Source organism: Triturus cristatus, chromosome 1_2, assembly GCF_964204655.1.
Source record: "Triturus cristatus chromosome 1_2, aTriCri1.1, whole genome shotgun sequence".
Lineage (NCBI taxonomy): Eukaryota > Metazoa > Chordata > Amphibia > Caudata > Salamandridae > Triturus > Triturus cristatus.
The window spans coordinates 634382729-634526907 of NC_140580.1; the positions used below are offsets into that span (position 1 = coordinate 634382729).

Consider the following 144179-nt stretch of genomic DNA (forward strand, 5'->3'; position numbering starts at 1 on the left):
AATGAAGATCACACATGTTTACACAGATCCTATGTACAGGGACTCTGTGACAGTGTGCAAGTGGTGTGCCTCCCAAGGGGAGGTGAAAAGAGGATACATAATTACGTCTCGTTAGCATGTCCAGTTATGATATGTCCAGCATTCCATATTGCATATTGAAGGAGGGAATTACACATATTGAATGAACTTGGTGTTAGAACGTGTCCCTTAAAACATTGCGTCATGTCAGGACACTAAGCTGACCAACATGCACCATGATGCAAAGGAAGGTGGTGTTTCCATTAAACACCATTATGTGAGTTGCTGAATATAGAAAAACCGTCGATGTGCTGTATGTAAAATGAAATATTGATACACACTAGGAAGCAAAGGGAGAAGCCCTATGTGGGAGACTATACTATTCCATGTCTGAATGTAAACTCACTAGAAGTACATCTCAAAAGTCGCGAAAGAAAGGGGGGAGAAAAAAAGTAAAAGAAAACTCCACTGTTGTGATGTGATTAATGTATTGGACCCAGAATGTGCCCTATTCATGGGATGAGTCATGGGATGAGACCTCTGTTAGCACAAGAACCATCACTCACCCAAGGGTGACATGCTTCATCATAGGGTTCCCTCCTCTCACCAGGGCCGCAAGGGTCCGTTTTGTCCCCACTCATTTGGGTGATGATTTCATCACACGGATTGAACTAGCCCAGTTCTTCAGAAAAATTTGACTGTCCTTCTTCTTCGCAGACAACATAGAAGCTGGTGACCTTGTAACCAACACCGGCCTGAGGAACAAATCTTCCTTTTATCCACCTCTACATTTAGTCCCACCAGAAGTGGCAACTTTTGAGAAGGCAGTGATCAAAGAATTTGAAATGCTCAGACCGTCGGCTAAAATGCCTTACTTCAATCTGTCTAAAGTTGAATTGCACTGTCTTCAACAACTAGGATCGGATAGCGAGATAGTTATAAAACCTGCAGACATTATGAACCAACATCTATCAAGATGAGTGCCATCGCAACTCAGTGATAAGAGATACTACCAAAGTTTACGGATGGACCCCAACCCTAGACTACTGGCTACCATAAGAACAATGGTAGAGAAAAAGAAAGATGCGGGTTGGATCACCAAGGGTGAATCAGAGTTTCTGATACAAAAACAGCCTAAAACACCTTGCCTAAAATACATAAATCCAGCAGATCACCTCCAGGAAGACCCATTGTCTCCAGTATCGGATCACTTCTTGAACCACTTTGCCAATTAGTGGACTAGTTCACACATCCCATTGTGGCAGAAATGCCATCCTACCTACAAGATATCAAACACGTATTGAATTTACTCACTGAGATTACCTTTGACCCAGAGAAACACCTTTTGGCATTGTTTGATATGGAAACCCTTTACACCAAAATCACACAAGATGAGTCCTCACAAAGAGTCAAAGAGCTTTTGGACTAAAGAAGGTGGAACGATTTGACTCCAATGTCCTTTGTGATGGACTGTGCCAATGTCGCTATGAAAGAGAATTTCTTCCAGTTCCGGGAACAACTGTACTGGCAGGTCATAGGGACTTCGATGGGCAGGCTTTGCCCCCAGCTAACCTCTACATGCACAGTTTTGAGTCCCAACATATCTATCCGCCAGACAACCCTTATTCTGCCGACCTCATAATCTGGAAGAGATATATCGACGGCATACACGTGATATGGGAAGGGTCTGCCAACTCATTAGAAACCTTTGCCATCTGGCTAAATGCAAGGAATCCCCATTTGAGGTTCACAAGTGAATTCAGTAGGACCTCCCTTCCCTTTCCTGACCTACAGCTATATCCTAAGGACCGTGGCAAATGCTCAGAGATATATAGAAAACCCATGGCTCACAATTCCTTACTGAGCTACGCCATTATCCATCGCATGCTCTCAGAAACAACCTCCCGGTGGGACAATTCCTCAGGAGATGCAGAAACTGCACTGAGGTCACGAAATACAGAGAGCATGCTGACACACTCAGCGTCCATCTATCAGAATGATCTTATCCTATCAAACTTATACAGAAAGTATCAAAAAGGGCCAGGAACAACCAATGAGAAGCCATCCTTGAAACCTACACCAAAAGTCCCATGGACCCCATGGTCTGTGTCAGCACCTATAGTCACCTGACCAACATTATCAAGAGATCAATAAACAGGAACTGGTCCAGTCTCAATACTGGGGAAAACCAGCTACCCAGACCCCTTTTTGCTCTTAAACGCAGTAGGAATATTGGGGATATTCTGGTACAAACACGCCCTAAAGCAACTTTCCTTACACTGAGAGAATCTCTGCAGAGCACCCTATGGTCAACTGTGCCTGCGAAGGACACTATCCCTATGGATCATGCTCTGTCTGTCCATATACCACCCCTATGTCACAGATAGATCTAGGTTTATCCACTCCTGGGAGTTACGCACTCTCACTTATTGCAACACAGAGGGGGTCATCTATATACTACATTGCCCTTGTAATTTGATCTATGTGGGGATGACCACACGCAAGGTGAGACAGAGAATATTAGAACATCAGAGCTCAATAAGGTGTAAGAAAGACCAAAACCAAACTCACTCAACACTACTTCAACACAGGTCACACGGAGGAGGACATCCGATGTGCGATTATAGACAAACCCAACTACCTCCATACAATATGTACTCGCGAATCAGTCTTTTTCGCAGAGAGCAAACATGGCTTTTCAGGCTCTGCTGTGATAGACAAGGCTTAAACGACAATATCTCCTGGACGAGCCTGGGATGGTAAATATGTCCTTTCTGTAGACTACAAACTATCTAGGTGCTAACATTATCCACCTTGCTCACAACATGTAACACCTTGTATATAACCTTCCTTCAAGATCACATATTGCCTGGCCATCTTCAAGGCAACCTCTACTACTTGTGATAGCTAGACTTCCATTCCACATCACATGAATAGGACACCCTATCTATAAACCATACAGGTTCCCTTTTATATATATCTCTCTCCTGCCTCACACCCATGACAGATTGATTTATTTATACATATTTTTTCCTTTTTCCTTTTAGTTTTATTTATCTGTTTCTCCCAGGGCCTCCATAACGCCCTTTTTTGCCATTACCCAACATTACCCTTTCTCCTCGCTGCCACCTTCAAAACAGTTTACCTCCCGTTCACCTTTCAGAAGCAGGAGTTTCCTAATGCACATGCCACTGGACCAGTAAACTACATTTCACATGGTCCTTATAGACATGTCACGTTGGGCGCTTATTCCTTGATCAATGAAACAAAACCCTCTAATCATTCTTCCAACCCCATCCCGAGGAACATCGCCATTGACTTCTACACCCATACTCTTTCCTATTGGAACAATCTGATTAACATCTTCCTCATCCAAGGCTCCCTTCCAGTGGCCTTTAAAACAGGACAGGTTACCCCTCTTCTAAAAAAACCCTCCACTGATGGGAATGACCTCAACAACTTCCGCCCCATCACCAACCTCCCTTTTCTTACGAAAATCACAGAAAGATGTGTAGTGAAACAACTATCCTTACATATTAAGAACAACAACCTTCTAGACGAATTCCAATCTGGTTTCATGCAAGACTGCAGCACTGAAACAGCCCTGCTGCAAGTGATCGATGATGCCCTGCGTGTACTGGACTCGGGGGAGTCCCGTCTTCGATTCTTCTTGACCTTTCTGCAACCTTTTGACACTGTTAATCACAAAACTCTTCTAACACTTTAAAGCAGAGAATGAGCTTGGAAGGCACAGGGCTTAAATGGTTTGCTTCATTCATCTCGGACAGATCCCAAGTGATTAAAATAGCAAACAGCGTCTCATCTTCAGTGGCGGTAGGTCAAGGCGTCCCTCAAGGATCTATACTCGCACCCACTCCTTTCAATCTTTACTTGGAACCATTGGGCAATTTCTTTAAAAAATCTGGGATATTCTATCACCTCTATGCCGATGACACCCAAATCTACCTTAAGATGTCTTCCTTACACGACATCTCAATCCTCAACTCTACTCTCTACTCTATTCAAAACTGGATGTTAGCTCATCAACTCATTCTGAATCCATCCAAAACTGAATTCCTCCTCCTCTCTACCTCACCCTCCCCTCCTCCTGTTCAATCTTGGATGAATAACCTAAACTTACTGAATAACAAACCTGTCGCTGTTGACAGCGCTAAATCCCTTGGTGTCATTCTCGACAAAAAGCTCAATCTATATTCACACATCAACTCCATTGCAAAGAATGCACGCTACCAACTGCGCCTTCTCTGGGTGATTCGAAGTTTCCTTCCTGAACAAGACCTAAAAACCTTGGTCCAGTCTCTGGTCCTCTCTAGATTGGACTATTGCAACTCTCTGCTTACTGGCCTCCCCAAATCTCACCTTTCCTCTCTCAAATCCGTACTCGACTCAGCGGCTCGTTTTGTCTTTGGGGCCAAAAGAAGTGACCGCATCACACCCATCCTTTTTTCTCTTCGATGGCTTCCCATTGAAGCAAGATCAATCTACAAACTTGCCTGCATCACCCACAAAGCCCTGCACACTTTCTCCCCTTGATACCTGGCAAATAAACTTAAATTCTCTGGAGGCTCCAGACCTTCTCATAATGCTGAAAAATTCCTTCTTGAGCCCCCCCACCCTCAAAAAGGAAAGATCAATGGCTCGATCCTTCTCAGGCAGTGCGGTCAGAATCTGGAACTCGCTTCCTCCACTACTCCGTATCACCACCTCTATCTGGACTTTCAAAGCTGACCTCAAATCCCTTCTCTTCCAAACAAACTTCCAGAATTAATGCATCCCTTTTCATGCCCCTCAAGGAAGTTCTTACAATGTTGTAAATATGATATCTATGCCTGTACATTCCGAATCCTAGTGTGCCTTTTGACTTTTGTGTGACTGCCATCTACTGTTTTATTTTACTTGTTGTATTTTGTAACTTGTAAGTATGTAATTTTCCTCATGTAGTGATCTTGGTTCTGATTAAAGCACTCTGACACCTTTGGGTCAAGTCCACGCTATATAAAACCGCATTAAATAAATAAAATAAATAAATAAAATGTCATCCCAGCGTTGTCTCCTCCTCTCGCCAGGACTCCCACATTCTGTAGGACAAGGATCGCAGTGCAGGTAAGCTGGGCAGCGTGGCTTTTCCACACCTAGCACTCCCCCTTGGATGGCCACATGACTCGTACACCGCAAGTCCCCTGGTCTCCTGCGGACTTATTTCAAGACTAAACCGCTGTTTTGGCCATTACTACAAGTGCGGCATGCCCTTTTTCTCTCTCTGTCTTTGTTTCTTTTTAGCGTGTGCTCTGCCCTTCTTTAAAAACCATTCCTGAAGGGTCACACTTTTCCCTGACACTGCTGAACATTTCCAGGGGACACATGCCACTTTTAATGATTTATATGTTATTTATGACATACTTTGTTCTCTAGCTGATAGAGCACGAGTCCCCTGCCATAAGACTTGACCACTCTTGCAGTTACACTTACGATTATGTCCATAATTTCAACATTATTTGCTCTCTTTCTCCCCCTTGTTTCATTACACCAATCCTTAAGGGTTTCACAGTTCTTTGCCACCATTTTTAAATTTTTATTTCCTGGGGCGCCTTCATTGTGATTAACATGGCATGTTTTAACACGCATGTTCTCTCCAGCTTTATTATGCGTATGCATCACCCTCTTCATCACACAACTTCTGAAGAGTGACAGGTGTTCTGCCATTTTGTTTATTTGCTGTTTGTTTAATGCTGGGACATCTGTGCCTCATTATTGATAACATGCCATGTATGAATATACAGATGCCTTGCCTGTGGCACTGTCTAACAACACTAGGTCATCTCTGTCACTTCCCTTAACATATTACAACTGCCTATGCTTCTTTACCATGTTATATCACAATATAACATACCCATTGAGGTTACTAATGTGTGCTTTTCCTGCTTGCTTTAACTATTTCTTGGTTTTCCCCTAGCCGTGTACACAGTGGGGTTACCTACAAGGCTGGAGAGAGGCATTTATATTTCACCCAATAGGTAAGATTACCGAATAAATACTTTTTATCTCTTTGTTGTTGCCAATTTTGGAGACCTTACTCTGCAAAACCTAATAGGACATTTCAACATATGATTGATGGCTTCCTTGTCTGGTTTTGTTTATTTTGCTTCTGTCTTTCAGATGACATGGTGGACTCGTGCCTTTGCAATTCCTAGGCCATTGCTCACTCATAAAGGCTACTGAAACGTGGTGGCCAGTATTTTCGTTTATGTATTTTTTATTTTTAAGATTTTGATGCAGAGTAACTTGCCACTTGGTCCTGAAGAATGCCCCTGAACCCCTGCTATGGTCACTAGAAGACAGAAACATGTTGACCTACTTCAGGGGTATATGTGCTGATAACACCTAGTCCTCTCTTTTCTAATCCTTTCCTAGGAGACCGCAGAATAAAATACATTTGGCCTCCCAGATACAGTTTTAACCTTTTCTTTTTGCACTCTGCCCCTTACTATCCTTATCGTTAGTCCCTTCCTTAAAGCACCTCAGCTCCTCTTCTAGCCCAGAAGAGTTGTAGCCCACTGTTGTGACCTTGCGGGCCTGGCGTGAGGAGGGAACCCTATGATGAAGCATGTCACCCGTGGTTGAGTGAGGGTTCTTGTCCTAACGGGAGTCTCCTCCCATGAATAGGCCACATTCTGGGCCCAGTATTTTCATTACATCACAACCGGTCAGTTTTCTTTTCATTTTTCCCCCTGCTTTCTTTGCGACTTTTGGGACGTACTCCTAGTGTGTAAAATGAAATGTCCATTCCATCACTTCACTTTGGATGGAGGTTAGCTCAAATTCATTTATGTCCAGTGGTACAAAAACTACATGAGGACCTATGTGTGAATCTAATTTAGACGAAGACCCTAACATATGAAGAAATAAGTACAATGAAGCAGCAAAAAACATAGCTGAAGTAAGACTATCCCTGTGTAAAGTCTGTGTATCACAAGTCAATCCCTCTGGACTGAAATGTGGAAATACTATGGTGATATCTTCTACATGTTGGCATTAAAACATTTGACAAAGTGCATGATATGACACTTTTCGTTCTCTATTGATATGTAGGACAGCAGTTACACTAGGCTGTGGACGGCAGTATCTTCATTTCAAATGACAAGACCTCACCCATCTGAGTGGATGGGGCCTGTCCTAGTAGTCAGAATCCAATGACTGATGTTCATGCCATTTCATCATGACCAGAGTTGGATATCTGCAGGGTGTTAAACATCAGTTTGTGTCCATTGACCTCTCTGGCTGCTTCAGATAAGGTCCTGGCAGCCAACCTACTGCCACACAGTGATGAGACCCCCATCATACATAGATTCTCCAGTGCCTACACCATCTACATCATGTGTGGCCACCTCCAATAAGCCGACATAGTAAGCTGCCACAGGGTGACATGTGTCAGGCAGCACCCCAGATGGTAGTGCTGCTGGGAATGGTAACATGTACCTACTGAGGGTGCATTTTCACAATGTTATGGCACAACACGGTGCAGCAGGCCCTGAATCTAAGCAACCCTGCATCATTGCACATACACAGGACAGCACTATGTTCACAAGGATTGGGCTCACCCCATGTGTTTTCCCTTGCATTGGCAACAATGAAGACAGCCAAACACCAACACAGACAGCCTTGTGCCATGGTACAGTGGTGCCTGCTTTGGTGCACAACTGTTCTTTTTGCAGAAGTGCAGGAGTATGCACAGGGATGGAACATATTCCAGTATATTCGGCCCTTCCATGCGTTTGTGAAAGGATGCATGTTGGCACTGCCAGTATGTATGCGTCAACACCCTGCACCTTTTAACTTTAGCTATGTCTCATGTTCCACGGGTGTACATAGGTTGCATTCACCCCCACGCCCAGTCATTTATGTTTTGATGAGAGGAATTCAGGTGGTCCCTGCCATGGCAGCTGACAAATGTGTAGTCTGAGCCTACATGCTATGACAGCTGTGTGCCGAGCACTTTGTTCTAGATGAGTAGGTAAGTGATAAGATACATATCGCCATGTGTAGGTATTAGTCATGGCCCACAGATCCCCCATCCCTAAAGTGTGTTGTGAATCCTGTGAGATACCATTTGTATGCTAGGAATTATTAAGCTATGGTGAGGCCCAGGTGTGACAGAGGGGCCTCATTCATAGGCATGTGGTGCAGCGCATCGCAAGAAAGCAGCTTACTGCCCCAAATTGTGTGAATAAGAAAGTGCAGGGTTGTGCTGTGTTGAGGACACTAGAGCACACCCATGTGCTTTCCTTTCTGCTGGTGCACATTCAGCTTGGTAGGACCAACGCAGGTGCCCATTAAACTATTGTGCAGGGGTTCCTGCATTGGCAAATGTCTGCTATGTGTGCCCTAGTGCATGCAGTTACTACAGGAATGCATGTTTCTTGTAGTAGAAACAGCACATTGCTGCTCTTACAATATGAGATAGAATAGCCCAGCTATAATGCTTGCGATGCTGCCCTATGCCAACATGTGATCTAAACACCCATAAGCCTTCCATTAATGTAATATCTAAGCACAGAGTGGCCAGGTGGCTACCGTTTGACCATGGCTGAGTGGACTGCTTGACATTACGTATTTCCCGGCTTGCCCCTTGTTGGTACTTACCCTGTGGTTGATGTAGTTGGTTATAGTCAGCACTGTCCTGTCCTGCTACTCCAACTGCCGACTCCTCACAGATAACTGTGGGCACCTGCTCCTCTAAGGGATCGAGCTCCTCCTGGGGATTTGGACTGCCATCTTTGGTCTGCTATGCTGCCTGTAGTTTTGTTACCAGTTTCGCCTTAGTTTTAAGCTTGGCATCATGACAGCACTTTTTGCAGTCCATCACTGTCCTCTTGACTTCAGCTATGAAGTTCACCTTGTTCACTATGGACTGCCATGTGGACTTATTTGTCCCCAGTGACACTTTTGAGCTGACAAAGAGCTGATGTTGATGCTCCGTCACCTTTGCAAACAGGATCTCCTTCTCCTTCTGACTAAACCTGAATTTCCTCTTCCTCTTCCCCTTGGACTATGAGTGCCCATCCTTGTTGTTAGTGGGGTTGGGGGGATTGTTGTCATGTGTTGTGCTGGTTCCTGGCTGCTCAAGTCTGCATTTAGGTTTTTTTCATGCTAGGTGCAGAACAGAGGCACTAGGGCAGCTGGCATGATTTTTCTTGCCGCTAATTGGCCGAATGTCACTTTTTGCACCTTAGCGTGCATTTTTTTAACGACTTCACGCTCGTGTTAGTGTAATGTTTTTCAGTCACTAGCTTTTCCTAACGCTATGGTGTGCCATATTGTAAATACGTCACTAGCATGGCATTAGGAATTGATGGACGGCAGCTGTACATTTTATCCCGCTCCGCTGCATCAAAATAGAGGAGCGTTATTTCTTGTAAATATGCCCCCTAATGTGTCAGGAGCATGGTCCGAGATCAGTTTAGAGCCAATGTCTCCTTGTATGATGTGTTGTGCTAATGGTTTGGAGACAAACAAATAATGGATTCAGGATTGAGATAGATGTGTGGAAGAGAAAAATTAGCATTCTCGTAGTAATGGGTTTCATAATCTCCAGGAGTCAACAAGAGATCGTTGGTCAATAGCTGTAGTAAATTGTTGGTGCATGGTAGAAGGGACAACAGTTGTCTTAGGACTACAATCAATATACGGATCGAAGACTAAATTGCAATCACCACCAAACATCACATATTCTGCAGATATAGACATTAGTTTAGCAAAGATAGCAGGCCAAAATACATTATCAGTTTCAGTAGGTGCATACATTTTAAACAAAAAGGTAGAAACATTGTTAATCTGAAGATGAGTAATCACCCATCTTCCTTTATCATCTGAATCCTGGGAGAGCAGTGTAATGTGAAGATTTGTGTAGCAAAGAATAATAATACAATTTCTTTTCCCAGAGACAGGAGAAGAAAAAATATTTCCCACCCATTTACGTCTTAGTTTGGGAACTTCAGAAGCAATCACATGAGGGTCCTGCAATAAAACGATATCAGCTTTAAGTTTAGATAAATTGGTGAGTGTTCTTTGCCTCTTAATTGGTGAACCCAAACATTTAACATTCCAAAAGACAGCACATAACATCATTTAACAAAAAGTCATAGTTAATAAATGCAAATTTAAAATACTATGATAAATTAGAACTGTGATAAAATATGAAAGAACACTCTCTGAAAAGAAAGAAAGATGGTAAACAAGTAGTAGAAACAAGAGAAAAATGTTAAAGGATATAATAGAGAAAGGTGACAGGGAAAGAGGAAAAAGAAGAGAGAAAGAGAAATAGAAATAGAATTCATATAAAGAATAAACAAAATGACATACCAAAAACACAAACATAAATCGAGGGGGATGGAGACACATTGGGAAGAAGACACAACTGACTCGAGCTCCAGGGAAGATCAGGAAAGAGAGCAGACCATTTAAATGGACTAGGAACAAACAGTGACCAAATATGAAGACATCGCCTGACAAGGACAAAGAAAAAAAAAAAATTATTATTCTAAAATATCCAGTGGAGCACAAACAACAATCAATAAATATAATAACAGAGCTCTGGAAAACAGATCTAGAGGACAATCAAGTAGTAGATAGTCTTGCAACTTCCATCTCTTTAGCTCTACAATTGTCTAAAAATTGTAATAAAGTAGCATCCTCAAAGGTCATAGTATTATTTTTGTAAGTAACTTTAAAATAACACGGATGGAATAGTCCAAATCTAGCATTGAGATTCCATTGTGCTGGGGGCATGTCAAGAAATGTCTGCTTCTATCTGCCATAGCCTCTGCATAGTCTTGAGAGAAGAACAATGCAAATCTTTGCCATGATATTGGGCCTTTTAGTTTAGCTGCTAGTAATACTTTCAACAAATCACTACATATTCCAGAGAGTAGAGAATAACACCTCTGGGATTTTGGGAAGAGGAGGTAGTACTCGAACTGTGCCCTAGCCTATGGGCTCTTTGAATATTCAACCAGTGGTGGCTCCTCTGCTAAGGTGGAGGAGCGTCGCCCCACTGCTCATGGAGCAGAGTAAAAAAACTAAAAAGATAATAACAGAAGTTATTTCTGTTATTATCATTTTTTTTCCATCCAGGTTGGGCGGGGTTGGGATTCCCGTGACGTCCAGATGGAGGAGTAGTTGCCTCAATCCAAAGTGCGTAGGACTGCTTGGCAAAATTGAGGATTTACTTTGTAGACCTGAAGGAATAGACTTGTATCTGAGACATTTTGTTTTCCCCATAAAATATAAATGATAGAACAGCAATAGATTTTTAATTGTCTGGGGAATGAACGCACAAAGAATGTGACGGTTAGCAAGACGTTTTAGGTAACATTGTTATCTTTCAAGGAAAAAATTGCGGTGTGAAAATCAATGTATGTCGATAAACACAAAATTCCCCAAAGAAGTATCTGCTTATGGTAAGCAACCAAGTGATGACCGAGAAATTACAAGGTGTAGAGGATGGAACATTTTATAGCATATAAATTTCCACAAAATGAATAGGATGTAACAACAAAGCCGTATGGAGAACAAGAGCTCTTTATTCTGCATTTAATTAGTATTGCAATAGACAGCAGAGGAATTAAATGTGTCTGTTGCCTCAAGTAGGTTTTGAGTGTCGGCTTTGAAGGAGTTCAAATGGCAATGTGGGCACTAAAAGCATTGGTGCATAAATATTGTTGAAATTTAATTGAAGGAAGAAGTAACAGATTATCTGTGAAGCATCTCCTGACAGCTAGTAAATGTGCAATTCTCACTGTGACGGGAGACTCTGCAAATAAGGTAGAAACAAAATGGCAGCGGTTTATCCGATAGCGCCGAAGTCATCCCAAAAGTCAGGAAAAGTTCACATGCAAAACACCCATGTTCAGGAAAGTTGAAGCAAAAGCCGTCTGCAAGAAGGAAAGTGGTCCCTCCAAACCACTGCAGTGCTGCACTAACAGGCGACCATCTTCTTCGGCGCCAAACCACGCCCTCAACAAAAAGAAATCTGATATCAACAAGGGCCCCAGGCTTAGTATAGGTAATTGCACTCTCTGCCAGGTGTGCTTGAAGGAAGAGAGAGTCAGAGGGGCATGGGTGTAGTAAAAGAGGCGGTCTTGTGATTTAGCACCCTATGATGACCCTCAACTACCACCATTTTAACTGTCTTTAGTGTGTTATTTTACCCTAGCCTTAATGTAGGACGGTCCTGCATATGCCTGCTCCTCTTCTTTCTTGTAATCTTGCTGACTTTCAGTGGGAGCTGTCACGGAGTAGAATAGTCTTGCCAAGAATAGAAGGTGTGGGATGTGCATTTGAAAGCGTGAGAGGGAGAAAGAGGTGTGGAATGTACTCTTTCGTCTCAAAGTGCATTGTTGTGAGCGGTGGTGCACACATGTGCTCGGTGTTGCTTAATTACAAGTGCTTACTATTGGCTTTGACATGGCTTCATGTCATCTTGTTCTCTGACTTTAACTATTGGCTTTGACATGGTCTCATGTCATTCTTGTTTTCTGACTTTGCCTTGCTTCTGCGTGCACAGAATTATGAGTTCTGACTATTGGCTTTGACATGGCTTCATGTCATCTTGATTTCTGACTTTTACTATTGGCTTTGACAGGGCCTCATGTCTGACTTTGCCTTGTTTCTCTGCCTGCACATCAGTGCTTGCAAGTTGTTTGGGTTATTCACATTCAAGGTCTTGCTGTTTTCCTGAGCGATTGTTTTTGTTTAATGTACTCTGCAAGGCCTTGTGAGAGCTTTGTCAAGATAAAGGCTGGAAGATGTGAGAATGGAGGAAGGGACGTGAGAGCTCCTTACTGCCATGGGGGATGCTTGCTTGGAACGTGGCCAGTTCTGGTAAAATTCCTCTGGCACTGGGAGGAGGTCTTTCGCGAATCTTCTAGTGTGTTTAAAGCTGAGGGTTGCAGACTGAGAAACTGGGAGTTTGGAATCCGAGCGAGGGCAGACGTGTCTATCTCGGACCGGCCCTGGGTGTTGATCTCTGAACCCCGGCTGTGAATTTCCCCGGCCAGAAGTGGGCTAAGATGCAGTGTTTGCACCAGGTGATGTATTGAGTTTTGGCTATTGCCATTGTGATGTTTAGCCAGTGGCTTTGATCATTTGAGGTGTTTTCTTTGTGGTGTGGGAGGTGCATATCCAGAGTAATCCTCTGCCATATCTATATGTATATCTTTCTGATCTCTTGCAGGACGTCCAGTATATCTCATGTTATTTGCTGCTTGTTTATTAATCAGTATTATTCATGCATTTAGATTATACTTTGCTACATATATTTGAATCTTGTGCATTTGGTGTCTGAGACAGCCTTTGTTTAGAGAGCATTGTGTAATAAACCCAAAGCCTTATTCTAAAACAGAGAGAGTCCCTGCATTTTATTTTACTTGTTCATTTGCCTTTTGGGAGTGTTGGGGTTTGGGTGTGTCCTTTATGTGAAAAGCAGATTCATTACAATGGGGCATTGACGTAACAGCCACTACCCGATGTCATCGCGCATGCATCTGCAGTGGAATTCACTTTTCTACTGTACAGCATAGAATGAGGATGGTAGGCCACGATCCTCTGTCCGACATGGACATGGAGGCAGCCATAACACTGTTGCACGCAGTCAAACAACTGCTAGTGGAGCAGGGGAGTCCAATTAGGCCCAATGAATAGGGTGATACTGAGGGTGCCTCTGATATGTGTAGAAGTACCGCAAATAGCAGAAAGAAGAGATCTACTACGAGGGGACATGTGGCTGAGTGGTGAGGCAGCAAGACAACAAGGGGCCGCAGTCAGTGGCTAGCACTGCCATTGGGTGGGAAATTCACAGAGATAAAGTATGACAGAGAGGGGGACTTTACAGTCCACAATGAGCAAAGCAGCAGACACAGGGCCCACAGGTGTCGGCCTGATGATCTAGCATGCAGACTGCATGCTCATTAGAGGCACTGGATAGTGCCACATCAGGGGTATTTGCCCACAACAATACAGGTGGCAGAATTATCAGAGGAACCCTCTAGGGTGAGGTGTGCTTTTGATCTAGCCCCAGTGTGCCCCCTGTGCTTTGGACATAGATGGTTGGAAGAGGCTTTGGGATTCGCCAATGGCAGAAAATGCAGAGGTGGAGAGTGATGCTCACCTAAACAAGAGGTACATCTCACGAAAAATACTTGTGGGGAGTGAGAGATTCACAGTCTAACAGTGATGTTGCCAGTGGGATGGTAGATCACAGACTGCTCTCAAATCAACAGTGGTAGTAATAAACAGGATAAGCCATGAGCCTGGGCAAGGAGTAAGCTGCAAACAATGCTAGGCAGAGTGGATGAGTGCTAAGGTAGGAGTAAGAGCAAGGAGGTATAATTGAGGATGGTTCAAACAGCCAGAGGTCAGAGAAAGGTGAAGAAGATAGCCAGTGGATGTGGCATTCTGGTAACTTCTAGATCAAGAGTAGGTTTGGGTAATTTGTTATCTACACATTCCATTAAAACCACGGAATACGGCCAAAAACTCAGTTCCTCCATGTAGTCGAGTCAGCTACTAAACTACACCCACAAATGCTGTGATAAAGCAACTTTAAATGCTAAAAAGCATATAACCAATTAACAAAAGTGAACTTAGAAAATAAAAAATATCAGGCAATGAGAGAGGTGATGAAATTGGGGTCCCCTCTAACCTAGGGGGAGGACCAAGCAGATGCCTTGAACACAAAAAGCATATCATGCTGAACGATTCAGTGGTGGTCCCATCCTCTTAGGACCACCCCAAGCACAGTTAATGGCAAAAATACAATCTCAACCAAAGGCCCTGCAAAGCATTATGGTATGAGTTTAGCAGTGGGCAGTGAATATTATAGTATCCAATATCAAAATAATTCTACAAAGAGCTGCAGTTCAACTAGTCGTTACTAGGTGTCCCTCACGAGTCAAATGCAAAAGCATTGAAATTATTACATCAAGCTGCAGTTCAACTAGTCGTTGCTAGGTGTCCCTATAATATGTCCTTATAATAAATGCCAAATAAATATGTGTTAAAAAAAATGAATCCTGGAAGGAAACTATCAGTTGACTAATATGTAGACATATTTAAGTTGCTTCATAGATAGACAAGGTGGAAGGAAGAATTTAAGGTGGAAGAGATGGAGCTAGCCCAACAAATACTGATACTGGGACAGCTGGATTTACCATTTATTAGAACATTGGGATGTTGGGAGCTCCATTGAAGACAATGGAGTGCTCCCTGCTTCTACGGGCCGGTAAAGGCCCGTAGAGCAACATTCCAATGTTTTACAAAGGCCTCTCGGAGCTCGAGGGGATTTAAATCTTCGAGAAGCCTTTGTTTTATTTGTTAGAACATTCTGCCCACTAGTGGCAGATTGTTCTAATAGCTTTATAGCCACTTGCTGAATTGAATGAAACACGTTGGCTGCTTGTTTGTGAAAGAATTTGTATATAAACTTGAAAATAAAGGACTGAAAGAAATTTAAAAAGACTGAATAAGCTCTTTTTGTTCAAGTGCACCACTCTACATGTAAAATATTTTGGATTCTGTGATCAGGGGCGCCAAAAGGCAACAGGTGCTGAGAAGTGTGCACGAACCATGCATTTAATAAGACTGTAGCACAGTTGAGAGGTGCTTTTTGTTAAAAGCCCATTGCCTGAAGCTTCTATTCGATTTTTGTAACTTGCTGGACTTCTTAGCACTCACTACTGCTTATTATTTATTCCAAACATGCCATGCTTCAATGACGGATGAGAGGAGTTGGCCCAGGATTTGTTTGCCCGTAGTTCTGTCTCCACACTCTCAGTTTCGAATGTACAAGGTGCAATGGGACTCGGTGCTTTGTTTATCAAATTGGAACGTTTTAAAAAACAAGAACTGGGGAGATGGTGGGACGGAGTTACACTCCAACAATATATCGACAACAAGAAAGCCCCAAGAGGCTTAAGAATTTTGATATTTCCCACTTTTGAGGACTTAAGTCCTGATCTGCTTAACGAATGGGAGGCAAATCTAGAAGGAGCTTCACTGACAATGATGCAAATACTAATCAGGCATGCGATCGACAAGGGAGCAAAACTTGTCAGAAATAGAGGCCATGGAAAAAGAAATAGATGCAATTGATGCAAGCGATTTGGTTGAGAAAAATGATGAAATCTTAAAAAAGGTTAGAGAAAGTCATCAACAGTATCTAAAAGAAACGAAAATGCGAAAGATAATGAGGGACGACAGAGATTATAAAGAAGGCAGAATTGATACTTTTGCTAAGAAATATGACTCTGTGCAGACACAGGAAGATAGGAAAAGAGGGAGGGAGGAAGCTGAGGAGACTCAATCTTCAAGTAGTGCATCAGTCTCCTCAAAAAGTAGCATTGCATCTAGCAGTAACACCAGTGAGGTCCCTTTAGGGGAGGGAGCCTCTGCCTTCGAGAAAGAGCTAGCCAAACTGTGCATCAGCACAAGCAGCAGAGAAAATGAAAGGCAAAACAAGGAGAGGGGGGAGGAGATACCAAAAAAGCTACAAAGGGTGGAAATTCAGATCAGGAAAGGATGGCAACAAGGTCTAAAAAGACATACATTTAGTTAATACTAATTCAGATGGAGCTGATACACATTATGATGTGGGAATGTGTAAGGAAGTTGAAGTCATTAATCTGTCAGAAAGAAATAATGATGCAAATGAATTAAACTTGTTAAATAAAGGATTGGGTTTTTGTCCCTCGTAATTGTGCGATATAACTGATGTTCATGTGGATTTATTCAAGTTTGGTAGAACACTGAAACTAAAAGATTTTTTTAGTAATCAAGTTTGTAATATCCCAGAGCAAGCCAATTTGAACACTACCCCTTTACTAAGTGTGGCAGATGTGCGAAATGTCCAGTGCTTGTTATCAATTGAAGAAGGAAAAGAAATAGAAATAGGGACATAAGTAACAGATCTGGATATCGTTGAAGATCTCAGTGTAGACAGCGGTCTGCGCCCCAAATCAAAATTTATACCTAGTGGATCTTATTATCAAAACATTGACTTATTTTGTGAAAGGGTGTCAGATGAATTGTACAAATTAGAAGATCCTAATAGATTTCTTCAAAAAAATCGTAACAATTTTACTAAGGGAGAAAGGGAAGCCTTGAATAGATTAGAGCAAGATAACACTATAGTTATTCGAAAAGGGGACAAAGGTAACAATATAGTAGTGATGGACAAGATTGAATACATGAAGGAACTACAACGTCAGTTAGATGATACTGCATGTTATGAACAAGTGATTGGGAATCCTATGCCTGACCTTATATCTTTGATCAATGTTAAGCTTAATGGTTGGAAGGAGAGTTGTTTGTTATCTGATTCTGAATACAGGTATTTAAAAGTGTGCCAACCCAAATTTCCCTGTATCTATGCACATCCAAAGGTCCACAAAAGAGCACCTTTACCCCCTGGAAGACCAATCCTTTCGGGGGTGGGTTCCCCGACTGAGCGAATTTCTGAATTTGTAGACTTGAAATTGCAAAAACATGTGATGGATCTGCCATCATATATTAAAGACAGCACAGACGTGTTGCTTAAATTGAGGGACGTTGAATAGTGGGATTACCTACTCTTTGTGACAATGGATGTAGTTAGCCTCTACACATGTATTAAAAACACATTTGGAATAGTTTTTCTTGATAGGCAAAGGGCTGAAATGTTTGAACATAATCATATGGTACTTGAAATGTTTGATCTAATTCTGACAAAAACGTACTTTCTCCACGATGGGCAATGGTATCATCATGTCAGAGGAACAGCCATAGGAATCAGGTTTGCCCCCTCTTATGCCTGCCTCTTTATGGGGTGGTATGAGAGGGGGCATGTCTGGGGTAGTGGTGCCTCCTCTTGGACACAACATATTGTGTTCTGGGGGAGGTACGTTGATGATATTCTTTGCCTATGGTCTGGTTCAAAGGAAAGCATTGATGAATATCTGCTGTACCTGAATAATAATCCTTTCAATGTGCAGCTTACAATGTCATGTGATAGAGAGAAGGTTGACTTTTTGGACCTCCGCTTTTATGTAAAGGAGGGGGTTGTACAAAGTACAACGTATCGTAAGGAAACTGCGTGCAATGGAATATTACATGCAACAAGGTCACATGCATGTTCAGTAATTAAGAACATCCCTTTCGGAGAAATGGTGCGAGTATGTAGAAATTGTTCTGAACAGAAAACATTTAATGCCAACATTGCTGATACACGTAACCGTTTTCTTAAAAGAGGTTACAATACCCAGGACATGGGTAGGGCAGAAGAAAAAGTATAAATACTAGAGAGAGATGGTACGCTAGTCAGCAAGAAAAAGAAAGACACGGTATTTACCAACAAAATGCTCTTTGTAACCAAGTACACTTCTTATAGTGATAAAGTTTTCTGTATTTTCAGGAAAAATTGGCATTTACTTTTGGAAATACTAAGTTTAAGGAAAGATCTTACGGGCAATCTATTGATCATGTACAAAAGAGGCCAAACTCTAAGAGATATGTTATGCCCTACCTTTGTCACCACATCTACCCATTCTGGAACATGGTTACCAAAGAGACCACATGGTTTCCATGCATGTGCCTCATGCAATATCTGTAAATTCGTGAAGAATAAGACCAAGCACTTTTCGTATAATAGTGCGAAACAATATGAAATCAGAGAATTCATAAATTGTAACACCAGTTGTGTAATTTATGTTTTAGGTTGTAACTGTAATCAGATATATGTAGGAAGTACTGTCAGGAGACTTAAATTAAGAATTCAAGAGCACCGTTATGCCATTTTGAAAGGAAATATAAGGTACCCTATGGTCGATCATTATAAGCAACATCATATATCTTACTCCACCTTTTGGTTTCATGGCATTGAAGATATGCCAATTAATAATAGAGGTGGGAGTCGAGAGCTGGTATTAAGACAGAAAGAGGCAAAATGGATATGTAGACTGTGTGCTATTAAGCACAGTCATAATACAGATAATGAATTTCATTATTTTTTAAACTAAGATCATTAATATCTAAATTTATTTTTTGTGCAGGCTGGATAAACTTGCTTGTCTTATTATATCTAATGATATCAGAAGTTCATCATCCATTAAATTGGTCTTTTTGCTTGCTATCAAATAGAATTTCATCTCTTTGCTATTTATGATGCAATCAATGAATCCTTTGTACACGATATATCGCCTACCCCTCTTTACAAGGCACTGTGAGCCAAATGCTAAATAATGTATCACAGTGTATTTCCTTGAAATGGTGCTGTAAACGTCTATGATATGCTATTTTAAAGTAACTAATTCCTGAAAGGTTGCAAGAATTTCATGTTATCCATTGTATGTACCTCTACCTAGTTTTGCATTATCAACTTTTTAACTTGTTTTTATTATTCACTTATTGATCAGTGAAACCTAATATCTGTATATGAGATACTATGGAGCTAAGGAATGGTTGGTTATCATCTTGTTATTCAGGGAGCACTTGCTTTGTCTTCTATTCGTCTGGATAGCACAAATATCGATCGGTGTGAAGTAATAGTCATTTGTATGCAAGATATGATGAGTTAAGCATTGGCTGGTTATTACTTTGCTATTCGGGGTGCACTTGCATTGTTTTCTATTTGCAGAATCATTACACCGATTGGTCTGTGTAACACGATTGCCGATCTGTGTGAAATATTAGTAATTTTTATGTATTATCCCTTTTGAGATCAAGCAACTGCTGATATTTAGTGTTGTGCGATGTAGGGCCCTTGGTGTGGTTTGTTATAATTGCAACCCACTTTAAATATGGCGGTGCTGATTACGTGTCATGGGTTCCTTTTTCTTCAATAATGGCAAACAAGTTTTTTCGATATCTGGGTCCGATAAATCGAGCAGCTTCTTTGCTATTTATAAAACTTACAAAGATAAATGCGGAGGGTATAAATGTATCCTTTTCGGATGGAATCGGTTAATAATTATCCCGTTTCTGCTTTTCAGTGACCACTTTTTTATGGCGCTGCACACTATTAAGTCAGTCTTTGTCGTCTGAGACAATTAGCCTATCCAACATGGCGATTTCCGGTCTCCCGAATACTACGTGTGTAGCACTCTAGTTGCTTAATAGCACAGGTGTAGCTGCTTTTGGTTACTTTTTAAGGTATTTAAAGCCGGAGTTAACATGGAGTCATTTCTCTTCATTTTTACGTATGGACGGTGCTGGTTGGGAGGCTTTGACGACTGCGTATCAAGGTGAGGTTTTTTGTTGTGTTTAAGTGCCGAAATCTTTTTAGTGGGCGAGTGCTTTTCACTTTTGTTTTTCAATATAGCTAGTCTTCAAATGACATGGGACTGTGGGGTAAAGAATACTCTGAGCTATTTCCAGATAACCGAACGTTGGTATATTTATTTCAGATTCTAGATTAGTGTTGCTTATTATGTTTTTAATGTATCTGTATCATGACAATCGATTAGCGATCGCAGTGATAGGTTCTTTTTCCGCTATTATCTTTTGTTTAAATCTCTGTGCCAATTTCATACGTTGGTAGCATAGGGGATGGTAATGGAATATGAGATAATTATTGTGAATATCACTCTGTCGGTTTAAGGAGACTATGATGTGTTTCTCTATTTTTTTGGTAGGCGGAGTTTATCCTACTGGGGATTGAGGGGTTGGATCCCTTTGAATTGTTTTACTTCACAGTCATGTATTGAGATGACCTAGTAAGTTTGGATCTTTTGAGAAATAATTACGCTGGCATTGAAAAACAAACACGCTGGTTATGACTCTTAAATATTAGGTATACAATGACACTTTTAACGGTAGGGTACAACTATTTTATTATAGATGCCGTTTTGAAGATAGACTCTGTGGAAACTATTTTTCTTGGCCCAATCGGTGATCTGAACAATCTTGAAGACTATTGCGTCAGTCTATTTATGAAATAAAGAGGTGAGGTTAACTTCCGTTTCTAGGCCGTCATGCTCCCTTCTCATCGTAATTGACATCTGTTTTCTGTGTTTTGCTTTAATCCCTTTCTTTACTCATGTCGAGTTCTCCTAGTAAGCGCTTATTCCTTAGCCTTAGGGGAGATAATCCAAATGAAATATGAAATATTTGGGATATAAGTACTGAAAAGAACTGACCCAATTTATTGCTAATTTCTCTTGAACTGACTATTGTTGAGGACTTTTTTACCCATTTTCTGTCTGATGTAAACTAAAGAGTAGCGGCTAATTTCCAATTCTTGGTCGTTAGGTTTGCTTCTCCATCATAAATGAATATCTCCTTCTTGTTTTTTGGTTTCACTTGCTCCTTCCCCTTATGAATCGCATTCTCTCTGCAATCGTTTGTTTCTTGGTTTGGAGGGCACAATCCCAATGTTACAAGAAATATTCACGGCATATATATCAAAAGAATCGATATATACTATTGTAAATTTTAAATATATATGTGATATCTGTTTCAAATATGGAATGTCTTTTAATTTTTTTTAACGTTATATATATGTGTGTCATACGTAATGAGGTCATGGTTCTGTTAGTCGGAGTTATATAATGTTTTGTCTTTCTGCATATTTATGATAAAAAAAGTTTTTTTGTTTTGTCCATCAGTTATGTTATATGAAGCATTTGTCTTATATATGTTTTGTGTTATTCTGTCTGCAGCCCTGAAGAAGTTCACTTGGCCACGTGCCGAATTGAACGAAACGCGTTGGCTGCTTGTTTGTGAAAGAATTCGAATAAACTTGAAAATAAAGGACTGAAAGAAATTTTAAAAGACTGAATAAGCTCTTTTTATTCAAGTGCACCACTCTACATGTATAATAGTAGAGAAGAAGGTGGCGAGGACATTTTGTCTCAAACACCATCTATCATGGCCGAAAGGGGGCTCTTTAAATCACTTTACTGACCAAAGCAACTACTCCAAAACTTTCCTCAAATAGCACTGGTACAGAAGTGTAGCATGTGGATAGAGATAGGGAAAGCAGATATTAAATCTAAATCATGGTTGTTGTCGCTACACCCTGAAGACTTTCAGCTGCTGGGCAACAGTTCCATGACCAGTGATGTTGCGTGAAATTAGACTCGGGCATTGTTCTACAAGGTTTGCTTTCCCATCCAAAGGTTACCCAAGTGAACTTTGATCGATGCACCTGCGCTGAATGTGGAAGACAGGTTATTGAAGTCCCGCAGAACCCCACTCAATACATAGTTAAAGTGAAGTAATTTCTTGTGGGTTACTAGGAATCCCCAAAAAGGGATCAGGGGCACTCCCGGGCTCCACGGGCCCTTTTCTCTTCACTCTTCCCTGTTGTGCAGCATGGCAGGCAGCAGTGATACGACAGGGAGGATTCAGGAAAAGACTGTGTGAAGGAAGCCAAAGCACTGCTGGCAATGTTAGTGACTCAGGGCTGGGACGTTTTGCTCACAAGCTAACCCCAAAACAGAGAGGAAACTGCTATTAGCAGGTGACAGCATTGCAGAGCCAGAGTGAGCTAACTGGGGCTTCCCCTTTTTCTTTGTTTTGGAGATGATGGACTGTCAGTACAGATGGAAGGGGAGAGATTGGTGTTGGTAGTGGTTGTGTTCCTCCCCCTGCCACAATCTCTGAGCCCACTTTCTATTCTGGCTCCATCCCAAAGAAGTCTGGAATTGGCTATGCCACCAAAAGGGCCTAAATCTAGAATTATGAAGTATGGAAAGCAGCAGCAGCCATCGACTTGTTCCAAATCAGCCTAAAGATTTTATTTAATACAACGCCACTCAGGAGGGAGCTCAGAGTTAGCAGCTGCCTTGTTAGCCTTCATTCTGCCGAACGTGCTTCAGTTCCGGTTTTGAAGCTGACACAGGCGTCGGAGTATGATAGCTTTTCCACTGGCTGTAATACAGTAGAAGACAGCAGGTCATGCCCAGTATGATCATGCGGATATTGCGGATATTGCTTTCATTGGTGAAGGGATGAGGGGGTGGTAACATCTTCTTCATCCAGGAGATGGATTTTGTGATAGAGTGGCCTTTACAACATAGAATCAATCAAAGTATTGATTTGGTCACCAATAACAGATGTTTCCTCATCAAGTCCTGGGAGCCAAAAGAGCCAAATGAACCAACAGGACCAATTGCTAAAGTCATTTAGGAAAAGTTCAAATATTCTGATTGTAAGTCACAGCACCAAACTGGAAATGCTGCCTATTGTCCTTTTATAAACAATTCTCCCGCCTTCACAAGGAACAACACTCCAACTAACAAGCGAAGGAGTACGGGTGTTATCTAGCGGTAAAATGGCAGATGTCAAATCTATGTGAATTTAGAAGTTGCACAAAGATGCTTCTTTTGAGACTGCGGTTTGATGGTTGCGCCCTCTAATATATAAAGGAGGTAGAAGCACATTCATGCATCTGATCCTCATCTGGGTGGAAGCGACAAAGGATTTCTTTTGAGTTTGCATTTCTTTGTCAAAGAGTAGGGGCTTATTTTGCTTGCAAGATTGTTTACCGGTGCAGGGCTGCCTTGAAAATGATTAGTACGAAGGTGCATAGTTGTTTTCCTGATGTGAATTGTGGAGAGGCTTCAGAGCTCACAAAGTATCTGAAAACTGATAAGGGGATCACACACTTTTGATCACTTTAGAGGGAGCGCTATTAGTGACCTGTGGCATGGCTCTCAATGACATGAGGTACTGCACCCATTCTGCTCCCTTCAGTGAGCCATATAGGAACAACCTGTGGTGCTGTACCCTTCTGCTGTGGGCAGCATAAGAAGGAAGGAAAAGATAAGGAAATCACTATTGGTGAAGGTTAGGGAGAGGTATTGTGTTGTCACCATGAACACTATGGCCGCATGATTGTTTACTATTCACAAAGGTATTTTAGTAGTAAGATATTTAAGACTGCAGAGTCTCCGCACATAAAAAACTAGGACACTCCTAACTTTATATGTGCGGAGACTTGCAGTCATAAAGAAACTTCTACTGAAATATTGTTGTGAATAGCAAACAATGGTAAACCTGCCACAAAAGTGTAAGTTTACCTTTGTAACTCAGGCCCATAGTTATATATGTATTATAAATGGATTAAGTGATACAAAAAATATGTTGATGGAGTGATGGAGCAATTCTGGGTAAGTTCTGGCAATTGTGTGATATTGAAAATATCAACATGCACTAATAATTACTGTGTGATGGTGTAAGTCTGAACAAGTGCTTAGATTAATCAGTGGTGGTGCAAATGTGCAAGTGCAGCCAAGTCTTCTAAGTAATGGTAAAAATTTGGCTGGACACTAAATATTTCTTAGGGCAAACCTCAAGATGAATGTATAATGATGCAAATATGAACATGCACTCAGGACTATTGAATGATGAAGAAAATGTAAGCATTAACCACGGATTACTGAGAGGAGAAATCTAAACATGCAGTTAGGATCAATGGCTGATGGTGCAGATCTGAACATGCATTAAGGATTACTGAGCATCATAATGGTAGTAATTATTGTGACATGGTGAGCATTTTGATACAATAGTGCCCTTCACTGTGTAATGTTATTCCACCATTGCAAATGCGGTCTGAGGCCTCATCCTGATTGGTGAAACTGTTCTAGGGCTTACATTTAGCCTCCATTTTAGCTTTTCGTTTTAATGTAGCAACTTTTTCTTATTTCGGTTTGCACATATTTCCCCCTGGCACAAAAATGTGCCACGCACGCATTTATTCCTGGTAGGCATTGTTGTCCTGTAGTATGCAAAATTAATTCCATGGTCACACATTTGGAACGTGATGCTCTTGTTAAAAGTTTTGTGCTCATAGGAGATGACTCTTGCTCCCTAGACTAACTAACAACGCTATTCTGCACCCCTGGCACAGTAAGTTAACAATGGTTTTATTATTTAAACAGTATCCATGCTGAATTCAGTGAGAGACACTTTATGCCGAAGCTATTATGGAAACTGCTATGTGCTGTGACTGAGATGCAGCCCTGCTGTCCCCAATCTTCATCTTTAGAAGGAAGATAGCAGTCCAAGAGAAGTGTGCAGGCCTGCACACTTAGACGGGTGCATTCTTTAATGCACTAAGGCCAGCTTCCTGACATACAATACCAAGGTCTGGAGTTAGATCATTCCCCCAGGTCTGTCAGAAGCGCACTACCGCTATGCTCTCTCTAGTATAGATATATCAGTGACAGATAGGAGTAAAATTAGGAACAATTAACTTGGTTGAATTGTTTGTGTTTTTCACCATTTTAATAATACTCATAGCAATTATGTTTCTTCTCTATCTAATAACCGTAACTCATATTGTATTTACAAGGATTTGAGCTTTTCAATCAACATTTGAAAATGCATTTTTTTTTCTTTGTAGCACCTTGGGCATGCAAAAGCAGCAAACGAAAGGGTTATATCTGTTTCCACAAATTCCTTGGGAATCAGAGAGGTCATGTTCGAGGTTACCAGTAACTGAAAGGTTAGCGGTTTGGATGTGGTACTATGAGCTAGCCAAAACCAACGTTTACTGATGATATAAATAGATTAATTCTCTATATTGTAAAGTTTTGGCGACCTAATACACTGTCCTACTAAATCTGTAGGGACCATATACCAAAACCTGACGGCATTCATGCATGCACACATTAATTTCAGGTGGCCATCCATCAATATTTTTACTTTTTCAATCTTTTATGCATTTATGAACAAACACTGTAGTTATCCATGCATTCAGTAACTTACTCAATCTTCCATTAATGCACTCAGTCATCCATCCAACCATGACATGTTATCACATTGATATGTGTTACCACGTACAATTCATCTTCTAATGATCTGAAAAAGATAATAAACAAAAAATGGCCCATATTAACATCCAACACACTATCCTTTGAGAAACCAATGTTCTCATTCAGAAAGAATACAAGTTTGAGAGACGTACTAGTGCATACTGACACATTTACACCTAAAACCACCAATCAAATGACCCTTTGGAGTACTCCCCAGGTTGCTGGACATTATCCTTGTGGATCCTGTGTAGCATGTCCCTTCACAGAACACACTAAGACAATAGAATTGGGCCTATACTCGCCTTGGGAACAAAGATCACATACTAATTGTAATTCTGAATCAGTGATCTACATGATCAAATGCCCATGTAACTTCATGTATATTGGAATGACGAGCCGCAAAGTGAAAATTCGCATTAGCGAACATAGAAGCACAATACGACATGCAATAACAGCAACCAGACTCACTGCACACTACAATGAGAAAAAACACAAGGACACAGAAATTAAATGGACTGTTATAGAAAGGGTTAAAAACACAAATAACCTACAACGTAAACTCCTGGAACGTGAACAACGGTGGGTTCACCAGTTGAAGACCCATGAAAGGGGCCTCAACGATTGTATACCTTGGAATCAACTGACCAGATAAAATACTGATCCACCCATAGTCATGAGCTTTTTTGTTCATTATGATTGGTCCCACTACGGTGATTATCACGACAATCATATGGCCATGTAATTACAATGTCCCAGAAAGTATCATCTAATATACATAGATTTTTATTATGTTATAGATAATTTCTCATATGCATGTACTAAGACCACCTTACATCTACGTGCATTTTGACATTAGAGTGTCAGGCGTTACCCCCTTATTTCTAAACTCCAATAGGCCATCTATAAGGTGTTTTTACTTTTACACAATTTTTATAAAAAGTTGTGAGCTCCATAACCTACATAATTTTTTGTGGATACATATATCAACGGAGGCCTTGATACATTAATCTACGTATCAGCATATATTGCCATGAAATTTTCACGCTCGCAGTAATGCATACTACATATCCCATGATTCCTTCTTCTACACAGTGACTGTTATGTCATCACGCATCACACGCCAACTAGCGCCAAGTAATGAATAGATGAACAATGCGTAGGAAAAAATTCCCGTCTTACAGCCCCATATTCCATCTGGGTAAACATAATCATGAAGACCATGATAAAGTCTTCCTATCAGCATTGATTTCAACTAGGCAATCATACCAGTAATAATTTATACTACATTTCCCATGATTCCCCCATCTACGTAGTGACCGTCATTACGTCACACAGTATGCGCCAACGAGCGCCAATTAACGAGTAAATTAACAATACGGAAGTACAAAATCCCCCGGCTACCGTCCTACCGACGCGATAGCCGGGAACCGAAGCCAAATAGGTTTGCAGGCGGGGCAGGACTCTTGATGAAGTAAGTCACGGGCGAACACAATGACATCCGAGTATGATCGTGTTTCCCCACACGGGAGCGCCTGCGAACATAAGCGCCATTCTGAATACTACCCCTTACACTTCCTCCTTGCATTTCCTTTTCCTACTCGGGCCATTATGACAGGGTTTGACTATAGAGCTACCCTTAGAAGCCTTACGGTTCCCCGAGATACAGAAACCCTCCAGAACTTGGGTAAGGACGTTTCTTGATGTATCCTGCACAACCCTTTAGAAGGAAAGATAACGATAATTGTACATGATCATTGTCATTGTTTTTGTTCACAAGCACGGTGTGAGTGATGAGTGAGAGCGAGACATAGAGTTTTTACTGAGATAATATAGACCAACTAGCATGAACTAACTGTCAGGATATGAGCAAATTCTCCACCACACTATTTATCTGTCACATAGTAATATTATGTACAGATACGGATACGAGTGGCACATGTTTGGAAAGAGTTGAACACCACTATGTCATAGACACATTTTGGCACCTGTGGTTTTGGTCTTTTTCCAAAGCACGTTTTATGGGACACAGCATTGTGGAAATACTACTATGAAATCATACAAAAGTATGTTGTTTGTTTCTTTGTCGTTTGTTCTTCTCTTTTCAGATGGAGGATGGCGTGTGATTGATAAATAACCAATCACTTACACAAGGAGCAGCTACTCTGCCCTTGAACCGCGTACAGGATAGGGAATCCCCTCTCCTGTTCCCTAGGGAGGCCTCCTTTGCCCTGAAGAAAGTCCAGGACCTTTACTGCCACATATGGACTGAAACATGTTGGCACTAGGGTCTTAGGACCATAAGACTTCCAATAAGACCCAAACTTTTTTGTTTTATTAACCCAGGCAGACCCAAAAATAAAGGGATAATGGGGATCTGTCTGAGGTGTTTTAATCTTTCAGCCCCCCAGGTCTTACATTCTTCAAAGAGCTCCCAACACTGTGGTTGAGCCCACCCCGACTTATAGGCGTCGGGGTGACCCGATGATGAAGCATGACACCACTAGGGTGTGTGAGGGTAACTAAACAAAAGAAGCGTTTCCTTGCTCAACTTTTGGTAAAGAAAGATATATTCCCTCACGTAGCTCGTCACATTTCCCCATAACAGTGCACCCTTATTGACCACTGATGGTCTGTTAGAGTAATTTAATTGTGGTTAAATGTTATCACATTCACCAACTCCATTACCCTATTACAACAAATACAAACTCACCAATCAGCGAAAAATCACTCTCACTTTTAAGGTATCTAGACCTATTTGATTTGCCAATTTATTTATGGTATTTGTAGAGCGCGACACTCATCCCAAGGGATATCACGGCGCTGAGACCAGGTGAAAACAGCTGACGGTTAGAAGGGTTTTTAATGAGAGGAAGGAAACAGGTAAGTCTTAAGCTTTTTCCGAAACAACAGATAGTTGGTTGTATGTCTGAGATCGTTGGGCAACTCGTTCCATCTCTTGGCCGCTAGGTAGGAGAAAGAACGGCCGCCCGTTCTTACTTTATATATGCGCTTAGTCCTAGCCAGAGCCAAATTAGTGGAACGTAGGTTCCTGGTAGGAACATAGAATTCCATTTTGTCCTGGAGTATGGTAGGACCCGTCCTATACAGGGCTCTATGGGCGTGGCAGAGCAGCTTGAAGGCAGCCCTCTGGCGCACAGGGAGCCAGTGAAGGCTTCTCAGGCATTCCGATGCCGAGTCTAATTTGCCCTTATCACAGATCAGTTTGGCGGCTGCATTTTGCAGTACTTGTAGGCGAGAGAAGAGGTGTTCGTTCATCCCCACAAATAATGCATTCCCGTAGTCGAGACGGCTGACCAATAGGGCCTGGGTAACTGAGCGTCTACAGTTCAGTGGTATCCATGGGAATAGTCTTGCTAAGAGCTTCAAGATGGCGAAGCCTTTGCCAAAAAGAGATTGTACATGGTCTTTCATGGATAACTCGTCATCCATAGTAATTCCCAGATTTCTGGCATGTTGTTTAGGGGTGGGAGCCTGACCCAGAGCTGAAGGCCACCATGAGGCATCCCAGATTCGTTTGGCTCCCCCAAATAGCAGGATCTCTGATTTTCCGGCATTCAGCTTCAGGCAGTGGGCATGCATCCATTGGGCCATTTCAGCCAAGCAGCCTTGTAGTTTGGTTTTGGTGATTGCTGGTTTTTCATTTAAGGCCACTACTAGCTGCGTGTCATCCGCATATGAGCACATGCCGATGCCCCATTTCCTTCCAATGTCAGCCAGAGAGGACATGTAAACATTGAAAAGTGTGGGGCTCAGCGATGCGCCCTGGGGGACCCCGCAGTCAATGGAGGTGGTGTTAGACTGAAATTGACCCATGTGAACGTTCTGGGAGCGGGCACTCAGGAAGGAGTGTAACCAGTTTAAGGCATTGGACTGTATTCCTTTATGTTGAAGTATATTCAACAGGCATTGATGGGAGACCGTATCAAATGCCGCTGACAGGTCGAGCAGTATTAGTGCCACCGATCCTCCTTGGTCGGTGTGAGACCTAATACTGTCCGAGACTGCCAGCAACGTGGCCTCAGTGCTATTATTGGCTCTAAAGCCAGTCTGGGTGGGGTCCAAAAGGGAGTTGGTTTCCAGATATTTGGTCAGTTGGACATTGACCAGTTTTTCCAGGACTTTAGAAAGGTATGGAAGTTGAGAAATGGGTCTGTAATTCTCAGGATTAGCGATGTCGGAGCCTGCCTTCTTCAAAAGGGGAATAACAGCTGCGTGTTTCCAGGCGTTAGGGAATGTGGCAGTTTTAAGTGATTTATTGAAGATTCGAGTGACTGGACCGCAGAGTATAGGTGCAATCTTGGAAAACACGAAATGGGGGCAAGGGTCCAAGGGGGAGCCTGACTTAACTGCCTGCATTGCTGTTAGGACATCGGCTACTAATAAGGGTTCAAAATCCAATAGACGAGGGATGTCTGAAGAGAGTGAGTCGGATCCAATGGGTTTTTTTTTATTTATATCATCAGTTTGAGGAGAAAAATCAACATAGATTTTCTTTATTTTTTCTGAAAAGAAAGTGCTGATGAGGTTACAGGCCTCAGTCGAGGGTTTAAGTGTTTGGGAAATAGTGGCAGGTTTGCTCAGTTCTTTCACTATTTTGTATAGCTCTTTCGTGGAGTTACTATTCTCCTCTATACGCTGAGTGAGGTAATCTTTCTTAGCCTGCCTAATAGCTAGGATATACTTTTTGCGATTGTTGGTGTAATTGAGTTTAAGTATGGGTTTAGCTATTTTGTCCTTGGATTGCCTCCATAGATGTTCGAGCTTTTGGCATTCTCTTTTTAGACTTTTGAGATGGAGTGTGTACCATTTTTCCGTAGGAGCCTTTTCCTTAATTGTCCGTCTGGGGGCTATTTTGTCTAGGGTTTGCAGTATGGCAGCATCGAGGGATGCAACGTCTTTGCATACGGAGGCGTTGGTAGGTAGTTCAAGGTCAGCCACCTGGAAATATGTGTTGAAGTTTGACTCCTCGACTAGTCTCCAAGCTCGTTTGGCAATAGTTTGATCGTTTTTGGGTTTTGGAGGTTTACAGGGGACATTAAGTGAGAAGGATATAAGAAAGTGGTCAGACCAGGGTAATGGCTGAATTTCCTTTACACAAGTGGATGTAATATTAGTAAATAGTAGGTCCAGTGTATGACCAGCAATATGAGTGGGGCCTGTGATCCATTGCTTCAGATTGAGTATCTCCATGTCCTGTTTTAGTTGTGAGGTGCCCGGGGCCTCTGCTATTTCATAGTGGGTGTTGAAGTCTCCCACAATGATGTAGTTCTGAAATTTCAAACAAAGGGGTAAGAGTTGATTAAGTAGTTTGGCTCCAAGGTTAACTTGTTGACCTGGGGGATTGTATATTACAGCTCCAGCCAGTATGTTAATGCCCTCATGGAGGATTCTGAAGGATAAGGTCTGGTGTTCACAATAAGGGATAATTGGTTCCACTAAACACGTTAGCTGCTCTTTGAATATGACAGCCACTCCTCCTCCTTTTTTCCCAGATCTATCTTTTGTTATAATTTTGTAATTGACGGGAAGAACATTAGCTAGGTCCGGGGCATTATGGTCGGACAGCCATGTTTCCGTAATAAAGAGTAGATCTGGGGTTTTTGAAGTAAGCAGGTCCCAAATGTCTAAAGCATGTTTGGGTAAAGATCTGGCATTGAGATATAGACAGTTTAGCGTCATGTTGCTCTTAGCGTGGGTTGAGTGGTTACAGTCGAGAGATATCCATGCTCGACCAATGACAGGCAAGGCAGGAGAAGGGCCCATATGTTAGGCCTGGTTCCACTCGGCAGCAGGTTTCACTAGAATTGCCCCCTTTACCTGCAAGTGCCAGTAAATCCTGGCTTGAATACTGGATAGGTTGGGAGGGAGTTTGCTTGATTCCTGCAAGAGGCATAGCCCCTGGCCCCGACCGGTCGCGGACGGGCGCAGACGGGCTTGCCTTTGGCGCGCCTTCGGCGCGCCGCCGGCGCGCCCGCTGCGCGCGTCCGCTGCGCGCTCGCCAAAACATTGCTCTTAACCCCAAGGCCCCGGAAGTGGTGGGGGGAGGGGGAGGAGTCGAGCCCAAGGTCCACCCTCCGTGTGATCGGCACTTGCCGCAACGGACCGGGGTGCAGGGCAGCTCCTACGAGTAGCAAGTAAGGTTACAGGAGTTTTTACAGTAATCACAGCGTTTAAAACCAGCATAAAACTAGTTAAAAGTGATTAAAAAGATTCATGTGCAAGGTGCAAGTAATACAGTACTTTGAGGCGCGATTCACACCGCTAGCAGCATCACCTGCGTCCGCTGCGCGCTCGCCAAAACATTGCTCTTAACCCCAAGGCCCCGGAAGTGGTGGGGGGAGGGGGAGGAGTCGAGCCCAAGGTCCACCCTCCGTGTGATCGGCACTTGCCGCAACGGACCGGGGTGCAGGGCAGCTCCTACGAGTAGCAAGTAAGGTTACAGGAGTTTTTACAGTAATCACAGCGTTTAAAACCAGCATAAAACTAGTTAAAAGTGATTAAAAAGATTCATGTGCAAGGTGCAAGTAATACAGTACTTTGAGGCGCGATTCACACCGCTAGCAGCATCACCTGCGTCCCGTCCCAATGCTTGTTTCTTAAGTTTCCCAGTGCACTGCTGCAGTTTTTCTCTTCAGTCACTCTGTGTCATACAAAAAGGCTGAGGAGGTATGCAGCTCGGCAGGCTAAGCTGCAGTTTCACCCATTACCACATTCTGTAGGTAACAGGGCGGCCACCAACAAATTAAATTAAATGAACATTTGCTAAAAGCAAGGAAATCTGCAGAAAATACATGGTTTCTTTTGTAAAGCCTGAAGAGAAATGGGGCCAAGATTAGTTATGTCATTTGAGAACAAGTACGAGCAGATTTAATATTGAAACTGCTGAACCTTTCATGACAGTGTGGCATAACCATACCTTAGGAGCACTCCTGCAAGGGGTGGTATAAAGGGCCCCTCACACCCACATACAATCCTTGTACCACTACTCCTTATTTCACATGAACTCATGCTGCCCCACTTACAGAAACGTGTAATTCAGGACCCTGACCTTAAAGCAGAGCTATTCTTAGGTTACACAGATCTCCAGGTTCTGGATACAGAGAGAACTGTAATAGGAAAGCACAACACTGCTCTTCTGAAATGATTGATTAGAGTAGAGCTTGTCTTCTCTTACTCTGCTGCAGTTTCTGCCAAAGAACACTGGCCTCAACCTCTGCTGCAGATGCACCTGCACCCGCAGCATGTGGGGGCCCCACAGCGGGGTCTCAGAATTCTCACGCCCCAACGTCAAGCCATTAGAGACCGCGACAGTGCAAGGAGACTCGACTGATAGAGGGCAGGTGGGTGGCCGCCTGAGAGGGTGTGACAGCTGTTCAAGAAGAGACTCTGCTACTCAGTAGGCCATTTGTACTCAAGGGTAACTCATGGACCTCACATTGGCGGTCAGAGTGAGCAGCAGTGTGGGAGCAGGAATGGCGGCTCTCGGGAAGATATAGGTAAGCATAGTTCCGCAGTCCTACCCCATGGGGCGGAGGTGGGCGACTTTAGGCCATTGCGGCTTGCTCATAGGAGGGGTCGACTGCCTTGCTGCCAAGAACCGGTCCTACCACCCGAGCCACAAAGTCCCCAGCTGAACCCTCCCGACAAGCCCTCAGCGACAGCGACACCCTGTAAAACAATTAACCTTGTGGAAAACCCATCCAGCAGGGGTGTGAAAGAGCTGGCCACTAGCTAGGGCTCGGTTTGGGGAAAGGCCCGCACTCCCCCAGGTCCGCAAGTCTTGGCCACAAGCTCTGGCATACCTGACAGGGCAGAGTTTAATATATAAGCACTGTATACATGCCCAAGGTTCCTCCCAAATAGCCCCCCAGCCCTCAACCCCCTATTCGGGAACAGCATCCTTCAAGGCCTCCTCAGAGCACAGCTGACTCAGACAGCACAGGGAGAACACTGGGAGTCCAGCACCAAGTTTGTAGCACCACAAGCCTGTAACTAGATCAACACAGTTGAACAGCCATGCTCCCATGCAAGAAAACCGAGACCTCGGATCGGAAAAAACATTGCAAACCTAAAACAAGTGATCAGTGCTCCCTACCATGGCCCCATAAAAGAAGTCTGCCAGTAGCTCCAACTCTAAGCCTCTGTCCACCGGTATATTTACGCTGCCCACTACAGATTATGCCGGGTCTGGTGGCTCAGTGGACTAATGCGTCTATGCAGGGGCCTGCATTCGACCTCATGGTCACAGGTTCAAAACCAGGTGGATCCACTCAGCCTTTCATCCATCTGAGGTCGATAAAAGGAGTACCATTGAGTTGGGTAACAGCAAACATCTGTTATTCAGCGCCAAGACACATCTGGGTGAACGTGCACTTTACAAATGTTATGTTATGTGAAGCACCGTCCAGGAGCCACCCGTACAGAAAACCACACTCAAGGAGCCCCAAAAGAGCCTAATCACGCACCATTCCAGGGGCCTCGGGGTCCCCAATAGAGACAATCAATGAGAACAGTCCGAGCAAGTACGGGATCAGCACAATACCTTCTTCTGCTAACATGAAGCCAGCTCAAGCTCCTGCCTGGGCACTAGGGGCACACATGAACTGAACAAAGCAGGAAAAGCGCAGACAACAAAAGCACAAATTTATCATCATATCCCATCCGGCCTTGGGAAACTGAAGTCGGATCTTCCAGTAACAGCTCTCAGATCACGACCAAGTTCGCTGGCGAACTGCCCAACTGCCAAAAACATCAATAAGGAGACACTAACAGTTTCCTTTCTACAAAGCTTTGAGATGAAAATCAAAAGAATATTGGAGCTTACCCCAAAGCTGTTAAGAGTGCAACTTCCCCAGAAATGCAGGACAAGAATAGCATCGAGGACCTATGCACCTCAACCTTCAACGAAACACAAAACTCTATAGAAAGGGCACTACTCTGGCAAGCCTCAAAAATGGAACTTCAAATAGATCTTCTGGAATCCATTGCACAGCGACTAGTCAACCTGAGCATCAGGGTGGATACTATCGAAGAAAACATCCTAACCACCCAGAACTTCAAGAGACACCATCATTGACAAGTGGGCGCTCCTACCTGATGTCCTCGGTGAGCTAGTAACCATAGTCAAGGGAAAAAACAGTAACCCTGATTCCTCCAATCTGGAATCCCACAGTACCCAAGCACCGATAACTGCAGAAGAGGCATTCCTTGCCCAGACACCGATATTTGCAGAAGAGACACCCCTTACCTCATGCACTAATTTACTGTTCAGCTTATTTACCATACACAATCCCACATCTCCCAACAGGATTTGGCTAACTCACAATCCACGCCACTGGAAACAAGCCCCCACCCCGCAACCTCACCCGAAGTAGTGCTCACCAGTGAGGTGCCCGTGGTGATCGGAAATTCTCAGCCTCCCTCTTTAGGAGGGCCAAGATAAAGCTGAGGAAGATACACAAAAAACAAAGCCAAAAGAGTGGGGCAGCAGATACCTCCACCGAGCAGACCCCGGCCCATCAGTCCCACAAAGACAGCCATTCCCCAAGTAACACTACTTTCAACTTTCAATCTTCATTTCCAAAATGGCCCAGAACACACACTCTCAACAGGGGGGCAATGCCCAAAGAACAAAGGCTTTCCCACTCATCATAAAAGCACCCATTAATCAGGCCCTGGCAGAGGCATGCCTCGATCCTGGTCACATGAGGCACAAACAGCCATCCAGGCTGAAGGCGGATGGTGGCACTCAGTCTTCTCCTCTAAAACATCAGAGGAATGCAGCCCCAGTCCAGCATGTATAGACTCCTACCTACTCTAGTCCATTGCCAGCCCGGCCTTACCAGCATTCAAACATCGATGAAAAGTCAGCCAATAGCCCAAAAGGCCTCTCGCCAACAGGCAATCCTGGGCCTAGGTCTCCCCACCAACAGCAAGCAACTAGTCTGGAGCCAGTAATTGAAACCCCACATAATAGCAGCCAATAGCATGTATGAAGTAGTGCTATCCCCGAGGTATTTTGCCAAACGTCCCTTGACATACTGAACCAGAGCAACAATTTGAGCCTATTCAAACATATTCCATCTTTGGCCCACAGTCAATCAAAGAGCCTCAAGTGGGTAAGATTTCAGCATGGCGAATCAACTCTGGTGAGGTTCCGCCAACAGCACCTTCAAACAGCAGTTCTCAAGGAAGAGCCACGGTTCGGACAATGAGGTATAGACATCCGACCCACATGCTTGGAGAAATACTCACACTTTCTCCATTCCCCGTCACAGGGGAAGGAGGCCCAATCCGTCCTGTGTGGTACTCTCAGGACCAAAATCGGGGGGACTAGTCACTAAGCTCTGCCAAAGATCACAAAGGACCTCTGAATAACATGCAGCCACAACCTACGAGTTGCATACTTTAGTCCACCCACGGGGGAACAACGGAGGTTCGGAATCCCCCTGGGTCCCATCCCTAACATCGGCCCCATACAGGCTTAACCCAGTAATCATATTAAGAGATCGCTCCCAACAACTAACAATTATTTCACGTAACATTGCAGGCTTCAAGCAACTTTTTGGGGAGAAAGCTGCACTGCATTACCTTCAGAAAAGGGACATACTATGCCTCCAGGAGATATGGGCAATGGCAACAGGAAGCTGGCTGGATACTGCGAGTTCCACAATGCTGCCATGAAAAATAACATGTTTGGCCGGCCATCTGGTGGCCTTTCCATTTCCATTAAACATGAACCGAAAATAGTGGCCACGGCAATTCCCATTAAGTCCAATTCACTTCAAGCCCTCCTCATCAAAGGCATAAAGCTAAACTCACTACCTCTTCTCCTGTTGCTGATCAACTGCTACATCAATCCAGCATCGCTCCAGATGAAAATGGCCCTTGACCTTTTAGCAAACACCATAGAAGATCTGTTGATCAATGATAAGTCTCACTAGGCATTCATCATAGGGGACTTCCTCATCAAAAACAATAACAGCCCAGAGATGCCAGCAATGGCTACACCTATACAAGTCGTCCTGGCTAATCACCATATCTCCTCGCTCCAAAGCATCAAGGAAGCCTGCTCTCCCTGTTGGTGCCCCAGACCTACTTTCAGGAACATCTCCACAATTGATTATATGTTCGTCAGCCTAGGGCTGACCCTCAACCCTTTTACTTTCGAAATAGATGAAAGGGATGAAAGCAATCACAGACCCCTACAGACAACACTACAGCTAGCCTCTATAAATTCATCACCCATACCTTCGCTGGGGGACCCCACAGGGGAAGAGTGACACAGAGTTCTTCACAGAATTAAATGGTTGATTAAGCTAGGCGATAAACTCGCCAAGTGGATAGAAGTAAGGAAGTCTGCCAGGAATCCAACCAGTCCCATGACTGCAGGTGACCACTGGAAGGACCTTGTGGGTGATCACCAGAAGGCGCTGGGCAATGGTGAACGTAACACCCCACAACGGCTACCAACCACTCGGAACCCCCATAACTGAAAATAAATCATTGCCAGCAAATGGGCCCTCAACAGGGCTCTTACTGCCAGGAGAAGAGGCTCTACTTTAGGAAACAACCAATAAGCCTGCTCAGGGCAGCTCACAAGAAGCAAGTACGGGTGCACCAAAAGAACCTCAAGGAAGAAGCGTGGCTCAAACTTTTTACCCTATTAAAAGATAAAAACCAAGCCCGCCTTTGGAGATACATAAATTGCCTAGACAATCCGGGGCCCACCAGAGAGAACAGAGTGGCAGAAAGAGACTGTCTAAGTCACATGAACCAGCTATATACAACCAGACAGGTGAATGGAACAGTACCTGCGATATGTTGCCCTACCCCAGATTCTGGTAGATCATAACGACGCATTAACCACAGAAAGTTCAATTCTCACTGCAATCAAGGAAATGAGGAACGAAGGCGCTCCAGGGCCCAACAGGATTCCAGCAACCATGTTCAAAAAGTGCAAACATTCTGGCAGACTCAGATCACCTCTATGTACAACTTTGCGTTTGCAACGGAAACAATACCTGCGTCCTGGAATGACTCAATTCTTTTCCCATCCATACAAAGGGATATCGCTTCAATTCAGCAAATTATAGGCTCATCTCTCTCTTAAAGCTGGATGCAAAGGCCTACACCTGCATCTTGTTCAAAGAGCTGGAATCTTGAGCCATGGAGAAGGGCATTCTCCCATTATATCAATCAGGCTTTCGGTCAAATTGCTCCACTATGGATAACGTCCTGGTCCTAGCGCACTTTTCCACACAGCCTGTTAGGAGGAAGCAACCCCCCTTATTCTGCTGCTTTGTAGATTATAGCACAGCCTTTGACAAAGAGGATCGGGGCAGGATTTGGGTGAAGCTAACCGTCTGGAGGATTCCATTGAAGCTTCTCAGGGCGATTTCAACATTGCATCACGGAAAATGGGTCAGGGTAAAAACAAGTGCCGCCACAGCAAGAGTGCCCACCTACAATGGCCTCAATCAGGGCTGCGTGCTGGCCCCCCTCCGTTTCAATCTTTATACCGCAGATATGGGAGCAGCTCTGGAAGGAGCCAATGTGGTGACACCAAGACTGGGCAGACTACACATCTCAATCTTACAGTATGTGGATGCCACCACGATTTTAGACGACCCCAGGGTAGGTCTACAGAGGGCCCTCAACGCACTGCACCACTACAATAAAGCACACAATGTGCTGGTGAACTAGAATTAAACCAAAATCGTAGTATTTGGCAACTACCCACACAAAAAACACTCTACCTGGCAGCTAGGGGATCTTCAAATAACAACAGCCCCGGCATACAACTACCTTGGTGTGTGGTTATCGGAAAGGGCCAACTCAGCAGTTCATTTAAGGCATCTTAAAGCAAGGGCTCCACAGTCATCCATCGACTAAAGCGCCTCAGCAGCCATTTTAAAGTCCAACAGCTGAGCCCATACTGACAGTATTAAGAGCTAAATTGATCCCAACCCTCAACTATGGCCACATGGCCTTCCCGACACCCTTAACAACTTCTTAACAAACGTCAAGGGTAAGGCCTACAAGGCCACACTACTCGCTCTCCGACAGACCAGATATTCCAGACTGCAGCTGGAACTAGACTTTGGGAGGCCTGAACACGCACGACAGGGGGACTTATTAAAATTCTATCTTAGGGCCCTGCATGCCCCAGAGCCTTCACTCAAGTACCACCTGAGGGCAATTTTTGAAGAAGCAGATTCCCTGTGGCAAACACAGCTGGCAATGGCAATAAGCACCCTGAAGATCAGGCATGAAAGCCTGTACATGCAAGACATCCCACCACTATCAGTATGTAAAAAGGTGTGAATAGCAAAACGCTTCTAACTTCTTTTGAACAAGATATGGGGAGTCTCCGGCCTAATTTATTGACAGAGGTACTGGACAATCATACAACCCATGGAAGGCACAGCCATATTTTCAACTTTCACTCTCTGCTCAGGCCCGCAAGAAATACTCTATATGAGGCTAATTGACCTGCCCATTGCCGACTTCCAATCAGCTTGGGCTAATCAAGAGAAAGCAATCCCCTGCAGGCTATGTAAATATCGCAAAGGATCCTAGCTCCACCTTTTGTGCTGCTGCCCCAAACTGGCTGAGGAACGACATCGACTGCTCCTTGCCCTGTTCCGGCTGAAAGGTTTCAAGCACTGTAGAGAGGCATCAGACCATTGCCTCAGTGAAAACAACCCTTAAACCCTGGCTAGATTAGGGAAATTCACCAGCATCATTCAATACTCACTCACTGTAGCAGCAACTACGAATGCCCACACTGCACAGGCCTGGCATCTTGCAATCAGGCCATAGGTGCAGCCCTTACCTAGTAGCGACAAGCTCATGGATCATGTGAAGAGCACCAAATGGTCATGAACTTGGTACCATCACTCACCCAGGGGGAACATTTAAACCTTTGAGTAGGAAGCTCCTACCAGCCTGAACCCAGTTATTTGCAGTTGGGGCCAAAGCAGCAGGAGGCTCCAGGAGTTTTTCATTAAACTCTCAGTATTTTAGACTCCCATTTCCGAAATCTTCTGAACAGTGTCATTTTAAAGCTTATTATAATCTCAACCGACTGGTGTTTTAACCATTATTTAACACCAGCGGAATGAATTAATCAGCACTCTTTTTCAAAAACGATTTCATATCTATTTTATGCAATGGTTCATATATGTGATGATTTTAATTAATCAAACCTAAATAAATATTCAAATACAGACAAAACAAAACTTACAATCATAGACCTCACAAAGCAGAACTAACTCACAGGTTAAATAGAACCACAGGCTCTGGATTCAGATTACTGACCTGTCACATAGGTGAACAAGAAAGAACAGGCTCAGACCTCACACAGCAAGGCTATGGCCTTATAGGCAGCAGGGATCTATTAGGTTACATTACTTCTATTGCACAATTATATAAACATCACATATGTCCGTCGGCGACGGGTCCAGGATCCTTCCAAAATCAGCAAAGTGCTGGAAACACCTTATTTGAAGCCCAGCCCCTAACAAATTCTCCATTAATTTACAGCTATGGAATCAGGAATTTTCAATACTCCGATTTTAGTTGGATTATTTCGATGACTAGTATTGTCTTCCATGGTGCAGCAAAACTGGTTTATGCATCATGGCTGAACGCATACCTTGCTCCCTTCTACTTGTATCGATTTTTTTCCTAATGCCTCTTTCCCCACCTTGCCTTTCCTAAAACAGTGTGACCCACTTCTGGCGCCGTTTATAATGCTTGTTTCTTATTGCATGTATACTGGCCTAGTGGAAGCAACACATTCTGATGGATGCTTCTATATCCACTAGTAAGGGTAGTACATTAGGCCCTCAATTAGAGCATGTTGTGCTAGTCATATGGACATCTTTACCAGCAATCTACTAGCAGTAAATCACTCTCGGTTCCTGGTTTCTTTGTCACCTCTGCCAAGTCTATGACTCGTCATCTCTACTGTTGATTACCATTTTACTCACCACCCCTCAGGAGTGGCACATCCGAAGACGCAATCTCAAAAGGCAAAAATTAGATTGCCATCATTTTGCAGCTTTCTGCTGCTTTTAGGTGTGACTAAAGAGGTACACAAGGTCTTAGAGTGAGGGTTGTTGTCCTCAAGAGTAGTGAAGGCAAACAACTGCATGTGTGGATGAGAATAAGTAAATGAGCTCTCAGTGGTGGAAAGAAAGAAATATCATAAAGTGGTGTGGCTAGACCATCCTCACTTCTTTTCCTGGCCAGAGTCCCATAATGCAGCATCATGAACCAGCTCTACACTGAAGATCCTGAGAGTCTACATTGACCATCAACTTGCTCTGCCTCCCCAGTTTAGGGTAGTTGTGAATGTTTCAGTTCAAACTACTCAGAAATGTTCTTCCATTTTTGGACCTGATAAAACTGGCCAGATTTATGAAGGTTATCTTTTTATTTTTCCTGGACTTTGCCAATGACCTTCATATGAAGATAGTGGTGGGACAGATTTACATGTTCCAGGTGGTGATATACAGATTGAAAGAAATTACCTCAAGTAGCGCCCCTTAGAATAAAAGACACGGAGCCTGATTCACAAAGTTAACTTACACTTTCAGGAAGTTTACACTTTGGAGTAAATTTACTACTCTTGGTATTCACAAACTCTGAGTGTAAACTTGATTCAAAAGTGTAAGTTACATGCCTCCACCCCCATTGTTTTGCAATTAACTTAATCTTCTGTGGGTGGGGGATTTCTTTCCCTAAACACCTCCCTAATCCTCACTAAACCCCTCTTCATCCCATCCCCTTTAGGTGGGTGTCTTCCACTTCTACTGCCCATTGCCCTGTGCCCCTCCCATCTTTACTACTGATGCCTATACTTATGTCTGAGGAGACTCCACAGTCGGGACAGAGAACTCCGTACACATAAGTTTAGGTAAAACATACATTTTGTAGTATGCTTTTTAGTACTACAAAACGTACTACAAAGTGTAGTTTTTGAATCAGGCCACAATGTCTAGCTCATAGAGCTGCTCATTATCAAGGCCATTTGTGCCGCGAAAAGCCTTTGAAAGATACTGCCCCAGAAGACATTTGAGATGTAGGCTCCAGTGAGACTTGTCTCTTCAAGATACTGGAAAAGTCACTCCAGTGGAGTCTTCTTGGCCATCTATGTGGGATCCCTATGGTACATAGTGCCTTTAGCTATCCATGTGCCTGGAAAGCGGCTAAAGAGCGGGCTCTTTAAGAAAACATATAGGTAAGAATAAAGGCACTGATCTGAATTGTAATGCTGTGCTCAGCATTGTGACCCACATTGTGATCCACATCCAAATAAGTAGAGTAAATACATCCTCCATACAATAACAGCAGATTATTATACTCCATACATAAGAAAACATGCTTACTTCTCTCATTCGTGTCTCACTTCTCTGTCCTTTTTCCTTTCCTGTAGCTCTTCAATACATCTGTTTCTTGCCTTGCCAAACATTCTGTCTCAAGTAGCATTCTCCTTTTGTTCTTTCACATCTTCTCTGTCCCATTGTTCTCTTCTACCTTTCTCTGAATCTTATCTTATGCCTCTTCTCGGCCCTCTCCTATTCTCCCCTGCACTTTTTTTTCTCATCACTTCTGTAATGGGTCATCTATCTTTTTCCCACTTTCCATATTCTCTCTCTCTTCTCTTTTTTTCACCGGCCTCTTTATCACACTTCTCTCTTCCTATTTCAGGTGTCTCTTTACTACTTGTTTTTTATCACCTCTTTCACCCTTCTCCCTACTCTTGCACAGATTACTCTTAATCACCTTATGGTCTCTTTATCATCTCTCTCACCTGTTTCCATTTAGCTGTCTCTTTATATCATGTCTGCCTTTTTATCAACTTGCTATCACCCCCCTACCCTCTCTGCTCTCTTTCTAATTTGTCTGTCTCTTTATCACCTTGCTCTCTCTCCTATTGCCACTTTCTTTGTGCTCCTTTCTCAGCTCTCATCTGTCTCTTTGTTTAATCCTCTCTCCCCCTATCTGTCTCATTTGCACCTGTCTCTGACTCACATCTAAAATATAAGCCCTCTTTCTCTCTGAGCTGACCCATTTTCTGCCTGTCGTCTTTTAATCACCCCTTTTAGCCTGTCCCTTTCTCACCTCTCACACTCAACTCTCTTTCTAAGCTCTCCTGTCTCCTTCTCACTCTTCTCACCCTTCTTTTTTGTGTCTCTTTATGCTGTCTCTCACAGCTGTTTCTTACGAGGCTGTGTCTGTCTCTGCCTCTATCGCCACTTTTATCTGTCTCCTTTTTTTTTACCTGTTCTCTTTCACCACTCTTCATCTCTCTCAAAAACTTGTGCCCCTCCCTATCGCTCGCTGTTTTATCCTCTCGCCTCTATACATTTTTAACATATGTTTCTTCATCACCCACCTTATCTCACCTGTCTTCACCTCTCGGCTCTTCTCATTCTCCCATGTCGCCCACTCTGTGTCTCTCTCTTAACTGTTACTTTCTCCCCAGTCTCAGTATTTATCAGCTCTCTTTCATGATTCTCACATTCTATATTTCTCAGCTGTGGTTAACCGATCTCCATCACCGGCCTCACTCAGTCGCAAGAGTTTCTTTCTTACTCATGTGGCTCTATCACTTCTCTCCCCTGTTATCCCCCTCAGCAGTCTATCAACTATCTCTGTCTCTCTCTTTCTCACCTGTCTCCTCCATGCAGTCAGTCTCAGTTGTCACTTTGTAATATGGATGTCTCTCACCCCTCTAATTCACTTGCTCCACCTCTGTCTCACTCACATAATCCCACCTCTCTGTCTCTTTCGCTCTCTCAGCTATGTTTTTCTCTCCCCTCTGCCTCTTTCTTATCTGTCTCACTAGCCTCCTCTTCTGTGGCTCTCAGACATATTTCACCTGTCTATCGCTCTATCACACACCGGTCTCTTCTCTGTCTCTCTGAACAGTTCCTTTTTCCCAGGTCTGTCTCTTCATCTCTCTACCCTTCAGTTTCTTGCAGGTATTTTTCACCTACTTCTGTCTCTCTCACAATTATCTCCACTCTTACTCCCATCTGCCTTTTTACCGCGTCTTCCACATGCCTCAGCCTCTCTATAAGCTACTTCTTTATCACTCATTCTTGCACCTCTCACTCTCTCTCTCTCTCTCTCTCTCTCTCTCTCTCCTGTGCCGAAGTACTGCCCGCTTTCTCTCGTCTGCCTTTCTTCTTCCCTGGTTGAGTTTTCCCTCTCCCACTCTGTAATCTGCTGGAGCACCCTTTCCACTGGGACCCTTCTCTGCAAGCAGCAATGAAATATTTTGCAGGTGTGTAACTTAAAAGTATTCTTTTTTCTTCAGGGAGACAGGAAGCTGGGGTATCCCGTCTCGTACAGTAGGCAGCAGCAAGGGAGCATTTGTTGTGTTTTGTGCTGCAGGCTTTGAAAGTAGGCTTCAGAACCGATTGCTGAACGCCCCTGAGTGGGGGTCCCTGACCCCACCCCCCTAGTCTGCGGGGCTTTCTAATACAACCCTGGCTACTGTAAACAGCAAGGGAATGTGGGTAAAACTTTGATAAATCTGGTCCTATATGTGTACCCTTGCAAGGGGTTTTCTCTTCAGGGTCCCAAAATAATTACAAACAGTGGGCCTCCTTTATGGGTTTTTTGCCGCAGCGCAGCAGGCCTTGCCCCTGCGCTGCCCTACGGCAAAAGAAAAGGGCCTTTTCGCCGGTGCACAATGGGCCGCCGTGCCCCAACGCAGGCATCTTTGCACCATGGTGAAAGGGTGCCTGCGATGATTATTTTTGTGCAGGAAGGGAAACCTTCCTGCACAAAAGTACTCACAAGAGGATTTTTTCTCTTTCTATGTGTGCTGCAGCACACAGAAAGAGGAAAAGCAAAAGGAAATAAAGATTGTTTTCCTCTTTGTGCCTCCCTTACGCCTCCCCTAGGGAAGCGTTCGTTTTTGGCAGTGCCTCAGACTTACGATTACTCGTAAATCTGGGGCAGTGTCAAAAAGCCATGGATGGTGCTGGGAACGCCCCCAGCAACAGCCATGGAACGCCCCTTTCCCCAGTTTTCTGCATGAAAGGGGCACATACGTGGCTTTACGTGGCGTTTTATAAATATGTCATTGGCACATTGCGTCACCGAAACGTCAAAATAGTGTCGGTAGGGTCTCATAAATGAGGCCCAGTTTTGCGGACTAAAAAAATAATGTGCAATCGCTCTTGTGCCTTGACAGGCTCCAAGCTCCAGGATTCTCCTTCTTTGACAGACGATGTTGTGGGAGGAGCATAATTAACATGCCATATTACCCTCATAAGCGTCTGCAGTTTTCCCATTTGTTCCCTCAGATTGCCCATTCCTCAAACTATGGAGCCCCAGTGAGACCAAAAATCTAGTGAAGAAGTCCTGCTCGGCACCTAAGCATTGTGTTCGTCCCATACTCGGAAAATGAATGCACCCGAAGCCCAGCTTCAACAGATGAGTGGCAAAGCAGCCAGAGCTCAGAACTTATCCATGTATTAAATAGATTTTGACAGGATTTAGAATCTGATTAAAGTCACACTTGGCAACGAGGCAAAGGCTAAAGTGTGACATCCGCACTAGATCTCTGATTATCCGGCAAGCCGCCTGGACTTATCCACCGCATTTCTTACAAATCATCCCTCCCTTTTATCTTTTTTATGTTTTATTATTTCATTTAAAACGTCTCTGGAAGTAAAGCAATACTGCCTCATTAATACTTAGATTTGTGCTATCTCAAAATATCCACTAACATCAAATGTAAGCAGAAACATATTCCAAAATATTGAAAAGCAATTTAAAAAGGATACTGAGAAACGAATAGTAAATAAATAACTTTCACTTTTAAAGTTAATGCTCAAAGCAGGCCTTTACTGGAGATTAAAAGTTATTTTGGTTGGGTGGATCTGAAGGGTCAATAAAGTAGAGAGTGACTTGCAGTTCAGTTTCCCTGCAGTGGGTAATTACAGGGAAGACTGAGCTCTCAATAAGAGAGAACACCTGGTGTCCCTGTCTGCCACTACTCATACATGCCAACAATAGCTACTCATACTGCCAACAATAGCTACTCATACATGCCAACAATAGGGAACAGGTAAAAGGAAGATTTAGAAAAAGAAATAGCGAAAATGTGATTTCTCAATTTATTTTTAATTGAAGTTGGAAATAGCTAAAATACAGCTATTTTTGTTTTTCAAAAGCAGAAGACTCCCACCTAGATTGGGATCAATATCATACGTGACCTCAAGGTACAGATTCCAAACAGAAAGTGAAGGGGTCACTTGGGCATCCTTGACTCCCTCTGTAGGCGAGTACAAGCCGTTTTCAAAGGGATGTTGTTTGAGAAACCATTTATAAAAGGATACTATCAGACAAAATGAAGGATCCTAAAATCTTTCAAATACAACAGAACACTGTGTTCCCTTAACAAACGCTAGTGCTTATGAACATTCAAGACAGCTAAAAGCAAATTAAACAGGAACAACATCCTCCTGGATCTCTCCGCCGCCTTCGACACCGTCTGCCACCACACACTTCGCACGTGACTCCAAGACGCAGGGATCCGGGAGAAAGGCTTGGACTGGACCACCTCCTTTCTCTCCGGCAGAACTCAGAGTCCATCTTCCCCCGTTCCGGTCCGATGCCTCCAAGATCATCTGCGGCGTCCCTCAAGGATCCTCCCTCAGCCCGACGCTGTTCAACGTCTACATGGCACCACTAGTACGCATCGCCCGACAGCACGACCTCAACATAATCTCCTACGCCGATGACACTCAGCTGATCCTCTACCTCACCAAGGACCCTTCCACCGCCAAATCCAACCTCCACCAGGGAATGAAGGCCATCACCGACTGGATGGAGGATAGCCGCCTTAAACTGAACACAGACAAGACGGAGATCCTCATCCTCGGGCCCAACCCCTCTGCTTGGGACGACTCCTGGTGGCCCACATCACTGGGGGCCCCCACCGACCACGCACGCAACCTGGGAGTCATCCTCGACTCGAAACTCACCATGACCAAACAAGTCAACGCAGTCTCCTCCACCTGCTTCAACACCCTCCGCATGCTCCGCAAGATCTACAGATGGATCCCGACAAACACAAGGAAAACAGTCACTCAGGCCCTAGTCAGCAGCAGACTCGACTACGGAAACTCCCTCTACGCCGGAGCACCGTCCAAACTCATCAACAGACTGCAGAGAATCCAGAACGCCTCTGCACGCCTGATCCTTGACGTCCCGCGCCGCGACCACATCACCCCCCACCTGAGGAACCTGCACTGGCTCCCCGTCGACAAGAGAATCTCCTTCAAGCTCCTGATCCACGCACACAAGGCACTCCAGAAGACCGGACCAGCCTATCTCAATAATCGACTCTCCTTCTACGCACCCAACAGGAAACTCCGCTCTGCTGACCACGCACTCGCCACGGTCCCGCGCATCCGTAGAACAACTTCCGGAGGCAGATCCTTCTCCCACCGCGCCGCCAGGACTTGGAACACCCTCCCCCTCTACCTACGATAAACCGAAGACCTGCTGACCTTCAGGAGACAACTCAAGGCCTGGCTCTTCGACCAATAGCAGCAGCACCCCCCCTCCCCCCCCAGAGCGTTGAAACCCTCACGGGTATGCAGTGGGCTTTACAAATTACTTGATTGATTGAACAATGCCTGAGCAAAATTTGTGAATTTCCCAAATGGTTTATGTTACCCAAAATTTCTCAAAAAAGTTTACATTATACAACTTCATGTAACGTTTTTCCCTCATGTAAAAAGGTCTCTGCCAAGAAACATTTTTTGTGGAACCAGTCTCCTGCCGGTACCATGTAAGATTTTTCTATGTAAGGTATGTGCTAGGGTAAAATAGAGTAACATGAGATACAGGCAAACCACATTTCACTACAAAAGCATAATTTTGCAAAATTTAATTGGATTTCACAAACTTTCAAGGCAAAAAAAGAACACAAATTCGCACACCTTATAACAGCATCATGGGTACCTGCAAGGTAAGGTGGACCATGTGTAGAGTTTATACTCATTCATATGCTAACTTCTGGGCAAATATCTGGAACAGAAGGCACTCTCCTGGAGAACATGGGGAGTGGAACCAACCACAAAGATTCCTGGATCCGTTAGCCGGATAGCCAGCTGAATGCTGGACAATCAAAACAGTTTGGCGAGTCTTGTATAGGAGGCCATGATCATTAATACGGTCAGCGGTTCCTGCTGTGTCTGCGGCCGAGAGGATTTCCATGTCCCAAAGGTGCATAACCAAACCACTGCCAATATTGTGGTAGTGCTTTGCATCCAGTGGAGGGTCATAACCAGAATGCTAGATACAACATGATGGATAGCCAGTGCAGTAGACCAACTAAAGTCCAACAACGACAACGACATCACACCATCACAAGACCTCTGCAACTCCCTCGCCACATACTTCCACCGCAAGATCGCAGACATTCACGACAGCTTCGGACCGCAGACTCCGCCTCCAGTCACCAAACCAACGACCCCCACCACCACCCTCAGTGCCTGGACCCCCATCAGCACTGAAGACACCCCCCACGTTATGAACACCATCCACTCGGGCTCCCCCTCTGACCCATGCCCCCACCATATCTTCAACAGAGCCGACTTCATCACCGCACCTCACCTCCGGAATGCCATAAACAAGTCCTTCACGTCAGCCACCTTCCCTGAGAGCTGGAAGCACGCAGAAATCAACGCCCTTCTGAAGAAACCCACAGCGGACCCCAAAGACGTCAAGAACTTCCGCCCCATCTCTCTTCTTCCCTTCCCGGCTAAAGTCATCGAGAAGACCGTCAATAAACAGCTGACTGCTTTCCTCGAGGCAAACAACTCTCTCGACCCGTCCCAGTCCAGATTTCGAGCCAACCACAGCACCAAGACCACCCTCATTGCATCCACCGACGACATCAGGACCCTGATTGGCAACGGAGAAACAGCCACTCTCATCCTCCTAGACCTCTCGGCAGCTTTTAACACCGTATGCCATCGCACCCTAATAACCCGCCTCGTCAACACTGGGATCCAAGGAAAGGCCCTGGACTGGATCACCTCGTTCCTCTCCGACAGAACCCAGAGAGTCCGCCTCCCTCCCTTCCGCTCAGCGACCACCGAGATAATCTGCGGCGTACCCCAAGGCTCCTCGCTCAGCCCAACCCTCTTCAATATCTACATGAGCCCCCTTGCCGCCATCGCACAAAAACACAACATCAACATCTCCTACACCGACGACACCCAGCTGATACTATCCCTCCCCAAAGACCCAGCCGCCGCAAAACCAACCTCCAGCAAGGAATGAAAGACGTCGCAGAATGGATGAAGCTCAGTCCCCTGAAACTTAACTCAGACAACACGGAGGTCCTCATCCTTGGACACTCCCCATCCGCCTGGTGGCCCACAGCGCTGGGCTCCACACCGACACCCTCGGACCACGCACGCAACCTGGGATTCATCCTGGACTCATCCCTCACGATGACCAAGCAAGTCAACGCCGTCTCGTCCTCCTGCTTCAACACCCTGCGCATGCTCTGTAAAATCTTCAGGTGGATCTCCACCGAAACCAGAAAGACCGTCACCCAGGCCCTTGTCACCAGCCGACTGGACTACGGAAACGCCCTATACGCAGGAACCACTGCCAAACTTCAGAAACGACTCCAACGCATACAGAACGCCTCCGCATGACTCATCCTCGACATCCCTCGCCACAACCACATATCCGCTCACCTGAGAAACCTGCACTGGCTCCCCGTCAGCAAGAGGATCACGTTCAGGCTCCTCACCCACGCACACAAGGCGCTCCACGACATGGGTCCCGATTACCTCAACAGCCGCCTCTCGTTCTACACCCCCACCTGCCAGCTCCGCTCCGCCAGCCTCGCCCTCGCCTCCGTCCCACGGATCCGCACAACCACCACCGGAGGAAGATCGTTCTCTTACCTGGCAGCCAAAACATGGAACTCCCTCCCCGCACACCTACGACTGACCCAGGACCATCTCACCTTCAGGAAACACCTCAAGACCTGGCTATTCGAGCAGTAGTAGCATCCCCCCTCCCTTCAGCGCCTTGAGACCCTCACGGGTGAGTAGCGCGCTCTATAAATGTTTTGATTGATTGATTGATCCACAAGAGGTTTGTATGGTAGCCCATGGCCATTACCACTAATGTGACATGCTAGAGCAGGATCACAGGGTATCAATAATGTCATAGCCCAGTTTGTTGAACCAACAGCATGGGAAAGTATAGTTGGAATCAACCACATACTGGCAGTAAATGACTAGTGCCAGCCATGCTGAACATTAAAATAGCTAAACTTCAGACATGCCTCCATCATCCTTTTATTGTGATAAAGCAATAATGAGGAACAGTTCTTCTGCCAGTATGTCAAACATAGATCACTGTGTACGTGATGGTTGCTGTTGTAATCTCACTTGGTACCACCCCTCTGCCCTCCCACCCCATGGTTCAGCCCAGTGTAGAATGTATGATCATTCCACAGCTGACTCCAGCTGACTGGAACCTGTGATGGTGTTGAGACTGAATAAAGAAGACTCCTCATAATTTACCTGTAAGTCTCTTCCTTGTAACACTGGCGACGAACGACCGTGTGGGTACACCATCACCCCCAATACGTACTCCAGTGACAGCAAGTAATATTATAAGATTTCTTCCTTACCTGATGCTGATGATCGGATTCTGAATCAAGATACCTGTATCCTTGGGCATCTCAACGCTGAACCTCCTGGTGCCTGCGAAGTTATTTCATCCTAGACCCTCCAGCCGTCCAGAGCATCAGATCGCCCTGCTTTCCAGTCAACAAAGAAGTGGCGAAGCAACACCTACGGTGTATTGAGCGGTCCTGTCAATTTCACACTCTGAGGGGAAGCAAATTCAATCATCTGACAGTTGAGTACTCCAACGTGAAGGGATCGGCGAAAAAGAAGGAGCAGCCTCGAGAAGACTGCAAGTAGTGGCAGCCCAAACGTTGTGCCCCTGCTCCTTATACCAGTGTGGAATAACTTTGCGGTAAGGTGAGCGGCAGCCGCGACCCCTGCTTCTGCTAGATAACGTTGCTGGGAGGCGAGCGGCAGCCCCAGCCAGTGCCTGTGTAGTTAAGGGTTCGCCGGGGGCTCAATTAACTTTTCACCGCAGCTTTGTGAGCGGCGAGGTGAGCGGTAGCCCCAGCCCTTGCCGCGTAAGTGTAGGGGTCGCTCGGGCTCAGTTAACTGATTGTTGCAGCCCTTGTGAGCGGTGAGGTGAGCGGCAGCCCCAGCCTGTACCCGCGCAGTTGAAGAGTCGCAGGGGACACATTAAACTTCTTCAAAGCCTTTGTGAGGGCAGCCCCGGGGGCGAGGGGTGCTCTTGATAGGGCCCTTGGGAGAACGACGTCCCTCACGACGGAGCTCGAGCGCCTTTACCTTCCGAGTGAGTGCGTCCTCGCCTGAGGTGGCGCTGCCAGCAGAAAAGACCTCCCTCAGAGTGCAGCTCTAAAACTTAACTCCTTCCTTACCGCATTTCCCACAACTTGATGAGGCGGTGCAACGTTTCATGAGGCGGCCATCCACAAGTCTTACTAACTATCACAGCCTGTCCCATCCCTCGCTGACAGGCACAGCTTATTGGTGACATACCGGGTTGTTTTTCCTACGAACACTGAGTTCGCCTGTCTTCTCTTTTCACACTGACAGGCGCTGCTTACTTGTAACATCATGGTCTGTGTTTCAATTGCTTCAGATTGCTTATGCCCTTGTTTTGGCAGGTTAGCATCAGAGGAGCCTAACCCTATAGTTGGTTTAAAGAGTTCCTAGTGTGTATCGGTGTAAAGTACCTAATGGCCATCACAAATATGTCACAACCACCTCCATTCCTAAATGAGGCGGGGGAGCCACTCTTACCATGGAAGCAGTGGTTTGGACTGCTGGAGTCCTACCTTAAAAGTTTTCCTCACTGCGGAAACTGCACACTCTGCTCCACAACCTAGGGACTGAAGGGCGCAAGACTTATGACAACATCACAGCATCAGCAGAAGCGGAGGAGGATAGCGATGATGAGGACAATGTATACTTACTTCCAGTCAGCAGACTTGAAAAGCATTTTGGGAAAACCATCAACATGGTACTAGAAAGACACAAGTTTTTTTCAAGGGTTCAAGGGAAAAACAAAAAAGTTAAGACATATATTGCGGCTTTGAAGGGTTTGGCAAACACTTGTGAATTTGATGCTTTGCAGGACTCTTTAATTAGATATCAGTTGGTAAGGTGCACCAACAACACCAAAATACAAGAAAGGCTCCTAGTTGCAAATCCTGATCTTAAGCAAGCTATAGACATTGCAGTGGGTATAGAACACACGGCAGATTGCATGGTAGCCATGAAGGGGGACGGGGAGAAAAGTACTGAGGTAAATGACATTAACAAACAAGAAGTCATCAAGGAGAACAAGAATAAGGGACCCAGTGTCTTTTCCACAGGGGCTAAACTTAAGTGTTATAGATGTGGCAGCCCCAGCCATTTAGCTAACTATACAGGATGTCAAGCTAGACCAGTCACCTGTCACAAATGTGGGAAGAGGGGTCACCTGGCCAGACTCTGTAGAGATCACCAATCCAAAGCGGTTCTCACTATTGAGCAAGAACCTCCCCAGGAAGCCAAGCTGGTGTTCCAGTTACAAAATAACAGCAAGACAGATGATTTCTCGTCTTGTACCATCACCTTGGACAAAAGAGAGGTGACAGTGTTTGCCGATTCTTGCTCACCCTACACTCTGATGGAAGCTAAAATGTTTACAAAAATGTTTCCCTCGTGGCAACAGAGCATGCAGCTTCCAGACATACATCTCAGGGGTTATAATTGGGACCCCATACCTTTGTTAGGCATGACAACCATGAATATAGAGTTCAAAGGTAGGAGTACTGTAGGCAAGATTTACATAACAGAGAAAGGATCCAAATTGCTAGGGTGGAAGCACCAAAGGGAACTGGGTATCAAGCTAGACCCCAATAGCCCTGACCAGGTGCTCCTGGTGGACCAATCTGTGGGGGGAACTGAGGTTTGTGATGATTTTCCCAAAGTCTTTACTAAGGAGCTGGGCCTACTAAAGAACTACCAACACTCCATCAAATTAAAAAGTAACGCCAAACCAGTAGCCCACAGAGTTAGGCCAATACCACACTTGATGCAAGCACCCCTGCAAGCCGAGTTAATCAAACTCTTGTCACAAGGGGTCATAGACCCCATAGAAAGCTCACAGTGGTTGGCCCGATTGTTTTTACAACCAAACAATCTAGCAAGGAAATCAGATTATGTATGGACCTTAGAGACTTAAACAGCTATATATGGGTGGACAGGCACCCATTGCCACGCATACATGAAGTTCTTACCCTAATCAAGGGCGTTAGCTGTTTCAGCGTATTGGACCTCTCGTCTGCCTACCACCAGGTGGAACTGCATCCAGACTCACGCCATTTAACCTCATTCATTACCCCTCTAGGGGCCTTCAAGTACATTCGCATGCCCTTTGGGTTGGCATCAGCAGCCGCTGCCTTCCAGAGGATCATGCAACATGTACTGGAGGGCCTCCCTAGTACCATATGCTTCCAGGACGACATCCTCATTTACGGGAAAGACTTGGAAGAACAGAATACCATCTTGAGGAGGGCGTTGACCAAATTGGAAGCAGCTGGGTTGACATTAAGGAAGGAGAAGTGTCGCATAGGGGTAGGATCTGTAGAGTACCTGGGTCATACAATTTCTGAGGATGGTATAAAACTTAAAGTAGACCTGGTAGAGGCCATTTAAAGGACAGCCCCCCCCAGCGAATGTAGATGATTTGAAATCATTCTTAGGGCTATCCGAGTATTATGCAAAGTTTAAAAAAATTATGCGAGTATTGTGGAGCCTCTGAGATCATTACTCAAAACTAGAACTCCTTTTGTGTGGAATGAGAACTGTCAAGCGGCGTTCATCACAGTGAAGGAAAGCATTGCCTCCGCCCCATCGTTGGGCAGATTCGATCCCACTAAACCCACTGTCCTGTACACTGAAGCAAGTAATAAGGGGTTGGGGGCCAGCCTCACCCAGATGGTCAATGGCAAGGAACAAATTGTGGCCTTTGCTTCTCGCGCCCTTAAAGGAGCAGAAGTAAACTACTCCGTGGTGGAAAAGGAAGCGCTGGCATGCGCATGGGCCATCAAACACTTTCGTTTTTTCCTGTGGGGCATTCCATTCTCTGTGAGGACCGATCACAAACCCCTCATGTATGCTTTCACAACTAAAGGGTCTGAAAAGACCACACCACAAATTGCAAGATGGATTTTGGGGCTGGAGGGGTTCAACTTCACCGTAAAATGTATGCCAGGTTCAAAAAATGTGGTAGCAGATTTTCTTTCTTGCTCACCCACTGATGCAAATGATTGTGCCACTCCTGCTGAAGAAGAGGAAAGGATCCTGAAACTGTCTTGCCTATGCAAAGAGGAATGGGATGAGTGCTTACGCAATGACAAAGAAATGCAAACCCTAAAAAATCTCATTGTCAAGGGTTGGCCTAACGAAAAGGGTAAGGTCGCCACCCCGTTGAGTAGGTTCTGGGAGGTGAAACTGGAACTGAACATCCAAGAGGGTATGGTTTATAGAGGAGAGAAAATTGTCCCACCTGTATCTCTCAGACAGAAAATTGTAGACCTGGCCCACATTGGTCACTCGGGGCGTAGCCTGCGTAAGAACAAGATAAGACTGGATTACTGGTGGCCGGGGATGGATACCATGGCGGAACACACAGTGAGGGACTGCCTTGAATGCAGTACATCTGACAAAACACAGCAGGCAAGAAAACCCCCCCTATCCCCTGTCTTGGTGCCTGATAGTCCCTGGTCTAAGTTAGCTCTTGATATAATTTGTCCCCGCAAGAGCTTGAAGGAACTGTCATGGTGGATTACCATACAAGGTGGGTGGTATATAAATGTGTCCACCAAATAGACACAAAAGTACTTATTAGCTTCCTGAAGGATGTGTTCTTTGAGGAAGGCATCCCAGATATCCTGGTCACCGATAACGGGGTGCAGTTCACCTCAGATAACATGAGTGAATTCCTAAGTGACATGGGCATCGCCCACCACAAAACTGCCCTCTATTGTCCTCGTGCCAACGGGTTGGTGGAACGTATGAATCGTCTGGTAAAAGAGTGCTTACAGCGCGCAGAGATATTGGGTATCTCGGTAGAAAACACATTGCAAGAGACACTCTGGGCTTATCGTACTACACCCAACCTAGTCACAGGGGTATCTCCTTTTAGCTCATTAAAGGGGAGGGTTCCCAAAACCAGACTCTCACCTCCTCTAAAACTGCAGAATACGTGTCATGTACATTGTGAAGAGATTGGTAAGCGAGTAACCGATCACCAAGCCAAGTAAAAAGCTAGATATGATGTTAATAAACATGTAAAATCTCGCATGGTCAGAGAAGGCGATTGGGTCCGGGTGGACCTTCCCACACCACGCAGAAGGGAGGCCACAAGTTTCTCTGAACCCATGAAGGTAACTAAGGTGGGAAGAAATGTTGTCCAGCTGGCCAACGGACAGACATGGAGCATGGACAGGATTGCCCCCCACAGGGCAGTGGTTGTCCCCCAAGTGGAGGCGCAAGGTTGCACTACGACTAATGTGGCCCTGAGGAGGTCCCTAAGGCCTACACCTGCACCCAGGTGGACAAAAGATTACTGTGTCACATGAGATCGCTGTGTTATCTTATGCTATATTAAAGTTAAGACCATGTTATATTGTGGTCCCTTCCACTTTGGTTTTGTGTACATTGTTATACCGGTAGGCAATATTGCTTCTGCCCTGCACCCCTGTTCTTCCTCCCTTCCCCTTTCCCCATTTCCCTTGGTAAGGAGATGTGTTGTAATCCCACTTGGTATACCCCGCCACCCCTCTGCCCTTCCACCCCATGGTTCAGCCCAGTGTAGAATGTGTGAACATTACACAGCTGACTCCAGCTGACTGGAACCTGTGATGGTGTTGAGATTGAATAAAGAAGACTCCTGATAATTTACCTGTATGTCTCTTCCTTGTAACAGTTACCTTGCTGGAAAAGATACTCAATATAGTAAGTTTGATTTATGATGAACCAATGATAAAGCGTATAGCCCTAAATGGTATATCAGGAAAAATGTCAACAAAGGGAAAAGGCCTGACGTCTTAATTGTGAAAAAAAAATATATTAATTCCAATAGGCATTTAAAAGTGGGTTGATACTACATTGCAGTAATACCTGTAGATAAGCATTCTGTTACATGGATTTTGTTGTTGTTTTCTTCCTTTGACAATTCCGGGGGTAGGAGATGTGCGTTGTGATACTTGTTGCTAGAACTTCATAGGAGGGCTTTGCAGGTTTAGTTGTCTGCCAGGCCCTTATAGCAATAAAAAACCCTCTACATACGTAGATGGCCTTTGAGTCAATCATTCAATCAATCAGGGGTTTATAAAGTGCCCTATTCACCCGTGAGGGTCTCAAGGCGCTGGGAAGGGGGGGGGGGAGGGGTTCCAGATTAGTCGAAGAGCCAGGTCTTGAGGCTCTTCTTCTTGAAGGTGTACAGAGTGGGGGAGTATCTGATGTCAGCCCTCTTTTGGTTGTTCGAGTATTATTCATATTCTGCTTTGCCCCATAACAACATACTACATGGGACAATAATTAAGACCGTTTCCTCCATTGGATCAACTGCCCTATGAGTAATGGCATGTTGTCTGATCACACATGCATTTCTTCCTGAAAATGAGTGCGCTTCAGTGTCCGGGCTGCTGGCCAGTCCTTTCCTTTTCCATTTTCCTTTTCACAGGTTCTCTTTCAATTTTAACCTTATTTTTTAATTTTAAGCACATCCTGCATTTCTACGGACAGTCCTACTGGGCCACTCACTAATTTCCTCTGCAGAGTGCTGCATCCATCCTGTGCAGCCACTATTTTTTAACTTGGAAGCTATCTTGAAATGGTATTGTCCATAGAGTATTATTGTTTTACTGTTCTCAGAGATTCACCATGTAGAGAAGCACAGCTCGTAAGTTACATCACGCACCGCCCTGCACCACACCACAGTCTGGGCCGACCGATGCCAGGTCCCATCAACAGGCACTGTCGCTTGCACCGCCACAAGCACCGCCTCACTCTGCACCTCAGCCCTGGTTTCACCAACGCCGCTGGACAACCGTCACCGAGCTGTTGCCTGCACCGCGACTTGAGGGGACTGCACGCTGCACCACTATGCTTCACACCACAACCTCAATGGATGCCACGACCGGCCCACACCGACGCGGATGGCCGGAAACAAAGGCACTGTTTACGAGTTTGCTGACACTAACACCAGTCCACACCGTGCGATCGTCCGGAACTGTTGAATTCTGTTGTTTTCAGCACCGGACGGAGCTACAGACTTCAAGGAACTGCATTTTTAAATCATACTTGCAAAGTGCCTATTTTGGATTACTGAATGTTGGTCTTTTATCGTTTTGGGTCTTGTTTGCACAGATAAATATTGGTTATTTTTCTAAAAACATGTGTGGTGTCCTTTTGTAGTATTTTCACTGTATTACTGTTGGTTATTTGCAAATGCTTCACACACTGCCTCTGAGAAAAGCCTGACTGCTCGTGCCAAGCTATCATGGGGCAAGCAGGAGTTATTTTAGGAGTGTATCCCCCTTATCCTGACTAAAAGGAAGGTCACCCACAAACTTTTTGACTTCACCCCTCCTGTTTTCTGAAATTCATTTTTTGTTGGTTTTAGGACTCTGTGCACTTTACCACTGCTAACCAGTGCTAAAGTGCTTGTGATCTCTCCCTTAGACATGGTAAATTTGGCCTCCACCAGATTGGCATATTTCATTTACTTGTAGGTCCCTAATATATGGTTCTAGATGTGCCAAGAGCCTAGACATTAAATGCAGCTAGTGGGCCTGCATCACTCATTCTGCCCCCCACTAAGGTAGCACTTTAAAACATGCTGCAGGTCTGCCATTGCAGTCTGTAATGCAGTTTTAAAACTGCCAATTCAACCTGGGAAAATAAACTTTACTCTTTTCTCCAGGAAAATGTTGTTCTATAAGTCGCTCATTGTTGCAAGCACGTTCAATCTGAATAGCAGTTACCCGTCAATTTCTGCAGCATGCCATAAAAGGCAGCTGCATGTTTTTCAATGCTGGTTTGAATGTGGTCGGAGTACTGGTGTGTGCATTGTGTCTGATGTCCCCCATACATTGTTCAACCTTCGCTGGTGTTATTTCTGCTCCAGATTGCCTTCCAAATATATTTTATAAACAACCTTTAAATGTACTCCAGCGCTTCTTCAGGGGTAGCAAGCACTAAATAAAGGCAATTACACACAGTAAAACACAGTTGTGTAGGCCACTCCATTTGTAAGGTCCTTCTATTAGCCTTCCTACTATCAGCATTTCTTTTCTCTGAAAATAGACAAATTTTTGTTTTTGGGAACTGCGTTTTGAGCAGCATTTGCTAATTCATTTGGACATACCTTGGTGAATGTTACAGTGGGGCGGGTCCTCATTTCTATCAAAGGGAGACGTTCCCTGAAGGCACCCTGGAAAAAAAGTAATACTGAACGATAAAAAGAATGTTGTATATATGCTAATACAAACTCGTAAAATCTTAGCTCAATGTTCATTTAACTACGCTCTTGTTATAGTAGATATTTTAGAATTGTGTTAATTTTTTGTTGTTCTAAAAGTTTTTTGTTAAAGAGGGAATAATTATAAATCTTCCATTACAAAAAAAAATGATAACCAACCAAAGGCATGTTTCCAAGGGATTTTTTGGGACACTTGGCCTTAACCACATCACCACCAGCTGATACATAAATTGCTCTTCTCATATAACCAAAACTCATATTTTGTGGTAAAATATTGCACATTTTCCCTGCCTCTACTCCGGGGAAATTACAGCATCCCTAGCTTCAATGAAGATTGCTGTTTAGAATTTCTGCCTGAGGTTTCTGCATGACTTACTTTGTTAGAGACTCAGGGCCATATTCTCAAGGCGCTATCGCCGAGTTATCAGCACCTTAACGCAGCCAAATTTGTGATAAACTTACCAACCCATTCACAAGCTGGTGCAAACAGCTCTTATCACCAGTTTTCCGGCGATAGCAGCCGCAAAAAACATCGCCAAGGATGACCCCGGCAACTATCGCTAATGAGATGCAGAGTAGGCGTTCCCGAGCAAAAATCAGTGACAACACCACTCCACAACATTCTCAACGACCAGCCACATCAACAATAAGATCACAAAACATGCGATAAGGCGCGTTAGCACCAGGAAACTAACACCCGCTCCGACCTGATGCAAAGTCGGACTACAACCTGCACCACAAAAGGGAGCCCAGCCCAGAGCTAAACCTGAAGAACAACAGATGCCATGGAGCCACAGAACATGCATTCCGGAGCCCCAAGAGGGCAACAACACCCACCGCCATCACCTCCAGGACCGCACCTCCCCCCCCCTGGAGCCCCACTCCAGGCACCCACCCCCGGACAAAGATATGTCACATCAACCACACGGAATCATATACCAAATAACCTGCATGATGTCACACAATCAAAACTGGTGACATGCATGTGTCGTCACAAAAATGAGCATCACACATTCACCTTCGAAGCAACAAATGAAAATGTATTAAAATAAACACAGAACAGAAATGAAGACACATGTCGGCTCCCCTCTGGACAATCCGTAGGTCACAGCCTGCAAGACAAAAATCATGATGAGAAGGTGTGTCCTGCACACATCAAGGGACAGAGAGAGAGTGAAGGAGAGAGAAAGAGAGAAAGAGAGAGATAGACAGACAGAAAGGGGGAGCGAGAGAAAGATGGACAGAGAGGGGGAGAGAGATAGACGGACAGAGGGGGAGCGAATGAAAGACGGACAGAGAGGGGGAGAAAGAGCGAGATGGACAGAGAGGGATATACAAACAGATGGGGGAGAGAGAGATAGAGAGAAGAAGAGAGGGACAGGTAGAGAGAGAGTGCCAACACTGCACACCCAGGCCACAGTGCCCACCTGCTGCCACCGGTGTGTCTCCAAATACGTGCTGGTATGTAGTGCAGTTCACCAGGTCCCACATCTGAGTCAGACCCTTCATCTGAAACAGAGTCCAGATACCTGAATGCCAAAGTACATACAATTGCACAAGACATCATCCCCTGACCACCCCTGTGCACCCAGGCAGATGCACCCCAGCCCCTCCCACCGCCCAGCGGTGCATGCCCGCCCCTGTGCACTCAGGCCTCGCTGATCACCTTCTGCCACCGGCGTGTAGAAAAGAGGGCCCACCACATGCCACTTCAAGCCACAAGACCGGGGCACGCAGACATGGCACCCTCCACATCATGCAGGCCCACTCCGCAGGCCACCAGGTCTCACATTTGGTGCTGGGTCATGATCACTCCATGGCAGAGGACATACCAGTGCACCCGGCCTCATCGCAGGCTTCACACCCGCTCAGCCTCATAGGTGCCACTAACTCTGTGATCCAGGAGGTGACGCCACGTGGTGGTAGGCCCGCGCTGCCCGCTGGCTCAGGCCTCCACTGTGGTCCAGCAGGGCACACAAAACCTGACCCGTCTGGACCGCCGGGATGGGGCATCATCGCAGGCTGCACACCCACTCAGCACTTAAAGTGCCCCTACCTCAGTGCACCGAAAGTCACCGTCCCGTGGCGGTGTGCCTGTGCTGGCCGCAGTGTATCCGGTGCCACTAAGTCTGTGCCCCCACAGTCATGGACCCTCTATGATTGGGTATCGTGGTGCGGACGCCATCATGTCCCCTCTGGGCCTGCGGAATGTGATGTCGCAGGCCCCTGGGCCCCCATGCCTACATGCACACCACACAGATACACCCCAAGAGAGGTTGGAAATAGCGTTGTGCAAGTGCGCCCGGCCCTTTCTATTGGCAGGGTCACATGTGCTGTGACGCGTGTTCTGGATGGGTGTGGTGTGGCTGTAAACCAGCCGTGAGGAAGTAGCCGTGGCATGCTGACAACTAGACCTGTGAGCAGCAGATCACTACAGGGGAGTCCTGGCACATGTTGCATTGTTGTCCCCCTGGAGTGTAAGCGTAGTGGGCTGGCCTGGTGTACGCCACTCCAGCGTAAGTGTGTGAACAATGACCCCGGGGCTCTGTGCGTGGTTCCGTACTGGGCTGGACAAGGAAGTAACAAATGCGTGTGCCGCTGTTGTTACGTTGGCGCCACCCGGACGGCAATCGGCAATGTGTAACCCTGTGACCCAAGTCCAATGACATGAGCCACATGGACGTAAGAGGAATTCATTGAACCCACATTCATCCATGCTACCACACTTGAAAGACCATAGGGACGACACAGTTGTGTGATTCGGAATGTTTAATGCACATTCTGTGGAGTGTTGCATCTGGAGCAGTACAGGGCCATGCAAACCTCACTTTCACATGTTGGCCCGTAGAGGGCCAGCCAGAGTCATTCAAGGAATGACCAGTCCAAAGGAAGTGGAAGAGTTCAGTCCGCAGTCTGAAGGCTGTGTCATTGGCGATCAAACAGGTTATGGCAGTCCATGTGGAGGTCCAAGGTGAGTGACGCAGAGTGTATCGGGGGACAGTGGAAGGTGATGATGCAGAGGGCAGAACCAGGCTGAAACCGTCCATGATTCAGAGATGGATTCTACTGCTTCCTCCTGACCACAAGGGCAGATTCATCCGCATCTTCGTCCTCTGCTGTTTCATGTGCCTCACATGTGGGTGGTGCTGGCCTTTCTCCAGCACTGTGTGGCAGTGACACCTCAGGGGCTGGAGGTGGAATGTCTGTCACACTGTGTGGCACTGACACTTCAGGGGGCGGAGATGTGGATGTAGTGGTAGCAGCAGCATGCATCTGCACCAGGCCTTGTGGCAGCAATGCCATGACGATGGTTTTGAGGTCATTGTGGAACGCAGCTACCTCTTGCTGGTGTGCAGCCCTGAAGCCACTTCTTCTGAATTGGCCCACTCCATGTTCTCCATGAGCTTCCGCATGAGTCCCAACTCCTAGGCGAGCTCGCTGGAGCCACTCTGACTAGACAGTCATTCTTGTCTCACAGTCAGGACTCTAGCGATGTCAGCCATGGTTCGCTGGAGTGCATGGAGCAGACTGTGGGTGTCCGTTAGGGACTGTGAGTGGTCCCTGATGGGACTTAGACACCAAGGTATGGCATCTAGTTTGTCTGCCATGGGGTCGAAGGCCACCCGCACCTGTTCAGCCAGCTGCTCCTGGCATCCCAACACACGGCATTGGAAGGCCATGTGTTCTTTGTGGGGGTCCTGGAAGGCAGCCGTGGTGGTGGGTGCTGCCTGTAGTGTGGTCTGTGCAGGGGGTGTGTTCTCCTTGTTGCTGCTGGGCTGCCCTGCTCCTGGAGGTTTGCTGCAGAGACTGTCAATGAACTCTCGGAGGGTGTCTGAGTCAAAGGTGTCGTGGTCCTCTTTGTCATCAGAGAAGAGAAGTTGGGACTGCTCTGCAGGGGGTGGTGATTGTCCCTCTGCAATGTGGAGAGGAGATGCAGTTTAACAATGTGTTCACATGTGTCGAATTGTACATGTTTACGTACAGACTGCATGACTGTGTACATTGTGGCTGTTTCGGAGGGGCTGTCCCTTTGCTGCGGGACAGTGGACATTTCGACAACATCACAGCTGTGTGTTTGTACTTGTACATTATCAACTCACATTTCCCTGCAATGCCACTTGTGATTGGCTAGTGTCTATGGTGCAGATTGGGGTGTACAAATTCTCCCTACTTCCACGGATAGAGTAAATTCACAGATACACGCACATACACTCATCATACGCTTGGGCCCATTTCACTAACATACACTCAGATTACTCTATCAGCACTGAACCTGTGGAAAGAAAACCTTCTAAACACCCTGCATCTACACTACGGTCGATAAGACCTAATTGACACTGTCTTGAGTCATGATTTAGCCAATAATAATCAACAATAATCAAAATAGAGTACTCAATAATTGACAAGAAATAACCACCAACACAGTATTTCAAATAATGGTAATTTATCTAAAATTAGTTCAAAGAAAATCAATTCAAAAGCAAAATCATTATTCTCATAATTACCTATTCTAGCTAAATGTCATAAACGAATCAGGACAGGTCTCTCGATAGAAGTCTCTCAAGTCACCGTCCTCACAGCATCGATCCTCACCAACGCAAGTTCGGAAAGAAGTGGCCTCAGAATCCAAAATGCAATGACCACAGGCCCTCTCTAGTCTAGTATATTTATAATAAATTTAACAAACGAAGGCAACATAAAATGTTTTAGATATCCGCTGAACCGCTGAGCAGAGCGAGCAGGAAAGGATGTAGCATCGCTACATTTGGAAAAATCTCCGCTCAGAAAATCACAAAAATAAAAAGACGGAAGACGGAACTAAATCTTGAAAATGTTTCTTTTTCATGTTCATATTTCCTCGGAACCAGCATGGTGATCACAATGTTCATTGTGGCTCCTTTGTCTTCCAAGGACATTTGGATGTCCGCCCAAAGCTGCTGTCCTCACGGAAAACTTTTAACCAGGCGAAGACTGTGGTCAGATGACTCTCGACCATGTTCAGCAAGGCCTTCTCATCAAAATCTCAGCACTCGAATGTAGGCTTTAAACGGTAGCCATTTTTCACTAGGCCAAAACGTACCATCTTAATTAAAAGAGACAAAAACAACGTTACCACAGCATAGTGATTAAACAGTGTTACCCCACTAATACCCTTATGTGTATGTAATTATCTAGCCTTTACAACACAAGAAAAGCATTAGTACACAACATTTTAAAAGCGTTTTTGTGCTTTAAAATAAACAGCACTCAGCAACATTTATTAATAAAACATGCACATTATTAGTATACAACACAAATGCATCCCCACGTATAGTTTTCTCTTGTTAATTCGTATTGATTAATCAGAACATTTACACAAAACAAAATAATTAGTAATTATGAATTAATAATTGTAATTTCTTTCGACAATAGACAAACCAGAGCTTAAAAAAACCCAATAGATTTTCAACAGAAAACTCTGCTCCAGCAATCCCCCCTTTGGTGATATTATCACCAAATAAACAACCCAAAAAAAAAATTAGTAAAATTTTAGTCCCATTTTAGGAGAAATTGGAAATGTCTTTTTCTCCTTACACAACACAACACTACACACCAGACTCCCTTTCATCATCCCTCTTTGTTTCCAAATAAACACTCTCCCTCAATTCTTCTAATTCTATTTCTTGTGGATCTCTTTTTCTTTTATTTCTCTTTTCAATATTTCTTTTAATTAATTTATTTTTCCCTCCCCTGTTTTTACAACACAAACACACCAATCTTAGTATCAATAAAGCAACAATTATACAAGTCAAAGGAAACAATATCTTACCTATAATAGTACTACCTATTTTTGCAATAAAACTCTTAACAGCAACTATTTTATTAGCTATTTTAGTCCAAATACTCTCAACTTCCAGTGGTACTAATTCTTCATGCAAATCAGTAATATTTTTGATATAGACCTTCAAATCTTTGCTTTCGTCTGGAATGTAAGTGCAACAATGTTGAACTTTCAATATTCCACAGACCCCACCCTCCTTGGCTAATAGAATATCAAGGGCAAGTCGATTTTGCATAGACATGGCACGTACGGAAACCAATTCCGTATTTACCAAAACAAACCCTCCAGCGGTATTTGTCGATAAGCGATCCACCACTGTTGACAGTTTCCGAATTCCATATGCATTCAAAGAAATTCCCACTGCTGGAATTAAAGCTCCAAAAATGTCACCCACTATTTCTGACCAAGTTTCTCTCTTAAAACGTGTTAGTAAATTAACATGTTCTACATCTTCTATTCTATCTATATGAAAAATCTTTGGAAAGACCAGGCCCACATAACACGTGCCATACCAATGGTCAGGCAACTTGTAATAAGCCTTGTTCCCACAAACATAATACACTCCTGGGAAAACTGGATCCTCTCCTCCTCTAAAACCCCATCCTGTCGCAATGAAGTATGTATCATGACACTCACTAGTCCCAACAAAGTATGTATCATATTGGGATTTCCTTCTTGTAATGCACAGCTTACCCTTCTGTGGTGCATCTAGAGCTAAAGTTGGACTAGCTCCATTTCTCAATTCTTTTCCCATCTCAATGTCCCAAATTGTCTCACTCACTTTATATTTCCCTGCCTTTTCATGCATGCTCAATCTCCTTTCCTCCACCATGTTTAGGAAAGCTTTCTCCTCTTCTTTCAAACTGCAAGTTATTATTCTTAAAAATGTAATCTAATGTTAATTCTTCTTTCTCAATAAAAATCTCACTAAAAATGTTAGCTTCTTTAGCTGGATTCAGCTTTTCATTCATAGGCAATTGCCCAAAAATACTATCTTTGTTAGACATCTCATAATCTATTTTCCCTAGCAAATAAAAAACACTACTCAACACACTACAAGAAATTCCATACGTAGCTGGTAAATGGTGATAAGTAACACCCTCTGAAACGGATGCAGGTAATTGCATACAAACTTAGCAATCCCTCACTTCCATTGTCTTCACATATTCATACAACAATTTCGAAAAAACATTGCTAGAAAAATCATTAATTGACCTATCTTTATGCATGTAAGTATTACTAATTCTAGTTGGAACTACTTTTTGTGAACTTTTCTCTACATTAGTCTCATTCTCAGTATGTATTTCAAATGTACCTATTGTAACTCTAAATGTAACTAATAAAGCTAAAACACCCCATAGTAGCATTAACAATCCAGTACAGCAACAGCACATTCTACACCATTTTTTCAAGAAGGCACATTTACTTTGATTATTCTCTGTTAGCCATTTTACTACTTTGACCGTGTCTTTTGACTTAGCCTCTACTACTCCACTACTGCTATTCTTTATTTCTGGATTACTTCAGACAGCTAAATTTCAGACTTTTTCCTTTTCACTTTTCTCCAAGTGATTTCTTCAGTTCACTCAGTTTGGATATTCATCACTTTTCACTTCTTCTTCTTCAGCAACATCAAATTGTATCAGATCATCAACAACATCCTGTGCATCCGACTCTTCTCCAATGTCAGTCAGGATAACTTTTAAGATTCCAACAGACTTTTCCTTTTCCTCAACCACTTTTCTCAAGATCCCCTCCGGATTGTCTCGATTCACTGTTTCTTCTTCTTCTCTTCCTTCAGACAGTGCCACATAAGACCATTCCGGTGATCTGTACTTTTGGTTGGGTTTTCTAATTCTCTTTATCTCCTCGGGTTCTCTTGACTCCTTTTGCTCCTTTCTTTTTACTTCATTTTGACTCGACACCTCATTCACTTGTTCAGCTTTCGATGTATTTGCTCTTATCAGTCTGTATCTCAGCCTCTTTACTCTGTTGTTAGGCCAAAAATCTCCTCTTACAACCTTTTTCGGTCTTGTTTCTGTATTATTTCTTTCTCCAATCCAAGTTCTCTTTCTCAGAACTCGACCTTCTGATTTTTCATTCTCACTTTCATCCGATTCTGTTTCAAATGCCTCTTGTTCTTCAGCAGTTTTCTTTCGCTCCACAGTCTTTTTCACCACTGTTTGAGACTTCCCTACTTCTTTCCCTCCTCGAGTCTCCGACACGCAATCTTCTTGCTGTCTACTTGTCCCTTCACCTAGCTTATCAGGAATGTTCCCTACACCTCCTCGGGGGTCTTCCGCAATCTGTCCCTCTCTATCTTCTTCTGACCCTACTTCTTCAGGTATAATCTCAAGTGGTTCTTCAATCTCCTCTTCTGATTCAGGAGTAGTCTCTGTGGAATTACTCTTTTCTCTTCTTTTTCCTCCACTGCTTTTTGAAACTTCAGGCTCTCTTACAGAATCTGATCTCCCTTCTGAGACTCTCAATGGTTCTCTTGAAGTCTTTTCTGCTTCTTTTCCTGAACTTTGATTTTTTCTCACTGGTTCTGGGTCTTCATCATCACTGGAATCTGATTCTTCAAAATACTCCTTGCCAGTCCCATCCTTTGGGTTTGGAACTCTCAGAGTATGACTCGCATGTACCCAGTTTTTCACACCAGCACACTTCACTGCAGTTGTCGTAGTCAAAATAACTTGTCTTGGCCTTCCCCACCTTGGAACCAAGCAATTTCTTCTTCTGTGTACTTTAATCCTCACCCAGTCCCCTGGACTCAGATCATGAGCTTGCTTCTTCTCAAGTGTGGTAGCTTCTTCTCCAACCTGGTGAAACACAGAATGAACTGCGTCAGCCAGGCCTTTACAGTAATCCAAAATCATGTCATCAGTTATTGTCATCAACTTATTGACAGGTACAAATGCATGACGCATTGCACATCCCATCAAAATCTCGTGCGGACTCAACCCAGTAGTTCTATCTGGAGTAGATCTAATAGTCATTAGCACTAGAGGCAAGACATCAGGCCATTTCATTCCAGTGGCTAAACACATCTTACCAATCCTGTTCTTGATTGTGCCATTTATCTGTTCAACCACGCCAGAAGCCTCTGGCCTGTATGCACAATGTAGCTTCTGCTGTATGCTCAATGCTTCACAAATCAAACTCATGAGCTCATTATAGAAGTGTCCACCTCTATCAGACTCAATCGTTACTGGAAACCCGTACCTAGGAATCAACTCTCTTAACAGTAACTTTGCCACTGTTATTCCATCATTTCTCCTAGTCGGATAGGCCTGCACCCATCTTGAGAACAAACAGACTACCACTAGAACATACCTCAGTCTGTTCACTTGGGGCATTTCAATGAAATCTACCTGCATTCTGGTGAAAGGACCACCTTCTCTGCCTATCGTTCCCAGACTCACCACTGTCTTTTTCCCAGTGTTAAATTGCTGGCAAATCAAACATCTTTGACAGATGCTCTCTGCAATTGTCCTGAACTTTGCATTGTACCAAGTCTGTTTAAAAGACCTGATCATCGCATCCCTTCCCAAATGTCCCTGGCCATGATACATCCTTGCCATTGTCGAGAGCATAGAGTTTGGCATGACTGGTCTGCCATCTCTATAGACCCAAACATGGTCTGTTTCTCTTGGGGCACAACCTGCCTTGATCCAGTCTTTCTTTTCTTCCTTTCCTGCCTCATCCTGCAACTGTTTCACTTCATCCCACATTTCTAGGACATTAGTAAGCATCACAGAACAAAAAGACATTTCCCCTTCTCGTTCCCTATTAATCGAGTGATTGTTCTTAGCACAATATTGTGCAATGTCGTTGGCAAATCTGTTTCCAACTGTCACAAAATCATCTCCTTGTCCATGAGCAGCACATTTCACAACTGCTAATTCTTTAGGCAGCTGTATCGCCTCAAGCAATTTCCCAATCACTTCAGCATTCTTTATTGGAGTCCCACTCGACGTCAAGAAACCTCTCTGTAGCCAAAGTTGGCCAAAATCATGCACAACTCCAAATCCATACTGACTATCAGTCATCACAGTCACTCTCAGATCTTTCCCAATCTCACAAGCTTTCGTCAATGCCACCAATTCTGCAACTTGTGCAGATTTCACTCCTTTCAATGGTGATGCTTCCATCACTTCTGAAACCTTGCACACTGCATATGCTGCACTCAGCACACCCTCATCATTCCTCAGGCATGATCCATCTACAAACAGCACATGATCACTCTCAAGTAAGGGAAGATCCCTTATGTCTGGTCTCGGTTTTGTACAGTAATCCAGCACATTCAAACAATTGTGATCATCTTCTGTCTTCACACCCACATTTTCAATATCCGGCAATAATGTCGCTGGATTCACATTCACACATCTCTCCAGAGTCACATTTGATGCTCCCAGAATGACTTTCTCATATTTAGTCAGCCGACTATGTGACATGTACTGAGTTCTGCTTCTTGTCAAAAGAATTGCCACATTATGAGGTACGAATACCCTTACAGGATATCCCATTATGATTCCCTCACTCTGTTCCAGACTTCTGCATGTTGCAGCCACAGATTTCAGACAACCTGGTAAACCCACAGCTACAGGGTCAAGTGTCGATGAGAAGTACGCAATAGGCCTTCTCAGTAATCCATGGTTCTGGATTAACACTGAAAGTGCACATCCATTTCTCTCACTACAGTACAATTCAAACTCTTTCTCATAGTCTGGCATACCCAAAGCAGGGGCTTCACACATTCTGCTCTTCAGCTCCTCAAATGCTGCCATTTGTTCTCCATCTAGTTCCAATGGATCTGTCATCTCACTTTTTGTCAGCTTAATCAGTGGCTTTGCTATCAGGGAGAAATTAATTATCCACTGAAGACAATAACCCACCATTCCCAGGAACATTCTCACTTCCCTCTGGGTCTTTGGGGCTTTCATTTCTCTGATAATTCTGATCCTGTCATCAGTCACTTTTCTTAGACCTTTTTCAATATTGTGTCCAAGATAATGCACCTCTTTCTTGCAAAATTGCAATTTAGGTGGAGATACCTTTTAACCCTCCATCTGCCAGATGATTCAGTAAAGCTATGGTATCTACTTCACAAGCTTCACGTGTCTTTGATGCCACAAGCAAATCATCAATATACTGCACTAGTACTGAATTTTCAGGCATAATCAAACTCTCCAATGATTTTTTCAATAACTGATTGAATATCGAAGGACTCTCCGTATACCCCTGTGGGATACGACACCATGCTAAAATACGCTGGCCAAACCTAAATGCAAAAATCGGCTGGCTGTCATGATGCAATGGAATTGAAAAGAAAGCATGACACAAATCAATCACTGTGTACCACTCAGCATCATGTGGAATCTGATACAAAATCACTGACGGATTTGGCACAATGGGACAACATGCCACCACAATTTGATTAACTTTTTTCAAATCCTGTACAATCCTGAACTTCCCATTAGGTTTCTTTAGCCCCATTATCGGTGAGTTACACGGGCTACTCAACAGTTCTCTTAAAACTCCTTGTTGAATCATTTTCTCAATAATAGGAGTTATTCCCTCAATTATTTCTGGTGTCATTTTGTACTGAGGAATGTTAGGATAAGTAATTCCTTCTTTCACTGCAATTTTCACAGGATCTACATTATTCATCAATCCCACATCCTCTCCAGTAAAATCCCATACTGTCCTTTTCACTGTGTCTCTCAGCTCTTGAGGCAAATCCTCCGGATCAAACACAGCATATGCACCAATTAACTCATTCTCTCTATTTTCTAGAGTCATTCGGTACAAAACATCCTCATCTGGTGTTTCAAAAGCTATTCCATCCGGTGTACAAAAAATTGTACAGTTCATTTTACAAAGCAGATCCCTACCTAACAAGTTCACTGGACTAGTGTCACAGACAATACATCTGTGCATGTCTGAAAATGTCCCTATTTGTACTCTTACTGGTTCAGTAAGACGTGTCTTGATTTGTGTATTGGCTACACCAACTACTTGGATTGCTTCATCCTAGAGAGGAAGATTTCTAATATCTGTTGACCTGACAGTTGATCTTGTCGCACCTGTGTCTACTAAAAAAGTAACACCTTCTTCATTTATTTTTCCATCCACAAATGGTCCTGCCTGGTCTATTTCTAGAGTTGCACCAAGTATGCACTCTTCCTCCTCTCTTCGGCACCGTCAATAATCACCTTCAGACTCACTCCCTTCATTCTTTAACAAGTACTGCTGTACCTGGTTAGAACGCCTTGGTTTGTTTACCTGCTCATCATTGTAGAATCCCGAATCCTGATTGTACTTTTGTGATCCTCTATTCTGCGGCAAGGGCGGTTTTGGCTCTTGACTCTGCTGTTTCACAACAGAAGGTTGTTGCTGCTGTCGATTAATCCCTTCGTTCTGCACCTGTTGATTTAAGGGTTTACTCTCATTATTCGCTAATGGTGGATTGGTACATTCAGATCTCCAATGTCCCAGTTGGCCACAGTTGTGACACGGGAACTTCTTTTTGGCTTCCTCAAGATTCCCCTTTCCTTTCCCCGCATATCTGGGCCTATTCCCTGGATTATTTCCTGCATTATTCGCCTGTTCCACCAACTGTGCTTCCTGTCTTTCCGCAACTTTCACTTGTGCCCACATTGCTTTCTCTTTCAGCTTTCTCTGTTTTGCTTCAATTTCATCACTGAAGTATTTTGCAGGTCTCAGAATCTCATCTATTTTCTTACTCTGCCAGTCCACTGTATGCTCACAAATTCTCTCACTAATCTCAGGTCTCAGGCCATATACAAATCTGTATTTTCCGTCAAAAGAAGGTGGTTCTTATTTTTACCCTTAATTCTGGATAACCTGCTGGGATTTCTGGTGTTTCACAACCAATTCATCTCCAAAGTAGAAGTGGTTTTGGTTTCTGTGTTTGGCTCTCAGACTAATGAGACAAAGGTCTGTTTGCCGCACGGGGGACTACAGAGACTAGCAGCACCAGCGCCAGTACAGCGCGCCAAGAGGCGCATAAAAGTGCGGTCGGCGCCCCGCAGCGCGGGAAGAGTCATCGCATCTGCCAGTCTATTTGCCGCACGGGGGACTACAGAGACCAGCAGCACCAGCGCCAGTACAGCGCGCCAGGAGGCGCATAAAAGTGCGGTTGGTGCCCCGCAGCACGGGACGCGCACGGTTTCCAAGGCCGTCAGAGGCCAGAGGAGGCTGGGCTGGGCCTGCTCCCTAACTCTTAATCCTTGGGACCCGTATCTAAGATTCACATTGGTGCCCCAGCCCTCCCGCCCTTTCCGAGGTGGTTTCCGGAAGTGAGAAGGAGGAGCGAGTAAGTGAGCGAGCGAGCGGACGGTAGACACAGCCGCTGCCCAAAGACGCCGTGGACGCCGTGAATCTCCGAATCCGCGAAATCCGTGGGTCGAGGCCGTGAACCGAGGCCTGAGATACGGAGTGCACCCGTACCTACCGGACACAAGACAGCAGACGCCGGACCCAGCAACCTGTGGTAAGGGGGGAGCACGCCCATCAGGAGACGGGCAGGGGCCCAGAGCAGGGGCAGGAGCGTGGCCTCCGATATTGGAGGCTGCAGAGTGTTGTGCCTGGGTGCGCCGCGGAAGCGGCCCAACTAGGTTGGGTGCGGCTGTGGTGCCCCAGTGTGCCCTGCTCCTGATCCCTTCTTTGTTATCTCCTCATCTACTCGCCCCCCCTCCCGTAATCGGAGGGGAAAAACCCACCCGCTCCTCCATTCCTACCTACTTCACCACTAGTCAACGGGCCGGATACTGGCCACAGACAGAGGCCATTGACAGCCATTAGAGTGGATTAGACGCTCCACTTAGCACCATCTCCAGGCGCCACCAGTCGCCCTTTCACCAATAGCCTTCAACATCACTGGAGTCACCAAGTACTTTTAAACGTATTAAACCCGGTCAAAGAGGACTAAAGAGCCCATTTTCTTGCAATGGTGGAATTGAGTTAAAGGTTGAAGCAAGAGTGCCTCCGCTGACCGAGTTTACAGTTTACAGTTTACAGCGTTGAAGGTTGCACCTAGCAGACGCCCGAACAGCGAGTTGGATAGGTATTTACGCTGACCGCTGAGATCCGCTGAGATCCTGGAGCTGGCCGGCAACGCTGCCCGTGACAACAAGAAGACCCGCATCATCCCCAGACACCTCCAGCTGGCCATCCAGGGTCCCTTACTGTTTGGAGCGCTGCTCCTGATTCGTTGCTCTTCGGCCACTCCGGCCACTTCGCCACTTCGCCACTTCGCCACGCCTCGCGGCCCCCGCTTCGCGGGAGCCGCTCGTAGGCAAAGATTTTGGTTACTGTGGACTTAGCCTCCTGTCCCTCGACGTGCATGAACACCAACGCGCTTCCTGGAAACCAACAGCTGGTCACCAAGGTCAGAGGCGGGACTGCGAGGACCAGCGTGCCTAGCGGCGCGGATCAGTCACAGCTGGTCCTCTTCCCGCCCCCTCCACTTGACCTCTCCTTAGATAAGCTGTGGCAGCAACGCGCACGCGGGACGCGCGCGGGGCAAAGGCCGGGGCGTTTAAGGCCGTTCAAGGAAGGCAGAGGACGGCCCTGGCCCTGAACCCCTGTATCCTCGCCCTTCATCCGTTGGCAAGGTAGGCGGAACTGTGATTTCCATCTCTTTTATAAACACATAGTGCCCGCCTCCTAGCCCTATCATCTACCGCTTTTGAGAGGCCCCTTCTTGCATCTGACCCAGCACCACAGATGTCAACTATGCGCAATAGAACTAGAAGCTGTACTAAAAAAGCCATGGCGGTAGCACAAGTGACTGGACCTCTAGATCTTTTTATTTCACGGGTGAATGAGACCATCGATAAAAGTATTATATTGCTGGAAAAAAGAGTTTCCTTGGACCTCATGAACGCTAAGCGCTCTTCCTTGGGCTCTCTTGCAAACGCAAATTCACCCTCCCAGCAAGCTTTGATTAATTGTTCCTTACCCCTACCTTTGACCACCGCTGGCGAATTCACAGTTCCGAACGTTGTCGATTTGTCAGTCACCCAATCTGACTCGGATCCGTCTTATGTTGATCTTGAGGCTACCCCAGATCTAGAAGTCTGCCAGACATCTGAAAAGTCGAAGCCAAGCCTAGATGGGCAAATGGACAAAGGAACACTTTCTGTACCTATCGACCCTGGGGGCAGGGTTACTATTCCTACAAAGGTGGCGTCCAAGACCAAGTCTAAGGAAAAACCTAAAGCTAAAGCAAGGAATCACAACTTGATATCGCCTACCCCGCACCTGGCGTCAGGCATACCCTGCTGGGTTGAAAACATGGTAACAGATCTTAAACTGGACCTTGAGGCCACAATAGCAGCGCAAATAAAGCCTTTAATCTCCAAACTTGACAGACTCACGTCGCTAATAACTTCGAAATGGCCTAATAAGATGAATGGGCCTGGGTCTATTCAGTCACAAGGGATTAAAGAAACGCTTCCCAAACCTTCACCTTGCGTCAAGCCCCCTAAAGATGCATCTAACAAGGCATCTAACAAGGCAAAAATACCATCAGCTACCAAGGATTCAGCTGTATTACACCTGTCCCAAACAGGGAATACTTCTGCTCAATCCCCACCCCTATCTACTCCGAAGGCGGTGGGTCCTACTTCGGCTTTGCAACAATCTGCTGGTGGAAATAAAACTACCAACTTACAAGCAAAAGATCTCACAGGAAAGTCTACTAACCCTGCAGCTCCTCATTCTACAAACAAGCCCGAAGGCTCTAAGCCAAAGCAGGCGCGCTTTAAGTCAATTAGCCTGCCACCGGAAGTCTCTCCTTTTGTGGTTGTGCTGACAGCCGTTCCCCCACTGAAGGAGGGAGTAAAAGAAACCTTTGTAGAGCTAAAAAACAAATGTGCTCAGTGGCTTCAACTACACAAACCTTTACCTAGCAATATGAGTGGTGAAATTCTTACAGTGCGTAGAGGGGATTGGGTGGGCAGGAGTAAGAAAACAATAGCAGGGGATGTAATTACAGTTAACTTTAGGGATATAGGGGCAGCCAGCTACATATGCAATACACCCAATAGTGGTCCTGCTACCCAAATCAATCCACTCCCTTTGTCTTATTTCCTTCCCATGCCGCCAAGACTAAATCCCCATCGGCCTACTTTTCCAACTAACAGAGGGTCTGTGTATCCCCCGCAACATACCACTAAACACTGGCAACAACCACCACAATTCTCATCTTTATTCCCACATCATGCTAGTCTTCAGTGGCAACAACCTTTTCAACATCTACCACCCCTATATCAGGCTGCTCAGCAGTGGCAGCAACCCCTTCAGCCTCCACAATTCGCTAACCATCATTGGCAACAGCCATGGCAGGACTTGCCCCCTTCTTTCGACCCCTCGTACTCACAATTCGCTCATCCAAATAGATACTGTGTGCTAGATGAGGTAGACTGACTCAACTTCATGGAAGGTCCAGATATAAATCTCACTATCACCGATAACGATATGGAGGATGTTCCGCCAGCCACATCTCTCCCTATATGTTCCGAATTCCCAACAGAGGCACCCCTAATACCACTTGCCCACATATTTACTAGGGACAGTGTAGACCCACCAAATTCTAAAATTATTACCATCCCCGACGGTGATCCAACACATGGCGAGATAAAAATTCTTAGTTGGAACCTTGCGGGGATCTCTAGGAAATTAGGCCTCCCGGAGTGGAACGTCCTGATTGACGCCCACAAGATTTGTGTATTCCAAGAGACCTGGATCACTGAGCCACTGCACCGTGTCGGGTTTGTCACATTTTATACACCAGCTGTAAAACCTAAGGCAGGGAAGGGGCGGCCATCAGGGGGGCTTATCATCTGGGTAAGCATTTCGCTCAACTGTCGGATAACCATAAAAAAGGCAGGAAACCCAGACATCCTTGGTATCTCTCTATCGGGCCAACGTGGGGGACTACTTGTAGATCTCTACGATGTCTACGTTAGAGGCTCCAAAAATGGGTGCATCTCACCAACAGTAGCGGAACTTGAGGCCCAATTAGGGGACCATAACGAACCTGGCCACATCATAATAGCAGGAGATTTCAACTGCACATATGAGCCACTCCCCCTAGAAGGAATACCCGATTTAGGAGAAGAGGATAGTAGGTGGGGTATTCCCATCCTCTCTATCCCACCCATTAAGCGCTGGACTCGCAGTGCAATACAGCTTAACGCACTTACATTAGTTTGGATTAAGAGCAGCCAATGGCCGTACACGTTCTGATCAGATGGGTGCCCCAACGTTCAACAGAGTTGGTCACTCCACAAGGATAGACTATATTCTGCTGGACCGGGGGCTCTGGAGTTCGGTCATCGATATGGTTGTTATTCCTACCATAGAGAGTGATCATAACTCACTTTCCCTAACCCTAATGAATTCTTGGTCTACCAGAGCGCCGCTAGCACCACCGAGCTGTCCACAGGAGATTACTGTCTCCTCTTGTGGAAGACGCCTTAAGTGGAATAAGATCTTGTGTAATACTAATAAATTGTCCACTATTGAAGAGGTGATTAATGGCACACAAGATGTAATCAGCTCCATAGATTTATTTATGGCAGCAGATAAGGTAACAACTATCTACGAAGTAGCCATAAAAACTATAGGGGACCTTTTCTGGGTAAAAGGGATTATAGGGAAAACCAAACCTCTAACCAAACCCAAAGGCAGACACGACTGGTATTCTGCATCATGCAGAAAGGCCAAGACATGTCTAATTGAGGCAGTTAAAGGGAAGTCCCCCTTATCAATTCAAATAGCTAGAAGGGAATATAAAAAGGTCTTGTGGTTGGCCAAAAGGGAGTGGGAAGATGCCTACTGGTTAACCCTTAAAGAAGCCAGCCTGAAAAAAGACTCTAAATATTTTTGGGACACTATAAGGGCACGTAACAGATCAGACAGTGATCTGCTAACCTGCAACATCTCAAGCCAGGTGTGGGAGGACCACTTCTCCAAACTCTACTCCTGCCATGACGGCTCCAACGGGAGAGGGTCTGCTATATCCCTGCCTACCACAAACTATGCACTCTGCCCCACTGACTTTGATTTTACGCTAAAGGAAGTGGAATACGCAATAAGCTCTATCATTCCACAAAAAGCGGCCGGACCTGATGGGATTCCCGGGGACCTGCTAAAATCCGATAGCACCAAATGGGGCAAATTGATCCACTCCCTTCTTGTTGCCATCTGTAGGGGTGCCCCTATTCCCTCATCGTGGAAAGGGGCGGAGGTGGTCCCCATCCATAAGAAAGGTTCGAGGGATGACCCATCTAACTATAGGCCAATCAGCTTGTTAGATACCAGCCAAAAAGTTGTCGGCAAAGTCCTGTTACTTAGAATCCTAAATTGGGTAGAAGAAAATAAAATCCTTTCCGACTTCCAGGCAGGTTTTAGAGTGGGTACTGGAACGATTGAGCAGGCATTCAGGCTCATGATGGTATATTGGAAGGTTGTGGTTATAGGCAAGGGCAGTCTTTATCTCGCGTTTATCGATTTAAAGACTGCCTTTGACCTCGTACCTAGGGACCTATTATGGAAAGTACTTGCTGACATGGGGCTGCCACATTATCTACTATCCCTATTAGTCAGACTACACCAGGACAGCTTTGCCCAGGTCAGGTGGGGCCCTGGAGGGGAGAAAACGGGCAGTATTCCGGTCTAGAGAGGAGTCCGCCAGGGATGTGTTCTGGCTCCCACCCTTTTCTCTCTCTACATCAATGGGGTGGTTGAGCATCTCCTCAAACATCCATCTGACGAGCCATCCCTGGCTGGCGAACGCATACCGACCCTCCTCTTCGCGGATGAGACGCTTTTAATCTCCAAAACCCCAATGGGACTCCAGAGACTTTTGGACAATTTCCAATCATTTTGTACCAAACGAGGTCTGGTAATAAATACTAACAAAACGAAGTACCTTGTCCTCAATCCACCGAAACAACATGTGCGTTCCCCCACCCTAAACGCTGAGCTTCTGGAAAGGGTAAAGGTCTTTGATTACCTTGGGATACGCCTTTCGGATAAAATGGACTGGACGCCACACCTAGATAAAATGCTGTTGAGCCACAAAAGGATTACAGGTGCCCTATTAAGAGAGCAACGTTCCAGTACAACAAGGCCTATGGGAACAGTCCTTGAGATTTACACAGCTAAAGGAGTTAGCTCTGCCCTTTATGGGGCGGAACTCTGGGGCTTTTCGTCCACTGACGCTCTGCAGAGATCTGAGAACAAATTCTGCAGAGAAATAATGTCCCTTCCACAAGGCACCCCGACACTTCCTTTATTCATGGACCTTGGCTGTACCCAGATTGGCGAAATCGCGAAATTTCGCCCTTTATTATTATGGGCCCGTATTTGTCGGGTAGAAGAACTAAGCGGATATGCCAGAGGCCTCAAGGAAATCATGTCATCACCAAGCTGGTATAAAATCAAATGGCTAAAAGACATGAAAAACGTATTAATTAAGTTGGGTCAACTTGAATCATGGCTAAGTAGAACCTCACCCCCAAAGCAAACACTTAAAAAGCTTTATTGGGACTGGATTTGTTCTCAAAGAAACTCTAGCACCTCCCTGGGCAGGCTAACAGAGGACTTTCTGAGGTTCAAAGACTGCCCCAGGCGGGAACTGTACCTCGATGCAATTGGAAAACCCTTTGATAGGGCCTTGTATTTTAGATTTAGAATGGGAACCTTACCACTTAATACCTTTACTAAAAGATGGAAATCCTGTATGGAAATGTCTGAGCTATGCCCATCGTGTCTTGTTAAACCGGAAACATTAGCACATTTTATGTTTGTGTGCGGCGAATATGCTACTCCAAGGAGGGTCTGGCTCAAAAACCTATGCCGTCAGCTGGGGACTAGGAGTCATGATGTGGCAATCAGGATACTTATTTCGGACAGTAGCGTACCCTATGCTTGCGCCCTAGCCAAGTTTCTATCCTGGGCTTGGGCTATCCGAGCCAAAAAGCTAAAACAATCTGTTTAATTCTTTGTTAGAAAAATTTCTTAAACTGAAAATGCTGCCATAATTGTTTAACCTCTAAAATTTAACCAACTAGTTGGCTAGTTTAACTGAACAAACATTTTTGGAAACTATTGCCCTTCCTAAATGTTGGAACAGAGATCTAAAATCTTTTTAAATTTATTACTGTTGTTCTTAACTAACTTTTTATACACTGAGCTGCTTTTATGATAATGACTTTTTATCGAAATAAAGCTTTGACTTTGAAATCTGTATACAAAATGACTCAAATCCTTGTCACCCAGGTGTTCATCCCCACTGAATTGTTTAAAAGCCAGTATCAGCCTCTCATAAAAAGCATGAACTGATTCTTTTGCTTCCTGGTGTGTTCGATCTATTTTAACCCAGTCTGTCTCTTTTGGAGGTACTTTATTTTTCAGGTATACGATCACCTGCTCATACTTTCTCATTACCTCTGGATCTGGTGCTCCTGTTCTCTGATCTCTTGGATATTCCTCAGTAGGTCAACTTACAACTATTTTACACTCAGCCCACAAGTCTGCTGGAACAATTATATCAAACAGACTATTCAGGTCAATCCACAGCACTTTTGACAATTTCACAAACCTGTCTACCTGCCTATACCACTCGACGGGCTTTTCTCTCAGTCGAGGGAAATCATTCGTAAATGATAAAATATCCTGTCTGGTCCATGGAACATGTACATATCCTCCTCCAGGTATTTCTCTCATAGGATAAGCATCCACTGTTTTCTCTTTTTCTCTCACAGGAAATGCTAAATAAGTCCTATCCCCTGATTCTTCTCTTTTCTTGTACCACCTATCCTTCCACTTCTCAACATCACCCCATTTTCGCAATAAAGCGATCATCTCTTTAATCTGTCCTGTTCTACCAGCACCATTCAGATTTTCAATATCTTTGTCTGTGAAATCCATCCTGTAAGACTTCTGCAAAGCTTTCACTTTATCAATGTCAACTCCGTGCTCATTCGCTATTGCTCTTAATCTGTCATGTGTATTTTTAGCTCTCCAGGTGATATTTTTACACATAAATAACAGTTCACCATCATGATGATTTTTCAGAATTTCTGTAGGAACTGTCCCTGCAACAAGCTCTTCTAATTCTACACGTAACCTAGCCACATCAATTGCCTGTGAATCTTTATCCCTCTTTTGAAGAACTTTCATCCATTCATTCAAATCTTCAGCTGTTATTTCAGTAGATTTTCTCACTGGAACCACTTTCTTCTGCGGTTCTAAAATCGGCATCCCTGAACAACTAGCTTCACTAGCATCCAATCTTGAATTAGACTGTATCTCTAATCCTTCACTACATGTCTCATGTCTGGATTGTCTCAAATCATCATTTTCTGTCCTTTTTCCTGAATCTCCTGAAGGACCAGCCAAACTTGTCAATCTATTCCCAACATATGGAATCACCAAACTATTTTCACCCGTCCTCTGCTTATCAAAAACAGGCATAACTGGACCTATGGTTACAGGCACCGTAACAGCTTCTAGATTCTTTGTCAGCTCTCTAATCTTTTCAGTCAACTCCGATGTAGTTCTGGCTAATTCTCTCGTATTCTCGCCACCACTTCTATTCTCTCTCTCTTTTTCCCTAAAAGGATTACCACTTCTTAACTCAGGTGTCACATTTTCTGTCTCAATGATACGCAATGTATCTCTTATCGGAGAAACAACTGGTGTGCTCTCTTCTGGTTCTAGTCTATATGGAGGTGGTCTTTTGTAAATCATGTCATTCAAGACTTCATCCTCATACTCATTAACTCCATATCTTCTCATTTCTGCCTCAGGAACCCTTTCTGTACCCTTCTCTTCAACTGTTCTCATAGGGTATAATCCCTCTGTCATACTAGCATCTCGCCATCTCTTCATTCGATCATGATGAGTTTCACGATCATGTCTCCTTCCAAACATGTATCTGTAATTTCCCCCAGACCTCTGTTTTTCTCGCTCATGTACTTCCTCTTCCCATTCCACTAAAGCCTCAAACTGTGTCGGCCTTGGTCTTGGGTCAAGACACAACATCTTTTCCCGCAAATTTTTCAACACGGCCAGATTAAATGAACCATGTTCTGGGAATGCTAGGACACCATCTTCTTTAGTATACCTAACCCAATTCTCCAACCATATACAGGTATGATACCCATATCTCGCAGCCATAAAGGATGCAGGCGTTTTCGATGGAGGTAACAATTCACCTTCTCTTGTTTTAACATCTTTATCCTTGTCGAACCAATTTTTAATCTTTCTGAACAAAGATTTTTTCTTTTTCTCTTCTTGGTAATACATTTTAGCTTTTACCAAACTTTCTAATCCCTTCCGTAATACAACTAAATAGTACGATGTTTTATCCAATAACAGCGCGACTCACACTAACGCACCAATCCTGGAGCGTCTACGTCACAAGAGTATAAGGTGACTCTTTCCAATCCTTGCGCGGCTCACACCAACGCACCAATCTCAGCGCGAGCACTGTTCTGATCTAATATCCAATCAGAGCGCGGTCTGTTTGACGTCAGCAGTCGCTGCAGTTTCTCCTGCTCTGTCTCCTGTCACTCGTCTACCCCTCCTTTACAAAACTTCTCAGTAGACTTCGTGTCAGATTCTACAAAATCTATTAGTTACAACATATAAACATCTCCATTGTCTGCTTCGCTAACCAAAGAATAGTAAAGAAAATCTATTTCACAAGAATCCCGTTGACACAGTAGCACATCCCTCTACTCTGCCCTTCTAACATGTATTCATTAACTGTTTCCTCTAGGACTGCTCCAAAGAGTCTTACAATCAACTAAATGTATGAGCATTCACGCACATTTATACAAGAAAATGAAGTACATACACACAGAATCCTGCTTTTCCCGAGAACAGCGAACAATCTGCCCCACTACAGAATTATAACATACGTTAACCAAGCAGTGTTTACCTCTGCCCAGTCCTTCAAAAAAGCTCAGAGAATACCTATTACTCCTCCCGCAATAAGCTTTAACGGTGAACCTTACGGATCCCTGGGACTTAAGACCAGAGTTTCACAGATAACCTTCGCTACCATACACACTCCTTTTTATACCAGAAATATTTCTAATAGTAACACACAACGATGTCACTAATTCCGAACACAGACAATGTGACGCGCAACTTCAATTGTCACACGTTTTTCCTGCATACGTACAGGACCAACAATCCCGTCTTTCACGAGAGCAGTATATACTTCCCTCTGCCCTACTACGGAACTGCTACCAGCTCCCAAATTCCAGAAGCACTACATAAAACTCAACACGACGACTCCAACATATAGTATTAGTACATATACCATCATCAATCAATAATCAATAAATCAAAAGCCAATGTACAAGCAATCTAATCAGATCAAGACAATCATCAAAACCATCAAATTCTGCTACCAGGAAATTGGTGCAGATTGGGGTGTACAAATTCTCCCTACTTCCACGGATAGAGTAAATTCACAGATACACGCACATACACTCATCATACGCTTGGGCCCATTTCACTAACATACACTCAGATTACTCTATCAGCACTGAACCTGTGGAAAGAAAACCTTCTAAACACCCTGCATCTACACTACGGTCGATAAGACCTAATTGACACTGTCTTGAGTCATGATTTAACCAATAATAATCAACAATAATCAAAATAGAGTACTCAATAATTGACAAGAAATAACCACCAACACAGTATTTCAAATAATGGTAATTTATCTAAAATTAGTTCAAAGAAAATCAATTCAAAAGCAAAATCATTATTCTCATAATTACCTATTCTAGCTAAATGTCATAAACGAATCAGGACAGGTCTCTCGATAGAAGTCTCTCAAGTCACCGTCCTCACAGCATCGATCCTCACCAACGCAAGTTCGGAAAGAAGTGGCCTCAGAATCCAAAATGCAATGACCACAGACCCTCTCTAGTCTAGTATATTTATAATAAATTTAATAAAAGAAGGCAACATAAAATGTTTTAGATATCCGCTGAACCGCTGAGCAGAGCGAGCAGGAAAGGATGTAGCATCGCTACATTTGGAAAAATCTCCGCTCAGAAAATCACAAAAATAAAAAGACGGAAGACGGAACTAAATCTTGAAAATGTTTCTTTTTCATGTTCATATTTCCTCGGAACCAGCATGGTGATCACAATGTTCATTGTGGTTCCTTTGTCTTCCAAGGGCATTTGGATGTCCGCCCAAAGCTGCTGTCCTCACGGAAAACTTTTAACCAGGCGAAGACTGTGGTCAGATGACTCTCGACCATGTTCAGCAAGGCCTTCTCATCAAAATCTCAGCACTCGAATGTAGGCTTTAAACGGTAGCCATTTTTCACTAGGCCAAAACGTACCATCTTAATTAAAAGAGACAAAAACAACGTTACCACAGCATAGTGATTAAACAGTGTTAACCCCACTAATACCCTTATGTGTATGTTATTATCTAGCCTTTACAACACAAGAAAAGCATTAGTACACGACATTTTAAAAGCGTTTTTGTGCTTTAAAATAAACAGCACTCAGCAACATTTATTAATAAAACATGCACATTATTAGTAAACAACACAAATGCATCCCCACGTATAGTTTTCTCTTGTTAATTCGTATTGATTAATCAGAACATTTACACAAAACAAAATAATTAGTAATTATAAATTAATAATTTTAATTTCTTTCGACAATAGACAAACCAGAGCTTAAAAAAACCCAATAGATTTTCAACAGAAAACTCTGCTCCAGCATCTACACCCAGTCAGCACCAGCTGTGTCCTCTGTTCTGTGGTGAACGTGTTGCGGTTTGTGCCACTTCATTGTCAATGTTGATGTGCTGTGCACATGATGAGTGTGTGCCTCATTTTGGGGGAATCGCCCCTGCAGCTCTGATTTGGCTGCCCCTTATCCCTTACATGCGGTGTGCCTCTGACTTCTGTGCTCATACAGTGCTGAAATGTTGCATACTTGGGTACATAGTTCTCTTGGTGGGAGTTGGGGTCTGGGGCATGATTTGTCCGCAGCTGTGCTCCACTTAATTGTGCATGTGTGCCATTGTGCCGATCTCCCCCGTCCCCTCAGTCCCTGGTCGTTACTCACCATGTTGCTGTTGTGTCAGGTCCTGTTGAGCAGTGTCCGGTCCCCCAACTCCTGCCACCGTCTCCCCACTGATGATTGTGGACACCATTTCCTCCATGTCGTCCAGCTCCTCCTGTGGCTCAGGACTGCCACCTCCAGTCTGCATTGCTGCCTTCCGGTTGTTGGCGAGTTTCAGCTTGGTTTTGCGCTTGACGTCATTCCAGCGCCTCTTGAACTCATCCATTGTCCTCTTGAGCACTCCAACTGCATTCACCTCGTCCACGATAGCCTGCCATAGTCCATTTTTTGCTGTCAATGACACAGTGGCGGTGACAAACAGTTGTTGATGGTGTTCGACTACCTCCGTTATCAGGATCCTGTTCTCCTGCAGACTAAACCTTTTCTTCCTACTCTTCTTCTTGGCCTTCACTGACCCCGAGGTCCCAGGCAGGTCCACCGTGGGGCTTGTGGGGTTCTGGTTCTCCTCCGTACTTGCTCCGGCAACATCCATGGTTCTTCGCTGTTGTTTGGCATTTTTTTACTTTTATGGTGATTGTTCCCGCCTGACGCGTGTGAATTGCAGGCCTGAAGCTGGTTTTCGATGATTGGCCTCATCGCAGCTTTTTTTGCATTCGTGTTTCGCATTTTTGCGGCGTCGCGTTGATTTTACAGCGGCCATTTGACGCGTTGTCTGGTGACTATCGCATGGTACCGCCGTATTGTGAATTCCTGGTTAACACGGCGTAAATTTCCCACGATGGACTGCGATGTTGAGGGTTGCGTTAATTAACTTTTGCGATGGTTATCACACGTTCTTGAGAATATGCCCCTCAATTCGTTGCGGCTGTACTCTAGACCTATATCAGTAATACAGAAGTCTCGGTGGTCCTGGAACAATTTTCAGAGTGGGGGTATTGCCATTAATGCTGCATCACTGAAGTCATAGGAATTGCGATAAACCCAAGCGCCTTACAAAGAGAAAGTATAGCAAATGAGTGGCCCCATGCAGCAGGGGAGTGGTAAAGGTATGATATTTAGCCGGTGGTGAGTTTTGGAGCCCACTGTTGCAATTATATTTCAAAAGCATGGTGAGATAGACCACTGTCATTTACAAACAAAATTTGCGCTGACATGCAGTTTTACTGATATACTACGTAGCACACAAAGGATAATATGGTGGAAATGTTCCAGCGCAAAAACCCTAGCAACGGGGAAACAACCCATACCGGTATCCTCCCTGCGTCACACTAACTCATTCACACATGCAGTCATTGGTGGGGCCCATAACACCAACACTCACACGTTACTTCCACAACGGTCTGCACACACAGGGGGGATGAATGATTCAAGCGCCGGACATGAGAGGGGAACACCTTATAACCTATAGGGAAGGAAAAGTCATTTACAAATATACATTAATGCCCTTTCGCCTACAGATCCTTAATCCCAAAACATCAAGGCACTCCTCCCACTTCGGTCGATTGGACCAAATTAGTTGGATTGGTTGATGGTGATTTAGAACCAGCTAAAACACATTTTAAGACTTCAGAATCTATCTCTTAAATGAAACTCATAACTCATGAATTCTCGTTAATCAAATTGTTTATCTAATATTTCATAATGATTTTAATTCGCATTTGTCTCGTCAAAGTTCTAGAAAGTTTTATATCAAATTTTTAGTAAATCGCAGAACATCACATTTACCTAATCTGGCTATTTGGAGTCCTCTAATTCATTGGCTCTGCATAATTTTGTAGCAATACATTGTCCGAAAGCAGGCCAAAGCTCAGTTCTTTGCTCAGCACGCTACAGTCCCAAAGATCGGCAAAGGACCAGAGACGTGCAAGCATCGATCATTGCCCATAGATTTAGGAAAAGTTTGCAGACATCAAATGATCGGGCAGCATCCGGACCTTCAAGAATTCAGGAGAATGCGCAAAACGAAGCAAGGCAACGTAAAGCCACGTGACCCAAAAGTAAGAGCGAAGCAAACGCACCCTCTCTATTCTATTACTTCTTTTATAATTCAATGAAGTCAAGAAGAAACAATATAATATTTTAGGGCAGTCTTGATTGGCTGGTTGAGATCGTTTGATGTCAGTTTTAAGTTTTCAGTTCAGTTCAGGGGGTGAGGTCATGAGTATGTCAAAGTCGGTTTGTTCCGGTTTATTGTAAGGTTTATTGTTCTCTGGTTTTGGCAGACATCCCCCTCTGTCCTTGTTCGGGTACATGGTGAATAAAGGTCATGACGAGGTTTAGGAGAATTCTTGCGCCTGCTCAACTCACTCTGCGCCTCGTGGGACTGTGGCCACATCGTTGTGTGGTGTTAGCGGCCATCTTTGTTTCGCTTAAAGTTAGAATTTGGGCCTAAATCAAACACAAAAGAGTAATTAATACATAGAAATAATGAATCTAATGTTAACCCCTTACTAATCCCTCTATGTGCTTGTATTTACCTAGCGTATCGCAACATTTAAAGCCATTATATTCACCTTTTCGGTCCTCCTCTTGGGCAACATTACAAAAGCAACACATACATGCAGTATTCTAATTACCACATATACTACTGTTAATATGCGTACAGATTTTAGTTATACAGGTTATTTTAGCCATGCAAATGCAAATCCCATGTGTAATTTGAATGTTAATAATGTTGGTTAATAAACATGTAAACTCGTTTGATAATATTATAGTTAATAGATTATTTAATTAGTATTTTCATGCAGAATAGAGGAGGTATACAAAATTTTGCACTACCCGCTCCATCAATCCCCCCTTTGGTGTTTTTATCACCACACCATTAAAATTTTGCATCAATTTCTCATAAAAAAACGAAATGAATTCTTTAGGTTAATTCACATTTCTGTTTCCCAAATTTCTTCTCTTCTTGCTGTTTTATACATACTATCTTTCATTTCTTTTAATTCTATTTCTTCAAATTCCCTCTCTTGTCTCTTAGTCTGTCTTCCTTTCAAATGTTCTCTTTTTAACTTTTTCTGTATTTTCTTTCTTTTATAACATAAACATCCTAGTCTTAAAATTAATACTAGAAAAATAACACGTTAATGGAAAAAGGATCCTACCTATAAATGTACCACCTAAGTTTAATAAGAAATCTTTAATGGAAGAAAGTTTCTTTCCAATCTTATCCCAAACACTTTCAACCTCCAGTGGTGCAATTTCCTCATGCAATTCAGTTATATTTTTAATGCAGATCTTCAGATCTTTACTTTCATCCGGAATGTAAATACAACAATGTTGAACTTTCAGCATTCCACAGACTCCACCCTCTTTTGCCAATATTATATCAAGGGCAAGTCGATTTTGCATTACCATGGCACGCATGGCAACCATTTCAGTATTTACCAATAAGAATCCTCCAGTGGTGCTTGTTGACAAGCGATCCACTACTGTTGATAGCTTTCTAATTTTGTGTGCATTCAGAGATATTCCCACTGCTGGTATCAATGCTCCAAAAATGTCTCCTACAATTTCTGACCAAGATTCTCTTTTTCTACATGTTAGTAGACTACCTAACTTATGTACACCATCTTCTCCTCTTCCCATGTGGAATATCTTTGGGAAAACCAGACCTACATAACATGTGCCATACCAATGATCTGGCAACCGATAATATGCGTTTTTCCCGCAGATAAAATATAACCCAGGAAAAACTGGATCATTTCCTCCTTTAAATCCCCATCCACCCATGATTCGGTATGTATCATGGCATTCACTATTACCTACAAAGTAATTATCATATGCAGTTTGATTCCTTCTAATACAAAACTTTCCTTTCTGAGGCCAATCTAAAGACATAGTTGGACTAGCTTCTCCCTTTAAGTGTTTTTCCATTTCAACATCCCAGACTGTCTTTTCCTCTCTTCCCTCAGATGCTTTGTTTTGCATTTTCAATATCCTTTCTTCAACCATATCTAAAAAAGCCTTTTCGTCTTTCTTTAAACTGCAAGTCAAATTATTTCTAAATATGTATTCTAATGTTAGTTCTTTAGTTTCTAAGAAAAATTCACCTAACACCTTTGCAGGCTTTACTTTATTCAATTTGTTAACTGCAGGTACTTGTGAAAATATGTTATCTACATCTGAAAAATAATATTCTAATTTCCCTATTTTATAAAACAGACTAGCTATGACACTACATGTTATTCCATAGGTTACTGGAAGGTGATGGTAGCTCACTCCCTCCGATACAGATGCAGGTAACTGCATACAGACGTAACAATCCCTTACATCCATTGTCTTTACATATTCATACAGTAGTTTCGAAAATACATTGTTAGAGAAATCATTTATAGACCGGTCTTTATGCAGGTAATTTCTATCTATTTTAGTTGGATATACTTTCTGAATCTTCTCCATATTAGCTTTATTTTCACTATGTGCTTCTATTGTTTCTAGCGTAACTTTAAATGATATCATCAAAGCTAATAAACTCCATAGAAGCATTAGTAATCCTGTACAACAACAACACATTTTAAACCACCTTCTAAGAAACGTACATTTAGCTTTTCTACTTTCTGTGTTTGCCAATTTTCGTAAAATGATCCATGTCTTTTGACTTAGCCTCTTCTACTTCACAACTAGTTTTGTCTAACCCAAGGCTCTAAGCACCTACTTGGTTCTATCAGTTATGTCTTTTTCCGTATTTTATTGTCTTTCCATTAGCAGCACTTTTGTCTTATTCAGTTTGGCATTTGATCGTCTTTCACTTTTCTCTCGTAATCTTGATCCAGAACTTCCTGAACATCCGTTTCTTCTCCTATATCGGACAAGATAACTCTCAGGATTTCCGATTCTTCGTCTTCCTCAACCACTTCTGGTACAGTCACCTCTGGGCTTTCTTGGCTATCCGCCTCTTTTATTTCAGGCAGGGCCACATGCGTCCATTCCGGCGACTTATACTTCTGGTTAGGCTTTCTAGTTCTTTTGTTTTCCTCTGCTGTAGTTATTTTCTCATTTTTTGATTTTTCTTGACTAGATATTTCATTCACTTGTTCTGCTTTTGGTGAATTTACTCGTGTCAGTCTGTATCTCAATCTCTTTATTTTGTTTGGCCAGATTTCATCTCTTGCTGGTCTTTTCAATTTATTTCCTTTATCATTCTTTTCAGCTCTCCATGCTCTCTTTCTCAGGACTCGACCTTCTGGTATTTCTTCATCACTATCCTCTGATTCTGTTTCAACTTGCTTTTTGCTTTCAGCTGTTCTTCTTTCCACCACTTCTTTTATTTTCCTTACTTCTGTCCCTCCTCGTGGTTCTTGCACACAATCTTCCTGCTGACTAACTGACCCTTCTTCTAACTGAATGCTCGAATTTCCTACAACTCCTCGGGGGTCTTCCGCAAGAATCTTTTCCTCACTTTCTGTATCTGGCACCTGTTCATCTATTTTTATTATTTCAGGTGGAATTTCTCTCAGCTTTCCATCTGGAACTTCCTTATCAACAATTTCTTTGATTGTCTCTTCACTGCTTTTCTCTTTTCTCCAATGTACCTGTTCTTGTTCAGTCTCTGAGTCTGAGCTGGTATCAGAAATCTGTAATTTTCTTCTCAAGGGAATATTCTCTGGGGCAATGGTCAAATGTGGTTCTGATTCCCCCCTTTCAGGATTTTCTCTTGTTCTTGTTTCTTCAACATCGGATTCAGAACTAGTCTCTGATTCCTCAAAATATTCTCCTTCCTTGTTATCCACTGGATTTGGAATTCTCAATGTGTGACTAGCATGAATCAAGTTCTTTATTCCAGCATACTTCACAGCTGTTATTGTGGTCAAAATCACTTGTCGTGGTTTTCCCCAACGTGGGACCAGACAGTTCCTTCTTCTGTGTACTTTAATTCTCACCCAGTCTCCTGGGCTCAGATCATGAGCTTGCTTCTTTTCAAGGGTGGTGGCATCCGATCCAACCTGATAAAACACAGAATGAACTGCGCCAGCCAGCCCCTTACAGTAATCCAACACCAAGTCATCAGTTATAGGTAACAGCTTGTTGACTGGTATGAAAACATGTCGCATTGCTCTTCCCATGACAATTTTATGGAGACTCAGACCTGTGTTCCTATCTGGAATGGATCTAATAGTCATGAGTACTAGAGGCAAGACATCAGACCATTTCAAACCTGTGGCTAAACACATTTTTCCCAATCGGTTTTTAATGGTGCCATTCATTTGTTCCACCACACCAGAAGCCTCTGGGCGATAGGCACAATGTAGTTTCTGTTGTACATTCAATGCTTCACAAATCAATTTCATGATCTCATTATGGAAATGCGTTCCTCTATCTGACTCAATTGTGACTGGGAACCCGAATCTAGGGATGAATTCCCTCAAAAGCAATGTTGCTACTGTGATTGCATCACTTCTTGTGGGATATGCTTCTACCCATCTAGAAAACAAACAGACCATCACTAGAACATACCTCAACCTGTTACAGGGAGGCATTTCAATGAAATCAATCTGCATTCTGGTGAAAGGCCCTCCTTCTCGTCCTATCGTTCCTATACTTACCACTATTTTCTTTCCAAGATTGAACTGCTGACATATAAGGCATCTTTGACAAAGGCTCTCAGCTACAAGTCTGAATTTTGCATTGTACCATGTTTGCTTAAACAACCTAATCATGGCATCTCTCCCTATGTGTGCTTGTCCATGATACATCCGTGCCATGGCAGACACCATGCTATCAGGCATGACTGGTCTTCCATCTCGATAGACCCACACATTATCTGTTTCTCTTGGTGCACATCCTGCTTTTACCCATTGTCTCATTTCCTCATCTCCTGCTTCTTCCTGCAATTGCCTCACTTCTTCCCAGGTACTCACAATGTTAGTAAACAATAGGGGGCAAGAATTAATTTCCCTTTCTTTCGCCCTGTTGATCGAATTTTGATTACGAGCACAATATTGAGCCATATCGTTGGCGTACTTATTACCATCTGCGACATAGTCTCCCGTCTGAACGTGAGCAGCACACTTCACAACGGCCTATTGCTTAGGCAGCTGTATTGCCTCAAGCAACTTCCCAACCACTTCAGCATTCTTTATAGGAGTTCCACTTGAAGTCAGAAATCCTCTCTGCAGCCATATCTGGCCGAAATCATGCACAACACCCAAACCATACTGACTATCAGTTATCACAGTCACTCTTACATTCTTTCCCAACTTGCATGCTCTAGCTAAGGCTATATGTTCAGCAACCTGAGCTGACTTTACTTTCTCAGGTAAGATTGTTCCATTACCGCTGCAACTGTGCATACTGCATATGCTGTACTTAGAATTCCTTCGTCTGTTCTCAAGCATGACCCGTCTACAAACATCACAAAGTCACTTTCTGACAATGGTACATCTTTTATATCAGGACGTGTTTTGGTACAGAAATCGAGTACATCCAAACAATCATGATCCACTTCATCTTTGACTTCTACATTCTCAACATCAGGCAGTACCGTTGAAGAATTCACATTCAAGCATCTCACAAGGCTCACATTCGTTGCACCTAATATGCCCTTCTCATATTTAGTCAGCCGACAATGTGAGCGCGACTCCTTGTTAAAAGGATTGCCACATCATGAGGTACAAACACTCGCACAGGATATCCCATCGCAATTCCTTCACTCTGTTCCAGACTCTTACAAGTAGTAGCTACTGCTTTCAAACAACCTAGCAACGCTACAGCTACAGGGTCTAATATAGCTGAAAAATATGCAATTGGTCTTCTCAATTTTCCATGTTTCTGTATTAATACAAAAAGTGCACATCCATTCCTCTCACTGCAGTACAATTCGAATTCCTTATCATAATCAGGCATTCCTAATGCTGCCGCTTCACACAAACTGTCTCTCAATTGTTTAAAAGCTGCTAGTTCTTCCCTATTTAAGTCAATGGGGTCTTTTACATCACTTCTTGTCAGGCGTACCAAAAGATTTGCAATCAGGGAAAAGTTACTTATCCACTGACAACAATATCCAACCATTCCAAGAAACATTCTCACTTCTCTTTGCGTCATTGGAGCTCTCATTCCTTTTATTATCTTGATTTTCCTCAGTCCTTTTTCAATTTTGTGGCCTAAATATTGTACTTCCTTCTGACAATTGCAATTTCGATGGGGATACTTTAAGTCCTCCATCTGCCAAATGATTTAGCAATGCTATGGTGTCCATTACACAAGATTCTCGAGTCTTTGACGCCACAAGTAGGTCATCAATATATTGAACTAGCACTGAATTCTCGCGCATTTCTAGGTCTTCTAAGGACTTTTTCAATATCTGATTAAATATCGAGGGGCTTTCTGTATACCCCTGTGAGATTCGGCACCATGCCAAAATACGTTCACCAAAATGGAACGCAAAAATTTGCTGGCTATCATGATGCAACGGGATGGAAAAGAAAGCATGACACAGATCAATCACTGTGTACCATTCTGCATCATGTGGAATCTGATACAAAATCACAGATGGATTTTGTACAATAGGACAACATGACACAACAATTTTGTTTATTTTTCTCAAATCTTTCACTATCCTGAACTTTCCATTAGATTTTTTCAGTCCCATAATTGTTGAATTACACGGACTACTCATTATTTCTCTCAAAATACCTTGTTTAACCATTTTCTTGATTATAGGAGTAACTCCTTCAATAATCTTAGGTGTCAATTTATATTGAGGAACATTTGGATAGCGTATTCCTTCCTTCACTGTTATTTTGACGGGATCCACATTTTTCATTAATCCTACATCTTCTCCTGTGAAATCCCAGACTTCTGCTTTTACTGTCTGTTTCAATTCTTTTGGTAGTTCATCAGGGTTGAATACAGCAAAGGCTTCAGTAATCTCAGTTTCCATATTAGCCATAGTCATTTTATACAGTACGTCTTCATCAGGGGTCTCAAATGCTATACCATCAGGGGTACAAAATATGGTGCAATTCATCTTGCACCGTAAGTCTCTTCCTAACAAATGTAGAGGACTTGAATCGCACACAACAAAGCGGTGCATTTTAGAAAATCTCCCTATATTGACTTTTACTGGTTCTGTGAGATACGTTTTAATCTGTCTGTTGGATACTCCAACCACTTGGATTGTTTCGTCCGAGAGAGGAAGATTCTTAACATCAGCTGACCTAACAGTTGATCGAGTAGCACAGGTATCTACTAGGAAAGTAATATTTTCATCATTTACCTTTCCATCCACAAAAGGGCTTGTCTGGTCTACTTCTAGAGTTGCACCAAGTAAGCACTCTTCTTCCTCCTTTCGGCACCGTCAATAACCTTCTTCTGACTCACTCTCATCGCGTTGTAGTCAATACTGCGAAACAGCGCTAGCACGCGGCAGCTTAGTTACCTGTTCTTCGTTGTAGAATCCTGTCTCATTACTGTATTTCTGTGAATTTACGCTCTGTGGAAAAGGCGGTTTTGGTGCCTGATTCTGTTGGGTAACAACCTCACCTCTTTCTGCACCTGCGGATTCAATGATGCATTATCATTTTTAGTATTTGGGGGAAATTTACACTCGGATTTCCAGTGCCCTATTCTTCCGCAATTGTGACATGGCCATTTCTTTTTGGCTTCTTCTATATTGAATTGTCCCTTTCCTTTTCCAGCATTAAATTTAGGTTTTGGTCCTGCACTATTTGCTTGTTCAATCAACTGAGCTTCCTGTCTTTCTGCCACTTTTACCTGTGTCCACATAGCCTTCTCTTTCAACTTTCGCTGCTTGGCTTTAATTTCATCACTAAAATATTTTGCATGTCTTAGTACTTCATATATTTTCTTATTTTGCCAATCCACTGTATGCTGTTTAATCATTTCACTGATTTCTGGACGTAGACCATATACAAATCTGTATACAAAATGACTTAAATCTTTCTCACTTAAATTTTCATCACCACTAAACTGCTTAAAGGCAAGGATTAACCTCTCATAGTATGCGTGTACTGACTCCTTAGTCTCCTGATGAGTTTGTTATATTTTTACCCAATCAGTCTCTTTAGGGGGTACCTTGTTTTTTAGGAAAACAATTACTTGTTCATATTTTTTCATGACTTCAGGGTCAGGGGATCTTGTTTTTGGATCCCTAGGGTATTCTTGTGTAGGCCAATTTATCATCAATTTACACTCTGTCCATAGATCTGCTGGTACTTTTATGTCAAATAGACTATTTAGATCAATCCACAAAACTTTCGATAATTTTACAAACCTATCCACTTGCCTATACCACTCGACTGGCTTTTCGCATAGTCGAAGGAAATCATTTGTAAATGACAAAATATCTTGCCTAGTCCAAGGTACATGTACATATCCTCCTCCTGGAATTTCTCTCATAGGACATTCTGTCACCACTTTTTCTTTTTCTCTTACGGGGAAAGCTGTGAATGTTTTATCTGAAGCATCATCTCGTTTTCTAAACCATTTACTTTTCCATTTATCTACATCTCCCCATTTTCTCAACAAAATGATTGTCTTTAATCTGAGTTATTCTTCCTGTGGTGTTTACATTTTCAATATTTTTTTCAGAAAAATCTACTCTGTAGGGTTTTTGTAAAGCTTTTACCCTTTCCATGTCTATAGCCATTTCATTCGCAACTTCTTCTAGTCTTTCATGTAGACTCTTTGCTTTCCATGTTATGCTTTTGCATAGAAATAATAATTCTTCAACCTGATAATTTTTCAGCTTTTCTGTGGGGATAGTCCCTACTATTAATTCTTCCAAAACCATCCTTAGCTTGTCCACATCTATAGATTGGGGTTCTCTGTCTTTTCTCTGTAAACTTCTTAACCATTCACTTAATTCTTCTGAAGTAGGACCTGCTGGTTTTTCCTCATTACCTCGTTCTGGGTCTCTTGGCGTTTCGGACACAGATTCTGTAGTCATTATCAGTCTTTCCACTAAACCTGGATTTGCTGTCAAATTTTTAGGCGTACTCTGTTTTGACGTACTTACTGTTTGTCTCTATGGGTTTTCATCTGAATTTTTCCTTGGCCTCTCAATCGGTTTATTACTGTTATAAGGGACCGTTAGACAATGCCCATTATTTTTTTGTTTATCAAAAATAGGCATTACAGGACCTATAGTTACGGGAACAGTCACGGCTCCTAATGTTTTTAGTCAATTCCCTAATCTTTTCAGTTAACTCTAAAGTGGTTTTCGCTAGTTCCGACGAATTTTCATTACTCATTTTACCATCCTGTTTTCCCCCTATTTCTCTGAAAGAATTATTTCTCCCTATCTCTTGGGGTGCTGATTCAATTTTTATGTTTCGCAAAGTCTCTCTCATTGGGGCACTTGGTGTCAACATGTCAGAATCTGGTTGATACGGGGGTGGATTTTTATAAAACATGTCGTCAAGAACATCATCCTCCGATTCATGCACTCCATACCCTCCCGATTCTATATTATGTCTCTTTTCTGTACATTTCCTTCCACTAACTTCTTCAGCATGTCTCACAGGAAACAAACCATCAGTCATATTTGCACTTCACCATCTCCTCATTCTGTCATCATGAATTTCCTGTCCATGTGATCTACCAAACATGTACCTATACCTTCCGCCACTCCTCTGTCTTTCTCTCTCATGCATCTCGTTTTCCCATTCAGTCAATGCTTCGAACTGTGTTGGTCTAGGTCTCGGTTCTAGATTCATCATTCTTTCTCTCAAATTTCTCAAAACCGCTAAATTAAATCAACCATGTTCTGGAAATGCCAAAACTCCATCATCTTTTGTATACTTTGCCCAATTGTCCAACCAAATACAAGTATGATATCCGTATTTCGCAACCATAAAGGATGCGGGCGATTTCGGTGGAGGAAGCAACTGTCCCTCTCTAGTCTTAATCGGTTTGTCCTTTTTAAATAAACTCTTGATTTTTCCAAACCAGGACTTTTTCTCTTTTTCTGGTGGATCGTACTACATCATTTTGTCTTCCGTGTATCACTAGATTTTCCCTACGACTATTCTGTTGTTCTTAACCAATCGTAGCGCGACTCACACTAATGCACCAATCCGGAGCGTCTATGTCACTTCTGTAATTCTCCAATCTCAGCGCGACTCACACTAACGCACCAATCAGGAGCATCTACGTCACCCTGTAATTCTCCACTCCTAGCGCGGCATACACTAACGCACAATCAAGAGCGTCTATGTTTCTTACTGACTAACCAATACCAGCGCGGTCTTTCTGACGTCAGCTTTTCTCGCTACTCCTGCTTCTGCTGACCCCTCCTTTAGAAAATGTTCTCGGTAAGCTCCTTACACTCTTTTAACTTACAAATCTGTTAGTAACGACATAAAAACGCCACCATTATCTGTTTCGCTAACAAAAGAATTCCGTCTTTCCCGAGAGCAGCGCTTACCTCTGCCCTACTACGGAATCGTTACTTCCGTTGATAAAGTAGCACATCCCTCTACTTCACCCTTCTAGCAAGCATCAGCTAACCGTTTCTCCAGAATTAAGACACCTAGTTGGAGACCCAATACTCCTGAGAAATAAAACCAGAGCTTCACAATTAACCTAAATGCTATTTCATTCGCGCACTTTCATACGGAAAATGTAGTTTAATCACCCAGAATTCTGTCTTTCATGAGAACAGCGAACAGTCTGTTCTACTACAGAATTATGACACACGTTAATAAAGTAGCACTTCCCTCTACTTTATCCTTCTAGCAAGCTTAGGGAACACCTATTGCAGTGATAAGTGTAATCAGAGTGCCTTTTGGTCTCCTGGTACCTAAGACCAAAATTTCACAGGTGACCTTCGCTACCATACATTTCTCTCATACAGAAAATGTCCCTAATGGCAACACACGACGATGTTACCAAATCGAACCCAGACAATGCGTCATGCAACTCCAATCGTCACACGTTTTCCCCATGTACCTACAGGGCAACGACAATTCCGTCTTTCCCGAGAGCAGCGCTTACCTCTGCTCTACTACGGAAACATTACAAACTTCCGACTTCCTACATCCCAGAAGCCGTCAAACAACATAGAACTCGACGTGACTCAACATAGTGTTAATACATGAACCAATACTTTCCCACAATCAATAATCAATAAGCAATTTACAAGCAATAATAACCAAAACAATAAAAACCGTAACTCTGCTACCAGAAAAACTGTTCCAGTGCAAAAACCCTAGCAACGGGGAGACAACCCGTACCGGTATCCTCCCTGCGTCACAGACCCAACGTCACACTAACTCATTCACACATGCAGTCATTGGTGGGGCCCATAACACCAACACTCACACGTTACTTCCACACCGGTCTGCACACACAGGAGGGATGAATGATTCAAGCGCTGGACATGTGAGGGGAACACCTTATAACCTATAGGGAAGGAAAAGTCATTTACAAATATACATTAACGCCCTTTCGCCTACCTGATCCTTAATCCCAAAACATCAAGGCACTCCTCCCACTTCGGTCGATCGGACCAAATTAATTGGATTGGTTGATGGTAATTTAGAAGCAGCTAAAACACATTTTAAGACTTCAGAATCTATCTCTTAAATGAAACTCATAACTCATGAATTCTCGTTAATCAATAATTGTTTATCTAAAATTTCATAATGATTTTAATTCGCATTTGTCTCGTCAAAGTTCTAGAAAGTTTTATATCCAATTTTTAGTAAATCGCAGAACATCATATTGACCTAATCTGGCTATTTGGAGTCCTCTAATTCATTGGCTCTGCATAATGTTGTAGTAAATTGTCCGAAAGCAGGCCAAAGCTCAAAGTTCTTTGCTCAGCACGCTACAGTCCCAAAGATCGGCAAAGGACCAGAGACGTGCAAGCATCTATCATTGCCCATAGATTTAGGAAAAGTTCGCAGTCATCAAATGATCGGGCAGCATCCAGACCTTCAAGAATTCAGGAGAACGCGCAAAACGAAGCAAGGCAACGTAAAGCGACGTGACCCAAAAGTAAGAGCGAAGCGAACGCACCCTCTCTATTCTATTACTTCTTTTATAATTCAATGAAGTCAAGAAGAAACAATATAATATTTTAGGACAGTCATGATTGGCTGGTTGAGATCGTCCGATGTCAGTTTTAAGTTTTCAGTTCAGTTCAGGGGGTGAGGTCATGAGTATGTCCAAAAGTCCGCTTGTTCCGTTTTATTGTTAGGTTGATTGTTCTCTGGTTTTGGAAGACATCCCACTCAGTCCTTGTTCGGGTACATGGTGAACAAAGGTCGTGACGAGGTTTAGGAGAATTCTTGCACCTGCGCAGCTCACTCCGCGTCTCGTGGGACTGTGGCCACATCGTCGTGTGGTGTTAGCGGCCATCTTGGATTTAGGCCCAAATGATAACTTTAAGCGAAGCAAACACAAAAGAGTAATTAATACATAGAAATAATGAATCTAATGTGAACCCCTTACTAATCCCTCTATGTGCTTGTATTTATCTAGCAAATAGCAACATTTAAAGCCATTATATTCACCTTTTCGGTCCTCCTCTTGGGCAACATTACAAAAGCAACATATATCATGCAGTATTTTAATTACCACATATACAACTGTTAATACGCTTACAGATTTTAGTTATACAGGTTATTTTAGCCATGCAAATGCAAATCCCACGTGTAATTTGAATGTTAATAATGTTGGTTAATAAACATGTAAACTCGTTTAATAATATTATAGTTAATAGATTATTTAATTAGTATTTTCATGCAGAATAGAGGAGGTATACAAAATGTTGCACTACCCGCTCCATCACTGACATGCAGTTTTACTGATATACTACGTAGCACACAAAGGATAATATGGGGGAAATCGTGTTTCAGCGAATATTTACCATTTGAAAATCTCCAAGTATATTATCTTGATTTGTTTTGATCCTAATAAAATCTTTGTTTTACTTACACTTCAAATTACCAACAAAATGTGCTTTCCTAACCACTGATGTATTTTGAAATATTTATACAGTTCATTTCCATGTATATAAATGTGTGTTAGAAAACAAAGTGGCCTCCTACAGCCTTTCCTTTTTACACTCCCTGTAACCCAGCAAGATTGTCAGATAGTTCACATAATAAAAATTCTCTAACTCTAAAGTTAAAAAAAGTAAATTAAATACCATTCTCCATGAGAAAAGAATAAATCACAGATTGTCAGAAGACATAGCCTGATGTTTTACCTCTGTATTTGAACACACAGCAAATATGACAAGATAAAAACAAAATTTAAAGGCATCTTTACTTCTCATTCACCTTCTGAACTCAAGCAGGGTTATTTTGGCGGTGCTCCAGCACCAGAGGCACAGTTACAAATGAATTGTGCTGCCTAGAATGTCATGTTCTCCACACCATTCCGCCAGACGAAGTTGAGGATGGGAAAATGTTCAAGGCATGCAATTTATGAAAACTCGCAAGACAGATGATGAGCTTAGCCTGTGGTCGGAGACCTCCGGTTTGTAGGTTTTAATCCAGGGGCACTAAATCAGCCTTTTATCTTCCCAAAGTCAATTAATTGAGTATAAGTAGGGTTTGTAGTAATTACACCAACCAAATGCTTAGGCACATGTTGGTTGGTGTTGTATAAATAGTACTGCTAGACTTTCTGGGTTAGTAGGAACAGCAATGATTTTTTTGTGCTATCCAGGTTAAAGGGAAGAATCAGCTAGACATGACTACACCCATGCTTCACCTCTCTCCTTGGTTTCTCCTCATTACCCAGTACAAGTATCTTGTCCATTCCACCAACCTCTGGCATGTTCCCTTCTCCAGAGCATGCCAGTTAAACTTTGAAATATGAAACTCTTCATTTGTGCACCTATAAATGGCAGAATTTTGGAAACTCCTATACATCTACTCTTTACTGTGAAATTGGTTATTATAATGGTTTGTAAATGGATAATGTTATACAGCAGCTTGTCAAGCATGTTTTTGTCATATTTAAATATGGCTACTCCTCGCAGAGGAGATGTTGTCTAGCAACTAGAGCTGCTGAGTTAGGAACATGACGACATATGTTTGAATCTGGCCTAGCGCTTGATTCGCCATCATGTGATTCTGCCCATATAACGAAATCTCCCTATGCCTAACTATGTGTATTGTATGCATTGTATTTGTGTACTCCCCTACACAATTAGATGGTCTCCCATTCTCACCAAGTAATTGATGGTGCTCCAGGGCCAGCTTTAGAGCTATTGGCGCCCAGTGCGACAATGCTTGTTGGTGCCTCCCAATGACCACCTCCGCCAAGGATTCTTTAACCCCCACCCGTTAACAGTGCCCAAGTCTCCATAACCAATCTCTCTCAGATGCATTTATAGCGCCACTCATACCAGTGTAGGGTGTCAGAGCTCTTTGCCTCACACACACATTACACAGAGACAATCAATCATACGCGTGTAACTCAGCATAGATGAAATGTTACAAAGGCCAGAGGACTACAAGTTGTAGGAGTCACATGTCATCCATACTGGTAGGCAGTGTCATTTAATAGTGCTTGGTCTAGAGAAGCACAAACTCAGTATTTAAAAAGGAACACCATAGTTGAGGGTTCCCTTTAATAATAAGAATAGATTTCTGCCCAAATTAATCCTTTTTGCAACATTAATCTTTGCTCAAATCTATACTTTGCAGCGTGCATGCAGTTCTTTGAAAAAAGTTAATAGTTCAGTACAGTAACAAAGTGCATAGAATGTAAATATGTCAGTGGGTTACTGCTTTTAAAAGAGACATCATTTTGTTACTTGCAAATTATAAATTGAAATACTAGATTAGGATTTTAACTTATAAATTGCAAGTAACAAAGGGATCTCTCTTTTAAAAGCAGTAACCCACTGACCTATATACATTCTATGCACTGTGTAATCTGCTCGGTATTAGTTTTCTGCAACAGGCACATTAACCATCTGAGCTACTTTATAGTGAGCCAACCTCAATTAAACAAAACTCTGTCGCTCTTCAGGAAGAACATAAATCAAAGGATGTATCCTGACATTTTTTTTTTGCCTGGAAATTGCTGGAGGGAACGAACGCGGCAGCAGGTTCTTTAAAATCAGTAATATTCTTGCAAACACGGCGCCCCTCCCCCCCCCCCCCCCCCCCGAAGCCAGCACCCGGTGCGGTGGCACCGGTCGCACCGCCCGCCTGTGGTGCTCTGTGAATCCCATGTTAGGTCTGCGCCATACATATACCAAGACATACAAATCCGACCTTGTGCTTTTATTATGCTGCAATTCTTTTTAATGATTATGTGTGAAAAATATATACTCTCAAAGAGATTTTGTGTTCAGGTTTTACATATGAATAATTCATTCATCATCGTGAGTAAACATTTGTTTTTTCCATTCAGAAAATGTAGGCCTAAATTTACTATTGTTCGTGCAACAGGGCACTTTGTGAGAAATTGCAGCACTGTATTGTCCTAAAGAGTATACATTGTACAGAACTTAATTTACAAAGACTTACCTGCTAAAAATGTAAAATTATTGCCGCTTTAGGAAAAAAGTGCAAGTGCAAGGCTGTGGTGCCATTCTTGTGGAGCAGCATAATTTAGACCTCTATGCTTATTCCCTTTAATTCGTTATTGAGTGTGGCTTAGGCTAACACTTATTTCCCTGACTCAAGCAGAAGAGTCTTGACCTAGCTTCTAAAAGGCAGACGCCTTCCGCACTTCCCCACATTTCCCCATTGTTCTGCATTTCCCTGATGTTTTAGATCCTTTAGGATTTTAAATCATCCTCCTTAGTTGGAACTTTAATTAAGATGCTTTTAGACTTTAGTCATGTTTTGGAGAGGGAAACAGAAAGTGTTCTCTGAAAATCAAATTCTGTTATTGATCTTTTGTATTGCTGTGACTGAACTTCTTGTCTGCCTTATACCGGTATATCAACTTCTGTAGGAAGTTGGGCTATCCTGTGGTTAGCCTGTATCATTACAACATGGTATTAGTATTTGTTTATTTTAATCTGACTGCTACCTTGTAATAAATCTTCTTAAGTATAGTCACTGATTCCTGGGCCTTCTTGTGTAGCCAAATGGGTTGCACTGTAAATTATAAGGATTTATTTAATGCTAACCCCCTTTGCCTCTCAGTCCGCAAAAAAGGTCCACCAGATAAGAATGGTAAGAGGGTTGGCTGCTGCATCACTTGGAACTTGTTCTGGCTTTAATCCCTGGAGTACAATTATATGAATGATGTCAATTAGAAAGTGCATGCTGCATAGAAAGTTAAAATTGTTTAGATTACATGTTATACATAGGATTATTAGGCAGTATTCCACTTGCTCCTTATTAGCGCCATTTAGCTTTAGGATTTTGATGCAAAGTCAGGCATGTTATTTTCCCAGAGCCATCTTTCCATGAAAACCTTTCTTAGTGCTCTTCACTCCCCGTTTACATTGTTTCTTATAGATTATAGGGGACTGGTCTCCAGAGCATAATTCAAATTTGTCCTCACATCAGCTCTCAGAGCCTATTATAGCTTTTGCACTTGAAAGTTGATCTGCGCTTTGCACCACATTGTGCCACCTTGCATCATGAGCACACCTGAAGGACTGGGCCCTCTAGGGCCCCTTGGGTTACTTACAACCACCTGCTATGCCTTCCCCAAAATGAATAGTCGGTCAGACAGTAGAGAATACCAATTTACATTTATTCAGCATGTACTCTGCAGAGAAGTCCAATCAGACTTGTACCCTAAGATATCTGCAAATGGACTGGCACCCCGGCATTTGGTAATACTAGAGAAACCTTTCTGGGATCCTTCAACCACACCCCCAATAGAAATGTCCCGGCTCGGGCCGGGCATGAACAAAGGAGGCACAGAAAGATGAGCTAACCGGCCAGATGGGCACGCACTATCAGTGGTCCAAGGTCACTGCGCTGAGTCTCAGCGCCTCCTGGCATGGGAGCAGAGTTATTCATTGAGGCTGGTATGCAAGAGAAAAATAACATTTCATTAGTGAGTCGAGTTGCAACCTTGCGCAGAGAAGATAATAACGGAGTTCAGTGTTCTGCTGAAATAAGCACTACTGAATAATGAGGCCTAGCACGAACACAGCTCAGACAGTCTAATAAGTATTACGAAATACGAAATGGAGTCACACTGGTTAACGAAAGTTTACATGCTGCAGGGATAACTCGGTGGGTTGCATAACGTGAATACAAGTGGCGTCTATTTAGCCACATATTGCTAACCTAATATAGCGTAAACAAGTGCATTGCGGGAAGGGGAATTTCAAACCTAACACACCCTAAATCTAATCTCCAGCAGTCTCCATTTTGGTGGTCGTCACCAAGGGAGTAAATTAGATCTTTGTCAGTGTGTCGGAGCATGGCTTGAGAGTGTTAATAGCATAGCGGATAAAGTGGCAGTGAGAGATTGGAGAGTGTTTTATGCAATTCCAATCATACACAGATGTACAAATATGTATTAGACAGAGGACGGTAAATTTCAGGCGTTTTGAGTTTATGATAAAAAAAAAAGGCAGACTAGACATGAAATTTGTAGGAAAATATTGCTTATATTCTTGAAAAATAGTAATCCACAAAATGGATTTTCTAGCAAATAGAGCCAAGGTTAAAAAAATTACTTTGATCCAATTTGTAACACCTGCTAGATATTATTTTTAAAGTGAAGCCAGTGTCTGAAATCGTTTAAAACTATCAATTTAATCAGTTTGAACAGTTGTCTTACTAGAATGACCATATCCTGGTTGAAAATATGCACTTAAGAATGTGAATAAATTATCTGCTCACTGTCAAACATTTTGATGATAACCTCTGTAGCTATGGGTGCAAACGGTGGAGCAGCATTGGCTTGGAATTCTATCTCGTCAAGTCATGGGATTCATGTAATTAAGGCTGTTCCCCTGACCCTAGGTTTTTAATGCAGGGTAGCTGTGATTATAATATATTTAATGCATATTTTAAGTAGATTTTTGAAGCTGGTGCCTTGCATTTGCAAGAAGCATAATTTATGTTAAAATCTGGAAATATAGATGGATAACAGTGAATTAAGAGAATGTGTTTCGCCGCCTGGACAGTTAAAGTGGGAGAAAGGAGAAATGTCCGCCCCCAGTACTGATGTAGCGCTTAAAAGTTTGAAAATCGTAGGGGTGCGTTATATTCACTGTTAGTCGGCACCCGCATATAATCAAATGTGTCCTCAGGTATTTTGTGTGCAATGTATTAAGAATTGTATAATCTATATCGATTTCAATAGAAGTGTTAGCTATGTACAAGCATATTGTGAATGTATTAGAGAAATGCACAGAGTTCAGTCATTTGAACAATGTGACGTTAAAACGTGTAGTTTAGAATTCGTGTCTGTAGACTGTTTAGTTTGACCACACATGAAAGAAAGATGTAAATGTCAAGACTGTGATTTAGACATGCTTGTGTAACCGTAGTAGTGGCAAGAATTCGCATATATCGTTGAGGCGAAAGGCCTGGTATTTTCTTATGTTAGCCAAGGGCAATAGGCCAAAAGGATTTATTCCAGTAGAGGTTTTAGGCTGTAGTAAATTGCAAGTTAAAAGATGTGAAGTATGTCTGTCTTGCATGATCTCACCCCAGGTGCAAGGACAGTTTCTCGTTAGTAGAGAAGCTCTTTGTTCATGAATTGACTTATGTAGTAAAAGCCAGACATGGGAGTGCATTGGAATGTGCCAATCGTAACTCCTAGTGCGGATGGTGTCTGGGACTCAAGGCCAAGTGATGGACGATGGAACTGGACAGCGCTCTGTGGAAAATTACTGAAAGACGACCCCGCAGAAGAGGAGGTGCGCAGGGCGTGTTCTGAGATTTGGGGTTCTGTATTAGGGAAAGCGCCCCGAGGGTGGAGGCAGATCAGAGCAGCCCAGAGCAGAGAAAGGCTAGGCGAAGAGATAGAGGGGGCAACTTAGACCAAGCTCTCTAAGTGAAGACTTCTTAGGAAGTCTCACTCTGACACCTTTCGATTGAGGGTCTCAAGGGATTGCTAAGTAGGGATGTCATCTAGTACAGAGTAGGGACAGAGATGGTATGGTCCAGTGTCCCTAACATCGACATTGGCTTGGTAGTTTTCTACCTCATGCTTTTAGAGATTGTGCTTTTAGTTATTTTTAGCCGTATGCGGATTCTTCGTAGAGTAGCATTTGTGTTAGTGCCTATGTACTTGTTGTGCCTCGTATTGAGGACTTTGTACCTTCAAATCTTTATGCTGATAATAAAAGCGAGAGAGCCAAGAGATTAAGTCTCGAGTCCTTGATTATGATTAATTGTGGACAGTAATTTTGATAATTGTGTTTTATTCCCTCCACGCTATTGGGCAAGTAAAAAGTTCCATCCGACCAGAGTGGGTTCTAGTAGATAATTGCCAGATACTAAAATGGGCCGGAGCAGTTGGTAGCAGAGACGGATGGTTACTTCCGATAGCGAGGGACGATTAGATTAGATAAGGATAAGTGATCCTTGAGGCCCAGAGACGATAAGTGATGCTGAATCATCAGATGGCGAGCAGCAGACGGCAGCAGATGAGCATCGATGGCGAGTAGCAGTGCGGCAGAAAGCAGCAGTTCCAGGAGTGAGTGTGAACATAATGAGATGTTGTAGATTGCGGTGTTGATTTGTTGTGTGATGTCTTGCGGAGTTGATGTGTATGTCGTGTGATTGTGAGATCAGGCTGTGAGCGCGCGCAGCCCGGGAATTGTGGTGTAGAAGACACCTGAGATAGATTTTGTTGACCACCCAAAGGAGATCGTGAGGTACCATCGATCACCTGGACCGAGATAGGGGGAGCGAATGTGTGTGTGTATGGCAACTTAACGCTGGTCGTGGGTTGTTGTGTGCGGATCGGAGTGTTAGTAACCTATCAGTGGCGATCTGTCTGGCCGGACGGGGCAGACGGGCGCCAATCGAGGTCAACAAGGTCAAGAGACTGTGGACGAACAGCCAGAGAAGTAACTTAATCGGTTATTTCAGTGTACGAATGGGACGAGAGCAGGCGTGAAACGTGTTTGGAGAAGGGAACTGCTGCGAATGGAGGAAGGTGACGTCAGAGGGTGTCGCGCTGTGATAGGCCAGTTGGTGTGAGTCGCGCTGTTATTGGAGGATTTAAGAACAAGAAGTAAATAGAGCGCGAGACCAAATTCGCTCGTCATGAAGTGTCTTAGGGTTTTGCGAGAATTGTGTAGAGGCGATAAGCATGTGGTTGTTCGTGAGGGAGAAGAAGCCCCTCCTGAGGACACCCCAGCACATTACATGGCAAAGAATGTGGGGTTACATACTATAGTTTGGATCGAGAATTGGCACAAGATTACACAAGGTGAAGGGGAACTAGCTTTCCCGAGGTATGGCTCATTTAGACTAGCGGTGCTGTACCAACTGAAGTCGGTGATGGGGTCCTTAAGACCCTTGCCAAGACCGGCACAGTTTGAAGCATTACATGCGTGGATTAGAGCAGCGCATGATAAGGAGAAGGGAAGAAGTCAGGAAAGGATGAGGAAGTCGATCAGGGCATTTCAGGATGCCAAGTGGGACGCAGCGGAGAAAAGATGGAGAGTGCAGACAATTGAGGAAGAGAAACTGTATCCCTTACTGATAGACTCGACGGGGATAAGGCATGTGAAAGCACAGGATGAAGAGAGTGACTCCGATGATGGGGTATTGCAAAGATTGTTAGACGAGAGACCACCTCCTTATAATCCAGATGAAGCGGATGATAGGTGGGGTGAGAGGGGAGAAACTAGAAGGGTAACAATCCAACCCGAGACCCGAGTGGAAGGGTTGGTTTCGTGTGGAACAGAGAGTTCACGGAGTCAGTCTGAAGTTAGTGGGAGGATTGAGAGGGAGATGAGGTTACCGGATGCATTGAGGGTACCGGTCACCATTGGACCGATTGTGTCGATATACAGTCCGGAATCGGAGGAAGGAGAGAGGTCTGAACAAGTGGCAGAAAGAACGAGGAGAGAAAGCGAGGAAAGTGGGTTGGAAGGGGCAATGGCCCGACCTCCAAGCCCTGTACAATGGAGTACACCATTGGCAGCGGTGTCAGATACATCTAGGGGCGAAGAGGACCAGAGATCGGTGAGGCCGAGGACTCTGATGGAGTCGAGATCAGATTTAAGGTCATGGGTACCGTCAGAGAGGCACCTGAACCGGAATGTGGGCCAAGCGGAGAAAGCTCAGGATAACTTTAGGAGTTATTCTGCTCCTATAGAAGCACCAGAAGAGAGGAGAGAGAAGGAACCGGAATGTGAATATGATGAGGGACGTGGAGCCAGTTGTCAGGTGTTGAAAGGAGCCTTGAAGGGAGGGATGATAGATATAGTAAGGCTCAAGGCAGAGGTAGACGAAATTATATATGGAAGTCTACCTCTTGAGAGGATAGTATCTTACAATCCGGATGAGCTGTTTTTCGTAGCGAAAGATGTGACTCGGAAAGCACGAATGGCACACGAGAAATTGAGGGGATTGGCGAAGGAATATGATGTGGATCTATCCAAGACTAGGGTGTTGCAAGGAAGTCATAGGATGCATTATACTGAGTGAGAGTTGGAGGAGAAGAGGGTTGTTGGATTGAGGTCACATGCCAGAGAACTGGTTCTAGCCATGCGGCCATGGCTGACGCTTGATAAATGGGAAGAGAAATGGTCTAAGAAAAAGACCTCTAAGGGAGCGGAAGGAGGAACCCCGGGTGAAGGGTTGTTATTAGCAAAGACCTTTCCCCTGAGGGAAGTGGCAAATGGAGGATATGTGCATGTACCATGGAGCAGGGGGGATTTGGCATCATTTACGAATGATTTTCCCAGGCTCAGGGAGAAGCCTGCAGAGTGGTACAAGCAAGTTGAGAGTTTTGTCAAGATTTCGAAGGTGTTGTGGATAGACCTAAATACCTTATTCGACATTGTGGTTCCGGGAGATCTGTGGAACGCATGTAAGATTGCTGTTGATTGGCCGGACTATGAGCCTGAGAGGAATATGATTACAAATGGTCCGTCGCCAGCGGTGATGAGGCTGTACGAGAAAGTAATTACCTGGTTGAAATCGAAGGTTTCACCCCAAGACATTGATTGGGTGAAAATAGACAGGACGGTGCAGGAGCCAAAGGAGACAGTACATGAATTTTATGAGAGACTCTTGAAGGCTTTCAAGCAGTACAGTGGTCTAGACGAGTTAGAGACGAAAGATATGGGACAGTTTGTGTCTAAGTTCGTGCTGGGTCTGAAGCCCGAGGTTAGTCTCATGATACAGCAGCATTTAATCTGTTGGCAGAATAAGCCCGTAGATGAAATCTTGCGGTACGCCAGGTACTGCACGGATGAGATTGAGTCTAAGCACAAGAAGATGAAGGATAACCTATTGCTCATTCAGATGCAAGCTGCTCAGGGACCATGGAGTGGGGGTCCAGTGGTAAGGAGACAGGGAAATTATCAGACAGGGAATCAGAACGTGCAGGGTCAAGGGAGGCCGAGGCCCGTAGACCCTAGGACAGGTATAGACGTAGCAATACTGAAAAAGACGACAGCTTGTCACCAGTGTCATCAGGTGGGACACTGGAGGCGCGAGTGTCCCTTGAACCCCTATAATCAGCCACAGATGGAGGGAGGAATGGGTCAGGTCCCTGGGGCGGAACAGGTACAGACGGTGACTGTACCGAGAATGATGCAAGGGGGGACCGGCATCCCGCAAGTGCAGATTCCCCAGCCACCCAGGATACAGAACATACAGCAGGGAGCTCAAACCTATTTGCAGATGCCCATGTTTGAAGTGGGCGAGGAGAGGGATACAGATTTGTTGGCCCGGTTGAGTTTAGGCCAGGATGATGATTGCATACTTAGGGCCATTTTAGAAGTAGATCAGAGAGGACCCTTTGTGGAAGCAGAACTCGATGGACACCCTACTACCTTTTTAGTTGATACGGGGGCTACCAGGTCAACTATAAGATCAGCAGTAGTCCCGGGTGTAGCCCTTTATGGAGAAAGCATACAAGTGGTTGGAGTAGCGAACAAGAGGCTAGTTAGCCCCTTGACAGAACCGATTCCAGTCAGGATAGGAAATTTTAGGGATCGACATCAGTTTGTGGTGTGCGATTCTAGTCCTGTTTGTTTGTTGGGAAGAGACTTATTGTGCAAGCTCAATTGCACAATCTACTGTACCCCGAAAGGAGTAGAGGTGCAGACAAGGGATGATGACACGACCTTTAAGGTTGCCAATCAGCGGGTGTGTGTGGAAATGTACCCAGCTTTGACAGTGGAGGAGCTTCCACAGGATTTGAGGGAGTCAGTATCGGCTGACGTGTGGGACCTAAGTGGAGAGGAGATTGGCTTAGTCAGGGGAGTGGAACCGGTGAAGATACAGGTTAAGCCAAACGCGGAATTCCCGAGAACACCTCAGTATAAATTATCCCCTGAAACGATTGCAGGGATTAAACCTGTGATCGAGTCTATGATTAGGCAGGGAATACTGGTGGAGATCATGGGTAGTCCATGTAACTCGCCCATTATGGGACTGCAGAAACCAAGTGGGAAGTTCAGGATAGTGCAAGACTTGCGGAAAATAAACGACATAGTTGTTCCATGTTGTCCAGTGGTACCGAATCCATCTGTGATACTGTTTCAGATCCCATGTGAAGCTGGATGGTTCACAGTCAGGCATTCTTTTCGATTCCCCTACACGAAGAGAGCAGATTTCTTTTTGCATTTAGGCTAGAAAATCGTATATTAACGTGGTGTCGTATCCCACAGGGGTATACGGAGAGCCCATCGATTTTTAATCAGCTCCTAAAGAAGAATCTTGAAAGTCTTGTGTTGCCGCGAAACTCTGTTTTGGTGCAATACATTGACGACCTGCTTGTCGCGTCAGAGACAGAAGACGCTTGCAGGGCCGATACCATTGCGCTGTTGAATTTCCTGGGAGAGAACGGTCACAAGGTGTCTCCAAACAAGCTGCAATACTGTTTACCTGAGGTACAGTATTTGGGGCACAGAATTGAAAAGGGTAAAAGAAAGGTGTCTCCAGATCGCATTGATGCAATTCTGAGAATGCCAGTTCCCTCGACACAGAGGGAAGTTAGAATGTTTTTGGGAATGGTGGGCTATTGCCGCCAGTGGATCCCAAACTTTTCCTTTGAAGCGAAGCCTTTACAGCGGCTGACGCGAAAGGATGTGAGTGATCCGGTACCATGGGACGACGACTGCTTGAAATCATTTCTGAGGCTGAGAGAAGCCTTATGTAGCGCTCCTGCGTTGGGAATGCCAGATTACAACAAGGCATTTGCATTGTTCTGCTGCGAAAGGGAAGGTTGCGCATTAGCAGTGTTAACTCAGAATCATGGGGGTGTCCGTAGACCAGTTGCCTATTTCTCAGCTACTTTAGATCCAGTAGCTTCTGCGTTGCCCGGATGTCTCAGATCCGTTGCGGCAACAGGTGTCAGCATCGAGAGATGTGAGAGCATTGTGATGGGTCATCCTCTTACTGTACATGTGCCACATTCTGTTGAATTGTTGATGACTAGGACTAAAACACAGCACCTCACGAATAATAGGCTGACTCGTTATGAGCAAGTTATCCTTGCAGCCGATAATGTGACATTGAAGAGGTGTGCTGTTTTAAATCCTGCTACATTGTTACCTGTTCCAAATATAGATGATAATGAAGATTGTGAGGACCATGATTGCCTCGACGTTACGGAACTATGCACCAAACCGAGACCTGACATTGTCGATGAACCGCTCCCAGTGTCAGATGAGATTTTCTTTGTGGACGGTTCATGTTTAAGAGACAGTGTCGGTCGATTGAGAGCAGCGTTTGCTGTATGCACCATCACGGGGGTGGTTGAAGCCGCTTGTTTGGAAGGAGTACACTCCGCGCAGGTGGCTGAGCTCATTGCCTTGACTCGTGCCTGTTTGGCAGCCGAGAAGATCCGTGTAACTATTTACACGGACAGCCAGTATGGGTTTGGTGTGGTTCATGACTTCGGACAGCTATGGTCCCAGAGAGGGTTTATGACGTCTTCAGGTTCTCCTATAAGAAATGGTGACCATGTACGAAAATTGCTTGAAGCATTGCAAGGCCCTGATGAAATTGCCGTTGTTAAATGTGCTGCTCATACGAAGGGAAATGATTTTGTTTCGTTGGGTAACAATTATGCCGATGAAGTAGCTCGGTTTTGTGCAGAGCAGGGATGCAATTTTACGGAGACTCACATTGAAGAAACTGAGGAGGAATTGGTGTATGATCAGATGTTAGCAATGGCAGACTCATGGGAAGAACTGAAACAGCTTCAGGAAGGAGTCTCAGATCAGGAGCGAGACAGTTGGATACGAGCGGGGTGTGAGAAAGGAGATGTGGATATATGGGTTTCGAATGATGGACGAGCAGTGTTGCCGGAAAGTTTGTTGAACCCCATGGCGAGGATGATACATGGTGCTGTGCATCTTGGGAGAGACGCAATGATGAGAGTGTTTCGTCAGACTTGGTACAACCCGAAGTTTCGGGCAGTGGCTGAAACCGTGTGCCAGAGGTGTGTCACTTGTCAACAGATGAATGTAGGAAAGAGGACAGCTGTGACGTTGAGCCACATAGGGAGGTCAGGAGGACCTTTCAATAGGATGCAGCTGGATTTTGTTGAAATGCAGAAGTGTAATGGGTTGAGGTACATATTAGTCATAGTATGTGTCTTTTCCAGGTGGGTGGAGGCATACCCTACACGCAGATGTGACACACTCACGGTAGGTAAACTACTATTGAGAGAACTCATTCCAAGGTACGGGTTCCCGACGTCCTTTGAATCGGACAGAGGAACTCATTTCCATAGCGAAGTTATGAAGTTGCTTTGTGCTGCCCTGAATATAGATCAGAGACTACATTGTAGCTATAGACCAGAAGCTTCAGGGATAGTGGAGCAGGTGAATGGAACTCTGAAGGCTCGGATGGCGAAAGTATGTTCGTCTACGTCTCTGAAATGGCCTGATGCATTACCCTTGGTCCTTATGAGCCTCCGAAGTGTGCCTGATAGAAGGACTGGGTTGTCTCCCCATGAAATCCTCATGGGGAGAGCGATGCGTTTGCCTGCAATACCTGCTACTGCGCTGATAAATATCACTGATGATATGATCCTGGACTATTGTAAAGGCCTTGCTGACGTGGTCCGTTCTGTGTCTCAGCAGGTGCAGACAGCAACGGTTCCAGCTGCGAGCGACCTGTGCCACGACTTATGCCCAGGCGATTGGGTCTTAGTCCGCAAGCACGTGAGGAAGAGTTGCTTGGATGCAAGGTGGCGCGGCCCGTTTCAAGTGATCCTCATTACGAACACAGCTGTCAAGTGTGGAGGTTTACCGAACTGGGTGCATGCTTCCCATACCCGCAGAGTTCCAGCGCCCTTAGAAGATACAGCCCCTCTCGAGAACGAAAATCCAGCTGAGCCGACAGAACCACCTGAGAGGGCCAGTCGAGCTGTAAGGGTGGCTGAAGCGGCTGATGGTGCACTGAACCGAGCTGAGGAAGGACGTGAAAGAAGTACTGACCCAGAAACGGGCGAAGGAGCAAGAGGTGCAGTGGGTAGTACGGAATCGAGTTCTGCCGAAGAGGAGGAGGTCAGTGCACAGGGTATCGAAGGGCAGACCGGAGGTGCCACAGAAGCAGAAAGGGTTTGGCCCGCAAGACAGAAATGGGTAAACCTGAGGTTGGTACCGGACACAGATCTTGCACCAGTTTCGGAGGAGCCAGAAGGGGAATCAGGCGACGAGGAGTATCCTCCAGGTGGTGTGAGAAGATCAAAGAGAACAAGAGTGCCAAGTCGGAAGTACGCTTCACCAGAGTGGGCATATCCAGTGACTGATGCCAGGGTTACCGAGCACGGGAAGATTGAGGTCGATGACATTGGTCAACAGTGTCCCGCTCCAGAGAGTGGAAGTGTTGCTGAAAGTTCCGGGACTGGAGATCGAAGGAATTCTGACTATCCACATTCCGAGTCCACCCTTTCTGAGTGTCATTCGAGGTATGATCTTGGACAATTTGGAGTTCCCGACGTTCACTACTGTGCCAGATCCACAAGAACTGATCATCCTTAAGCTCGAAATATTGCAGGGAGTCCTGGAACTGTTGGGACCAGCGGTTATGTTGGACTGATTTGAGAGGGTTGCAAGCAGAGAAGAAGATAACCTAGATCCGAGCGGAAGAAGAACAAATTAGGGATTTTTCCGTTATAGAACGAAGAAAAGTTAGGGAGGGTTTGCCTAAGTTCACGAAAGAGACATTAATGAGAAAGAGACTTACCATTTCAGAGACTGTACTGGACATTGAGTATATTCCGAAGATGGCAGATCCTGCAAACACACATCGTAGGGCTAAAGTGATAATGGGTACATTGATAGGGGTTGTGATAACCACTATATTTGCAGTAGTGATCAGTTCATATATGGTGGCTTACAGGCAAGAGGGGAAGGTTCAGGGAGCACCCACACCTATTACTCCAGAACAGAGAGGCGTCAGTATTAGAGAACAGGGAACATCCAAGTTAAGTGAGGATCGCAGACTCCACATGGATTTGTCGAAGGGTGATTTTAAGCTTAATGCTTATGCAAAGTTATTGTATGAATATGTTGATGCGATGGATGTGAAGGATTGTTATGTGTGTATGCAGTTGCCTGCTTCAGTGGATGAAGGTATCAAGTATCATCATCTCCCATTGACATATGGGATTTCTTGTAGTTTATTGCTCAGTCTATTTTATGATAGGAGACATTTCGAGTATTTCTTTTCGAATTTTGACACGGTACTTCCTGAAGTTCCAGCAATCAAGCATTTGAATAAATCTGATTATTATAAGAAAGAGGACAGACTCCTGAAGTATTTTAGACCGACTGTGAAGTTGGATACTGCGCATGCTCACAGGCATAACCTGACATGTGCGTTATCGGGGACGGAGAAGAAATTCATTGATCAAGTGGAGGACAGATATAGAAAGTTGACCCAGACACGAGACACCGGAGATAGCCCAGTAGATTGGACAGAGGAGGAGAAGGCTCACAAGTCCAAGGGAAGTTATGGACCAATAGCGTTAGATCGGCCACGGAGAAGGTTGCAGTAGGACATAGTACCTGTTCTCAGACCTTCACTCTGGAAGCTTCTGTTGAGGGTTTTATGCAAGGTCCGGTAGAAGTGATTCCGACAGTGTATTATGTATGTGGGAAGAATGCTTATGTCAGGCTACCCGCAGATTGGTATGGCATATGCTATTTGGCTATCATATTCCCGAAGATTTATCACACCGAGGATTTGGAGTTGTTAGAGACGAAGCAACATTCTAGAAGACGTAGGGCTGTAAATGCAGGTGCAGTGATTGGTGATATATATGGAGCAATGATACCTAGTATGGGTGGGGTGTTGAATGACGTGAAGATCAGGAGGTTGGCGACTGTAGTTGATGAGTTGTCTATGAATACGGCGAGGTCTTTGTTGTTGGTGGCTGGAGAGATGTTGTCGATACGAAATATGGTTATGCAGAATCGCCTTGCGTTAGACGTGTTATTAGCCAAGGAAGGCGGAGTCTGCAAATTATTGAAGGTTCAAGAATGCTGCACATATATTCCAGACAACACGAAGGAGATAGGGAAGTACATAGATAACATCACAACTATTCACAAGGAGATTATGGACTTGACGGAGGAGAATGTGTGGGAAAAGAATGGACAAGGGTTTGGAAGAGTGGGAACGTGGTTTGCGAATATGGGAAGAGGATTTCTTGGATCAGTGCTGAAGCCAATTATCATTGCTGCCGTTTGTGTGATTTGTTTGTGGGGATGCGTGAAAGCGTGGAAGTGGTATCAAGGAGGCAAGGTTGAAAGAGCTCTTAGAGCAAACGAGCAAAGAATGGCGAAGTTTCAGGAGCAGCAATATGAGAGTCTTAAGAGAATGGAGGGAGTTCGACATGGTACAGTCATGACCAGTGCGGTTTAAATCAGTTCTAAAGAAAGGGAGATTGTAATGGTGTGATGACAGATGTCATCAAAGGGGGGAACTGATGTAGCGCTTAAAAGTTTGAAAATCGTAGGGGTGCGTTATATTCACTGTTAGTCGGCACCCGCATATAATCAAATGTGTACTCAGGTATTTTGTGTGCAATGTATTAAGAATTGTATAATCTATATCGATTTCAATAGAAGTGTTAGCTATGTACAAGCATATTGTGAATGTATTAGAGAAATGCACAGAGTTCAGTCATTTGAACAATGTGACGTTAAAACGTGTAGTTTAGAATTCGTGTCTGTAGACTGTTTAGTTTGACCACACATGAAAGAAAGATGTAAATGTCAAGACTGTGATTTAGACATGCTTGTGTAACCGTAGTAGTGGCCAGAATTCGCATATATCGTTGAGGCGAAAGGCCTGGTATTTTCTTATGTTAGCCAAGGGCAATAGGCCAAAAGGATTTATTCCAGTAGAGGTTTTAGGCTGTAGTAAATTGCAAGTTAAAAGATGTGAAGTATGTCTGTCTTGCATGATCTCACCCCAGGTGCAAGGACAGTTGCTCGTTAGTAGAGAAGCTCTTTGTTCATGAATTGACTTATGTAGTAAAAGCCAGACATGGGAGTGCATTGGAATGTGCCAATCGTAACTCCTAGTGCGGATGGTGTCTGGGACTCAAGGCCAAGCGATGGACGATGGAACTGGACAGCGCTCTGTGGAAAATTACTGAAAGACGACCCCGCAGAAGAGGAGGTGCGCAGGGCGTGTTCTGAGATTTGGGGTTCTGTATTAGGGAAAGCGCCCGAGGGTGGAGGCAGATCAGAGCAGCCCAGAGCAGAGAAAGGCTAGGTGAAGAGATAGAGGGGGCAACTTAGACCAAGCTCTCTAAGTGAAGACTTCTTAGGAAGTCTCACTCTGACACCTTTCGATTGAGGGTCTCAAGGGATTGCTAAGTAGGGATGTCATCTAGTACAGAGTAGGTTACAGAGATGGTATGGTCCAGTGTCCCTAACATCGACATTGGCTTGGTAGTTTTCTACCTCATGCTTTTAGAGATTGTGCTTTTAGTTATTTTTAGCCGTATGCAGATTCTTCGTAGAGTAGCATTTGTGTTAGTGCCTATGTACTTGTTGTGCCTCGTATTGAGGACTTTGTATCTTCAAATCTTTATGCTGATAATAAAAGCGAGAGAGCCAAGAGATTAAGTCTCGAGTCCTTGATTATGATTAATTGTGGACAGTAATTTTGATAATTGTGTTTTATTCCCTCCACGCTATTGGGCAAGTAAAAAGTTCCATCCGACCAGAGTGGGTTCTAGTAGATAATTGCCAGATACTAAAATGGGCCGGAGCAGTACTTTAGACAATAAATTTATGTAGGGTGAGCCAGCAGGGGGAGGGGAAAATATCTGTGAATCAAAACTTATGTATCATGTTGTCGCATTTCTGGTAATGAAAGTGTCACCAGAGCAAGTCACCAAGAGAATTTCAAAAGATTATGAGCTGAACACTTAACATTCATGAATCTGCTCCAACTGTTGTTGTTGTGCAGCATGGCTGAAAGTATAAAACGAGCTATACCATGGCCATAATTTTTTTTATTGCTACAGCTGAAAGCTCCTCTGTGGGGCAAACAGCATTAATTAATCAGTAGACACATCAAAGAGAACTTCATGGGTGAGGCTAGCTACAGTGCATTGTAATGAAAATAACAGGAGGACTTACAAGTATAGAAAGACTTCTGGAGAGGCTTAAGGCATACGTGGCTGGAAGAAAAATTAATCAAAGAGTTATTCTGATTTAATTTTCTATGACATAGAAGTTGCTTGTAGTCCAGCCAGTTTCAAAGCTCACATGTGACGCTGGTGAACCTCGTATGTTGGCAGGCGGTCAGAGCCTGTTGTGGCCTTTAGCTACAGAACTTGGATTGTTCCCATCTAGGATTCATGGGCTCGCTGTCATATTCTGCCACCTTTGAAGTCCACTTGCCCAGCCTCTCTCTCTTCAGTTCGCTCAATGGTTAGGGCCTGCAATGGTCTTTTCTCATGTATCTCTTTCAACACAAACCAAGCACTCTGTAGATGATAAGAGTGGTTTGTTGCGTCAGGATACAACCTGTGTGGGCAAAGAAGTTCATTTACGTTGCCAGTGCTGGCTGTGTCATAAGGTGTTTTTGTTTATTGCGTTGATGGGTGTGTGGGAGTAAACACAAAGGGGGCTGTAAGGCAATTCACAGTGAGGGAGGTCAAGTCAGGGGGCAACATGGTCAGCCCAGGGTGGGAGTGTTGGGGAAAACTGATGACAACGAAAAGTGGGAGAGAAGACCTAGGGCAAGCTGACAACAATGAAGGGTGGGAAAGGGAGGCTAGAGGCAAGCTGATGACATCAGATGGTTGATGGGAGGGAGGGGCTGAGGCAACTAGACGTCCAACACTGGGATGGAGGAGCTGGGGTCAATATGTCTCAAAGAGGCAGTGCAATCACTGTCTAGGCAAGACCGAAAAAGACAGACAGGGTTTGCACCAAAACAGTTTCCTTTTTTTAAACCTTTTCCAACATTGCATGCGCTTTGTACTGTATAGCTCACAGACAAACTTGAAAAAGTTCTACACTATGTCTAAGCATAGTATTTTGCACTGGGAGGGTACCCCTCCAGTACAAAGCCTATTCTAGACATCATACACACACCCTTCACTATGGTGCTAAGGTGCATATGTGGGCATGAGGCAGCGTAAAGTGTGCCAGTGCAGGTGTAGAGAGATATAGCACCATATCATAGGGCCCGATTCTGATGCGGTTAGGAAGACCTCCTAACGACATTTGCTCTGTCCGAATCAAATCGGGAACGTGTCTTTCCGACCGACTCCGAAAGATAACCGACTGACCGAGTACAATGCGAGTTAGGCGTTAGGAATATCCCAATCTGAACCTGACTGCATTTGGAATGACAAAGCCGAACGGAGTAGAGGATGTCTCTATGGGCTGCGTTTCCGAACGACCGAGTACGATGCTGGATTCAGACAGCCTTTCCGAATTGTGCCTACCGACTCGAATCAGCATTCGGAATCAGACTTTGGGGGGCCCGCTGGGCCACCTGCACCCACAGCCTTCCCAACCAGGCCCGTGGGGGTACCCATGGGTCCCCCCTTACCAGCCATGTACAGTGTGGCATGCACCATTGGGTGCCTGCCACAGGGTGCCTGATTTTTCCCAGCCACCCCCTTCTTCAATGGGGGCCCATGCATTCGGTCGGAACATAGGCTTCCATTGAAGTCAATGGGAGTTCGACTGAATCATATCTGGAAGCATCCGGATGCATCATACTCGGTCAGTCGTACTCTCCCGATCCGAGTCGGTTGGAATCCAGTCCGAAACCCATTCGGTCGGGAAGATTTCCAAACCGCATCGGAATCGAGCTCTTAATAGATATGGCGCTGTTCTGCTCTCTCCCTTTCACATAATGCAGTAGAGCAAAGTTGGATGCTGTGTTGCATAAAAAAATTGTAAATGTGACCCATAGTTTGTTTCGCACACCCATTTTGGGTCTATTTTCCAAGGCAGAAACACAAACAAAGCAACAATAGGATAATTTGTCAAATATTAACATATACATTGAATATGCAATTACAAAACATGTTTCAAATTGCCGAAAGATAAATAGATGCTGACAGATGACAATTAGCAAAATGAAATAAAATATGATTTCGTATCCACATGAGATCTGTGAAACCGCCCAAGCAATAAAGAAAAAAGAGAACTATCACAATTTAAATAGACGAGAATGAGGGACAGTAAAGAAAAAAGATCATTTACTGTTACCTATAACATACGATAAAATATAGTGGCAAAGAACGACAGATATCTTGCTGGGCCTAACAGAACTTTGGAAAAGAATATATGACGAAATAGTTGCAGAAAAGTGACAACTATGTAAAGAAACAGACCATATCCAAAAACAGTTCCAGCTCCGCTTTGCACAATCGAACGGGGATCATCTGGCGAGGACCTCTTGACGAACATCCATTCAAGATTGAATCAGGAACACACCAGGATAAAGTGCAAAGTGCATATTTTATTTTCAGCACATTAGATCCAAAGACTGCTCGGAAATAATGCCCGCCACTCTGACACGTTTCTAATATATATATATTATGTAAAAGCATTGTCGTCCATGGAATCAATATTTCCAACCTCAGGGATATTGCAGTCACAGCAGGCACGTTAATGTATACTGCAAGAAGATAGTTGAATAGTTTGTATAAATATATGTGCAGCCCACTGGCATGGTGACCCAGGATAAACATGTACAAAGTATTAAATACTCAAGATCAGAACATGAAAAGAAGGCAAGGTCCAACTCCAAATTTCAAGGACCGAAAACCTATGAGTTTGGATAAGCTTGGTCTTTCTTGGTCAAAGAGCAAGACTCATTGAGCCAATATAATAGTTGTTACATGTATAATATATGACGTATACACAATGCGTAGTGTTACAATTTATAAAGGCAATTATATTGAATTAGTTCATGCCATTAATGCTTGATGCTTGGTGACTTGTCTTTGGTACATATATCTGGTAAATTCACTTCACTTATGGTGTCAGCATTCATCTACAACTGTCTATTGGACAGTTTGCTCTTAGTAACAGTTTCAGTAATTTAGTACAGGGAAACATCTTTGGTATCTTCTACATGTTACAATTCTTTGATAACTGAATCTCTCCTTTATTTCTTTGCCATTTTAATGTTATTTTTCTTATTTCTTTTTCATTCCGTTTTGCAAACTAGTGTAATCCCTATTTTGTTTATTTGATTAATTCTAATCTTTTCAAATATTTTTCTTTTCTTTTAATCTTAGATCCGACGAAGTTATCCACATTAGATTTTCCAGCTCTTTCTACAGTCTTCTACAGAAGAAAGTCACTCTGATATAAATCCGACTGACAAAACTCCATTATGAAGAAATGCCCACATGACTAACTAGCATTTTCATGAAAACAAAATGATTTAGAGTAAAATGTAACTGTCTTAAAATGAAGAGAAAATGGTTGGGTTAGTCTTTCTTTTGTGCCTCTCATGACCCGGTGGTTTAAAATAAATAAGGAAGCTAAGGTTATGCAGAAAGACAGAAGAGGAGGGTGAGATAGCCTTAAGAAGGGGGAAAGGGGGTATAGAGGCTAGAGAGAAGCACATGTTTTGGATGTAGTTAGGAAGGTGTGAAAAATAATAGGGTGTAAAGCAGGAGAGGGAGCAGAATCAGGGGTACTAACTCGACCATTCATGGCTTTCTTGCACGTGCCGTAGGGGTAATGTTGAAGGAGATAGAGCTGGCAGAAGGGCGCCTCTCTTTTTTTTTTTGTCAAATACCTTTTATTGCAATTTCAAAGAATTAACAACTTGTGATACTCAATTCCGCAGGACAGTAACCGAAGAGCGATAGGTAGCTAAAGGTAGGACACATCTTTCTCACAAGTACTCGGCAAGGTCTAACCCGTTCACAGATACAAATGCCCTCTTAAACAGTTAGTTCAATGAACCATCACCATAATACTGGATGCATATGCGCCACATTTACACAAGTTCACAATTCAACATAAAACCCAAATAACCAGACAAAACAAACCTGTGACGTTTATCTCATGTGCACTAAGAATCAGAGGAGCCAATGGGTAAGCAGAGGTGGACCGAGCAGGAAGAAGGGGGCAACAGGGCCAACATCCGAACCCACCCTAGGCCCGGGAAGGTGGAGACTCACGAATAGAGGGCTTGGGCATCTCAAAGGTCCCAGGGCCAACATCGTGGGGTATGGGGTCCTAGGTTTTGACGAGATGCGGCGCACGCAGCCTGGGACCAAAGGCAAAAAGCGGCAATTCCTCCGACAAGTAAAGTACCAACGGGCTCCAAATGTAGCCAAACCACGTATGAGCATCTGCCATTATACCTGCCATGCGCTCAAGCACCAAAGCTCGCCCCCGCCGGGCATGCCATTGTGAAAGTGAGGGGGGCTCCTCCTTCTTCTATGCCACTGCCACCGCCATTTTGGCAACCCCTAAGCATAGCCACAAGATGGAGCGGTCCCCCCCATCTGGTGATTCAGACAGGGATTGCGCACCACTAAAAGTACATGTTCCAGGGAGTCCAAAATTGGGTATCCTAGGATCTTCCTGATCTTGGCAAGGATTACTTTCCAAAAAGGTTGAATAGCAGGGAAATCCCGCCATATATGGCAGAAGTAGCCCAGTAGCCCACAGCCCCTCCAGCACCTATCTGATGCATCTGGGAAGAGGGTATGGAGCTTTTGGGTGTATAGGTACCAATCAGACATTAATTTGTAATGGGCTTCTCTAAGAAACATGGATCTGTTAAATTTCCCAATATCTTTATAGAGCGATCCCCATTGTTTCTCTGCCAGGGGTGTCTCTAGCATAGTGTCCCAAAAGATGGTGTGTCTTGGGGGCAGCATTGCACCTGATCTATGCAAGAGCGAATAGAGGAATGACATACACCCCCTCGAAGTGTCCCCCCCCCGATTTCACAGAGCTCTCTAAAGGAAATAGGTCTCGCGTATCAGGAAGTCACATCTGAGGTTGTAGCAGCCAGTGCTTCAGTTGGAGATAATGGTACTTTTCTGTCACTGGTGGTTTAAAAGCTGCTATGCAACCGTCTAAAGAACGTAGTTCACCACGGACAAACATGTTGGATACCATCAAACAGCCTCCCAGCCTCCATTTATCAAAGGGACCCTCCAATTGGGCAGGGGGGAAGCCCGAGCAAAAGTGGATAGGGGTGTAAGGGTACAGAAATGTTGTTAAAGGTAACGACTTTGTGACCACATCCCACGCATGGAGGTGTTAACTGTAGGGGTGTTAAGGTAAGCATTTTTGGTCTGTCCTGCTTTGACCGCCACAGAAGATCCCAGATGGTTCTACCCACCACCATCCGGTCCAAATGGAACCAGTGCCTGTCGGAAGCCATGAGAGACCACTCTGAGATGACTCGGAGTTGGGCCGCCCGGTAGTAGAGAAGATAATTCGGCAGGGACAAACCCCCTGCAAGTCGCGGTTTGGTTATTAGTCGATGAGTCAGTTGGGGCCTCAGCCCCTGCCAAATGAATTTTGTTGTCATTGACTTCAGTTCCGTAAATAAGTCCCTGCCGACTGAGATTGGGAGACTCTGAAAAAGATAAAGAAGCCGCGGCAGCGCATTCATCTTGACCGCGTTAATTCTACCTAGCCAGTTGATGTATGCGGAGCCCCATTTCTTAAAGTCCGCCTTAAGCTGTCGCAGCAGTAGTGGGAAATTGGCTTTATATAAGTCTAATGGGTTAGGGGTGACTTTGATGCCCAGGTAGGTGATTTCCTTATGGGCACATGTAAATGGCGAGGATGCTGATATTGCTGCCAATACCCCATGAGGAACCGTCATGTTAAGTAAGAAGGATTTCAACAGGTTAATTTTGAAGCACGCTACTTTCTCGAAGGTGCTAAGCTCAGACTTGATTGCCAGAAGAGAAGAACGGGGTTCCGTGATGGGTAAAAGGACATCATCTGCAAATAAAGATATCTTATGATCGTCTGGACCTAATTTAATCCCATGTATCTCCGGGTTGGCCCTAATACGTGCCGCAAGAGGCTCTATGCATTGCACAAAAAGCATGGGCGTTAAGGGGAAACCCTGACACGTACCCTGTGAGAGATTACAAAATTCTGAGGCCACCCCGTTAACTAGGACCCGGGATCCTGGACAGTGATAGCTTGCCAGCAACATACCCAAGAAAGTATTCCCAAAACCAAACCGTCGCAGGGCACACCTCAAGAAGGACCAATCGACCCTGTCAAAAGCCTTTTCTGTGTCCAATGATGGTAAGGCCGCCGGGACATGATTTTTTTATGTGCTTTCTTGATCAGGTGAACAGTTCTGCATAAGTTATCGTGCGTCTGGCACCCCTTAATAAAGCAAGACTTTTCCAGGTGAATCAAGTTTGGGAGCAGCTTCTCAAGTCTGATGGCTAGTATTTTGGAATGGAGTTTAGCATCTAAGTTGAGAAGTGCTATCGGTCTGTAATAGGAGCATATTTGTAGATTTTTCCCTGCCTTAGGGATGAGCAGGATCAACATTTCTCCCATTGAAGGGGACACCTGGTGAAGAGTCACAATTGCATTAAAAAGTTCTGTCAAGTGGGGTACCAACTCTGCCCCAAATGTTCTGTAGAACACTGCCCTAAAGCCGTAGGGACTGTTGAAGTTTTAAGGCATCTATTGCCTTCTGTATCTCCTGAGAGATTTGTTGGCCTCCGCAGAGACCTGAAGTTGATAGTGGAGCTGGTCTCCCACACTAAGGGGGTCCGCCCAATAAAGCATTTTATAGAATTCCCAGAAGGCTCCCGCTTTACCCTCCTCCCATGATGCAACGTGCCAATTTTGTAATTTCCATCGTACCCCTTGGCATGAAGGCGTAAAAGGATCTTTTCCTCTCTATTAGCGTAGATCACCTGAAGTTTACCTATTACTGCCAAGACCTTTCTTTAAGTGGCTAAAGAAGGGGCCTCCTTATGCAATCTTTCCATGTTCTGCAGTTCCCCCTCCAAAGCCACCCTCTCTGAGGCTTGTTTCCATCGGAGGGCGGTGCCCAGGGCAATACATTTACCCCAAATGACAGCCTTGAAGGCATCCCAGTTAGTCTGGGGAGAGGTGTCCTTGGGTTCATTGTTTCTAAAAAAAGTCCCTGAATGACTGACATAGTTCATCTCGGAGTAGTCAGTCCCTACAAAGAATATCAGGGAAGTACCATCTTTTTAGTGTGGACCGGGGTGCCTGCCAGTCTATCCCTATTTCTAGTGGCACATGATCCGACAGGCATATCGAGTAAAGCTTGGATGTCAGGGTAGCGGAGTGAAGTGATTGGCTAAGAAATATATGGTCAACCCTCAAATATACTCTGTGTGCATGTGAGAAAAAAGAGAAGTCACACGTAGAGGGATTCAATATTCTCCAAATATCTAATAAACCCATCCTCGTATGGGTGGATTTAAGTGTCTGAGGGAAAACCCCTGCAGGAGCTCTGTGTGGTTGAGTGGTGTCTAGAGAAGGGTCCCAGATAAGGTTGAAACCACCCAGTAGAACAATGTCCCCCAGGGCGAAACTCTCAAAGGTCGTGAGGAATGTGCGGAGAAAGTCCGCTTGACCTGAGTTCGGTACATAGACCGTGGCAATGGTGCATGGGCGACCTGCAAGATTCCCCCCAACTATAAGGTATCTCCCTCCCTGTCTGATTTGATATCCAATGGCTGAAAGGGCACCGAAGTGTGAAACAGGAGTGCCACTCCATTTTGTTTAGAGGTATTAGAGGAACGAAGAATCAGTGGGTAAGACCTATGTCGTAGGCGTAGTTTGTCCCCCTTCTTCAAGTGGGTTTCCTGTAGGGCAATTATTTGTGCCTGGTTGTTCCCTAAAAACTTTCAGATGCATTGCCTTTTGTTAGGGGAGTTGACCTCCCTAACGTTCCAGGTCATGTAGTTAAGGAACATCAAATCGTGTGAGGAGAACACTGATCACATCTAGGGGCAACCGCCACCCGCCTACCGCCACCCCAATCTGCCCGACCCTCCCATTGAGAGATTAAATGAGATTCATCATGGGAATAACCTGAAAACAATACAACAGAAGAATACAGAGTCTACAGAAAGGCGAGACAGTCTCACTGGTGGTGCCTCCCGGGGTGTACCCATGATCGGTCCCGATGACTCCTGTTGCTAATCATTGAACACTCATTATGCATCCACTAGTTCTTCTCCGGGCCCTGGAGGGTACACGAGTCCGGAAAGTTTGTGCAAAAGGGAACTTCATCGGCCATTGCGCCATGTATCCCGCCCCTGGGGTGGAGGGCTCTTCGCTGTATGCCCACCCCAAAGGACAGGTGCCTCAAAATTTTGTGAGATGAGGGCCAACAGGAGCAAAAATAGAACAGTGTCAGTGGTCCAGCTTCTGCTGCTGAGACGTCAACTTGCCGCCCTTCTTGGGAGTCTGCCAGGGTCTCAGTCCCCGCTGCTCCAATGGCCGCTCACAGCAGCCGACGTGGTATTTTTCTGCGGGGGCGCAGTTTCCAGACACAGCAGGGCAGCTGCCCTGGACAGCTCAGTGAAGTGACATTGCTTGTGGTTGAGCAAGAAAGCGATACCAAAGGGGTAGGTCCATCTGTATTTAATTTGATGCTCTCTTAATGCCATAGTTAACAGTCGAAACTGCTGCCAATGAGTCAGCGTGGCTTGAGCCACATCTTGGAACAGCGAACACCGGAACCCCTGGAAGGTGACTTAGTCGGAGTTTCTGGATTTTTGTAGGGCGAGATCCTTAGTTTTGAAAGAGTTAAATTTAGCTAGAACATCCCTGGGGAACTTGCTCCCCTCTTCCGCTCTCTGGCCAACTCTATGCACCCGCTCCAGCCTGACCTCTAGGGTGTCCTCTCCCAGGATATTGAAAAAAAGGCCCACCATGAACGCCTCTAGGTCTGGGCCTTCACATACCCCCTCCAGGTTTCTCACTCTGATGTTGTCTCTATAGGAGTGGTTTTTGAGGTCTTCACATTTGAGGAGGGAGGCGTGCAGTTGGTCAGCAACTTTTACGGAACCAGTTTCCAGTGGCGCCATGTATGCCTCAAGCTCCTGATATTTTGATCCCAAGTACAGGGTGCGGGTCCCAACCAAGTCCATGTCTGCCTGCAGCGCCGTCAGCTTGGAGCCCACCTCTGAACGAAATGCTTCAAAGGTGAAGCTCATATCGGCTTTGATGTTTTCTCTGAGTTCCTTCTAGAACTCTCGTAGTGCCTCTAGGAGGTCTTCTCTGTGAGCATCATGTCAGTATCCGTTGGCGTTCCCTCTTGTCCGCGTGGGCTTCCGCAGGAGCAAAGTAATTGTAGGCGCAGTAATTCTGTGTCTTTTTGGAAGACATATGGGCGCTGGCCACTGATCCTACATGGTCACTCCCTGCCAGAACCTCCCCCAAGGTAGCATGATTATCTCAAAGGAGGGAAGGGCACAACACACAGAAATCCCCCAGGTCACCATGGAGTGTCTATGTATAGAGCCACCCCCTAGGCTGGCTGCCTCCACCGCTGATGGAAGTCCCCCGACGTGTTCCCTCTCACTGCTGCCAAGCAGTTCACCAGGCAGACCACTCGACTCTTTACACTGACATCATCAGGGACAGCCTCCTGTACCTGGCTGGTGCTCTACCCCTCAGCAGAATTATTGGTCTCTAAGCTGATGAGCTCCGTCCTCGGGTGCCATCTTAAGGTCAGGCCGACGGCCTAACTAGCTCCACACGGACTCCCACGGCATTCGGGGAGACCCCTGAAGTAGGGCTCTAGCTCTCCCTTGGTGCCTGGAAGCGGCAACCACACCCGCAGGCATCCGGGTGGAAAGGCCGGCCACAACACTTTGGTGCATCGGGAGCGAGCCCCATGCCCAAGGACCAAGCGCACCGCAGCCTGCAAAATCAGGGGGCTCACCTCAGTCCCCAGCTGTCTGGAACACGGGGCTGCCTGCAGAATCGGAGGCTCGCCCCGTCCGAGTGCCTCGCATCTCCCCTGTCCAGATCTCTAGCAGACCTCAGCAGCTGGCAGAGCCCGCTGCCATCTTGTCAAGCTTTCCTTGTTGCCACGGCGGCCCGGTTCTCGCTGCGTCTGCGCTCCACACGACAAGTGTGGCTGATGGCAAGGTGACCACCAACAATTATGCCATTCGCACCATCAATCCACCTCATTTGAGCTCATAGGCGATAGGCGCAGCTCAGAAGTGCGAGGCACGGAGCCTACTCAGAGCACGTCCTCATGGCCATGATGGTTGGCCACGCCCCACCTCTCTCTTTTTAGTGATCTGCCAACTTTTGCAACATCAAGTGCCTTTGAAGCTGATGCCCAACTACACATTCCTCTTTCTGTCTCCAACATAAAATATGCTACACAATTGGCAAGGAGCTTGCCTAGCTCAATAAGGGGTTAGAAGAACATGGTTCTTTGGGAACAATAGACTTTACTTCTCTGACTGACTCACTGTGTCTGCAATTTAAGGCAGTGTTCGATGAATGGACTCGTCAACTCCTTACTCATCTAGAACAATTGAGGGTCAGCTTGTGAAATTGGGGATAAGAAGTCGGGTCTCCAACATTTAGGTCTAATGCGGCCTCTAAGAACAGTACATTACCGGTACATTACCAGAGTGTATTCCCCATGTATCCCAATACAATAGTGTAGATAGAACAGCAAAATGTCCTCATGTTAACTGTGCCAACCCAGACGTCCAAATTGAGCCGGGGGGGGTCAATTCAGTGGCAGCTCGAACAAGGGCATCAGGTCATGAGGTCCAGTTGTAAAACTCATCGCCCCGCAGACTATAAACCTACCCCCGATGCTTGCCCGTATGTAGTTGTCTTGGCCAATGTTTCCTGTTTAAAGCCTGAGTCAATGAAATCCATGACCGAGCTAAAAAAGGAAGGCACACACTGATTAGTTAACAATACTAGATTTTAGCTGAGAAATTCCTTTGATATCTTGATGGTGTGTAGAGATGCTCAGAGAGGACCTTTGACTATATTATATGAGGAGAATTGTGCTATCACCAACTTTAGAGATCCTAACCTAGTAGAAAGGCCACTAAGCAAGATCCAACTGACATCCACTAAATAAGTGTTCTACCACAAAGCTTCTTTTATAGACATTTGAGCTGTGATAGATGTGATATGGGGCTATCAAGGAGGGCTTTTGACCCATACGGAACTCTAATATGTTATAATATAAGTGACCCCAATAGAGCCCCCAAACACCTGCCTAGTGAGCCAAACCAGATGCTTATTGAAGGGAAACTACCTTCTACTAAGCCCCATATTATCAAGCATGGAGTTAAAATTATCGCCGCTTTAGCAGCAGAAAACTGCCGCTAAAGCGGCGATAATGGGCTTGATAATATGCACTTGAGAATTCCAATAGAAGCCCATATTGTCACCAAAACATGGGCTTCTATGGAAATTCTCAAGTGCATATTATCAAGCCCATTATCGCCGCTTTAGCGGCAGTAATTACCAATTAATTATTATAACAACCAATTAATAAAGAATTAATAATACATTAATTACCACTAACAACAATATAAAATATGAAATACATAAATATTACTTAATAAAAATATATTAATAATTATAATTAAATTACTTCCCACTTTATTCCCCTATAAACCCATAACCCGCTACGGAACTAAAAGGCAAAATTTTATTTATATAAATTAATAACTTCTAAAAATGTAACACATATATTAAAAACCAAATGCAATACTTAGACAAAAAAATAGAACACATATATTTAAAATACATACTAAAATACATAACTAAAACAAAGATATTTTTAACAACTATATTTTTGCAAACGATATTAATGACTTCGGTATTGCTTACCTTAGACTCGATATTCTTGACCACGATATTCTGACAGTCGATATTTTTGTATCACGATATTTTGCACTCGATATTAGTGCAAGTCGACATAAACAACTTGAGATTCTGTCTATTTACCAATAGTATGAATAGTGCTAGATAGACTCATAATGTGGACCAGAGAATACTTTATACTGTCAGAGGTGTTGTATGGGTTTCAGACAAGTGTAGGGACCTTGGAACAATGTCTATATTTACATCTGTTTATCAGTAAATATACTATAGTTAAATTCTTCCCTTTATACATGTCCTTTATGGGCCTGTTGTACGCCTTTTAATGGTGTGAATAGATCTAAGTTGTGAACATCATTACTCACCAAAGCCTAGATAGAAATCTGGGTGTCTTTCTCTGGGCTCTCCATTTCAATTTTTTCAGTCTTAGTCATATTTGGAGAAAATGGGGATTGTTCTAGGTCTTTCAACTTTGCTGGGCGTGTGAGAAAAGGGTGCGTCCTTGCACCAATTTTGTTCCGAATATATATTAATGATCTAAGAGTGAGGCTTCTAGAGAAGGAACAGGATATGTTGCCCATTAATAGCAAGGCCATACCTGTGCTGTTATATGCAGATTATGCAGTGTTAGTTGCCAGAACTCCCAATGGGCTAAAAAACTGCAATGACACCTTTGTTCGTTTCATGTAAAAGCACCTTTGATTGTTTCATGGAAGAGCTCAACCATGCAACAGTGTCTTGAAACCTTCTATATGGCCTATGGGTCAAAAACAAAATGTGAAGACTAGGGAGTATTCAATCAAGGGCCAGCTCTATAGGAGCGGTGCTCATTTCCCTTAAATGGGAGTGAATTTTGATGGGGCCTGTACCTGTGGTCCCCTGCTTAACAAACAGCTGTGTTTTTCTCAATTTGTAGATTTTCTGTTTAACCTGCCTGCAAGCATTGATAATAAAACAATCACCCACTAATGGAAATTTGCAATCTTAAGGGCGTTCCTGTCCTGCCAACAAGTCCAGTATCTGGGGATAAAGGGACATGAGCAGCCATATTGTTCACCATCTATTGGGGGTCCTAGTTAGGTGTGAAATATGTAGAAGACTAGATAGGTTTGGCTCCCTGTGGTGCTCCACCTGGTGTAACAAACACTCTTCTCTAAATAGGGATATAATTCCGGACTGTATTTCTTGTGATCAAGGCTTGAAATCCAGTGCTTAACACATATGAGTTATGACTTAGACTGCCTAGATAGGTCGTCCCTGTTTACTAATCCTCAGAATATAGCTAGCCTTGACAAAACCCTGGTTAAATAGTCCTTTAAGGACGTGTGATCAAGGGAGAGATGTGTGATGGCACAGGATTATGTGATTATTCAAATATCACCTGGAGCTGAACCGTGCCTAGAAATGGTCACTGGGAACTTTCTCTTCTCACCAGGTTTCATCTTGGTCCTATTAGATGACAATTAAGCTTCCAGCTGAATCAGTATGATCCAGGGACCATCTGTATGAGTCCATATAACGAGAGTTTCTTGCAGAGTTTACACCATTTTATGTTTTGTTGTAAATTCTATGGTTCTTTTTCAAAAGCGTATTTATACTTGTTTTTAAGGCAAATAGGTTTTAAAAGATATAAATCAGTCATGATCTTTCTCCAAATGCTTTCTTCATAGGCGGTGTTTTAGAGTCTGTCTGTTTTTGAAATCAGCAATTCACTATCGCAGAATTGTAATATTTTCATCTCTAGGTGATTATTGGTTGTTTTCATCTGGGTAATATATTTCTTTTTTAATATCGGTATGCATTTGTAATAGTTATTGTAAGATTCTTATCTGACATTTGTTTATAATATCATGATTTGTGATGTACCTTTATGGCTATTATTTAATAATCGATTAAAGTCTTCCCTGCATCTCAGAGTAAAAAACAAGCCCAGCATGAAGAAACAAATGTTTCTTCAAGAATGGGTTTGCGCAAGTTGGTGTTTTTTGAACCAGGTGAAAAACATTCTTAATAAATAAATTCGTAAATATAGGTTCAACGAAAAAAAAATCCAACCTATTTTCTTCAGGCTCCATTTTTCTTCAAAAACGCATATTACCATATGGAACTACTGTCCTGGTGTACTGTTGCTTTTTGGATAATAAGTTGCACACCTTCTTGGGAAAGGTTTTTTGAACCACATTGTAAAGTATAAATGGTGTGTTACAACTTTTATTATGTTTCATTATTTTTATGAGGTAAACTGTTGTTTTCAGTCAATACCATTTTCTGTTATCTCTAATTGTATCCGATTGCATTTGAGTATCCTTTTGTTGAGAGGTCCTTGTCACAGGCTAATATAAAACAGGATCCATTATGTCCAAAAAAGAAATGATCTCTAAAAAGAGGAGGTAACATTACAAGAGTGTTGTAGTGCTCTTTTAATAAGTTCAGTTAGGTGTTGAGCTGGAATTTTAATATTGTAATCCCTGTAATTTAGGAAAAATCCATATATGAATATCTTGTATCAACATTATTATTTTAGAACAAACTGTATTCAGTGTTGCGCAATAACGGCCATGCGTCCTATCAAGGATATTGTGGTATTTTAATTTTTCCTTTCCAAACGTGTACAAGTCTCCATTTGGTACAGACTAAGGGGTCGATTCCAATCCGGTTTGGACAGCTCTCAGAAATGGTGTTCATAGCCTTACCTTGCGACCGACACGTACCCGTAGCTGGTCCGAGCTGTTGATGAAGTTCGATGCGCATAACTGCCAAAAACCTGACCGACATGTGGGCTGTGATTGAAGCTTCATTCTCCGTCCAAGCCGTAACTCCTAACGCCGAACTGAGTCATCCGGAAGCAGTATCCATAGCAGTTTCCGCCCTGAAAAGTACGATGCGTACTTCCTACGTGCCGGATGGGTCTCCCTGTACAGCATGTCACAGCATCCGGAAAAGGAGCATATCAGCTACGATTCGCACCACAACTCAATCCACGGCTACGAGACGGACCAGCTTGCAACGGGTACGAGATGGAGCAACAAGCAGCGTGTATGAGACGAACACATCATGAATCCCATCGCGCAGGTCATACCAGTACTCTAAATCTGTGACCGGATCAGGAACAGACGCGGATGGCACAGACGGTAAGTCAGACACCTACTACACAAACAAACGACACGTACCCGCAAAATAGCACACACACACAGGGGATCCATATCCTGGCCACTAACAACAGGCTACCATAGGGGTTGTATGGCCAGCACCACTACCACCACCACCCATAGGGCTCATGTTGACCATCACTACTGCCACCCCCACCCATAGGGACTATGTTGCCCAGCACTCCTGCCACCCCCTCCCATAGGGGACCTGTTTCCCATTACTACTGCCACCCCCACCCATATGGCTCATGTTGCCCAGCACTCCTGCCACCCCCACGCATAGGGGACCTGTTGCCCATCACTCCTGCCACCCCCACCCATAGGGCTCATGCTGCCCAACAGTACTTCCACCCCCACCCATAGGGCCTATGTTGCCCAGCACTACTGCCATCCCACCATTAGGGACTATATTGACCAGCACTCCTGCCACCCCCACCCATATGGGACCTGTTGCCCATCACTACTGCCACCCCCACCCATAGGGCCTATGTTGCCCATCAGTACTGCCACCCCCACCCATAGGGCCTATGTTGCCCAGCACTACTGCCACCCCCACCCATAGGGACTATGTTGCCCAGCACTCCTGCCACCCCCACCCATAGGGGACCTGTTGCCCAGCACTACTGCCACACCCACCCCTAGGGACTATGTTACCCAGTACTCCTGCCACCCCCACCCATGGGGGACCTGTTGCCCATCACTACAGCCACCCCCACCCATAGGGCCTATGTTGCCCATCACTACTGCCCCCCCCACCCATAGGGCCTATGTTGCCCAGCACTACTGCCACCCCTACCCATAGGGCTCATGTTGCCCAGCACTCCTGCCACTCACACCCATAGGGACTATTTTGCCCAGGACTCCTGCCACCCCCGCCCATAGGGGACCTGTTGCCCATCACTCCTGCCACCCCCACCCATAGGGCTCATGTTGCCCATCACTACTGCCACCACCCCATAAGGCTTATGTTGCCCATCATTCCTGAGACCCCCACCAATAGGGCTCATGTTGCCCATCACTTCTGCCACCCCCATAGGGCTTATGCTGCCCAGCACTACTGCCACCCCCACCCATAGGGCTCATGTTGCCCATCACTACTGCCACCCCCACTCATAGGGCTTATGTTGCCCGTCACTACTGCCACCCTCACTCATAGGGGACCTGTTGCCCAGCACTACTGCCACCCCCACCCATAGGGACTATGTTGCCCAGCACTCCTGCCACCCCCACCCATAGGGGACCTGTTGCCCATCACTCCTGCCACCCCCACCCATAGGGCTTATGTTGCCCATCACTACTGCCACCCCCCCATAGGGCGTATGTTGCCCATCACTACTGCCACCCCCACCCATAGGGCTCATGTTCCCCATCAGTACTGCCACCCCCCATAGGGCTTATGTTGCCCATCACTACTGCCACCACCACTCATAGGGCTTATGTTGCCTATCACTACTGCCACCCCCACTCATAAGGGACCTGTTGCTCAGCACTACTGCCACCCCCACCCATAGGGACTATGTTACCTAGCACTCCTGCCACCCCCACCCATAGGGCTGATGTTGCCCAGCACTCCTGCCACCCCCACCCATAGGGGACCTGTTGCCCGGCACTACTGCCACCCCCACCCATAGGGCTCATGTTGCCCATCACTAATGCCACCCCAACTCATAGGATATGTGATGCGCCACACATCCATCATACACTAACATCATGTAAGTCAGCAAAATACATCCCCCCTAACATAATGACAACAGTGTGTAGTCTGTGACACATGCCCACAACAGTGCTCATGACTTCGAACATATAATGTAACTACCATCACATGTGTGACCAAAAAATGAGTGTGGCCTACAAAAGGCAAACATCACTAGCACTGTGGCAATGTAAAAATAACACCCCCTTACTGTGTAGAACAAAAGTTAAGTGTGGAGTTCCACACTGCAGCAGATGTTGAGCATTGTGGTGATGGCGTCTAAAACCCCCCTCATCACAGTGACCAAAAGGTAAGTGTCATCATGGACAAAGCTGCAAATGCCAAACAGCATGTATGATTCCTGGTCCCAACACATGAAACACTTTTGGGCCAAAGTAGTGGTTGTGTCCCATACCCACAGAGATGTGGTGAGGCTAACAGTGCTGTGATAACCTAACATACTCTTGGCCATGTGCAGACAAGCACCACCCATGGGGGCTCACAAAGCATACACACATCTCGAAAATAGACAACCTGTGTAGACTGTAGGTGTCAGGTCACAAACTCCCATTCCATGCCAGCAATGGCACCTAACAACCAGGATGAATGTGCAGAATGATGTGATATGACTCACATGGACAGCAGGGTAAATCACAAAAACAACATCCAGACAATGGCCCACAACAGCAATACCAATGCACTGGTGCAGATGCACAAACACAAACAGGCAACCTCACACTGCACATCTGACACAACATGTGTGTGTGTGTGTCTCAGTATCCCCAGGCAACTACACAACACATGAGGGGGGCTGAACCACAGTGACACAGATGTGGACACAGTGCCATACAAAAGTAACCCATCTATCGGCCCCCCTTAGTGGGCAATCAGGCAATGTGAGTTGAGAAGAAAGAAAACAGACACATGTGACACAAGCTGGAATGAACACAAACTAACACAGCAAGAGACTGACACACAATAGCACTACCCCCAGGGACAAGACATTGGGGTGACACAAGCATGCGTAACAGCTCCACTGTGCTGACAAAGGTAGATGTCGTACAAACTGAGAAACCCAGACGTGTCCTGTGCCACAAACGTACATCACATCTACACAAACACATATCACTCAGCATGGCCAGTCATCCATGGACAAACACATCCATGCAAACATTTACTTCAGTCCACCCTCAACACCACACACCCTGAACTGCACCAATGTGCATCTGTGAAGCTCACATGGACAGGTGACATTGCACATGCACCCATGACCAACACAGTAATGTTGGGAGGAACTAAGGTGCACAGAATCATCACACAAGGACAGTGTACAACCCTGGTGAATGACAGACATACTGCAAAGTATGCAGTACATGGCCATGACGTCAAAGCTCACGCAACCTGCGTAATACCTGCCACAGTCCCAGGACAATGCAAAGCCAAGGAGAACCACAAGGCACACATGCTGACACCTGCAAGCATTGCAGCCCTGAACCGGACAAGTGGGAGCAGTCACACACACATACACATGTCTAAAACACTGAAAAATACCACCTAGGGACAACTACATGATTTTGCGAACACACAAGTGCCTTGGGGACCCCTGACTGTGTCCCATCTGTGTCTGACAACATCATCACCACTCAGAACGGACAAATCCCAATGATGAAACACCAATTAACAGTAGTGTGTCATGCACCCACACATCTGGTAGCCCATGCCAAAGTTGTGGGATGAACACAGTACCACCCAGCAAGCATCAACAACAGGAACATATCAAGGGAACACTGCCTGTGTATGAAAGTGATGTGGACACACACACACACATGCTCACACAACACACACCATGGGCCCAGGCAATGTCATGGAACAACACACTTACTTGAGGGTACTCAACTCCTGTGGAAGCTCAGCTGTGCCAAACATAGTCCCAGCAGGTCTCAGTCATGTCAGCAGAACACTTGGTCAGTCAGCCATCAGTTACCACACAATGAAGCCTCTGGTCACAGCAGCCTGGGTATGGGAGTGTCCCTTAAGTCATCTTCACATACTCAACACATATGTCCAGCAAGTTGCACAGAGGACCCAGTTGCTCCTACACCAATGATGCCCACACCTGTAGGTCCAGTGGAGATGCGCCCACAGTCAGGGAAATAGACAAATTGGACAATGGGAAGCACATCATATGTGCATGTGTGCAAGCCACAGATGTGACCATGCAAATGAAATGTTCACATAGATGTTCACAAATTGTTGATCATGACACACCCAGTTAGCTGCAAAGGATGACATGGATACCGACCAGAATAGGATACATATCTCATGCACCACATGGAGTACCTCACATCAACACCTCAGTATTCAACATTTGAAATCCAGCATTACAACTGCAAGGTCATGGTAAATATCATCAGCATAATGTACAGCTAAATCAAATTCACAAAGATAAAGAAAAAAGCTTTATTCAGCAGATGGAAAATTAAACGTCCATTCACTGCTAAGGACAGGGGACATCCCCTCGGAGGGGCATGCATGGGGGCAGGCCAGGCACCGCAGGGACAGGATCAGGGCGCAGCAGAAGGAGGCAGTGAAGGGGTGGTGGATGCAGGAGAGTCACTTACAACTGCAGTGGAGCTGACTGAAGTAGTGGGTGCAGTCACAACTGTGGGGCACAAGTCAGATGGGGTGGGTGCCAGCACAACTTCAGTGGGCAGGTCAGATGGAGTGGATTGGGTCCCCACTGCAGTGCCCAAGTCAGACGGGGTGGTCGTGGACTCCACTGCAGTGCCTAACTCAATGTGAGCAGAATGGGGTTCAGGTGAGGTCGGCAGGACAGAGGGGGGGACACGGTCCCCACATCAGTGGCACTAACCGTCTGACCGGGGGTGGAAGAGCAAGTGGTAGGGGGGGAGGGCCTCAGCATTTTGGGGATGGTGTATCTGTGGGTGGGGGAACCTGGGGCAGGGTGTGGCGGGGGAACCACTGGAGTGGTGGCCTGGGGGATGGAGGACGGAGACTTCGCCCTCGAGCTGCGGGGCGGGGTGGGGTTTTGCTCTTCCGGCTCCGGGAGGACTTGCGGCTGGGGGCCTCAGTCTGGCCGCACCTGGTGGAGGGTGTCCAGGTGTGAGGGGCACTCCCCTCTGTGTGTGGGGACCTTCAACACACACTATGAGGTTCTCATGTCCTGATAGTCAATGCCATGAGGAACACTTGAACACAATGCAGGATCACTCATAGCAAGTTAAATGCCATGGCACTGTCATGCCTGGAATGTCAGTCAACACTGTTTCCTGTCACAGGGGCAGGGCATCCAGACAACAACAGTATGCACTGTGTCACAATCATAGCTCAGGGGTAAATCAAACTCTGCAGCTGACAAGTGCACTTGCCCATCCCATGCAAACAACATATTCCGGACCCAGAAGACCCCTAATCATACAAATCAGACATATGAGTCTCTGCGGACACAACTCCCTGTACATCAGCACATCACCGTCTGCTGTGCATGTAACCCAGCTGCCTGAAGGGCACAGTTGCATACACCATTGTGCGCTGTCAAATGATCACACACCTATATGTCCCACAGGTCTTGTCTCTCATAGTCACATCTCAGATGTCCTGCTGACCCTCAAACTCATGAACACTCCAGTTGTACGTAACAGGAAGCCACAACACAATGACACCAAGCCAGACACCTGAATGCACATGTCACTAAGCACAACCTGTAAGTTGATACACAGGAGTGGGATTACAGAGTGTTTGTAAATGCCCTTGAGTAGGCATGACTGCCCAGGTCTACGTGAAACAGTGTGTGGCCCTGGACAGTAGTCAGGTGGCTAAGCAAGTGTGACATACTTTATATACGTACTCCTGAGGCCCACAAATTGGAGTCCCCTGCTGCATGGGTTTGTTTGAAATACCCCAGCCCCATGTGGCGACTCAGACCAGCAATTGGAACACATATCAAGGGCACACACAGATCACATATCAGATCTCAGGAATTTGGTAAACAATTGACCCACCCATGAACCACACAACAGAGTCACGGGAACAGATGCTGTCCGGAAGCTGAAGCATAGTTGACAGAAGGGACACAGTGCCTAAGTGACACAAGCAACAGACTGTAGGGGCCACACCTGTGGATCAGATGAGAAGGTTGCATCACACAATTGAGGGACCTGAGTATTGGACTACAAGACCTACATAATGTGGAAGTGTGACCAGGCCAAAAGACTGCAATTAGCGTGTCAGACATAGTACAGAGATTAGGCATGGACTTACCCCCTCCTTGCTGCTGTTTGGCCCTCAGCTGCCTATCCAGGTCCGGAAAGACCACCCCCAGTATCCGAAGCATGTTGGGGGGTCAGGGTCCGGTGTCCGCCCCTCCTGCGAGGAGGCGACAGCTTCAGCTGGACCCTTGCGATCCTCCGGGTCCAGCCCAGAAGGTCCTACCACCTCTTCTGGCAGTTGCGGATCCAGCACTTGTAGACCCCCACCGAACGAACTGCCCGGGCGATGGTCTGCCATTTCTCCTGCTTCTGGTGGGCATAAACCTGTGAGGATGACAAAGTTAAAAGTACATAAACACACATGCCCCATATTTGTGCTGCACACATTTGGATATACATGTCATTATCACAAAGGGAAATGAGTGACACAGGTAGTGCACCCATGGAAAAGGACAAATGACCTGCATGTCTGACATTTTAACAAAGCCTGGGAAGTTTAAGCTTGCACAAATACACTTTAGCTGCAGAACACCTGTTCATTACATGTACCTACATACTTTGGGGGATGAAAGTACTCAGTGAGTATGCTTGCCACTGGTGTACACACTGATAGTACTGCTAGTCAGACAACATGCACAATTAGGAAGGCAGTGGACTGCACACTCACCTGCTCCCCTGGTTTCCCATACAGCTTGCTGTACTGTGGAAGAAGTCCGTCCAGCAGGGCCTGGTTCTCCTCCTCAGTGAAGGCTGGGGCCCTCTCCATAGTACGTGCCATAGCAGGAGCCAGAGGATGCAGGGACAGCAGCAGTGGTATCAGGGATGTGGTCCAGTAGCATGTAGTGCAGGCAAGTGAGCTCCCTGGGGTCCAGCCAGCCTTATATCTGTGCTGCAGAGGCAGACTCTGTGCCATGTGTCCCCAGTGATAGGTCCAACACGGTTGCATTCTATGAATCTGGCTGATCCATGGAAATGTACGACTCGTACTCGTCTTCCGCATCGTTCAAATCTTCACCTCCATAAAACCCTAGTAATTGCAACATTGTTATAGGCATCCAACTGAATTTCCAGCGCACAACTCGTACAAGTTTTGAATCTGCATCCGTCTTCATGACAGTCCAGAGCCAATGTACACTGCGTATTTTGAAAATACACATGCACCCGTCTCCATACGATCCAATGACCAAGGCGTACGCCTGTCTCATAACATGCCTGCTCGACGTGCATGCATGATAGTCACCCGCGTTGGACCTGATTGCAGTCAATGGCAAAGCGTACGCATGCTCGGTCATGAACCGTGCAATGCGTACGCATTGTCACCCGCGTCGGACCTGATTGCAGTCAATGGCAAAGCGTACGCATGGCTCGGTCATGAACCGTGCATTGCGTACGCATTGTCACCCGCGTCGGACAACATTGCAGTCAATGCAAAGCGTACGCACGGCTCGGTCATGAACCGTGCAATGCGTACGCATTGTCACCCGCGTCGGACCTCATTGCAGTCAATGGCAAAGCGTACGCATGGCTCGGTCATGAACCGTGCATTGCGTACGCATTGTCACCCGCGTCGGACCTCATTGCAGTCAATGGCAAAGCGTACGCACGGCTCGGTCATAAACCGTGCAATGCGTACGCATTGTCACCCGCGTCGGAGCTCATTGGTGTGACTATTTGACGGCTTCAACACACAATTACTTGTCAGGGACACATGTGCACACCGACCACACTACAGCATTGTTAGGCTGCATTCCCTGTGTGTTGGGGGGGTGCAACAATTGGTTTGGTGTGTGGCACTTTTGTTCAGCCACTCCCAGGCTGTGCACGTGTTCATGGGGGCAGAATCCTTTGTGTGTTGTGCACATTACCACTGTGATGTGCAACTGTACAGTTATGGGCATGAGTCATGGACACAGTTGCAGGTTGGATATGTTTAGGACATGTCACATACACCCTGAGTCCTGGGGGTAATGGCATGTACGTCACAGTGAGACCTGTAGACACAATTCCGATGTGCACCCACAGTCTGTGTGCATGTTGTGTCTCAGATGTGGATGATCAAATGTGCCCAATGGGAGACAGTCTCCACATCCATGTGGTATGTGTAGCAACCTTGATGGTGTGTGTGTGTCTAAGAGACGTCCATGTAAGGCCTGCAGAGACAACAGTGGCCACTACCTGTGGGACTAACGCTTGCCTTGTGGCGTGTACGTGATACACCATGTCATGCCAGTGTCGATGTGGCAATACAGGGACCCTGGGTATCTGCATGGCAAAGATCTGTGATGCCTGGGAGACATCAGGCCTCACTTGTCACTGTGGTGTGTGTTTGTAACGTGACAGCAGTACACAGGTAGGGTGACACAGCCCAATGATTGGCCATTGCACTACATGGGACTTATGTGGACATGTGGAATTGAGATGTGAGGTGATGGTCATGTAGGTGACATATGTGTCCATGCCCAACAGCACACACCTCAGTACATTGTGTAATGTCATGATGTATCATGTGATATTTAGCCAGGTGATGGCCACATGGTTGGATGAACCGACAATCTTCCTTTGTGCATCTCTGCTCTGCAGGGCACCAGCTGTCCATCGACCGGTCCCAGACCTTAAAACCATGCAGGAACGCGACTGCATCTCACGGTACCGCTTCACCAGGCCACTGATTGAGGAGTTGGCGGAGCAGTTGGCGCCACATCTGCTACCTGGCTGGACATATCCTACAGCACTGACCCCAGAGGTGAAGGTGATGTCAGCCCTGCACTTCTTTGCTACTGGAACCTTCCAGTACACTGTGGCTACTGCTGGTGGTATGTCGCAAACTATGTTTAGTCGTGTGCTACGCAATGTCTTGGAGGGGATGTTGCATTTCCTTGACCTGTATATCAAGTTCCCTAGCACATGCTCAACTCCCTGAAATAAAGGATGCCTTTTATACACTGGGGAGGATGCCGAACGTCATTGGATCTATTGATGGGACACATGTGGCCCTGATACCACCACAGGCACATGAGCAGGCATACCGGAACAGGAAACATTTCCACTCGATCAATGCTCTGGTGGTATGTCTTGCAGAAATGTGTATCACACATATGTGTGCACACACTATGAGGTTCTCATGACCTGATAGTCAATGCCACAATGGTGTGCATGGAGCACACTTGAACACAATGCAGGATCACTCATAGCAAGTTAAATGCCATGGCACTGTCATGCCTGGAATGTCAGTCAACACTGTCTCCTGTCACAGGGGCAGGGCATTCAGACAACAACAGTATGCACTGTGTCACAATGATAGCTCAGGGGTAAAGCAAACTCTGCAGCTGACAAGTGCACTTGCCCATCCCATGCAAACAACATATTCCGGACCCAGAAGACCCCTAATCATACAAATCAGACATATGAGTCTCTGCGGACACAACTCCCTGTACATCAGCACATCACTGTCTGCTGTGCCTGTAACCCAGCTGCCTGAAGTACACAGTTGCATACACCATTGTGCGCTGTCAAATGATCACACACCTATATGTCCCACAGGTCTTGTCTCTCATAGTCACATCTCAGATGTCCTGCTGACCCTCAAACTCATGAACACTCCAGTTGTACGTAACAGGAAGCCACACCACAATGACACCGAGCCAGACACCTGAATGCACATGTCACTAAGCACAACCTGTAAGTTGATACACAGGAGTGGGATTACAGAGTGTTTGTAAATGCCCTTGAGTAGGCATGACTGCCCAGGTCTACGTGAAACAGTGTGTGGCCCTGGACAGTAGTCAGGTGGCTAAGCAAGTGTGACATACTTTATATACATACTCCTGAGGCCCACAAATTGGAGTCCCCTGCTGCATGGGTTTGTTTGAAATACCCCAGCCACATGTGGCGACTCAGACCAGCAATTGGAACACATATCAAGGGCACACACAGATCACATATCAGATCTCAGGCATTTGGTAAACAATTGACCCACCCATGAACCACACAACAGAGTCACGGGAACAGATGCTTGAGGCTTGAGGCCTGACACTCACTGTAACCTACAATTTTACCTTGTGCTTTAGCGGGCTCTCCCGCGTTTTGTGTACAATTGTGATTCTTTGATTGTCCTTGGTAGCATTTGCGTAATTTGCACATTTTTAAAATCAACTTTTACCTTATTGTTTTCACGTGTCTTTTTGCTGGTCCTGCCGCAATTCTTGTAATTTGGTGTATGTTATATTGCACAAACTTTTAATTGCGCTGATTTGCACACTCTGTCAGATGATAGATTGAATTGGGCTCTTTACTTTTCCAATTCTCGTAGTGAGAGTTCTCCCTCACTTCCGGTGGCACAGAGCTAGGCGTCATTTTGTTTTGTACGCGCTCTAGTCTCTAGCCCACCGGCACTATTTCAATGCACGCTGCGCGTTCGTGCGTGCTTGAGGGCTGACACTCACTGTAACCTACAATTTTACCTTGTGTTTTAGCGGGCTCTCCCGCGTTTTGTGTACAATTGTGATTCTTTGATTGTCCTTGGTAGCATTTGCGTAATTTGCACATTTTTAAAATCAACTTTTACCTTATTGTTTTCACGTGTCTTTTTGCTGGTCCTGCCGCGATTCTTGTAATTTGGTGTATGTTATATTGCACAAACTTTTAATTGCGCTGATTTGCACACTCTGTCAGATGATAGATTGAATTGGGCTCTTTACTTTTCCAATTCTCGTAATGAGAGTTCTCCCTCACTTCCGGTGGCACAGAGCTAGGCGCCATTTTGTTTTGTACGCGCTCTAGTCTCTAGCCCACTGGCACTATTTCAATGCACGCTGCGCGTTCGCGCAGCGGGCGCGCCGCTGGCGCGCCTAAGGCAAGCCCGTCTGCGCCCGTCAGCGGCGCGTCTGGGGCCTTGGCCAGTTATGCTGCCCGTTTTGGTGCCTATGATTCACGTCTCCCTCCTTACTCTAGCGAGCAGCTTCTTCAGCTGCGCGGTCTCTGCTGTGATCATCGGATCTTTCCCGATCTCCAAGGGGTACGTGACTTCGTATGTTGTGCCTGTGGCTTTCGGCTGCAGTTGGGTGCTACAGTGGCGACTTCTACGGCTAATGACTTTGTCTTCTCGGCGGCGTTGGTCAGACCAGCAATTGGAACACATATCAAGGGCACACACAGATCACATATCAGATCTCAGGCATTTGGTAAACAATTGACCCACCCATGAACCACACAACAGAGTCATGGGAACAGATGCTTGAGGCTTGAGGCCTGACACTCACTGTAACCTACAATTTTACCTTGTGTTTTAGCGGGCTCTCCCGCGTTTTGTGTACAATTGTGATTCTTTGATTGTCCTTGGTAGCATTTGCGTAATTTGCACATTTTTAAAATCAACTTTTACCTTATTGTTTTCACGTGTCTTTTTGCTGGTCCTGCCGCGATTCTTGTAATTTGGTGTATGTTATATTTCACAAACTTTTAATTGCGCTGATTTGCACACTCTGTCAGATGATAGATTGAATTGGGCTCTTTACTTTTCCAATTCTCGTAGTGAGAGTTCTCCCTCACTTCCGGTGGCACAGAGCTAGGCGCCATTTTGTTTTGTAAGCGCTCTAGTCTCTAGCCCACCGGCACTATTTCAATGCCCGCTGCGCGTTCGCGCGTGCTTGAGGGCTGACACTCACTGTAACCTACAATTTTACCTTGTGTTTTAGCGGGCTCTCCCACGTTTTGTGTACAATTGGGATTCTTTGATTGTCCTTGGTAGCATTTGCGTAATTTGCTAATTTTTAAAATCAACTTTTACCTTATTGTTTTCACGTGTCTTTTTGCTGGTCCTGCCGCGATTCTTGTAATTTGGTGTATGTTATATTGCACAAACTTTTAATTGCGCTGATTTGCACACTCTGTCAGATGATAGATTGAATTGGGCTCTTTACTTTTCCAATTCTCGTAGTGAGAGTTCTCCCTCACTTCCGGTGGCACAGAGCTAGGCGCCATTTTGTTTTGTACGCGCTCTAGTCTCTAGCCCACTGGCACTATTTCAATGCAAGAAAAGACTTGAGAGGGACCCCTTGAAACTCAAGGGAAATGGGGTACTTTAAACCAGTAAAGAGAGAAATATTCCCTTGTTATTATACTTAAAAAAGCATACAATGTTATGCCAAAATAAGAGGGGGGGGGGGTATTCTATATCAAATATTTATTATTTTCTTAAAAAACATGTTTATCCTTAAAAGCATACACAATCATAAAAACATTTCATGTTACATTAAATCACATTAGTAAAAACATCAGATAATACATATTCATTTGATCTCAATCACATATACAATTGTAACCCAATTATAACCAGCATAACATGGAGACAGACAAAAATAAAAAGATCCAACTACTCTTTTTCAAATGCACATCAAGAGGAACCCTAAAATACAGCTTGTTACACGTGGATAAATCTGTGCATAATTGAATCTGTATTAGGGCTTTGATTGTGCAAATCCTCAGCGTCGACGCGTTTCGATGGCTTAATGGGATGCGACCATCTTTATCAAGACAAATTTATACTGTCTCCCTCCACAATACATGCAATTCCTAAAACAGACAAATACAAATAATTAATTTTACTGTTCTGGATTGTCTATATTTCTCCCAAACGGGTTCTTAGAAATTTTTCCGTGCTAGTAATGTTATGGGCCCTCTCCTTGGTTGATTACATTCCAGTGGTCCTCTAATCCGATATGGCACATACTATTCAAATTACGCATGCATTTTTTTAGGCTCTCAGTTCTACTAATAGCTTTTTTAGTTATTCGAACCCACCTATGTTCATCCTTCCCCACATTGGGTGGAGTTCTATGAATTAGTTCTACCAAAACTTGTTTTTTATTTCACTGTCAATTGTTAAATTCAAGCGACTCCTCACCTGAATTGTAAGAGGCTTTTCTATGTGCTCCTGAATCTGTAGATATTAAGCAAACACCAACTCGCCATCTATGTTTCTCCTGATAAGTACAATGGCGTATTGCCTATTGTCTGCAATAAAGGCAAAGAAATATGTAGCAAAACTTCAATACACTACCATCCTTATTACTAGACTGACTAAATAATAACCGTGTCCCTGTTGTTTGTCTAATAATTACCTTTTCGTTGGTATAAAAGGTGTGTATATTTTTAAAATTTCTTCTTTGAATTGATGGTGCCACTTAATCACACCGAGGAATTACATATACGTCTTCTTCTTTTCTACAGCGTGTCTACAAATAAAGAGGGAAGAGTGGGGGGAACACTATAAATATGTTTAGTCTATACGCGATCGAC

At 44.5% G+C, this 144179-nt stretch overlaps 1 long non-coding RNA gene across 2 annotated transcripts; it reads left to right on the top strand.

Moving 5' to 3' along the window:
• Nucleotides 1–20171: 20171 nt before the first annotated feature.
• LOC146867741 (uncharacterized) lies at nt 20172–119442 on the top strand. Of its 2 annotated transcripts, none has more exons than XR_014966133.1 (4): nt 20172–20309; nt 20700–20780; nt 20905–21009; nt 21726–23418. It is a non-coding gene; the product is annotated as an uncharacterized LOC146867741 (long non-coding RNA). The 2 variants fall into 2 exon arrangements; XR_014966132.1 differs by lacking the exon at nt 21726–23418 and adding an exon at nt 119238–119442 and having other exon boundaries at nt 20177–20309.
• The last annotated feature ends 24737 nt before the right edge of the window (nt 119443–144179 follow it).